This window comes from Rhinolophus hipposideros (assembly GCF_964194185.1).
Source record: "Rhinolophus hipposideros genome assembly, chromosome: 16".
NCBI lineage: Eukaryota > Metazoa > Chordata > Mammalia > Chiroptera > Rhinolophidae > Rhinolophus > Rhinolophus hipposideros.
In genome coordinates, this window is record NC_138062.1 from 54533218 (window position 1) to 54677396 (window position 144179).

The window sequence follows — 144179 nt, forward strand, 5'->3', positions numbered from 1 at the left end:
ATTTTTGTTGTTATGTTAACTATTAATATCTAACATATTTGATATTTTAGTTGTTTATTTTGTTCATTTTCTGATTCTAGTTACTAAAATATAAACTCTATATGGAAGGAGTTTTGACTATTTTTTTTACTGTGGTATTCCTATAATGTAGAACAATGCCCACCACATGGTAGTCACTCAATAAATACAGAGGGTGCTAAAAAAAATATATACACATTTTAAGAAAGGAAAAAAACTGTATTAAAATTGCAATACTCAATATATACTGATAACAAAAGATGAATACAAGTCACGTGTATACATATTTGTGGCACCCCTGGTATTTCTTGGTAGATGAATGGCCAAAGTAAGGAAATATTACGATAATGACTAAGGAGCAGAATGGCCACACCACACCACGTAGGCCAACACGGTTGAGGGTAGTAAGTGAAAAATAATTAGTAGGGAAAGTTGACACAATGGACGATGCAGTCATAGAGAGGTTTCTCAACCCAGGTTATCAGAGAAAGATCTATGATGGCTCTCTGTGCATGAACTACCCTCTCCCTTTTCACACTGTGCTTTGAAGTTTTATCCCCCCATGGTATTTCAGGAATACCATAGTAAACAAACACTACAGTGACTTAAAATATTAAAGAGCCATTGGCACCTAAAATTACCTTTGACCCACTTAGAAAAGTCATAATTGACATAACAGCCATGACAATTAGGATGCATGAAGGACAGTCTGATTTCTCCTGAAGTCCTCCTACTTCAGATTACAGAGGCCATGTGCCCGGCCAGTGACAGAGATAGCCAGTTACTTTTTAGTGGATGTTGAATCTTCATATGTCTTTTTTTTTAATTAAAGTTTATTAGGGTCACAATTCATATGTTTTCAAAGAAAGATATATGTCAAATATATCAACTCAGGGATCAAAATTTAGATTTTTCTACCTTTTAAGTACATACACACTTTTTATTCCATTGGTTCCTTAGATTTAATTTAGAGTGCTATACAACCAGAATATTTTCATACATGTAGGTAATCTTAAAACATTTTAGATTAATTTAAAGTCATAGACACATGGAGAGTTTAACTTAAAATTTTAAGTGTCTTCTCTGGAGACTATTATAGCTATTTTAACAATTGATAGAAATATTTTCTATGTGAAAAATAATTCAGATATTCTCAAACATAGTTAAATTGTGCAGTAGTGTTCACTCAGAAGAGATTTATTAAGCATTTTAAATGTTTACAGAACCAAAACAAAGTACATTCAGAATTTTCTAAAACAAACATAATTTTCAAAAATTTTCCCATTTTTGAGATGTGCGGGTTTTTGTATGATTTTCCCTATACAGCCCGGAAAGGAAGCCAGGTACTATATTTCTCAGAATCCTCTTCTTTCCATGCTTCCAGATTAGAGTTTATCAAGTAGAGACATGGGATTTGGAAAAAGTAAGAGCAGGAGAAGCCATTATTCTCCAGGGGAAGTTGCTGGCAGGTGAGTGTGCAGACCTGATATACGGAGCAATCTCAGCTGAACTTCTTGAAAAACTCACATCAGAACAGCACACTGAAACAGTCTTCACTGACCTTCATATGCCCCAGTTCTTTCAATGGTGATGTAATTTTCTATATTAAGACCTTCAGACTTAAGTACATAGAGTGTCTTTGTTTCTCAGGCTGAATTATAGCTAAAATCTGTGTGTTTATAAACATACACGTAATTCTAAGGAAAAAAAAACTAGCACTAAATTCTGTGTTTACCTGTCATGATGTCACATACCAGTACCAATTTACATAGAAACGGAATATTTATTAATGCTTTATTAACAAAAAATGTCGTTAAGCCTTAAGCTCCAATTGATATAATGAAGTTAAATACATAAAAATTTCACAGAAATGAAATTAAAAGGGCCATGATTAAACTTTCCTTTCTTCTCTAAATAAGCATAAAACTCGAGAAAAAACATGAGACAAATGTTTTAAGGACAGCAAACTACAAACAGAATAAAAATATGTTCTTTTCAGCAATGACTACTTTGACATATCTGCCAAAAATCATTTTACTGTACATATATATATATATACACACACATATATATGTACATGTATATATTTATTTCTGGATTCCTTGCTGTATTTATCTTTCCTTATGCCATATCTCACCTCCTTGAAAATAATAGCATTATCGTAAGTTGCAAAATTATACTGTACAAGTCTTCAACTTAGTTTTACATTTTCAAGATTGCCTTGGCTATTCTTGTTGCTGGCATTTCTGTATACATTTTAGAATGAGCTTGTCAATTTCAAAATAACAATAATAATAATAATAATAATTTTTTAAAATCCTGATAAGATCCTGATTGTCTTTTTTTTAATTTATAGATCAATTTGGGAAGAATTTACATTTTACCAATATTGAGTTTTCTAATCCATAAATGTGGTATATCTCCCCATTTATTTAGGTCTTGCTTATTTTCTCTCAGCAATGTTTTGTAGTTTTCAGTGTAGAAGACTTACACAATTTTTGTTAACTTTATTTCTTAGTATTTTATGTTTTATGGTGGTATTGTACATTTTTATTGCAATTATTAGCTGCTAGTATACAGAAATACAAATAATTAAATGTAAGCCCAAGTGGAGGATGAGGGTAAAAGGGATCAACTCTATGGTGATAGCAGGAGAACTGACTCTGGATGGATGTGATATATAAATGATGTATTACAGAATTGTACACCTGAAACCTATGTAATTTTACTAACAATTGTCACCCCAATAAACTTTAATTTAAAACAAAAACTGGAAAAAAAAGATTAATCTTCAAAAAAAAAGTAAGCCCAGTTGTACTCTATATTAAAAATATAATTGACCTAAATGTATCAATTGATGATTTATATAGTAGAATGTATATATCTAAGTCATTAATTAATGAATTAGACTATCAGGTATAAAATCTTATTGAAAATATCATCAATGAAAACATATACTATTATATATTTTTAAATAGCAAAGTGGTATAAAATATAGAATTAACATGTCAACATTTATATGTAACTATATAATCAAGAGAAAAACAGAAGAAAATAAGTGGTGAAAAGTAATGAAAGATAAATATTGTTAAGTTAAAATAGTTCATAGAAAGCTAAACAAAATTTTTTGTACCTATACTTAAATAAAATCCATAAAGTGAGAAAATTAAAGACAATGAGAAATTTCTACAAGTTCCAGAGAAATAAACAAAGGAAAAATATTAAGATTTTTATAAAATTTTTCAGCAGTAACTCTGGATGTAGGAAGAAAACAAAGTCATATTTAAGTAGTTAAAAGATCATGATTTTTAACCTGTGACTTTATATCTATCTCACCAAATTAACATATGAATGCAAAGACAAACTAAATTTTTCTATATGAATATAAGTGTCGGTTGGTGTTATGATACACTCATTGAGATTAGTCTTGAAAAATTTACAACAGCAAGAAAGAGAAGTAAATCATGAGCAATTACATAATATTTAGAGGCAAATATTACCATAATTACGGTCTTAATAATTAGAATTTGCCACTAGTAAAAAATGAATATAAAACTTTAGAAGTGGGAGGAGCTGGGAAAGAAAAAAAACAAAAGTAAATATAATTATATTGAATATAAAATATGAAATGACAAAAATGGCAAAAATAGCCCTCACAAGTGTAAACATGTAAAATATAAATTAATTAAATGCTCCAGTCCAAAAAAAAAAGGTTCTCAAATTGAATTTAAAAAAACAAATTCAGCAATGTGTTGTGTATAATAGGTGTACTTAAAAGAAACAGAAACAAAAAGCAAACTTTTTCTGTGTGTGGCTATGTCAAAATGAAGGATTTCTGATCATTAACATGTAATAAATAAATGGCAGACTGGGAACTGATATTTACTGCATATGAAATCAAGGAATAAACATTTTGTAGTCAAAGAAATGCACATTAATACAAGGAAGGCTTATCTCTTTACATGAGTAAATTTGGCAGAAATTAGAACTGCATATAATACCAAACTTGTCAGGCTATGAGGGTTACAGAACCCTCATGGACTAATAATGGGAATGGAAACTGTTACAGAAATGAGAACCATGTGTAAATGAAAGTAAATGTCGCAATATAATTTGTGCAAATAAAAGCATAATGAAACAACACAAACATTACTGAGTATTTTATAAGATTACAGATGTGTACACACACACACACACACACACACACACAGTGAGGTTATCAATCAAATTATAAATATGGAACCTATCAGGGAAAGGAGAAAAGAAGTGGTAGAAGCAGATGATGAAAAGGAAAATAAAAATAAAATAAAACCAAGAGCTAGCCCTTGCAATGGTAATGATGAGAATGTATTATAAACTGACTAGTATAATGCTTCTTAAAACTATGATGCCTCTGACATAAAAAAGAAAATAATAGAAAAAAATTCCAATGGATAGCCTATTCAAAGACACAAATACTTTTATCAACTCATAATTATCTGTTAGCTCTTTATAGGTCAGTTTCAATTTGTATCACTTTAAAAATATCAATTTCAGCTGTACATTGGTCTGGAGAGTATGCATTCTACAGTATCTTTTTTGTCTATTGTGATTATGGGAAATTTCAGTATGATTTTGTCATCAGTTCTTTTTCTCCTTGTAAAAATAACAAAATATTACTTATACAGTTATCAAACAATTTAAGAACACCAAGATGTAACTTCCAATCAATAATAAGAATATTTTAAAATTCTACTAAACACCAGAAGCTATACAGTGTTTCTAAATCAAATCATACAAATCAGCTGTAACACTTAAATTATACAAATGTTGGTAGTAATACCACTTATGGTGTTAACTGCCATGACTTTGAACTGTCATTTACAGAAATTTACAATACAAATTAAAGGCAATAATCCATACAAGAAGAGCGTTTTTTTATTTAATAGAGCCCTTCAATTTCAAAGAGCAAAGAACTCAACAATGTCAAATGCAGTCTTATAAGCAATTGGAATATGTATCTTGTAGAAGCTGATAACTTCATGGCGGTTTCCTGTTTGTCTCTGACAAATAACTACTACGGTATAAATGAACTCCTTGATCATGCTAAGTGGTAGTTGTTTTCCTCTAAAAATATTAGCTTTCTTATTACAGCCTTTTTCATTTTGACCAGTGTATTCCTTTTACTCTTTGTCTAGAAAACTGTATTATGTGACTTCAGAAAGGTTCCAAGCTATTTAGATCAGACTTACACAATACTACAGAAGATTTAGTAATAAAGGAGCTTTGTTGGCTGCAAAATTGACTATTCTCTCTTAGTCTAAATAGTTTACTTATTGATGGAGAAATAGCCACAACGAGCTGTAATCATTTCCTCGGTGGCCACAGCTATCTTTAAATCTCTCTTCACTTTTATGTTTAGTTGGGCACTTCACAAGTATGTATTTATTATCAATAACAATGATTAAGCACTTATTTTAAAATTCAGCTTTTTTTCCTTTTCTACACTGTGGATTTTCTTTTCTTTCTTATGTTCACTCTCTACTTTGATTCTTAGGTTTAACTGGTACTATCAAATGATAATATTCACTACTCATTTTTCTAAATTTTCCCCATTTTCCAGAATTATATTTTGTTAAAACCATACTTTGTTACAGAATGAAAAACTCAACAATTTAACTCTTCTACAACTACTTAATTTAGGATTTCAAAAGCTTGATTTATAAAGAACTCTTTACACATAGAAAAAGCTCTGACTGGTTTATAATAGTATTTCAGCAAGAAGTTATAAACATTTATTAAGTTACAAAACACCTGGACCCAGTCTTTTACTACCCAATACTTCATCAAAGAAAAGATAAAAGCTGAAGCGTGAAGTATATAGTATGTGTCCAGGAGAGCTGACGGAATATTGAGAGCTGTACTGCTTGAACCTAGCTGTTTCAAGACCACTTACAGCCAAGATCTGCCTGACAGGTCAAGCTGTTGAAAATGTGAAGGGTTAAAGAAAGTAGACGGAGCAAGAAATGGAACTTTTTATAAAAACTGACACTTTATTAACAGATCATTAGACCTTATGAGAATCAAGTTTAAAAAGCGAACTAACCAAGAAGAGTTAGCAGATCAGAGCGTGGGTGTAGATCAAAAGCAAAATACAACTATTGTTTTTCATCGTTTCATTGAAATACTTTTATAATTTAAAACCATTACTATTGAACAACGTCTGTACATCATGGCAATAAGAAATACTGAACAGTAAGGTTTGTTTTGCTGATGTATGATAAAATGTTTCATGACTGAATACTCACTAAAAATTGCTTTATTGAATCTTTGTATCTATCTTGTCCTCAACAGACTTTTTGTGAATTCATTTCTGAAATGTCCAATATCAACGCAAACTGCAGTATTCACAATTATAAAATAGTAATAACATGAACTTCAAGTCAAATACTATATGTATTCTAACACAGTGTGCGTTCATCCAAAGATATTGATTTGGCTGTTTCTTAGAACAAGAACGCATCCAACTGTGTCTTGCATTTTAACTTCATATAATATGCCTCTCCCAATAATGTATAAGAATTCTAAATGTTTATTATGTTTTGTTATTTTTATTGATACCTAACATGTTTCATGTTTCAAAAAAATCACATTACAATCATTTATTTAAAGTTGACCTTTTTTAAAAGCGCACTGAATACAGATGAGAAGACTTGAGGCTTGCATATAACATGATGGATTCCATGATGTGTTGGAATCCATCTGTTCTATCTCAAAAAGTCACTGAGAATACAGTGAAGGAATAAAAGAGATGTAAATCTGCAAACACAAAGGTGAGAGTCCAAGATACGACAGTGGAAAAAGATATCAACAAAAATTTGAGAGCTCAAAAGTGGATATAAGAGTGGTAACAGACCTATCTGACTAAAAAAGCTGACCCCTAAATATCTCTGACGGAAGGCTTCTTGGTGCTACTAGGAGCTAGAGGATTGTTTGAAAGTCTTTATAGGTAGTGGTTAGATGCCCAAGAAACCATCCTCCTTCCAATACAGGCAGGCAGTTCTCACTTCTCACCACCATAACAGAGGACTACAGCTCTACTCTCCAGAGAACTTGAAGTAGACAGACTAGACTCTGAGACAAAAGGTACAATGAAGGGGATGGCGTGAGATGGGATGCTGTACTCCAAAGCATGGCATTAAGTGAAAATGGACCTACTGGAAAGTGAAACCCACAGTCAACCTTAACAAATTGACTTGGAAAATGCTGGGACCCACAGTGACAACAGCACAGGCAGGAAACTGGAAGAATCCTCTCTAGGAAAGCTGTCCTGCCTCAAAAAGAGATCCACAGACACTCACATTTGGGAGTACCCCATCACACTGGCAGGTTCCCTATGCTAACACTATAATCAAGCCCATAGGACCACAAATCACCTGCATAAACAGAATTTCCAAACAGCATTTCAGGGTAAGTATAAGAAGAAACGAGGATCACACAGATTTGTAAAAAGGGTTGTCATTCTAGAGACAAAAAGAGACCAAAATAAAATAAAGGAACTCACAGGAAACAGAAACCATATAGGAAGCAATAGAAAAATAACTAAGATCTTCAAATAAGAGAAGATACTTTATATCGAAGACAAAAGCACCGGTTGCTTTTTTGTTTTGTTTTAAATAAGAGACATCAGAAAGTACTGAAAGTGATTGCCTCTAGGAATAGAAATCAGGCCTCAGAAGAAACAGGGATAAAGATTGCTGTTTTTCATTAGGCAATTTTGTTATTATAAATATTAGTAAAAGGCAACATATAATACTATGTTATGTAACGTTCCTTTGTCTTTTAAAACTATGTACAAATATTAACCTGATAAAGATAAAAGAGACCTAGAAAATAAATTTTTTAAAAGCATAGAACGGTCTTAATCCCAAGGAGCTAGATGAAGCGCCATAGTTCCATTCTACATTTGTAGTAAAGTAGCAGAGGAACATGCAGCAACTGGGACTAATGTTCTACGAGACAGCAGACACTCAAATCCTGGCAAAAACACCAAATAGTCACAGGATCTTAGGCAAGTCACACCCTCAGCGGAATTCAGATTCAGCATTTGCAAAAAGAGAGCGTTGTCTCAGTTTTGTTTTTTTTCCAGTTCTAAGATGTAAAACGCTTTTGCTTATTCTGCAGTGGTGTGTGTTTCTAATAGACTAATGCCAACCTTGACTCTCTATCTCTTTATCCTCCTTCATTTTTCCTCATAAAACAGCATTGTCTGAAGTATTTTATACATGTGTATGTGTGTATATGTATAATTAGTATGTGTATTGTCTGCCTCACTCCCAATGTAGGATCTATGAGGACATGGAATATTTATCATTTGTTTATTACTGTACTGTGTATCTTATTTATCTCGATATTGTAAGGAAGTAGAATAGTGCCTAACACACAGTGGGCCTTCAAAAAATATTGGTCGAATAAACAAATGTTATCAATTTCAAAACGGTCTGACAATCCCACCACACCGCATTCAATCTTCTTTGTTTGAAACATTGATAACAACGCAAGAAGACGTAAGATCATTGGTGACTGAAGCTTTGTAAGTAAACAGGCTAGAAAAGGTAATATACGCAAGTCTGAATCCCATTCATTGTAACCCTCTAACAGAATGTCAATAATTTAATTTGATTGCAAACTATATTCCTTTCCTTGACATAACTCAGTCCTGTGTGCAGCATTCTTACTAAACAGTATTCAGTTCACACTATGGTTTTTGTGTTTTAGCTTCTCTTCGTTGGCATTCAACTCCTCAGTGCCACTGAGGGATTCGATAAGCAATTCTGCTAAATGGTCAAAAGGTGGGCACTTCAGCTATTAGCTTTTACTTCCATTTCATGTCATTTATTAGACAACAGAGGAGACAATGTTAATTGCAGTATGTTCTATTAATTGGGAATCAAATAAAAATGCTCTGCATATCTTTGATGTTCTGTAAAAGAATCTCATATTTCTGAGTGATTACAACTCAAAAAACCAAAAGTCTGTATTCTGGATAGTTAACATTAATACTTGAATATCAATTTAAACAAAACTGACCACATCATAATATATTAAGCATAATCCAAGACATGCCAGCTATTTATCCGTAGAGTTTTACGCTCTGATCAACTCCTAAAGGGAAAATCATAATTTGGAGATAATCTGCATGAGTTCTCTGATCATTTCACATGACATTGGCTTTCATTATTAATCAAAAACTTTCATCTTGCTCTTTAGGAAGATTTCTTTTTTGAAATGTTATACATTTAGTTTGATTGGATTAAAGCCATTCAAAGAAAAGCTGAAAATAAAGGCTTCTTTCCCAACGAAAGTATTTATCCATTAAAATATGTAGATACTTTTCCTTTCTTCCTTCTTTCAACTCTTGCTTTCTGTGTTTCTGCCTTCTTTGGATAATGTAGTCCAAAAGCCATTGGAGACTTTTCAGTTCTATTCTTCCTCTCTTTGTCATTCCCCTTCTCCAATACTTGTTGGCAGCAGCCAAGGGAGTTTAGGCATCCTTGCAAAATGACAGCCACGCAAGGTTTAGGGCAGCCAGCTCTAAGTGGTTATTTAGATAGATAAATAATAAACAGCTCATTTAGATGGATAGATTTCAGAGGTACTGAAAAGTAATCAATTAGAAGTCAGATTTCCCACAACCAGAAAAGGGAACTAGAAAGGAATAAAGCTGGAATGAATTCTGGTATATGGATTAGAATTGGAGCTATTGGGGTGAATTTAAGGTATTGGCGTGAATTTAAGGTGAGAGAGAGAGAAATATTAATGTAAATGTGTGTACATATGTGTATGTACATATACACACACATAGACGGCATATATATTAGTTTTTTTTTTTCCTGGTTTACTTAATTAGCCAACTGAATGAGGCTAGAAATTGCGACTCAAGTGTCAATAAGTACATCCAGCTCATTATTTTTTGGTTTCTACAGACTATTCACCACTAATAGGAATCAGGGCTCATTAGAGAAATGGCTTATTCAGGCATGGGGGCAGGAAAAATACAGATAAGCTTAGAACTTATTGGGGTGCCAGAAAATAAGGGAGTCCTCAAAGAATGATGAGGCAATGTCAAAAATGACACAGACACTATGTAGGTTAAAGGTATTCCACTGTTCCACTGATCTGCAGCAGTTTGAGCATCAGGAATGACGTTGTTAGTTGGAATTTTACATAAAGAATAATGCAATTAGAAAACCACCATTTGGCAAAAATTATAGTAATAACTCAGGCAAAAGTCCTCAATGAATATAAAGGTTTTAAAGTGTCTTCCCACAAAATACAAAGTAATTATCCCAAAAAACAAGAGTACCTAGGAGACATCACTTTAATCAAGTGATCAGAGTTAAAATAACCCGTAATAAGAATAGGAATATTGGCATTGTAACAACCTATTGGATGAAGTATAATAATAAGAACAAATCCTCACTTAAGTGATATTCCTGCCAGATGCATATAGCTAGGTGGGAAGGTAGGTGGATAGGTGGGTAGTGAATACAGTAAAACAAATGCAGTTAAGTGTTCTCAGTTGTGGAATCTGGGTTATGGGTATTCATCCTTCATAATACCTTTGCAACTTTGTTGTAAATTGGAAATTCTATTAAAATAAAAAATTAAGAAAAACAGTATAGCTAAAAATTCATTGGAAAATTACAAAATAGTTTTACATAAAGGAAATCAGCTAATGACAGTTGCTTGGTAATACTATGTTGGTGAGCATGATACAACTTTGGGTTCTTATTTCATTGTGTTTCTAGAGAAAGTAGCAAAGCTTACAGGAGCTTTTCTAAAATTGGGTTCTTGGGTGAAGTCATGGCCAAATAGAAAAAATTGGTAGAATGTTCACTGTCAGCAGGCCTGCTGGGAATATCATCTATGCCTGTACATTAATTCTTTACTCACTGCTATAACATGCCCTGCTTTGATGAGGGTTACAGATAGGACTGCATTCCGGAACATTACCTTATGTTTAGATTTTCCTCGGAAACTAGGAGTACCTTTAGAAGTATAGATAGACATAATTTTTATGTATTCCTGCCAACTATTTGAAAACACAACTGAACAAACCCTTCACCCACCCCCATGCCTTGTCAATAGAAGAACTGGAGTGCTGTACTAGGTTTCCTTTTTTGCATATGAAAAAAGAAATGCAATACAGAATTGAGTATATAACATACGCGTACAGATTTTTTTACCGTGTAAGCATTTTATGACAATATATAAAATAGTATTCTGAGAGATTTTTGCCATAAATCATTGTAAGAGAGTGACATCATCAAGATGGCAACATAGGTTGTTCCTAATTTCACCACCCCTGACAAGAACAACTAACAACTGTTCAACAATTAGACACCAGTTAGAGAATCCTAGAACATGGGAGTGAGGCTGAAACAGCCACACACACACACACACACACACACACACCACAGAGACCAAGACAGAATGCTTTAGAAGGGTAAGAGAAGTAGCTATATATTGACTACATAGCCCCTCCTCCAGCCCAGTAAAGCACCATGTGGAGACGTCTCCCCTGAATCTCAGGTTCCTCCAATGAGAAGAGAACCCGGGAGGGACAACCAGTGTCCCCCCCAGCATTGTGGGTTGCTTTACAGGAGCCCCTACTCTGTTCTTGAAGGGACTGCAGGAGAATTTGTGGGGCTCGATCCTGGGAATCAGAATGGAACAGAGAAGGTGGAAGGAGCGTGCAACCACCAGCACGTAGATCTTACAAGTTCATACCTGCAGTAGTAATTACAATCAATGACTTTACTCATCTGAAGAACTAAGTCCGGGGTACACTCTGACCAGGAAACATGGCAGGCTGCTGATCTGCCTGATTGGATCCTCAAGAAAGTAGTTTTGCCGGCCCCAGGGTCCAGTTTGCATAAGCTCAAGCCAGGAGCTGAATCACAGCCCCACCTGCTATGGAGAGTGTCTTCTGCCCCATCTAAACAACAGGGCTAGATACAACTCCTGGAAGCTGTGTGATCCAAAGACACTCTAGCCTATAGACAGGCTAGCAGAGCCAATAATTTGCACAAAAAAGCCAGGGGCCCTGTTCTGTCAAGCAACTTGGGATGTGGCTCAGCTTGAGTTCAGACAACAGAGTTTTACCAGCTTTGGAGTTGCTTCTGCTATACTAAGGCAGGAAATCTAATTCATAGCCTCACTTAGTGCTGAATACAGCCTTCAGCCTGTGTGACCAGTAAACCTAACCAGAGTACATGGAAAGCTACATAGCCCATTCTATAGGCCTATATATGGTGATACTTGAACAGAGAGCACATGACTCCTCCCATCTTCAGAGCAAAACTGGTGATTTCACCTGACCGAGGAATTCAGTGCATACTCTGCCCTGATTCAGATCCCCAAACAATGAGCTGTACAGGCCCTTGATCCCATTCTGCTGCTTCCCTCCCCCCAGGTCAGGGAAGCTAATTCACAGCCCTAAATACTACTAAACATAGTGCCCAGTCCCAACCATCTAAGCCTGACCAGAGAATCTAGGCAATTTTGGAGCCTATTCTACATCCTTATGTGACTAAGAAACCAAGCCAGCCGTCCTATGCAACTGTCCTCAGCCAGTTGTATACCTCCCACCCCATCCTCTGAGCTCAAACAGTTGCCTCACCCAAAATAAAGATGAGAGCAGAAATAAATGAAATAGAGGACAGAAGGGCAATAGAAAAGATTAACCAAACTAAGAGTTGGTTCTTTGAAAAAATAAATAAAACTGACAAACCCTTAGCTAGATTAACCAAGGAAAAAAGAGAAAGGACCTAACTCAACAATATTATAAATGGAAAAGAAGATATTATAACAGATACCACAGAAATTCAAAGGGTCATAAAAAGCTACTATGAACAACTATCCATCAATAAACTAGACAATTTGGAAGAAATGGAAAAATTCTTAGAAACATACAACTTACCAAGACTGAATCAGGAAGAAATAGAAAATTAGAATAGATCAATTTCAGTTAAAGAAAACAAACAAAACAAAAAAAAAACTCCCAATGAAGAAAAGCCAAGTATCAGACGCCTTCACTGGTGAATTTTACCAACCCTTATTAAAAGAATTAATACCAATTTTTCTCAAACTCTTCCAAATAATTGATGAGAGAGCATTCCCAAACTCATCTTATGAGACCAGCATTATCTTGATACCAAAACGAAAAAAAAAGCCTCTATTAGAAAAGGAAACTATAGGCCAATATCCCTGATGAATATAGAGGCAAAACTTCTCAATAAAACATTAAAAAACTAAATTCAGCAGCACATTAAAAGGACTGTTCACCATGATCAAGTGGGATTTATTCCTGGGATACAAGGATGATTCAACATATGCAAATCAATCAATATAATACATCACATTAATAGAATAAAAGAGAAGAATCATATAATTATCTTAATAGATGCAGAAAAAGTATTTAACAGAATTTAACATCTATTTATGATAAAAACTCTTAAACTAATCATAGAAGAAATGTATCTCAACATAATAAATGTCATACATGATAAACCACTAACATCCTACTCAATGGCAAAATGTTGAAAGATTTTCCTCTAAGATCAGGAAAATGATTAGAGTTCCCACTCCTATTCAACATAGTACTAGAAGTCCCAGCTAGGGCAATCAGACAAGACAAAGAAATTAAAAGGTATTGAAACTATAAAGGAATACATAAAATTATCTCTATTTCCAGATGACAAAGGTATATATATATTTATAGAAAACCCTGAAGACCCAACCACAATGCTGTGAGATCTAATCAATGACATTGCAGGATACAAAATTAAATTACAAAAATCAGTAGTATTTCTATACACTAACAAAATTTCTGAAAAATAAATATAGAAACCAATCCCATTTACAATAGCATAAAAACAATAAAATACTTAGGAATAAATTTAACTAAGTAGGTAAAAGATCAGTACTCTGGAAACTATAAGACGTTGATGAAAGAAATCAAAGAAGATACAAATAAATGGAAAGATATCCTGTATTCAGGGATTAGAAAAAATAATATTATTAAAATATCAGTATTACCTAAAGCCATCTATAGATGCAATGCAATCTCTATCAGGATTCCAACGGCATTTTTTACAGAAGTAGAAAAACCACTCCTAAAATTTGTGTGGAACCACAAAAGGCTCTGAATAGCCAAGGCAATCCAGTAAAAGAAGAACAAAGCAGGAGGCATCACACTTCCTGATTTCAAGCTATACTATAAAGCTATAGCCATTAAAATAGTATGGGACTGGCATAAAAACAGAAAAAGAGATCCATGGAACATCATTGAGAGTCCAGAAATAAACCCAAGTATATACAGCTAACTAATATTTGACAAGGGAGCCCAGAATACTCAAAGGCAAAAAGACAGTCTCAACAATAAATTGTGCTGGGATAATTGGATATGCACATGTAAAAGAATGAAACTGGATCCATATCTTAAATCACTCACAAAAATTAACTAAAATGGATTGAAGACTTAAATGTAAGACCTGAAACCATAAAACTCCTGGAAGAAAACATAGAAATAAAGTTCCTGTACATAATCTCAGTAATTATTTTTGGACTATGACAGCTAAATCACAATTAAAAAAAAAAAAGTGAAACTACCTCCAACTCTTCTTCATACCAAAAGAAACATCAACGAAGTGAAAAGACAACCTACAAAACGGTGGAAAAAATATTTGTAAACCATATATCTCAACAGTAGTTAATATCCAAAATATGTAAACTCATACCACTCAACAGCAAGAAAGCAAATAGCCCAATTACAAAATGGACAAAGGACATCAATAGACAGTTCTCCAAAGAAGACATGCAAAAGGCCAACAGGTACATCAAAGATGCTCAAATTAAAACCACAATGAAATATCACCTTACAGTCTGTTAGAATGGCCATCATCAAAAAGATAAGAGATAACAAATGCTGGTGAGGATGTGGAGAAAAGGGAACCCTTGTGCATTGCTAGTGGGATTACAAATTGGCACAGCCACTATGGCAAACAGTATGGAGGATTCTTAAAAAATTAAAAATACAACTACCATATGATCTAGCAATTCCACTTCTGGGAATATACCCAAATGTAACAAAAACATGTGAAAAGATTCCTGTACTCCCATGTTCATAGCAGCATTATTTACAATAGCCAAGATATGGAAACAACTTCAGCATTCATAGATGGATCAATGGATAAAGCAGTTATATATATGGAGTATATGTATATGGAATATTATTCAACAATAAAAAAAAATCTTACCATTTGCAACAACATGAATAGACCCAGAAGTCATTATGCAAGAGAAGTAAGTCAGACAGAGAAAGACAAATACTATGTGATCTCACTTACATGTGGAATCTTTTAAAAAAGAGAAAGGGATCAAACTTGTGATTAGGAGATGCAGAGGGCGGGGAGCTAAGGGGATTAGAGGAAGGTGGTTTGAAGGCACAAATTTTCAGTTATAAGATAAATAAGTAGTAGGGATGTAAAGTATAGTGTGATAATTATAGCTAATACTGCTGTATGATATACAGGAAAGTTGTTAAGAGAATAAATCCAAAGAGTTCTCATCGTAAGGAAAACATACTTTTCCTCTTTTTCTCTCTTTTTATTGTATCTATAAGAGGGATGTTAGCTGAATCTAGTGTGATAATCATTGTACAAGATATTAAATCAAGCCATCATGCTGTACACCTTAAACTTACACTTTATACTATACGTATACTTTATAGTAAATTATGTCAATTTTTTCTCAATAAAACTAAAAAAGAATCATTGTAGCATTGATTATGATAGTCAAGATTAAGAAATAATCTAAAATGCATACCTGGTCAAATTATTGTTATATATCTATATAGAATTCTTTACAGTGATTAAAATCATGTTTTAGAAGACATATTAGTGATCTTTTAAATCGCTCTCTCTATATTACAAGGGGCAAAAGCATATTAGATAAATATAGTCGGTACAATCCCGTAAATACACAAACCTATATGTACAACTTTAAATGGTGTTTTCTTTGAGTGATGGAATTTTGAGTAATTCTTATTTTCTCATTTGAAATTTTTTGCATTTTTTTAAATTTTCTATTATGACTTTGTCTTGCTGTCAAAATCAGGGGAGCATGCTAATTTCACTTTGCAAATTAAACATATTTTTCTTTTTTTAATTAAAATTTATTGGGCTAACAATGATTAGTAAAGTTACATAGGTTTCAAATGTACAATTCTGTAATACATCATCTATATATTACATCGTGTGTTCACCACGCAGAGTCAGTTCTCTTTCCATCACCACAATGAGATATCACCTCACACCAGTTAGAATGACTATCATTAACAAGACAAATAATAAGTGCTGTGGAGAAAAAGGAACCCTCATACACTGTTGGTGGGAATGCTGATTGGTGTAGCCACTATGGAAGGCAGTGTGGAGGTTCCTCAAAAAATTAAGAATAGAATTACCATATGACCCAGCAATTCCAAAAAATCTGAAAACGTTTATCCACAAAGATGTACGTGAAACATAATGTGTTTCCTTTATGTTAGCCCAGGTATCATCACATTTCTTAGAAGCTTTTATAGGCTGAAGTTTTATTTACTCTCAGAAGTAAAATCGACTAATTTTAGTTCCTATATTTGTATCAACTTGGCATGAGTGCCAACAGAGATTAATGTGTGATTCTTTATCTAGGGTTTTCCAGGACTGCCTCATTTTAGAAGCAAAGAGTTGTGTGAAGCATATTTTCATTTCATGCCCCTGTTCCACCAAAAACATCTAACTTAAAAAAAAAATAAACAACTATCTTATTGTGCCTTTCTTCACAAATATTCTCCATCAAATATTAGATTGACAATTAGCTTCTTCTGGCAGCACCAACTTCTATCCGAAGTTAGATTCAAAAGAAAGACCTTAAGTTAAAATTACTTGCCTATGAAGTTCTTATTTAAATACCTGAATTGATAGAGAACATAATAGTATCTGAGATCTTACATCATTATTTCAGCATCTCAAAATTTGTCTTAAATATGAAATACCACATTTAAATAGTTAAAACTTGTTACTTGAATTTCTATGATAATTTGATCAATTAAAACCTGGACAATAGTAAGAGGTGCAAATCAAATTTCACTGTTTCATAATATAAAATGTAATCATGATATCTTGAATCTTTCATTTATCTAACAAATTCTTATTGAATGGCTACCTCATGCATATTATTACATTTCTTGCAAGGAATCCAATGAGATACTAGGGGAAATTTTTTAAACAATTTTTTTTTAGCTGGTTAAATTTGTGTGAAAGCAAAAATAGAGAAATGATTGCTTCTAAATTAAAGTTATATCCTTCTTCAAAAGTAAACATACAAGGCAGCCAGATGGCTCAATTGGTTAGAGCATGAGCTCTTAACAACAAGGTTGCCAGTTCGATGCCAGCATGAGATGGTGGGCTGTGCCCCCTGCAACTAAAGATTGAAAATGGTGACTAGACTTGGAGCTGAGCTGCACGCACCTCCACAACTAGACTGAAGGACTTGGAGCTTGGAACTGACAGCCCTGGAAAAACACACTGTTCCCCAACATTCCCCAATACAAATTTTAAAAATTTACAAAAAAAGTAAATGTAAAAATTAAATAGCACAATAGTGCAATGATGCTGTTTTTCATATGCAATGATAATCATTGTCCAGGGTCGATACTCATTCCTCCAGAGACACAGGGACCTGCAGATTATCACAAAGTTAATCTTGATGGGGAACTGATAAAATGAAAAAGCATTGTGTGTGCTTGTTTTACTGGTAGTGGTTTATATACTCACTCCAAATGTAATCACATTTTCATAGCCTCCTAAGTCCTAGAAGCATTCTGTGGTCTACAATCCAAACAGGTGAAGTTAATGAGTTGTGTCTTGGAACAATAAATAGAAAAATAAAGAAAGGAAGAATTGTTAGTATGTCACCATGATGAACCGATTAGTAAAGTGGAGAGCCTGAATTAACTATAAGGTGACCTTAGCAATATATCCATTTCCTTCCAGGAACATAATATAATGATTACACTTCCATGTCATTATCGTAATGTTGCTTTGACATTATTACAGAGAATCTGGGTCATTTTTTAATCATCAGTAGAAGATGGGGTTAAAATGGGAGAGAAAAGACTCTCAGAAATATTCAAGGAAAAATTCTTTTTGCTTCAAGGAATGTAAATGTTTGTTAAGGATTCTGCTAATAATGCAAGAGGTTTCATAGCCCCACCTAGCGGTCAGGAAGTATTCACTGCACGAATCCCCTACATAGCAGCTCTAGTTTTAAGATAGATATGAAAAAAAGAAAAGAAAAAGATAGGTATGATTTCAGCAATCGTGGAGTATGATTGTGTTCCTAGCTAGTAGGATACAAGATAAGCATGCCATGTTAAACAGAAGTTGAATATTAAGTCCATGTCCATTTACTAATTCTTAAACTAATGGAAACATTAATCTCCAAAACTAAATTCGTTTAGAAGTTACTTTGTCTATTCTAGAACTGACCTCTTGTTTAACAATTATTTCTAGTATTTACATAAACCTTAAGTGGCACTCAGTAAAAAGTCTGATAACAGAATCATACAAAAAGTTCTTGATGTTTGAGATAACATTAGCATTACCTTAGTCTTTAAAGAAAAATAAAATTTCAAAGGATCTTTATAACTAATTTTGTGTCTTGGTTGAATTGGAATATTTATGGTGACAATCCTTCTAGAATTTTGAGATTCAAATAAAATAGATTGAATATATCTCCAAGCTTAATCCATGCCTGGCCGTCCTCACCACAGGCCAAATATTCAAGGATTCAAATTTTTAAGTTACTCATATACTATGTCACCTATGAAAATGTCCTTCAAAAACTTGTTTACAGTCAGAAAAATTTTTTTTAAAACCACTGGATTACAAAAGAAAAAAATACCAGTGAGTACATAAAGTTACTATGAGTTTCACGTAGGCAGCAATGGGAGCTGAAGCATCTAAAGATGGAAAAGTAAATCCGTCTAGAACTGCTTGTCCTTCAGGAGGTTGCCAGGTACCGTGTCACTGGTACAACATCATGTCGTGTAGGAAGCAGAAGTGCTGCATTACAAACTAACCAGCTGTGAGGCTTCCCCTACTTAAAGATGCTGCATCTGGCCTCTTAAGCAGTTTCACAGACATCATCAATAAACCATAATCAGCATGTAATGGTCCAACAAGATCACCAAAAAGAAGAGCCTGGAAGCCAGCCAGTCTATCAGCACTGACAATTCACTGCAATTTAGTCCTCCTGAGCTGGACATGTTTAGAAATAGATGAGAACGAGGAGTACAAAGAGCAACTACAGGGGAGACAAAAGTGACGAGAGACCAGCAAGACATGGAGGCGATATGCCCAAATGGTGAACTGAACCCCTGAAACAACGCTGGAGCAGCCAGCCAGACTGCAGGTCTGGGCAATTCAATAAGTAGTTGTTTCGAGTCCCTGCAGAGCAGATATATATCAATATGTAAAAAAGTCTCATGGTTCACACATCAGTGATCAATGATCATTTGCAGAATTTAAGTATACAACTAAAAATGACAGCTAAAATATTTATTCATCAGTCTATTTAGGATTCAAGGAAGCAAAGCATTCCCTAAGTTTTCAATATTAATAATCATTAATAATTTCCACTATATGCACCTTCCTAGAATATTTCCATGAGTTTTAATCAACCATGAATTGAGACTCTTAACTCTCTTGTTACCAAGGAACAAATGTGAATTTATGAATATCAAAAAGTCTGTACCAATTATGCTGAAAAGTAGAATTCCATAGGTCAAAAGCAGAAAATAAGTGGATTCTTTCTACACACTGTCCCTGTGGGGATGATCTAGGTAAAACTGGGTCCCATCCCATGATTTCTAGTTTTTCTTTAACAATAAAAATTCTTTTGATCACTTTTAGTCACAAGAGAATCATCATCCAGTATCTGTCAATCTGTCAATTATAATCATAACTGAAACACTTCTCTTTCCTTAGTTTAGACCTGTGAATCCGTTGGAGGAGGTGAAGAGTTGGGTTAATAGGAGAACATAAAGTGACTTGACTGTTTTGGGCCTCTCCAGGTGTTAAGTGGGAATTAGCTGGGGAATAAAATTCAGAAAAATCCTCTCAGTGGTATTGATCTAATCTCACAGTACTTCCTCCTGGCCCTGCCATATTTAAATCTGACTCTCTCCAGTTTACTTGGGAACTTTGAAAATCACCCCACCCCCCTCCTTTTCTCTCCTCTTCTCCTCCCAACCCCTCTGCATCTCTGGACACATGTCACCTGCATTCTCTTAAAGCAAGGAAATCTTTCCTCTTACCATCAATTTATAACTTCGTTGCTGTCTTCTTCTGCCATATGAGCTGAGGCCTCCTTAAATTTGCTATAGTCACCATTCTGCTCTCAGGCAAAGTCTCTTACCAGAGTTCCCGTCAAGCTTACTCTTCCACGTGACGCTGTGAGCCATAGAAAATCACATCTTTTGCCCCCTGAAATTCTGGGAGTGAGTGGAGCCCAATCTTAAGGCAGACACATCTCATTTATCCATCAGAGCAGCTAACAAGCCACAGTTTAGCTTCTGTGCCTCCACAGACTCCACTGGAAATGTGAAGTTCCTTAGATGTCTCATTGAAACCCTAATCATCAGCCTTGAGCCAAGGGAAGAACAACTCATCCCTCCACCATGATGGGTTTCAACATAGCAAACCACAACTCTCTCCAAAGAAGTTCTCCTTTTTCACACGTCCACTTTGGGTCCCCTCCATCCCTTTTAGAATCTGGTAACTAACAATCATAAATTGCTCTTAGCCACTTCCTCTGCAAGTCTTTCTTACATGATCTAGTAAACCATTTGAAATGTGTGGGTGGTTGGTACCTCTTATATTGGGGTGCCTCTTAATTTCCTCCAGCTATGCCAAGGATCTGAGGGCACATAAAGCATATTTTATGTGGGAGGTAATCCCAGAAATACCAGTGGGGAGCAGAGAAGTGAGCCTTTGAGAAATAAAGGAAGCTGATAAAGCAGGTTTCTGCCTGGGAACCTGAGTCTAACACTACAGGGGAGCTCTGGGTAGCAGCGTAGAAATGGCGTCAGATTTATCCCCACCAAGGACCAAGGAAGTCAGCATGTTCATACAACCATGTTCATCGGTCACTGGTTGAAGGTCTGTTCTCAGAGGAGCAGAGTCAGGATAATGTTTCAGCTATTTTGGCACAGAATATCGTATGTGAGGGGAGAGCCGGCTCTGGCCACAGAGAAAATGCTCAAAGAGATACAAGCGCTTTCATTTGGAATTGGGACTGGTGGTCCTGAAACTGTAAAGGCTGAGTGTATATGGACCAAACACCGGTGCTACAGGGCCCGGTGACCTAAGACAGAACAGCTTGTTTTAACATAGTTAAACTGACAAATGATAATATTCAAATAGAAATCAGGTTCTTTAAAGAGGATTGTCTAACTCCATTTTGTTCCTTTGGTGATGTAAGGGGTGTCTACGAGACCTGTAAACACTGAGTGGTACCAACATTCTCTTTGAAACTCGAGCAGAGTTTCGGATCTAAAATCCTTACAAGCTTATAACCAGCATGTGCTCGAAAAATGAAATATCAGCATTCAGCTGCGTATCTTGAGGCCAGGAAACCACAATGGAAATCTCTTTCCATTCCCTCTCTCAAATTCTGCTCCAATGAAATCCCTGGAGAAAATTTTCTGGGTCTTACCCATTATCCTATTATATCATCAATCTTTTCTTCACAGTTCTCTCTCAAATTCCTTACCATACTGAAATCTGGCCTTCTCCCAGGGAGAAGACACACTCGGTTCCCCTAGTTTGTATTCTGCTCTCGTCAGAATTCTTCAGATCACTGTTACCTCCCCCTTTCATTTAAAAGTCCTTCCTCATCCTTTACCACTTATTGTCGCTGTCAATTTGGACATGTCCCAAAATTTATTTAGAATGTTGGCATATTTAGAGTATTTCAGCTTTATTGGGTTATGACTAATAAAAATTGTATAAGAGGTCAGCCAATTAAGTTCGTGAACATGTTGCAACAATGTTCCTAACCTTTTTTTTTTTTTGATATCACAGGGATTATTCATTATGAATTTGTACCAACTGGACAAACAGTTAACCAAGTTTACTATTTGGAAGTGCTGAAAAGGCTGAGTGAAAAATTTAGACGACCTGACCTTTCTGCCAACAATTCATGGCTCTTGCATCACGACAATGCACCAGCTCAGACAGCACTATCTGTGAGGGAGTTTTTAGCCAGTAAACAAATAACTGTATTGGAACACCCGCCCTACTCACCTGACCTGGCCCCCAATGACTTCTTTCTTTACCTAAAGATAAAGGAAATATTGAAAGGAAGACTTTTGGATGACATTCAGGACATCAAGGGTAATACCACGACATCTCTAATGGCCATTCTAGAAAAAGTTCCAAAATTGCTTTGAAGGATGGACTAGGCACAGGAACAAGAGTTTCTTGTTCCTATATCACAGCACTTGTCATAATTGGTAATTGTCTGTATAATTGTCTACTTACCCTAACACTAAATTTTAAGTCCCTTGAGGGCAGCAACTGAATATTTTACCTCCATTTTTATCCTTAGCAGCAATTAACACAATGAGTTTGTGTCACTTATAGGAAAGTATTACCCCATGTTAGTCTTCTCTTCCAACATATTAGCCACTCAATCAAATCTCAGCTAGATCCCAAACAGATATATGTAAAATTTAGTGCCCTGGATTTAGATCTCTCTACTTCTAGTTCCCCAGATTTAAGTCTTTCACTGTGACTATTTCTTAACAAATTTTTTAAGAAATGAATGATCATAATTCCTATTCAATTCACTGAAACTGAAATATCTTCCTGGTCTTTGTTATTTTTAATGTCAAGATCCACCAACCGAAAGCAACCCAGCAATGCATCTATAGTTAAATAAAAGTTATATTTATTGAGCAACAAGACAAGGGAGAACACACCCCAGAAGAATCCTGGAGAATTTCAATGAAAGAAAGTCAAGAGGGACTTCTTAAATGGTTTGAGCTTGGGCCGGCACAGTGGCTCAGGCAGTTAGAGCTCCATGCTCCTAACTCCAAAGGCTGCTGGTTCGATTCCCACATGGGCCAGTGGGCTCTCAACCACAAGGTTGCCAGTTCAATTCCTCAACTCCCACAAAGGATGGTGGGCAGCGCCCCCTGCAACTAAAATTGAACAAGGCACCTTGAGCTGAGCTACTGCTGAGCTCCTGGATGGCTCAGCTGAGCTACTGCTGAGCTCCTGAGCTCCTGGATGGCTCAGCTCAGTTGAGCTCATTCTCTCAACCACAAGGTTGCCAGTTCTATTCCTCGACTCCCCTCCCGCAAGGGATGGTGGGCTGCGCCCTCTGCAACTAGGAATGGCAATTGGACCTGGAGCTGAGCTGTGCCCTTCACAATTAAGACTAAAAGGACAACAACTTGAAGCTGAATGGCACCCTCCACAACTAAGATTGAAAGGACAACAACTTGACTTGGAAAAAAAGTCCTGGAAATACACCCTGTTCCCCCAATAAAGTCCTGTTCCCCTTCCCAAAAAAAAAAAAAAAAAAAAATGGTGTGAGCTTGTGCTAGATAACTCTATAGATAAGTAATGGGAGGTCAATTCTAGATTGGAGGCTCTCAAAGACAATGGTAATTTGGTGGTTGATTAAATACATTTTATGTAGAAAAATAGTAGGATTAAAGGCAAGATATGATCACTGTCAGTAAATTGTCTCTCTCTTCTTCCAAATGTGGTCATGGAGTGGTATTGGCTATGCCTTATTTTAAGCACTGTTTATCCCTTTGGGAACATTATGACTCTACAGTCATGGATAGTTGTCATGTATCACTTTTTTTTTTACTTTCTCAATAATAATTTTGTCTGATTTGAAATGTAACTGTATGACATTTTTATTATATTCAGAAAGAATAGTTCCTCCCCCTTGGGTCTATATATTCATTTATTTTTATATAATAAACCTTATGTTTAATCAAAATATAGCATACATAGAGAAATGTGTACAGATTATGTCTGTACAACTTGATGAAATTTTCCATTGAAAACAGCCATATAACCACCACCCAGATGGAGAAAAATATTATCAGCATCACATCAAGCTCCTCATGCTTCCCCGGAGCCAACGCTCCCTCTATCACCCAAAGATAATGCCTACCCTTTCTTCTTTTTTTCAGCTTTTTTGAGGTATAATTGACAAATAAAATTGTAAGATATTAAAAGTGTACAATGTGATGATTTGGTATAGCTATCAAAAGAATATTTTTAACTTCATCCTTCCAATGTTGCAGAATAACATTGGATTCATTTCACACAAATCTCTCTGTTGGACATTGTCTAGGATACTTAATGATTCATCCAACACTTAACATTTCTCCACAAACTAGTGCCTCCATTTCTTTGGCTCTTAATTATTTATTATCTTACATTTTACCTGACTGCTTTTGATGTGCATGTCTTATTTCAGGAGTCACATTGAAAATAAGGAAGACATCGTATACTTGAATATTCTTATTAGTGCCTAATGCAGTACAAATTTTCCACTCTTATTTAGGTTATTTTCTCTCAGCATACACTTTGCTTACAGATTGTAAAGAAAAAGTTCTCTTCTCCAAATTGTTACAATTGTGAGTTTCTTGTATTTGAAAGAAATGACTGCAAAGCAATTTTCTTGCATAAATGAATACAGTCAACCATAAAATTTAAATTAACATATGCACCCTATTTTGTTACTGGCAGACACATGATGCGTCATAATTCCTTGTGGAGTTATCAGGATGTAGTGCTTTGACAAGAGCCACAGACCAAAATCATAGTAAATATTTCAGCCTCTGTACATCAGCCGTATTTAAGTAAATTTAAATTCTCAAACTTTAGGATCCAGATCTCTTATATTTTGTTTTCACTTAGTATTAACTTAGTAGTTAGAGAAGTAACATAATTTAGACTCTTACCTTTTGTTTGAATCAGCAATGAAATTTTAGAGGCAAATGTCTAGGGCAAAAGTACAAGTTGGAGGTAATAAAGACCTAATCTATTGTAGGTGTAGCATCAAAATACAGGTACAGTTGCATTAAATACTTGCATTAAGTAGTAATAATAAAGACCTAATCTATTGTGAGTATAGCATCAAAATACGGGTACAGTTGCATTAAATACTTGCAGGAAACAATTAGTGATAGGCTGAATATGGAATATGAAAGAAAAGAACTTCAAAGTTAAGTTTTAAGAATTTTGAGCCAAAAAGAATGATACAATCATCACTGTAGCATTAATAGGAATAGGAACGATGCAAATCAGATTCGTTGTATGGGGAAGAATAAATCTAGTTTTAAATTCATTAAGTTCAAAGTAGTAATATAACATGTTACCGGAGATCTATGAGGAAATAGAAAAAAGGGACCAAAGCTTTCTTGGCAAATCAAAGCCAACTATTATACAGAGCATACATCAGGGCATAAAAAGACAATGGCAAAAATAAAAATTTTTACCATTGCAAAGCAGAAATTTTTTTCGACTATGAACTATTGAATATTCCTAGGAATACAAAAGGCATTCACTGAACTCATTTAGGAAAGGATGTGTAAAAGAGTATTCATTTTGATGTTTTTAGTAACTTTACTGAAGAACCTGGGGCTCTTCTCATTTATATTGACTGTAAAGCCCTCTGCTGCACCCCACTCACCAAGATATCAGCCTAAATAAAAACATGATGTATTTTTCTCGTATAATGAAGTTATATTATTATAGATATATACGAATATATATCTATATATCTATAATATATTTGTATAATATATATTTGTATTATAATATTACATATTAATATAATATGTATAATATTATATATTATACAAGTATCTTCAGCATAAAGGCAAAAGTTGCAACCGTGGAACAGAAAAAGTGGGTAGAGAGAAGAAGACACAAATACTTCATTATACTAGAGAAGCATATCATGTTTTTATTTAGGCTGATATCTTGGTTAGTGGGGTGGGGCAGAGGGCTTTACAGTCAGTATATATGAGAAGAGCCCCAGGTTCTTCAGTAAAGTTACTAAAAACATCAAATGAATACTCTTTTACACACCCTTCTGAGATGAGTTCAGTGAATGCCTTTTGTATTCCTAGAAATATTCAATAGTTCATAGTCAAAAAAAAATTCTGCTTTGCAGTGGTAAAAATTTTTATTTCTGCCATTGTCTTTTTATGGCCTGACGTATGCTCTGCTCTGCTCATTGACTTAATCATTCTTTGCCTACCTAAATGAGTTTATTCTTCCTTCCTTCTCTTGATGGGTTAAAATGTATCATGCACAAACAGCCTGATCTCACAATAATGGGAAAAGATGGGAAAACCTGTGAAAAGCTCAGGCAAAGGATCAAAGTGGAGCTAACACTGTGAGTGCCACAAGGGAGCAGCATATCAGACAGGGGAAAAGAAACCAACATTTTCAGTACCTGTCACAGATGGTACAACATCCTCATTTCTACTTGTGCTGCTGTTTACCTGACAGCCCCTAAGAGCTCTTTGGGAGCCACTGTGATTTTTCAAATAAATATGTATTTCAGTTTGCGTGCTCATTTTGAGAACTCATTTTAATTACCCAGTAGACATTAACAACGTCTTCCCAGGTGTTACTTCCTATTATGTCCTGTAAATGAGCCTGTGGCTCTTTTTGAAAATGCATCTTTGACCTAATGAGGGTACTCAAGCAGTCATGACACTAGGCAGTATAAATTCTCCTCAGTTGGAATGAAATAGGCAGCTTTTCTAAAAAGAACACTGATCTATGACTTACACACATGAACACACATTGTGTTTAGTATTTTCATAAATTATACCCTCAAAGTATGTGAAATAAAATCCATGTATTCTTGATGAGAATCCCTCTGGATTCATACTTTGAATCTAATACAGGAAAACACTTATGACTTAACTAATCCTTCAGGTCACTAAAAAGAACAAGAATAAACAAAATTAACCATAAACTACTTTTCTGCTTAATGCTTCATGTCATGCTGTTATGTCCCGTTGGCTATAGAGAGCACAGTCTTATTGAATAAAAACAAGTTTATTCCTCTATGATGTCAAAGATTTAATGATTAGTTTGGCTCATCAAATTTGTAAAGGTTTCTGTCAATATATGAATAAACACAGGTCTATAACAAATTACACTGTGATATAGTAATATGTATAGCTAAGAAGATGACTTTCTTCTAATTTAGTTGCTTTTATAAACCTTTTCCTGAGACCCCCCTGAAAAAAAACATGGAACTGGTTAGTTCCTTTCTTCCAAATCATTTTGTCTTGAGAAACCACAAAACGAATTTTAAGAAAACTCTGATTATGCTGTGACTTTTTTTCCCTTCCAAGATTGTATTTCTAAAACACAGAAGTCCATCTCAGAATACTTTTTTTTTTTTCATTTTGTAGCAAATAGAAATTTATCCTACAAGTCCCTACAGAAACCTGAGAGAAAAATCAATGATTACTTTGACAAGAACAATGCCACTTTCTTTCGAACGGGTCACCTAGCTCCTAGTAACCTATTCTCCCAGGACAGTTTATTTAGAAAATCAGATCAATCACCCTTGAGCTTGCTCATTACTCTGGTTACCAATCGCATACAGTATATTAAAAAAATCCTTAAACTTCACAACGACTGGCAACTATTTTTTAGTGCACCTATTTCATGAGTAAGAATCATTATATTCGTCTGGTACAAAGAGCAGCAGCTGCTGTAACCATTCCCATTTAGATTTGTCTGTTAAGTCTGAATCAGTAAATGGAGTGAGACACATTATCTTCTTTTAGATGAGTCATTATAGGATATTATTTGAAAACCTGGTCTTTTAAGCCAGACTATTGTGGTGTGGAATCCTGATTCCACCACTTACCGATTTTGTATCTTTGTATTCTTGGACATGTTACTTAAATCTCTGAACTTCAATTTCACCATTGGAAAAAATGCAGATAATAATAACAAAAAGATGGTTCTGTTCATTTATTTAGATGATGCTTACAAAAGCTTACATGGGTGTCCTCAGGAACACTGAATTTGTTCTGTTGCTATTGTTATAGTAATCCGCTTCATTTATAGAAAGAACCTATATATTCATATTCAAAAATCTTCAAGAATAGTGTTAAAACCTGAATGCATCATGACTATGATGATGCCCTTATTTTTACATTTTAAAATGAATAGATCTACAGCTTAAATCTATGGCTCTAAAAGACCTTTGAAGTTTTGATTGACTTAAAAGGCAAAAAGAGGCACTATCTGAGACCTGGCATCAAAGCACACAGTTTCAGGAAGGGTAAAGCCAAGGGTGGGATTTCATTCTCTGTATTGATGTCTGTGATGGTTCATTACAGGGCCACAGTGACCTCCTTAGGAACCCACCTTGTGTACTGGTACTTAATCCTCAGCAGAAACTCCATTTCTGACAGTAGGAAATAGTATGCATCGATCTGAGTCCTCTCCTTTTTCTCTCTCAAAGATATTTCCAGTTCTAATACATAGCTTGTGGATTGGCCGCTTCTTAGTAAATCTGTGTCTTTACAGCAATAGGTAACAAATAGGCAGGTAGTTACAAGAGAGGAAGAGGAATTACCACGTGCTAGTACTGCGCTAAGTGCTTGTCGTGTAATGATTCTCATAATCCTCATGACAACCCTGTGAGATAGAGACTATTGTTACCCCTACTTTATAGAGGAGGGCACAGAGGCACAGGGATTTTAAGCAACTCGCCCAAGGTAATGGCTCATAAATGACAAACTCAGGCAGCATGGCTCCAAGGCACTTAAATAGGACACTACACTGCATCAGTGAGAAAGCTAAAGATGACAACTAACTTAGTATAGCACTGATTTGTAAAATTTTATCTTACATAGTAAATCCATGTAATGAATGAGATCATTGAAAACAGATAAATTAAATGAACTATCTAAGACTTCATAATTCTTTAGAGAAGGAGGTTGAATGAAAACCCAGGTTTTCTTTCTGTGAAGGTTCTCCTTGTTCTTCTGTACCACAGCTCAGTCACAAGATGGAGTGGTAATTAGTCTGCAAACCACTTTTGGTAGCTACGTTTTACCCAGAATGAAGATATTGGTGAACTTCTGTAAATGAATAAAATCTTGAAACGCTATCATTAAAACCTCAATAATAGGCAGACCCTTAAATAAAAACTATAGATATTATGATTGCTTAAATAACATTTAAACAAATTCATTGAATTTGGATTAAAAAAAAAAAAACAAAATAAAAATCAGTTAGAAATACACATTTTGAAACAACTATTTACAAGGGCAACTTAGCAAGGCGGGGGATGGGGGAAGTTGTCTAATTTGCTTTGGTTTTACAGAATTATAACTATTGTAACTTTAAAATATACCATGAGATAAAGTAATATTTTTCAAGCATACATTAGGTATAGAACAAGATGGTTAAATAATCTGAACTATACATCATTATTGGTTAACTTAAATTCTGTTTCATAGATTCAAAATTGGTAAGCAATGTTACCCCAACATTTTATTAGATAAAAGAAAAAGGAAAGAGAATAAGCTATTAGTGTGTTGTGTATGATACAAAGTTTACTAAGAAACATAAATCTAGTTTCTCTGATGGGGCTCAGATGAGGGATAAGATAGTATATAAAAGTTGGATCTTCCCTGTTTACAGCAAAGCACCAACTGTATCAAAGTTAAAATGAGCATAAAGCTTAACAAGCATTACAAATACTGTCAACAATCAGCTGTGAGATATGGGTCAAGTTATTTAATGTGGGATCGCTGTTTCCTCATCATTCAGATTAAAGAGTTGTACAAGATGATATCTTAGATTCTTCCTTATTCTAATCATCCATTTTCTACAGAAAACTGGTTGAGACAAGCTGCAGCAATACGAATTAAGAGTGAATATTAAGCGGGTCCAAATATTCGGATTATATTATTTATGCCATGTTCTAGGTGAGTAACTTCAGTCTTTATTTAGTCAAATAACTTCATTTAGCCAACAAATATTATTGAAAGCCTACAGTTTACCTACCTCTGTTCAAAGAGCCAGGACACATTGATGAGTAAGACATGCTTCTCCCAAAGAAATACCAGGAGGCAACATGTTATATTTTAAAATCCCTGTTTCTCCCTATAAATGCTACTATAGTGTTCTTGCTGTAGAAACAACAGATCCATCAAAATTGAAGTCCTAAGTGAGGAGTACAAAGAAGCATTAACAATGAAGAAAATATTTGAGTGAGGTTTTGTACGCTAAATGGGAGTTTCCTAAGGGAGAAAGAGTACTAAAAGATAGAAGGAAGAACTTGTACAATGACATTCAAATCGGCCTAGTGAGCCTAACATTCAGGGTCATAGGAAAAAGGTAAGAAAGGGGAGAGGGGAGAACCGTATTGCATTAGAAAGTGGATTATAGATTGAATCACATAATTCAGAAAATGGTTATGTTCTCTTGTTTAACGTAGGGTCCTCTTTGGTGAGCATTCACATGGGGAACAAAAAAACTTTAGGAGAACTTATTTTTATCCAAATGTTTCATGCCCACTGGGGCCTTCTTATAAATGTAAGTCTGAGGTCTGCCAATGGCTTGATTCAATGGCCAGGACTTTAATTATAGTTCATGAGTCCAGAAGTTACACAGTCTTCCACATTCCCACCAAAACCACCCTGGCAGCGGCAGTTCCTGCAAGGGCTTGGGGACCAAGGCTGGCAGGAGTGCACATTGATAATAATCAATATCAATAATACATTGAATACTGCGGGTAAATCAATGGGATCCAAAGGGACCTATCCATAGTCAGACTTGGGCAAAGGACCCAGTGGTGATGGCCTCGGACCCAAAACCAAACAACATTATCTGTTTTCCACTTGTCTTAGTGCCAGGGGTTGCAAAGACCCAAGTCACTTGTCCCCTCAAATCTGGAAGGCCCAAGAATTGCCACTCTCCCCTACCTCCTTCTGAATATTTAGAAAAATCTGATTTATACCTTGAATTTTACAAATGATTGTATAATTCCTCATTTTTGCCATGTTCACAACAACTTTAAACCATCTGAATATGAAAATGGCACTAGAAAAGGATTGTGGAGCATTATGACAGCATGCTTACAAAGCAACGAAAGAGATTTACTGTTTAGTTGGTGAAAAGATGATGATGATAGATGATAGACAGACATATACATGTCTAGACATATACATATGTATATGCACACATTATATACAATGTTCAGTATACAGTGCCTGACATCAGCCCAGACATTTATCAATGACATAAAATTGATTTGAGAAGGAACTAAAAGGAGAGAAGAATTGTTTTGACAATCTAGTTATATTTTACATTACTTTTCTCTAACATAAGAACTTTACTCTCTAGAATTAGTCAACTACTCTGATCAACCAGAGATGACTTACTTGGGTGGTCCCATTCTGGGATTACATACCTTTCCTCTTACTAATGCCAAGATTTTTTTTGCCTCTTACTTAGTTCAAAGTCATCAAAATTTTACAATTTTTTTTAATGTCACAATACCTGTCTTAATTTGTTCAGTTTTCTTCTTTCTTAGTTATGTTTTGTTTCGTTTTTTTCTGTAAAGTATGCTTGCCTCTTGTGGCACTGCTAATCCTGTTTACCTTAAACTTATATATACCAGCACTTATACTTCATGTTATAAGCTACCTGAGGGCAGAGATCTTGCCTTATTTATTTTGTATTTCCAAAAACTAGGTCAAAAACATTTGTGAAAAAAATGAATGGAGGACTAAAATATTGAAGACATACCAGGAGTTTTAGATTCTTGGCTCAAGATACTTCTTCCTTATCTTAAAAGTTGAATTTTTTTTGTTGTTAAAATAAAATCCATGTAACTCTCCTCTTTCATTTTGCAACTTGGTCATACCTCTGGAATATGGAATACAAAAATTATTTCTTAATTCTAAAATGTATATACAGATACCAGAATTAGATTAACTATACCTGAAAAATGTTACCAATAAAAATACATACATGTAAGAGATGCTTTGATATGTTTTTCTTTAAAAAAAGAGAAGTGAAAAATTGTGGCCATTATATTTTTAAGAGTGATGAGAATTTAGATACTCTAAGAAAAGCACGGCAATATGTGTTAGACAGTTCCTTCCAATTTCTGAAATGAATTCCATTCTTACATTCCAGGCATTAAAACTATAACAAATTGAAATTGAGTCTGCCTAAACAGAACAAAATGGTATAAATAGTTCCCCTACCAAAAAATGTTTAAATTTTTCTTTCACATTCACATTTATTAATGTTCCTGTAAAATGGATTCTCAACCTTTGTTATTGATGTTTCATTTACATATGTATAAATATTCAAACACTAAGAGAAGGCTCATGGGATTTGAAAGTGTGGAATTACAAGCTTGGCCTTACCGTGGAGAAAATGAAACTTTCTTCCTACAGCATTTCATAGTAGTTAACCATAAAATAAAATTGACAGATTGCCAACACTGTAAAAATCCTATACAAATCTCGGTCATGGTATTCAACCCCCAGTTATGTCTCTTGATAGCAGTATTTCTGAGCATTCAATTGGTTTAAACTCTGTTTTGGAATGTCAGCCTGGGTTCACAGACGCTGAGAACAACAGTATCACATAGAAAGTCAAAGCTTAGAAAGACTACTCAGAAAACAACGTATCACAAGGGGCTCATTATTGCACAAATATGTAAGTATCAATTCCTCTTAGAAGCCCTTCCCTGATCCGGTTTTGAACAATTTCCTGAGGAGGGCAGGGCAAGAAAAGACTCTGAATGATATATCCCTAATGACAGCTTCCCATGTGATAGTAAAATTATCCCATTTATCATTTGGTCTGCTTGACACCTACTTAGTATACACTATTTCAGACATTCTCAGCCAACCACAAGACACCGATTCTATATTCTATCACGATGAATGGCTCACCCTAGACTCTCCAAGCTCTCCTGTCTTGGATCAGTGTCACATAAGAGTAGATGCCAAATGAATTTCAATCCATCCACTGAGAGGGGAAAAACACTCTAAGTTGGTTTGAGAAAAAGAAAGGTCAATTAAGCAAGAATTTTCAGCATCATTTAAGTGCTTATCTCCATGTAAGGCAATGCTGAGGGAGGAAAAAAAAATGTCTTAGATATAACCCCTGCCCTCCCAAAGCTTATAACCTAACTAGGGAGAAGATTTAAAAAAAAAAAAACAAGTTAAATGCTAAACTATATGATACACAAATAAGAGTCAAACAAATAGAAGAATAATAAACTATTAGACAAATAATTCCCAGAGCAACAAGGTTCCCTATAATTCCATCTCCTTTCCGTTTTCCTAGATTCTGTACTATGCAGCATCCTAAGACATTTGTTTTAGAGAACATCTGGTCGTTTCCCATCTACTTACTGCTATTATTTCTTATATCCTCAAATCTGAAAATAAACAGACTTGCATTTGTCTAATTCCCTTCCGATAAATTGTAGGTGTAGAATTTAACTTTTTTCTTTATATGTTTTTTTAATTCAGGAAAGAATGAATAAAATGTAGTTTTTATTCAATAAACTGAAGCACCTTTGGAGGTAGTCCTAGGAAGATGTGCTGGCTATCTGGAGACAATGCATATTCACTGACACCAGAAACGAATAAAAAAGATCATCTCATCTGACATAGACTGGAATGGATTCAAACTGATTGAAGACATATTACACTCATTCAAAAATGCTGAAAAGAAAACTCAAGCCACAAATACCTGTAGGGCCTTATAAATCCTGCTTCAAGCGTAAAAGGAACTGTGACTCAAACATGATTTGTAATAGAGGTATGTACACATAACTTTTCACAATGATATGTTTGTGAAGGAAGACAGAGACGCTGATTCTAAGAGCTCATGTTCAGCATTACAGAGACACAGTTACATAACTACAACGACTCAAGGCCATTCTTCCCATTAGAATTTGATATTTAATGGAGACACTCAAATGCCTAAAGATGTCCCTGGAACTGAGTTTGTCATAGTCAAAGGGATAGGCTATTCACTAATTTAGCTAGCAGTTCTTTATAAGTGTATGAATGTATTTAACATGTGTGTGTGTGTGTGTGTGTGTGTGTGTGTGTGTGTGTAAACTTTCAATCATTCTGAAACTCCACTTATAATAATTCAACAATGAGATTTTGTTTTAAACAATGACCGATGCTCAGTTAACGGTTCTTTTTAAAACTACTGTAAAATTTTCAAAAAAAAGTACTCAGCATTACTACTACTACTATTTACAAGATAGATTCTAGAACAGCATCACAATTTCACTGATCTCTTATGAGGAAGATAAAAAGAGCATTCAAAAAAAGTTTACATAGAATTAGTATCATCACCATTATTATATTATTTTGATCCACGAATGTAGAGAGTGGCTGGAATTCCTATAGTAAATTATTGCTGTCTTCCAAGGGGAAGAATGAAAGACTTCTGCACAAATTTTAAGCCTAGGGATAGCTTGAGAGGATCAGTACATCAAAATGCTATAGAAAGTGATGAGACGATCCAGTTCCATTTAAGGCAATGATGTTTTGAGACCAAAACATTCCAAAACTTTCCTAGAAACACAATGTCCCAAGAGTTAAGGAAGGGTCTTCAAATTTGCCTGCATAATTTTTTTTTTTCCTGGAAGGAAGCTGAAGTTAGGGAAGTAACATTTGATAAAAGGAAACAAGAGCAAAGTTGAGGCTAGAAGCACTAGTTCAAACTTGACGACCTGGGATTAGTACAGACTCGGACTGTTGAGGTTATATTATTACTGTTAAGCAAGACCTCAGGGACTAGGGTAAACAGGTAGGTTTCCATATCCCCTAAGTATTCCTACCCCCTGCTAAACTTGGCTCAGGTCAGTTACTACATACACCCCATTTTTTCTATGGTATGGGATAGCCAGAATGTCCATGACTCAATAGAAATTAAGCCCTGTTACCAAAAATATCTCCATTCCGTTTGGGGGAGCAAAATCCAAAAGCTTCTGTGAAGCAACAGTCTTTCTATTTTAATTTGTGAAATTCAGCTATAGTAAATTCCTACCCTAATTATCCAGAAAGTGAAGTTGGAGGGAAAAAGTCAGTGGAGACCCCTCTTAAAAGAGAAATAAGGCCAGATGGAGGAGATGAGTAGGCCAGGCATATCTCAATTAAATGTTATCCTCGTGTTGGAAGATTCCAAACGTGGTAGTAAGCACTGTTTCTGCGATTAGGGAATATATGGCAGGAGATATAGACTGCTTACTTGTTAGGTCTTCTTTAAATCTTCTCAAAGAGAGCTACATTTCTAAGCTAACTAAGGCTTTTGAGAACCTTCCAGAGACAGAGCAGGACCTCTAACTGAGGTGCTTGGACTAAAGTTTGCTTGATGGGATGAATTTACCAGGGGGGTAGTGGTCAAGAAACTCTTTCCAAGACTGGCCTTAGAGCTGAACTGAAATTATACTAAAAGTGGGGTCTCAGGGAGTCACTCCACAGCCTTCAAAACAGAAGATTTAGGAACTAAGTCAAAGGAGAATTGAAATATTCTGGTTTGCCTGGGACTCACCAGTTTTGGCCCTGAAATTCCTGTATCTCAGGAAATTCTTCAGTCCTGGCTAAACTGGGATGGTTCACTATGCGCATATAATTTACAGAATTCAATTTTTGGCCGTGAGCCACCTCACCTATGACTTAAGCGTATTTGTAAAACTTCTGGGAGCATGTAAAACTTTTCTTTTTTTTTTTTTTCTTTTTTGCTGTGAAGTGATGCAGAGAAAGCAGTATCGCTTAAATAACTATTACTAGAATTATTCACAGGAGAAAGAACATATTATTATAAGAAAAAATGCGTTAATTTTTTATATGTGGGAATGATAGAAGATAAGCCTTGCCCCAGGCTATACCTCAGTTTTAGGGGCTATCAGGGAGGCAGCGTCTAGCTTTAGATGAGGGAACGATTCTTCACTTCCTACAGGGAGAAGAATTTAGAGAAGCTATGGAAGTGGTGAGTGGAACAGACAGCCAGCTAAAGATTATAAAGCTGTATGATGTGACCCCTCTTTGTGAACACCTATCTATCTTCAGTCAGACGAGATCGGGCGCGTTCAGGGTGGTATGGCCATAGATTATCTTCAGTAAAGTCAACTGAAATTCAGTTTGACTGGTGTGTTTTGTTGTCTTTGTGAAACTGAAGAAGTGGCCAAGTATGAAAAACGACCCAGCTCTGTGAAAGTCTAGATTCAAAAGACAGAGAAAACCTGGGCAAGGTAAATTAACACCTAGGGATTAGAGTGTGGGCTTCCATGGACCAGTGAATTTGGGTCACCTCGAGAAGGTTTCTGCTCAAAATGTCACCTTTCAGAGAGGTATCTCCTAGTAACCTTATACAAAATAGCCACCATCTATTCCCATCAATCTCTATCCTTTTACCCAGGTTTTATTATTCTGCATGCACTTTCTTCAACCTGACATATTATGTGATGGAATTTCAGGGAGTTTAAATGTGATACCCATTTCTGATCTTCCCGTTTAGATCAAATGGAGAATTAAAATACAGGAAAGAGACAAATGAATTTCAAAGTGTCAACTTCATTGCTGATGAAGCCAATACTGGGGTCCTCTGCTCTCTCCTCCCCCACTTGACAGGGCAGTTTGATTTGGATCTGTTGGGGGGTTGTATCTACCCACAGTGGCTGCTTCACAGAGCTCTGATGCACAGGAAGAAAAAGAGCAAGTCTCCATTGCAGAGAAAGAGGCCAGAAGAGGTACATTAGCTTAAATTCATTCATGGAAATATGGGAACAGGGAAAAGGAGGTTACCACCTTGTAACACAGTGTATATTTGATTACGTGTTTAAAATGTAAGTTCCATTAGGGCAGACACAGTTCCATGAGGTCCAGAACAGGGTCTAGTATTTGTTAGGTGTTCAATAAATTTTAGTTGATTTAGTAAGTTCACTGGGGAGATTTAAATTAATTTCAACAAAGGAGCAGTGAAGACCTCAGATAACACCAGGAATGTGTGAACTGCAGTAGGAAACATTCAGGAGGGATGGTTGACATGGTGACGTGCCACCAAGATCCTCCTTCAAGGAAAGACTTGCTGCCCAGGGAACCTTGCTAGCAGACAGCCTCCAGCCATTACTTCCTTCAGGGTCTGTGTCAGCGGCCCAGACATCCAGGATCACATTCTTCCCAGCACGGCTTTCATCTAATGACTGACCACAGTGAGACTGTAAGAGCATGGCCATTCTGAGCCAGGGCAGGGCTCTGATGGTCAACAACTGCCCATAGGGTCGGCTGAGACTGTCAGGCTGCACTGGAGTCCAACATTTCTCTGTGCACAAAACTTTCTTCCTCTCCCTTCCTCTTATAAGTGTTGATGCTTAATAATCATCGTATACACCTAATTCTGTTCTCTGCATCTGTTTCTGGGAAACACAACCTGTGGCAGAGGGTATGCTGCAGATAAATAGACACATAAACGTGGAATATGAGGAGAAATATATTGGTGTCCCGATACCAATTTGAGAGAAGCACCATAGACATCGACAGTGAAACCCTAGGAATCCATGATACCATCTGGGGGGAAAAAGCTGTAGGAAGTGAGAACAGGAGCAAGAAATCGCAAGAGAGAATCCGAGGGAATACGAATATTTAAGGGGTGGAAAGAGAATCCACAATGTAGTGGAATGATCTAGGAAGTAAGGACGGAAAAATTTCCACCGTATTTTCATAGATTTCAATTGCTGCATTGTGAACTGAGTGAACAAGAAATAGAGACAGTTAAGTACAGCATTTAAACTCAGAAACTTTAGAGGAAGAAAAGATGTTTGCTAAGATGGGAAGAAATAAGTAACAAAAGGGATATAAAGAAGAAAAATAACAGCAAAAAGCAGACATATCAGGAAGCAGAGATAGCAAAAGAGATTAAAAACAGCAACAGGAAAGCAAGTGACAGTCAATGCCAAAAGTGGCATGTAAGAGAAGAGCAGAATGCCAGTTGCAAGAATTTAGAAGATAAACAAAAAAGCACTCTGCAAAGTAGATATAATCACTTACAACCTAATAACCCCTTTAGGAAAGATGCACTGTTTTGTTCTAGAAACATGTCTAGGGGATACTTTTTTTTTTTAACCCAAATGAGAAAAACAAACAAACAAACAAAACCAAGGAGCTATTCAAACAGCGCATCACCAAGTCAAGAGAACTGTAATAAGCTGTTATCCTACTGGTGCAGACACCAAGTCTAACAGAAAGGTGATAATTCTGTGGAGAGCTCAGAGCATGCTGGAAAAGGCATGTAGGCCTCAGCTATCAATGACAGAACAGGCATCTGCTCCTTCATTTTTTTTCTTTCTTTTCTTCTTTTTATTTTCTGCCTATAAATTTGCTTTATTTTTATTTATATGCTATACGTAGAGTAATACACAGCTTAAAGTTTTAATGTTTGGAGGTTTTTCAACTTACCATTTTAGGCTGATCGAATCACGTGATTAAGTATGTAATACGTCAAAATGACTAGCTTCTTTTACTAGGTGTGGAAATGTTAATTAAGTAAAGTAAGATTTTGTATACCACTAGATATGTAATTAACGTTAGTAGTGGGTGGATGTTTAGAAGAGGGAAAAGGACATATTTTAAATTCTTGAGGTGATTTGTTTTCTTTCCAGTCCCTGTAGTTATAGAAGAATATAAAACTATGTTTTCTTCCAAAATTTGGATTCTTTTCAAAGATTTCCTTGTACGTTCCCTCTGTTGCCTTAATACAACTGAAACAGCTGATGTCTGAGAGTGAATCCAAAAGATGTCTCCCAAGACTCGAGTCCCCTGGTTGTTCTATTAAAACTAATTTAGGTACTGCTGTGAATTGAAAGGGATTTGCAGATAGAATTGAGGTTACTGATCAGCTAAATATAAAAACAGAGAAATTAATCTGGATTAGCTGAGCCTTAAGGAGCATAAAATAAAGGCAGAAGAGTCAGTCAGACAACTACCATAGAAGAACAAAGAGATGAGGCAAAGAGGAGTCAGAGAGATTGGAAGGGTGGGAAGCACTTAGCTCATCATTTCCAGCTTTGAAGATGAAGTGGACCCCAAGCTAAGCAATACAGGAAACCTCTACAAACCTCTACAAACTGAGAATGAACCCCACCAAAAACCAAAAAGAGACCAGGGACCTCATGGGACTGAGGAATTACAAGGAACTAAATGAACTTGGGAGAGGATTCTTCTCTAGAGGCTCCAGAAAAGAATGCTGCCTAGCTGGCTGAAACCTTGATTTCGGCCTCCTGAGGCCAAGCTGGGAACCAGCAGAGCCACACTGTGACAGGTTTCGGACCTATGGAAACTGCAAGATAAAGAATGGGTGCTGTGTTAGGATGCTAAGTTTTGGGTACTTTGTTAGAACAGCAATGGAAAACTAGCAGAACTAATGATCAATTAAATAACATTAGAGTATTTACTCCCAAATAAGTCTTCCCTGCCTAATGTAGGTGGGGTTTGAATTCGATAATTCTGGAGTTCAATCCCAATTTGTCTCTAAATCTTATTATGTCTCATGCATAATGCATTTAAATATAAAAATTTTATTTTAAGTTTTCAATTACAGTTGACATTCAGTATTATATTAGTTTCAGATATACAGCGTAGTGTCAGACATCTACATAATTTACAAAGTTATCCCCAAATAAGTTTAGTACCCACCTGACACCATACATAGTGATTACAATACTACTGGCTATATTCCCTAGGCTGTACTTTACATCCCTGTGACTATTTTGTAACTTGCCAATTTGTGCTTCTTAATCCCTTAACCTTTTCCACCCAGCCCCCTAACCCCACTCCCTTCTGACAACCATCATTTTGTTCTCTGTATCTGAGTCTGTTTCTGTTTTGTTTGTTGATTTCTTTTATGTTTTAGATTCTACATATAAGTGAAATCATATGGTATTTATCTTTCTCTGACTTATTTCACTTAGCATAATACCTTCTAGGCCCATCCATATTGTCAAAAATGTGAAGTAATAGCCAAGTGATATTCCATTTATATATGTACCACGTCTTCTTTCTCCAATCATCTATCAATGGATAGTTAGGTCGGTTCCATATCTTGGCTATTGAAAATAATGTTGCAATGAATATAGTGACGCATATATCTTTTCAAATTACTGTTTTGGATTTCTTTGGATAAATATCCAGAAGTGGGATTGCTGGGTCATATGGTAGTTTTCAGTTTTATAAAGAACCTCCATGTTGCTTTTCCATAGTGGCTGCTTTAATTTCATAATGCATTTAAATTGATAAGTGTTGTCACACCCTTCAAAACATAAGAAAAACACTATCAGTGCTGTGCAAAATAATGTTACTATCATCGATGCCGTTGAAAGGACAATGAATTGTAACTTAAAAATATTATCAAATGGTAAATTATGAACAACAATTATTTGTATCTCACCATAACCTGCATGGGATAAATTATGAGTTTATCAAGTACAACTGGCATCGTTTTAATTTTTTTTGGTTGTACTGAAATAATCCAACTTAAATGAAACTAAAGTCTAAAACACAACTTGTAAAAAGGACAGAACTTGATAATGAGAGTATAACATTTATTATTTAGGCAAAACTTTAATTTTTAAGGTTTTAAACACTTAGAAACACTCAGTATTCATCTCATCTATTGACAACAAAGGTGAAAACATTTTTCATGAACACATTGGAACAGAAGCATTACAGCTTGGCTATCATCTGTGTGATACATTCTGAATGCACTGAGATTATTCTAATGTTCTTAGGTTCATTCCTGCGTTTCCTATCTACATTTCGTTTTTCTTAATCTTCTGATTTCTGATTCTAAATTCAGGATGTTCCTAAGCATGATGATCTCTTAAACATATTTCATTAATGCGCTTATGGCCACTAGGGGAGGAAAATGTTTATTTATTAGCTATCTTGAAAGAAGAAAACAAATGATGTCAGACTCCATCTATTTAGAACTCATTAACTGTCTTCTCAGCCATCCTATCTTTAAATGTAGTTCACTTTGGGTCGATTGGCAATTAATTACATGATTTAGTCTAGAATTGTCATCATTCCCCATATTGCCATATTCTTATATTTTGTTACAATATAATAACTTGCCTCAGCTGTATCTTTTCACTGACTGGAAAGGCATGGCCCATTGTTATTTTTCCAGAATACCTAACTCTTTGGCCTTGAATAAATGTTAGTCGCTCCAACTAGAGAGCATAATGGCAGTGCTTAGTGCAACTGCAAATCAACTGCATCTTTGAATTGTCACAAAAATATATAACATGTTTCTTTCATTTGGGGCAGCAAGACAGACACCTGATTAAAACAGACATTCCTAATGGGCCTAATGACTGCCAGTTGAAGCACAGGATCCTATTAAAAGACATTATACCTTATTTGGATAGGATGTAAATTTTCTTGAGGGAAGGACAATAAGGATATAATGAAAACTGACATTGGCAAGGATTCAATTAAAACACCTGACTTTTTAACTGGATATTGAGTAATAGGATTCTGCCAATATATTGAACCATAAAGTTAAAAAAAAATCAGCTTGTCCCTTCTTGGTCTTTATCTAAGAATTATAGGGCAATGAAGCCATACGGATAATGGTTAAGAACTTGGGCTGGGAAGTCAGTTACATCTGGGTTTGAATCTGTGTTTCACTACTCCTATTAGCGCTATGACAATCTTCATGCTACTCAATCCCTCTGAGACTCAGTTTTCTTCTGCTTAAGTGAAGACAACACTTAACTGCTTAGGACCGTTAAGAGGACTACATGATGTGGTCTATAATGCACATAATACTGTACTTGGTACATAGTGCCTGGGAAATAGGATTTGTCAACACCGTCATCAATCATTCTTACTAATATCACGCTGTTTTGCTGAGTCGCCTCTGATAAGCCGGGGGGCAAGTCATGCAGCCATTGGGAATGTATCTTTTCATCCCTAAAAATAACAAAAGCTCAAAGTCATCTGTGCAATTTAAGTGACATAATGTAAGAGATGCTCAATTCATGTGTTTCCTTTTCTCCTATGGCTTCTTTGAGTAGGGTCCATCACTGATACTAACCGTGGTAGTTGGTAATGCAGTTTCCCTCCTAGGTGATGTGTTTGCATTTTCACAACAGAAATCTTGGGAAATTCTTAACCAAGCCATGGTAATGCTAGAAACTTCTATGACTGTGGCAGATTTTGTGACAGCTATATTTGGGATTTCTTTGCTTTCAGGAATCCCTCCACGTTGCCATCATGAATTTACCTCGTTTATTTACAAACTTCCTCCCAAAAATTTTTGCTATTGGTTTATAGTCTTCTCCACTTACCCAGCATCATCTACGTTACTAGTTGATTTCAACATTCGTGTAGAAAAGCCACTTAGGATCCTAACCCTGCAATCGCTTCACCTGTTTAATTCCAATGACTTTTGATCTCCATTACACACACACACACACACACACACACACACACACACACACACACACACACACACCTCATTTGGTCTGAACCTAACTCATCATTTTTCTTTCCAAACCTATCCCTCATGCTATATTTCCCTTCTCCGTTAACGTTCCCATCTAGTTGCCAAAGCCAGCAGCCTGGAGTCATCCTTAGTTCCTTCACCACTATCCTTCCCATATAAATCAATGACTGGCCTTTGTCAGGCATTCAAAAAACTTAGCTCCCAAGTCTGTTGCCTCCCCTCCATCACCTTTGTCACTGTCTTAGATTCAGCTTTATTATTTATTATTCATTTTTTAAACCTGAACAACATTCAAATTGAACTCACTACCTCAATTATTAGACCCCTAATAACCATCCTTAATATAATTAGAGAGTCGGCCTTTGGAGCTTAAAATTCCTCAGCAAATGCCTATCACTTTGAAGATAAAATCCAAATGTTGCACATATTGCACAGTATACAAGGGCTTCCTGTCACTTCACTAGCCCTCCAGCTTTCTCTCTTTGCCATCTCTCCTGAATATCCTCTGTTCTTATCACACGGAACCATTTGCTTATCTCAAATATCATTGTACTTAAAGCATTACATGACAACATGTATAGTCTCTCCCTAGAGCATATTTTCAGCTATTTGAAACAAAAACCGTCTCCGTGCCTCTCTCGCTTTCACCCTCAGCTTAATATCGACAGTGTCTTGAAACATTCATATAAAATAATTTGTAGAATAAACAAAAGAGTTACTAAATGAATATACCCATAATATAAACTGTCAGTAAGGTGATGAGCCGAGTTCTATGGAACATACAATAATAAAAGAACAAGGTCCCCTGCTCTTTAGGAGCATATTATTTTAGGGATTAGTAAGGAATGTACATTAACAGTTATTATAAAAGATGGAAAGCAATAAGTTCTAAATGATAAGTATAGATTAATTGTCAAAGCTTGAACAGAAAAGAAAGACAACATACTCTCTTTTCCTGAAAGATAAAAGGACAGGAGCAGAAAAGATTTGAGAACAAGACAATATTTGAGTTGTACCCTGAATGGTACACTCTGAAAGAAAAAAAAAAAATGGAATGGGTTTTTCTAGCATGCCTGTCTTCCTTCTCACACTTCTCTAACTGAAGTGGGTGGGGAGGCTTGAGAACAGTGCGTACTCTAATGAGTAAATTAATTATTGAATTTGTAAAGAAGAGAAGTGAAAAGTGAGGCAGGTTGTGTTTAGATTGTGGATTCCATTAAATTTTATGCTGAAGAATTTGAACTCCTTCAGCTAGGCCATTAAAATACCTTTATTCCTCATTCTGACAAACATGTCAGTTTCTTTAGGGGAATAAATTAAATGACATAGTAAAAAATGTACAATTTCACACTAATTGATAGCCTATCATTCTATAATAAACATTTTGTCACTTGAAATTCATCTTACTGCTTTTCTTTGACAGGTAGGGGCTATTTCAGGTATCTCTTACCGCACAGACTTTACAGGGACTTTTCTTCATTTAAATTATATGGGTGTCAAGGAATTTACCCCAGTAAGATTTCTTTAAATTTCATATACATTTTTATTCCAAATACATTAACATCAAAACCACCATCCAGCTTTGTTTTGGACTTAAAAAGTCTAAATGATTGTGTTAAAAAACAGAAAAATATTTCTTCACGCCCTAATTAAGCCACCACCTTTCCACTACAAGCAGCCTTTTAAACAACACTGCCATCTCCCTGACCTAAATATAATTCCTTTTTAGCATGTCAGCGACATGTCTTAGACGAACCTGTAGTGATTAAAGTTTAATGTGTGTTCTGTCATTTTATTCATGTCTTCTTTCTCTTTAATCAGTCTGTTACATTTTGACGTTGAGTAGGTGAAGAAGAAGCAGCTTTATTAATATTTCCCAGTTCATCAAGCATTCTAAGCGCAAAATGAATCCCAGCTTGCAAATCTAAGAAGAAATACAAGATGGACTAACTGTTGGAAATGGTAGGGGGAGGCTTTTTAACTTACATTCTGCTAGATCCAGGATCGCTGGAACTTATATTTCCAAAAAACTCAAAATGTATTAATAATAGGAACTAACGTTGATTAATTTGTATGTGCCTGAAAGTGGTTAAGTTCTTTAAACTGATCATCTTTTTAACACTCTCATTAATTCCATGATGCAAGTACTATTTTACAGACTAGCAGCCAAGAGTGATTTTTCTCAAGGATGATTATGCATTATATTTATATCTCCCTATAAAGCTAAGGCTCCCAAGACCTTGTGGAAACCAAGTTCAAATTTCCAAGATACCTGCTTCTTATATCTCTTGCCTTTCTACCCTTGACTTTGAACCAAGCTGCAAAAGGCTACAAAATACATTGTGAGAAAAGGGGATGGTTTTTCAACAGATACCATGCAGCCTACAAGGCAAAGCTACCCAAACAATGACGGTTGCAAACTGTAGCTTTAGCTATTATGTGGTAGGAAGTGCCAATGTTATCAGTTTGGAAATAAGATTAGTACTTCCTTACTATGTTGAACTACACATGAAAACTTTAATGCAAAACCATACATTATATTAAAATACAAGTAGTAGGGACAGTAAGAGGTTGAATGACAGACAAAGAGGCCCCATCAACCTTCAATATAACCCCAGCAGGCGGAAAGGAACTTAGAGTCTTCAACTTACAATATACTCTCCAGCCAGAAACTGGCATCTCTTCTTTTCAGCACTTACTTTCCTCAGCTGTCTCCCCTACATAGCACACTTGGCAGACATATGAGATGGAACACAGAGAGGGGCTAAGCCAGTTTCTGAAGATCATACCTCATGAAGGGTTTCTGGATTGTGAAGACCGATCACTACAGTAACAGACAGTACAGAAAGGAATTATTAAAATAAGGTAAGTCTAATGTTGGTTTTTGCCCTGTGATCCAAAGAAGATTATTAAGTTCAATTAGGCATGTGAATAATAGTTGTAGGATATTGATCTAGGTGAATAAAAAAATAAAGATGTCTTTATATTTATCAGTTAACTATCTGGAAACAAACACCACATATCCAGATATGGAGGTGGAAGTCTTGTAAATTAGGTCAATGATGCCAAGATTTTTTTTTTTCATTGTAAAGACATTTGCATCTCCAACAGCATCCTAGTAATTTTTTATCTGGCACATTTAAGGGAAGAGATGCTGAAAACTGCATTACGCTTCAGAAAAGAGGCAGGTATAAATTAGAAGCAGTTCAACAAAAGAGTCCAGTTCAAGCTCTAAGCAATCTTTTGGATCACTTTTATTTCTATGGGAAGCTCATTTTTCCTAGTTAGAGACCATCATTCACACAGATTAACTCACTGATGAACCTGCACTGTCACGAGCTCCAATATTACCAAGTGTTAGAAGAGTTCCTTCTGAGAAGTTTATCACTCAATGAAATATTTACATATTCAATTACATGTGTGATGGGCTTAATTAAATCTTGCAGAACAACTAGAGTATCTTGTTTTATTTTTTTACTTTTTTAGTACTATTCACGGAAGTTATGAAAATATATTATACCCCAGAAATGTCCCATAAAGACTTTACATATATTCAAGTTAAAATGGCCGTAATAATGTGATTTACTTTCAAAACCACCAATATTAAAGTTAAGCAATTACATAGGCCTTTTTAATACCTTTCTGTCTTGGATAAATTTAATTTTGCCGTGTCTCAAAGAAAAATGTTTTACTAAATTCAATATATTTATGAAAAATGAAAGCAAGAACATAATTTAGTTACATGTCTCAATTTTTAATTCATGCATCGGGTGTATTTTCTTCTAATAGAAGTTATCACTATAATAAGAAAAATATACCATTAAATATTCAATTTTATCTTATATATTTTAAAAAATATCTAAATGTACAAGCCTATTGAAACCATAAGCTGCTGATGGATATCTTAAAGCAGCTTTTATATTCTAAATCACCAATGACTAACTATACATCGTCTTGTGTATTGTTTGAATCATTCATCTTCCCAAGTGAAAAGAAACAAAGAAAAAACAAACAGTGAGTGATAATGGATGGTGGAAGATTTGGAGATTACAAAGCTTGAAATTTGTCTTGCTGGAACAATTTTGAAACCCTGTCCCTCGATTACTTTTTTAGAAAGTAGGAATATAGTCATTCTGAAACTAATATTGTAAAAACTCAGGCAAGACATTTATAAAGTGATTCTTTCTAAAGATACTTTCATTTACTGGAGCCAAAAACCTTTGTCAGATTATTTTTATTGATGCCTCTCTATAGGCCTTATGATTAAATTGTGAGGTCTCTGCCTGTGGATTATGTTATACAAGAATTACAAGGAATCCTTGTGGTACTTCCAGTAACTTTACATGTGGAAATGATTCAAAATATATCTGAGCTACAGAGCTATAAATTCCTAAACCCTTGAGCGCAGTGTTTTTCCTCATTGAATTCTAGGGCCTACGGTCTCAATAAATTGTCATTGTTTTTGTTGTTGTTATATATAATCACAACCATTAAATGCCAAGCACTAAAGAAGTTTTTGTGTGTGTGCGCTTTATTTTAACCCAGGACCTCTCTAATACTAACAATACATTGCAAAGTAGGTATTATTATCCCCAGTTTACTGATGTTGAAACAAAAGCTCAAATAAAATAAATACATCGCCCAAGTCACACAGTCTCTAGGCAGCAGGATCCAAGGCAGCCTGACTCCATACTATGCTCTTTCTGGTACATCTTATTGAGTTGACATAATTTCTACAGCGGTAATGCTCCGATGTAGACGGAACAAAAATATATTTGCTTGTAATTCTGATTAAATATAAAAAAGGAAATGTTTGATAAAAATCACCAGTAAGCCAGCCCTTAAAGCTATCCCTTGGTGCATCAAAGACATCCATTCTCTAGTAGACACGAGTCCATTGAAGGTCCAAGGAGTACAGCAGTCTAAATCATACCCTGTGGCTCTAGCAGAACTAACAGAAATCATGGGCGATAAAGGATAATATACTCAAGTAAGGACAAGATACGCTATTGATTATTTTTAGTGATGGATCTTTTCTAGAATCTATAGCTATGGGATAAAGGGAAGAAGTGATGTCTGAGTAAGTTAATCACTCCTCTTTGAATGTAGCACTACTGCATGTCAGCCAAGGTTGAGTTTAAAATTGATTCCAGTTTGTCTCCCAATCTGTCGAAAGCCATTGTCACCCCAGGAAAAGCCACACACCGATCACTTCCCACATTTGTTTTCACACATGCACCCTCTAATCGATGAACTGTCAGCAACATCGAACTTACTCTGATAAGATCTGTGACTTTTATAAGAGCAGTCAGAGATTTGTTTATTTTTCCAAAGAGACCAGCCTCAACTCTGCCGATAGTGGGTTTTTTGTTTTGTTTTGTTTTGTTTTGTTTTTTAGATGAGCAGACTGGCTGCTGGAATCATCCTGAAATCCACACCACCTAAAAGCTCCAGCTTGTTAGGCTCACAATGCCTATAATCTAGCAGGTTTAACTCTATGCACATCTTAGGCAAGTAACAAACAATTGCAGAAACAGCAGAGATGAGGATGGGGGAGCTGTAGGGAAAGGACATCGTAAAAATAAGAAAAATCCTACATACTGAATGAGGATTTTGAGATAATATTAGGTTGAAAAGAAAACAGATAGAGCGGGAAATTGTACAATATATGCCTGTGACAGGTCTAAGGGTTACAGAAAAGAAGATAGATTTAAAAAGATAATTTCCTTGAAGAAAGCAATTCAGAAAATCGTATTTTAAAGATTCTGTCCAAATAAGAAAGGAAACAATATTTTAGGACTGATTTTGGGGTCAAGCAACAGAGCCTCAGAATCCTTCTGAGTATTTTATTCCTGGAAACCACCATGAATTGATCATGGGTAACGTTCACAGTACTCACTGCCATATTTTTCTCTCCTCTACCAGGTTTGCTCCTGACTGAAGTAGATCCACATTGTGTTCCCACTCCACCTAACTAAAATTTACTTATGTGTGCACAGCTGTGAGACCTTAGCCATCAGCATTCAATAGCAAGACTATAAAAGGCCAGATGTCAAATTATCTGTGTCCTGAGGCGTGACTTTCTGACTGCCGATGGTGCAGTTTTTCACTACTCAATCTTGCAGAACTCTCCTTGCTGTTCATTTGACAACGTGACATTTGTATACAGTCTATGTGATACCAAAATGAATATTCAAGGAAGTCATGAAGGACATAAGAAATCAGAAAATGATACTGTGAAATCTGAGGGTGTGTGCACACATATTTCCAAAAATAAAGGAGTGACCCCACCAACCTCCATTGTAGCTCAGTAATGGTGGGAATTTTTGTGAACTGTTTTATGTATATCAATTTCAGGCATTTTTAGACAATACATACAGGGATCCTTTCTTTGCTATTGAGTATTTATTTCCATAATCTTTCATCTTCATACTCTCCCCAACCCCTCCCTCATTCCAGCAGCGATTATAGTTGAACTACTTTGAAACAGTCAATTATCTTCTTTGCACTGGACTTTCCTCCTTTAAAAAATGAAGTATTTCAGCTAAAAGTTCTGTTATGTCCTGTTCAGACCCGAGGTTCTATTTAAAACCGGGAATTAGCAAAATATACTTTCTATATTTCAATGTGATATTTCAAGATATTTATGCATAGGCGAGACCTGACAGAGCCCAAGTTGGATGATTAGAAAATTTGCACTTCTTGGCCAAAACCTTAATCAAATATTCTAAGTAACAGATTACAGCTGGGTGATTGGATTAGTCTATCTAACCCAGATGAGGTATTTTTCTTTTGACCATAAATAAATTGGTTTCTTAAATTTAGGACCTTAGAAATTAAATAATTTTGTTTCAGGAAGAATAAAATTATCTAGGCTGCAGCACATAAAATTATTTTGGCATATTGAAAAATATTTGCATTTATAAAGTTTATATAGATTAACCTAACAAGTTCTACATTGCTTGCTTTTCTAACCTATTATTTTAGGCATACGTAAGTCAAAATGAGTAAAGCCCAGATAGAATGAAGTGAGAACTACAAGCTACAATTTAAACATAAAACAACAATATTCTTAAAAATTAATTTTTAAAAATTGTGGCATTTTTTTTCTTTTCCACAACTTTCCTCTCTTCCCTAGATATGAGAAAAAGGGGGAAATGGTGATACCTGAGACAAATCCCCTCTAAACTGAAACCTAGTCATTTGTGAAACTGCTGGGACAGAGTACTCTACTTTAAGGACTTCTATTTAAATAGAAAAGCATGAGAGTTTGCATTTTGAATTTTTTAAAATGGAGGAATTTTTTGTGCAAAAATCCATGGAAGGAGAGATAATAAGAATAGAAGATTCCAGACTCTGCCTCCACCCCCACATAGGAAATGTTTTCTAAGTTTTAGTAAAGTGAAGAGTTTGAAGTAGAGATTAAGGGATCTGTTTCCCATGGAATTCTATGGAGGCTGAAAGGAAAATACTGGGGAGGGGGAGAGGACAAAAACATGTATGCAAGTGGACACTTTGGTCAACGTTGCTCAAGCAGTAGTTTGCCATAATCAGAAGTGTCTGAACGCTGATGGTAACCATTTGAGCACCTCTTGTAATTGCAGAAGTCACAGGTGACTTGTCTTCATTCATCTTTTGTTATCAGTATATATTACTACAATTTTAATACAGTTTTTCTCTCTTAAAATGTGTATACATTTTTTTTGTCACCCTCTGTAGTTACATTTTGGAAAGAATTTTAGCTTTGGGGTCATTTCAACCTTAAGAAATGCTGGAAGAAAGCATCATGGGCAAGCCACAACCAAAAAGATAGGCATGGCATCTGCCAGGCAAATGTTTCAGTGGTCCTGCTTGTAGGCAGAACACCAGAGCTGGGGACTAATTTAACATAAGCAGCAGACCCCAGGATGACTAATGGTAATAATAGGATGGGGTGTATTGCAGAAGGTTACAGTTCCTGAAAGAGTATATAAGGATGTGACGCAGGGAAATTTGTGCTAGGCTGAAACTTCATCTAAACTGCTGCAATTCTGGAAAACATTTAAAATTCCTTTCAGCATTTACAAATCTTTTAATTCATTTTTGTACTCTACGTACTGGTCTCAATTACTCTTGTTACTGTTTCCAAACCCATCATACTTTATCCCAAACAAGTTAGATATTAATAAATCTTCTAATAAAGATTTTTTTTTAAATGCCAACTTGATTTAAAATGAAAATCAATACAGAGAATACCACCCCCAGCACCTGGGTTTTGAAAGTAGTTTGCAGAGATTGATTTAATACCACAGCTGTGGAAAGCAAGATTGTTCTGCCTCCCTGTCCCATTTTGCTTGTGGGCAAGATAAGGCACAGAGGAATTATGTGATTAGCCCACAGACACACAGCCAATCGGTGTCAGCGCTGAGATGGCCCATGTTTAGCCCATAGGGCTGTTCTCGCTCCCGTTCTCATTATTTACTGCAGTTTTCATCTCCTGGTTTGCCGTCCTAAATAGCCCCACTGTTCCACAGCAAAATGGCTAAGGTCTTGGTCAACAAGCAGCTGGTGCTGCTATAGATATTGCTCTGTGAACCTGTTCTCTTTAACACTCTAGGGAGAAGAGGAAGTTTTCATTACTATTGATTGGCTCCTTTGCTGGATGATGTGTTGTCAAGTGAAGAGAAAGGCAAGACCTGGAGTAAGGACTGAATCATTTTAATCCCAGGTCTGTCTGTAGCTTTGAGCCACGGCCTTCCTTCATCTTACAACACTTGAGAGGTACAAGGAAATTCAGAATGCTCAGTTCTGCAGTTTTTGAAAGAAACCCAGGTATTTTGTAATATTAAATTGGAAAGGATTTATCAAGCTTATGTGATTTCCAATCATCAATTTTATCATTAGTATTCTGAGGCTTTAATACCATGTCGACTAGACAACAATGATTTGAATTATTCAAAGAATTTCAAGTTATTGAAATAAAACTGCCTGTGGAGTCACCTAATCATCCTCCTCTTTTTTCCTTAAGAAATGGGACATTCTTATAAAGCTCCAAAGAAAGGCTTTGGCTTCAGTTGGTAAGAAAGAATTTTGCTCCTAATATGCCAACAAAGAATATACAACTTTCAGAAGTAGCCAAAATTTATTACCCCCCCAAAACAAAATTTGGTTTTGGTATTTTCATTTTCACATATGACTCAAAGTGCTTTTCAGCTTTCTAAATCAGAAATGCTAATAAAAGATGCAAAATTCCCACCTTTATGACTGTGACAGCACTTTAACGAAATACTCCTCAATGCTTACTGAGGTGAAAATTCTTCTCAAGTCTCTCAATGTGGTTTTAGATCTCTGCGATTATTTGCAGATGTGGTTTTGTGTTCATTTACTTTTTTATAATTCATAAAAAATGTATAAAAGCATAAAACCCCTACATGCAATTCTTCCATCTAAATGGACCCCTTTACTGCCTGCTCAGTCTGTGAAAATCTGCTCCCTCGGCCGGCCACCTGCAGTGAGTGAATATTCACAAAGCTGCAGTTTGCCAGATCAATAGGAAATGGGCCGTCTGCAGGATTCCACTGCAAAATAAGCCTTGACTCCCTACTGCCTAACTGTCAGAGCAAAATAAATAAAAAATAGCAAGCACTTTCAGGTGCAGTGACAGGACAACGAAGAGACAACCACAGATGGTAGAAGGAGAATTCTTGAAGAATTTCTGGATCTAGAGAGTGGAATCTACTCCTGATGCCTATTTTAGATTCTCCTTTTGTCAAGAATACAAATATTCGTGTCTCTCCTACTACCTCAATTCCATTCTCCTATTTTTTTCTTCTTTTATCTGTATTTTCCAAGAATAGGATAATAGAAAGTAAAGAAAAAGGATTACTGTGTTGTTCTCTTTTTAAAAAAAAGAAGAAGAAGAAGAAAGAGGTCCTGTTACCTCTACTCTCTCTTCCCGATGTCAATTAGTGCAATTGCAATACTCATGATTTACTCACTCGAGTGAGTGAATTTATAGCTACAGCAAATGTACTTTCCTTCTTGTGCTTTTCTGGAGCAACTGTTATCAAATGAGCACAGTGCCATCAACAAGACAGATAAGTGCCTTCCATTTCCCAATTACATGTGAGTAGGCAGAAAGCTGAGAGCCAGCAGACTGGATGACAATCTTAAAGGAGGATTTAGAGTTAGGTCACATTGCAGAGGGCTCTGGAGTCATTTGTAATTGGACTTGCTACCAGGTAGCCATAATGGTTTTTCATTTTCCATCAGATATTTCAGGGCAGATTGCAAAAGAAGTGATGTCTTTTAGTGGCATATTTCCACCTGACAGAGTCTAACATCAATGTTGAATATAGTAACACTCAGATGGCTTTTTAATCAAATCAGTAAAACTCTTCTCATACCCAACTTTCCAACTTCAGTGATTTTCCTAGTCTACCCCTAACCAACCTCAATGTGTAAGTAGATTTCAAAATTCTAAGATCAACCCCCTCAGAATTGGGAGTCTTTTTTATTCTGATCTATGCCAAATATTATTTAATGCGCCAATTGGAACAAAGCTATCGCAAAAGTAATAAGATCAAACTAGGAAAGTAGGTACATAACCGGTCATCTTGTGTTTTTTTTTTTTTTTTTTGTGTGTGTGTGTGTGTGTATCTATATATGTTCATATATGTGCTTATCCACACACATATATACTTATATATATTACATATATATATATGATGTGTATATAGATATAGATATATAGGTAGATACACACACACACACACACACACACACAGAGATACATTTACATATTCTTCCCCATAGCTATATACCTCTTTCTTCACAAGGAAAGCAAGCAACCATCAATTCTAACACTTCACCATTCTACACAAAGTGTCCCTTACTTCACTTCCTCAATCTTTGAAGATTATTTTATCTTCATCTGTCATGTTAATAATACCTAACCAAAAAGCATGCTTGATCTGGTTTTTCTTTCATGTTCATTCCTGGGATACGGTTTTTCTTGTGTTTTGTAAAATGCCAGATTTTCTTTTTATCTATTTTCCTGCTCAGGAGAGATTGAAACTTTTTACAGAAGCTCAAAACCAACCAAATCATCAATATAGAACTGGGGAAGGGGTGTGTATGGGATTGCTGGAGTTTTTGAATACAAAGGAATTTTAAGTTTTTGTAAGTGCCCAGGGCTCAATAACATTTTGTACTTTTTTTCAGAACAAAATGTATATATTAACAATATTTCAGCTTCTATTACTAGTCATGACAATGGCTGGCATATGCAGAATCAGAAAGACTTTGCTGTCCCGGAAGGCACTTCACCTCTCATGGATAATGACAGCTTTATGTGGAACAAAGCAGGCGTATTTTTGTAGCATTATCTATTGGGAAGAGAGCAGGCATGGAAGGCTGTAGGTAGTCCAGATTTCACTCCAACCAGTATATACATCAAGTACATCCAAAAAGCACAAATTAGCAGAAGGTGGTCCATCATTTAGGCTCAGCATTCCAGAAATTCATTGAGAATGTGTCTTTTGTATGAATGGGCCTTAGGCAATGAATGGTTCAAGGCAAACTGAGGTTGTGAGGGTCCCTACTGCATAAATTATACTGAGTCAGAGAAATGTCGGCCTCCACAGGGTGTCCTCAAGCCACCATTGCAGAGTAATTGACAACATTTACAATACTTGAGATCATTTGATTTGATTCTGAAAATAAGAAGAGCATGGGATACAAAGTTGTTTATGCTGCCACAAAGTTTTACCAATATTACGCATCAACTTCATGTACCAAATCTCACCTCAGTTAACAGATATATTTGTATTTCTGGCACTAGCAATTCTGGAGCTTAAAGGAAAAGCTACAATGTAGAGGGGAATTCATCAAAATTGGTTAAGAGTATGAGTTTTAAAATAAGATATGCATTTAAACACTGACTTTGTAGTTACTAAATGACTTTAATCATGTTTTTAATTTGCCTATAAAGAACATACCAAAATATGAGGCATAATAAACACTCAATAAATGGCAGCTCTTATGATACTATTTTAGTGGGTCTGTTTTAAATACCCATAATTCAGAAATAGCTACAGTACCAAGCAAATGCAAATCAGAACAGTGAGACTTTAAGACCTCATTAAAGACTGTCCAATCTTAGGGGAGGACTGCATCTTATCAGGACTTTTTTGTTCCATTTTATAAGGAATAATAACTTTCTATAAAGAAAAGCATAATTTTGTTGATCATCACCATCTTATTTTTTCTTCATCATTGCCCTCTACCCAATGCTCAGTAAGTACTATATACACTACTTTCTTTAATCCTTACAAGAAAAGGATAAAGCAGGTATTTTTATTCATTTTATACATAAGAAGATTGACACTTGGAGAAGTTAGCTAACTTGCTTAGGAACACACAGTTATTAGGAAACAGAAGAAAGATTTCAAACCAAGCGTTTCTCAAACCAAACACCAAAAGTCTTAATTATATAATATGCTTCATCCCGTGGTACGTTTCATATCATGGGAGACCAGAAAGTAACTTAGTGAACATAACTTCAGAGCTTTCTTCCTTTAAAGATAATGCTTCTACCATTTTTTCCAAGGTTTTTACTATCAATAATCCATGATTTCTTCAAACAGTATTGTATGGGATACATGTATAAAGAGAAAAAAATATAAGAGCAGCATTCTTTTGCCAGCATAATTCTTTTCTTTCAGTAACTGTACAGTGTTAACCAGCTATCTATTCATAAAAGTAGCTGTGTTCTAAAGCACTGGCATTTTGTGGTAGCCTAAAGCTATGACAGCCCTAAAATCAAGCATCAAATCTGAAAAGTCACTTGTTTTTATTTTTGTTTCCTCCTCATCTAGATAAGTCACAGTGGGAGACAGAGGAGCTGTTCAGTTTCACTATGTCAAGACTGATAAGACTGAACAGCTCATGGCTTATTCCTGAGTTCTAGTACATTATCTTTAGTCAAGGAAAGGTAATGTCCTCCTTTTTGCCAGTTTTCACTGCAATATCAAGCATAAGGCAAACAATTCTAATTAGGTTCTTTGTCATTGGTACACCAGTAATTCTTCTTTATAGGCAACAGAAATGCTGTGCTTTCAAAATCAGGTAGCTTTCCTTTCTGTCAGAGACAAGCAAAATCTATATTATCTTATCGATTTGCCCAACCAATTAATCCACTGATTTTTTTCCCCATCTATAAAAACAACATCAATAAAAAAGCATACATATCCAATGGGGGGAAATGATAGAAATTAAAAGTCCGCTATGAATAAAAGTCATTACTAAAAAATAATACCTACAGATGTGTGCATTTTCTCAGTAGCTTACTTTTCATGTTTTTTCCAACAGAATAGTCACAGTGTGTTGTCAAAATATAACAAAATCCATGAAAATGATGTAAGAAACTCCCTAGTAAGAGATGAAACTACAGAAGAAATAAGAGAGCTTGCATTTGTGTACATTTGGCTTCTAGTTCAAAAGTTTATGTCTTTCTTTTCACATTCAGTTGACATACTACTATATCCCAAGCTGAAAGATCTGAACTATCCACACTCATGAATTGTGAAGGCCAAGACATTTGGGACATCCACTGGGTTTATGACCTTGAAAAGCAAAAATAGAGCAGGAAAGGGATGGAAATATAAAGCATATTTGAATCTATCTTGTAAGAAAAAAGAATGAGCCAAAAAAGTTAGAAGATTCTAGAAGTTAAAAATTTATGTCCAGCAATAGTGACTGACCAAGTGGGTTAGGTGAATGAATATATTGATTCATTTCTGACTAGTATATATATATATATATATATATATATATATATATATATATATATATATATATATATTTTGTAGTTTTGCTTAAGAACAATGGGGGGGGAGTGCTGCCATGAGTTTAAAAAAATTCCTTATTTAAATTTAAGTCTGAATCATACTTGTAAATCATAAGAGAAAGATCACATTATAAGAAAAAGACGTCTCTTATTCTAGGAAGCTGTACCATTTTAGTGATCCTTAACTACTAAATATCTCACTAAGTCGTCTGAATTGTTTAAGCCAAAATAACCCTGAAGACATATGTCAATTCTGTAATAATTATTCACCTTGTGTAGGAAACCTTACATCATATGAGACATCAAAAGCTGGATAGAATTTTAATTGTCAAATCAAAGAGATATTCTACTGAGTTACCTCAAAATTATAAGATATTAGGAAATAACCAGCCCACATAGAATGTTACTGATATGAACCCAATACCCACTGATTAGAAGAATTTGAAGTCATTGGCATGGAATCAATATTTAAACCATAGAAGTGGATAAAATTGACCAGAGACAGTACATAGAGTGAGAAGAGAACAGACTAAGGACAAAACAATACCACCAAAAAAAAAAAAAAAAAAAAGAAAACCCACCTGGAGAACAGTAACATTTAAGGAAACAACATTAAAGGAAGACTTTTTTACAAAAGGTAAACCAAAGAAGAAAACAAGAGAGTAATAGTGAGGGGGCAGGGGTTAAGAAGATAACCAGACCGAGGATTAATTCAGAGGTCAAAGAAAAGGAAAAAGTCTGGAAAATAATTTAATAATGATAGTTATCTGCTAGGGCTACTGTAATAAAACACCACAACAGAATTTAGTTTCTCACAGTTCTAGAGGCTGGATGTCCAAGATCAAAGTGTAGACAGATTTCATTTTTCCTGAGGCCTTTCTCCTTAGCTTGCAGATCATGCTCACGTGGTCCTTTCCTTGCACATGAAAATCCCCGGTGTCTCCTCTTCTTCTTCCTCTTCTTCCTCTTCTTCCTCTTCTTCCTCCTCTTCCTCCTCTTCCTCCTCTTCCTCCTCTTCCTCCTCTTCCTCCTCTTCCTCCTCTTCCTCTTCCTCTTCCTCTTCCTCTTCCTCTAAGGACACCAGCCATATTAGATCAAGGCCCTTCCTCTGACCACATTTCACCTAACTACCTCTTAATTACTGATAAAGGCCCTATCTCCAAATACAATCACAGTGGGAGCCGCAACTTTTGGGGGGGAATACAATTCAGCCACAACAGTAGTCAAACATTTATTGAATGTTAAATACTGAATGTTTGTGTCCCACCAAAATTCATATGCTGAAATCTCATCCCCAGTGTCATGGCACTTGGAGATGAGGATTTGGGGAGGTGATTAAACCATGAGGACAGAGTTCTTATGAATGAAATTAGTGACCTTATAAAAGAGGCCCCAGAGAGCACCCTCTCCCGTCCCACCATATGAGGTTATAGGGAGAAGACGAGATGCCTGTGAACCAGGAAGCTGGCTCTCACCAAACGCTAAATCTGCCAACACCTTGATTTTGGACTTCCAGCCTCCAGAACAATCGAAATAAATTTCTGTTGTTGATAAGCCACCCAGCCTATGGTATTCTGTTATAGCAGCCCAAACAGACTAAAACATTGACTATTCACTGTACATAAAATAAAATCAAAATTCCTTAGCATGAAATAAAGATCCTTTGTAAATTGGCCTCTATCCACCTTCCAGTCCCATATCCTGTCACTTTCCCTACTTTATATCCCATATGTTAATTACTCTGGAGAAATTTACTCTCTCCTGATTGTGCCTTGTTTTTATGCTTCTGTACTTTTTAGAGTGATCTTGATGAGAAAATACCCTTTGAAAAGCTCCCTCAAATATCATTCTTTTCAAAAGACTTCCCTTATCCTTCCTAGCAAGAAATACTTCCTTACTCTATGCTACCTCAGCATTTTGTTCCTATGCCACAAAGTATATATTAAATTTATTATAATTACCTCTGCTAGAGTGTGACAACCTATATCTTATTCTCCTTTTATAAACGTGTTCTCTAGTAGCATTTCAGGCACACACCAAATGTTTACCAAATGTAAGACCATAAATAAATGAATGTATAAAAAAAATAAATTAATGAGCTGCTACACTTTACATAATGAGTTATTTTTCTAACATAGATACTATTAAACACAAAAATGCTCTCTTCAAATTTTTAAATGTCAGATTAGTGTTCAACTGTTCTAGATAGTCACATTTTATCACATACCCAGAGGGCAAAGCAAAACAAAACAAAACACTATGATAGAAGTGGTAGAAATTTTAGATTTTATAAACAGAATAAAACAAAACCTATGTGAACCTTAGCAAGTTTATATATTATGGGAGAAGTAAGTCAATTGCATGCAGGAAAAAAGCAGAGGACCAAATTATACTCTTTCAGAACCTACTTGTTACAAGTTTAGTTTATCCTGGTCTGTTATCCTGACAGTGAGTATTAAACATGATATATTTTAGACACAAAAGATTTGCCTGGTTGGATGGTACACTACAGTTCTCTTCAAGTTTTTCAATATAAGAATGTACTTAACAATCTATTATCATCCAGGTTAACGGGAAACAACCTTTGTCTCCCTACTTTAAAACAGTTATAAAGCTTTGAATATATATAGAGTACCCTATTAATTAACAATGGAATTATTTACCCTTCCAGAATAGGCAATATTAATGTTTCCATATTGCTGAGACAATAACTAAAAGATTTCACAGTAAAGGAAACAGCTAAGGTAGAGGATCCAAAAAGCTTTCCTTACTCAAGTCTCTGAATTGGGACTGAGGGACTCCATTTTCCTAGTTCCCAAGTCACTGCCTGTCAATAAATGTTCTTGAAGATACATGAATTTTCTCAAGGCACAAGGGCACAATTGCTTTTCATACCAGCTGATTTCTAATCCAGTCCATTAGCTCTCATAGCATTAGAACAACTGAAACAAGACTAAAATCATTAGTCATTTTCTCCAATAATCCTCCCTGCTTCTTTGATTACTTTAATGACAGAGCATTTTGGTTTAGCCCATAGACTTTGTTAAAAACATCCTACTAAAGAATGTCAGGACTTCTCCATTGTCATTTTTAACACAGTCTCTCTTCACATCATTCTGAATTCCAAATAAAATGCTACATATCAGTGTCTTGTTTCACCCAAAGCTGAGAAATTTGTCAATAGCGATTTTCTTCACAGCTGCCAGAGGAATGCTTTAAAAACATAAAACAGACCATTTACTCTACTATTCAAAACATTCCCACCATATTGCATCTCAACTCCATGTGTCCTAGAAATACATGCTCTTCCCTGCCTACCTTTTCTACGTCTACTCCTTCCAATTTTTTCCTCCCTTACTCTGATCTAGGTTCATTGGAGCAGTTCCTCTAGGATGTTTCTCTAAGTTCCTCTAAGATGCTTCTTCTAACTTATTCATCTTAATCTGCTTTTATTTTCTCAGCACTAATCACCAAATGCAATCATATTACACATGTATTTACTTGTTTTATATCTGTCTCTTATTCTAGAAAGCAGGGCCTTAGGAGAGCAGTGCCTAATGCGTGGTATTTTTCTGAAAATGCTGAATATTTTTCGGAACATTTTTTTTCTGAAAATAATGCAATAGTAAGAGAAAGACTTGTGCTTCAAGATAAAGAGCTCCTAGAAATTTGTCTAGACATCATACTTCTTAAAAATAAACTTCAGAAATATATACAATGATCTGTGGAATTTGACATTTTCCAAAGTAGAAGAAAGAGAACATTACTAGCCAGCAAAAGCTAGTGTCCTCTTTTGAAACAAAGAATGAGAAGTCAGCATTAACAAAACCGAGGCAAAGATTCTTCCAGGAAGACAAAGGAAAAACTGAGGGTTGCTAGATGGGCGGGGGGGTTGGGGATAAGGGGGAAGGTGAGGGGATTAGAAAACAGTTGGTAACCACAAGATGGCCACGGGGTTTTGAAATTTAATTTGGGGAACTTAATCAATAATGTGGTAAAGATTTTGTAGGGTATCCGATGGACACCTGTCCCATTTGGGAGACCACCTCAGGGATGATGTAGATGCCTGATCACTGCACTGTACACCTGAAGCTGAACAATAATGAATGCCAATTATAATTTTATATATATATATACATATATATGTATGTATATACTTACAAGAAGTGGAGTACAGCATTAGGAATAGAGACAGTGGAAATGTAATGGCTCGGTGCGATGTCAGAGGGATAGTGGATGGGGGGAGGAGGGTCCACACAGTGTGAGGGATATAAATGATAAACATCTAAGTATTACTTTGTCTTGTGCACCTGAAACTAATAAAATAAATAAATAAATAAATAAATAAATAAATAAATAAATAAATAAATAAATAAATAAATAAAGATTCTTCCAGGAGGAAAAGGAATCTAACTGTGTTACAAATATATGATATAACTTCACTGAAGAAGATGGAGGAAAGGTTCTGATGTAAGGAACTTTGGAAATAAGTGAAGACTGTAAGACTATAGAAAGAAAAGAACTGTATGTTATCACTCTACTCTCATAGAGAAGATTGTTTCTTAAGGGGTACAGATTACCCATTCTACCCATTCTCTAGATGCATATTGGAAATGAACAAATAAATGAATGGCAGATGGTGGAGCCAGCTGTCTCACTGTTGGAGTGGGAATTTACAGATAAGCAAGAGGAGAAAATTAGAAGGATCTCTGTGGTTTGGAGCTGGTGCTATCAGTATGAATTGTTTGACTTAATATAAATACAGATGGAAAGATTCAGAAGAATGTATAGATTTCTGTGCATACACAGGTTAGTAGGAACACATATATATTTGCAAACGCTGTTGACTTGGGAGGGCTTAGATGCAATGAACATGCCCAGCACCCAGATCTTAGTTTCTAATACCATTCTCCAATAAGAATTATGACTCCTTGGGGAAAAAAATAATGGCTACTTCTAGGCCTGGGAAATGGAATATACAATATAAGTCTGGAGCATTGTTAGTTAAAAAGTAAGGAACTGCCATACTACACATACATACACACACACGTGCACCACGTAATGATGGGGGCATGTCAAAGGGAAACAGGAGCCAACTGAAAAAACTCCCAACAGCTAAAGCTAGAATAATTTTAGCAACAAAACGAATGACATATTGTTGGATTGCACATCAAACCATAAAATAAATATCATGAGTCCATGCTGAACTAACTGACAGAATCAATCAGTAAATCAATCAATAAATAAATAAATAAGCAAGAATAGACAAATATTCAATATAGAAGAATTCCAAATATTTATATAGATACTGCCCCTCAAGATGGTGGAGCATAATTTCCCAATCTTTAAGTGTGGACCATGCAGAGGGACTTCCTTACAGTGAATACAGTGTGTGTGGGGGGGGGGAGGGGGGGAAGGGAGAAAACGAATAACTAGAATGGAAAAACCTGACAAATACTGCCACAGCCTGGTGATCGAGTTTAACATCAACAGTGATTAGTCATGTTGAGAGTATGTATCCTTGGTATGATTTGATGAAATGTCACTTTATCTCTGTGACCTTTCTCTCAAAACACACATAACTCCAGTCTATTCATGGAAAAAAGGAAAAGACAAACCCAAATTGAAAGGCATTCTACAAAACAACTGACCAGTACGCCTCAAAATTGTCAAGGTCATTCAAAACAAGGAAAGTCTCAGAAAATGTCACAGCCAAAAGCATCCCACAGAAACAGAACTACTGAATATTAATATGGTATCCTGGATTGGATCCTGGGTCAGTAACAGAAAAGTACTAAAGAAATTCAAAAAGTATGTTCTTAGGTTAATAATAATCTATCAATATTGATTTACTAATTATGACAAAAGTTTCATTGTAATGTAAGATGCTAACAATAAGGAAAACAGAGCGCAGGATATATAAGAGAATTCTCTGCACTGTCTTGGTAAGTTTTTAATAAATCTAAAAATCTAATATAAATAAGGTTATTTCAAACTAGTTGCCCTGTTGGTATTCTTAAAAGTTAAGCACAAACTCAAATTCAACAGATTTATACTTTCAATTCTCTAGGAACCAATCATTCCCATTCTCATTTCCAAGTGAATTATTAATCACAACTTAGAAGAGAGGTATAAAAAGCTTTACTTGAGAGGTCTCTGTAGTTTTAATCAGGAAACTGAACTATTCATACAGTGTTACAGATTGTGTATTCTTTTTTAAATTATTATAACATGTGTGTCCCAGAAAAAAAAGACAGGAAAATCAAAATCGTATTTACTGTGAAGAAAAGTCCTGATCTGAAGAGTTCTCTAAGAGATATTTTTGATGCAGAGATATTTTGTACTGGGTTGGATACTGTCCCGCCAAAATTTATGTCTACTAGGAACCTCAGAATGTGACCATTTTTGGAAATAAATTGCTTGAAGATGTAATTAATTGAATTAAGATGAGGCCATACTGGAACAGAGTGAGCCTAATCCAATGACTGGTGTCCTTATAAAAAGAGAAAACAGACACATAGGTGTGGAGGGGTAGTAGAAGGAAGAGAGAACATCACGTGACATTGGAGGCAGAGATTGGAATGCAGCAGCTACAAGCCAAGGAGAAGCATTGGCAACCACCAGAAGAAATGATCCTCCCCTAGAATCATTAGAGATTAGCACGGCCCTGACAACCTCTTGAATTCAGACTTTTGACCCCCAGAACTGTGAGCGAACAAATTTCTGTTGTTTTAAGCAACCTAGTTCCTGGTATTTGTTATGGCAGCCCTAGCAAACTTATGCATACGGATTTGCCGGGTGGGGTATATACTAGGGTAAAAATGATACTTAGGTCTTTCTCAAAGCTAATTATTTCTGTTGTATTTCTTTTTTCCCAGTAGTGTCAGTCTGCTCCAAGTGTTAAAACAAACACTTTGATTCTTAATTTCATAACAAGTTTACATTATCATCATCTTCTATTTCCAGGTCTATCTCTGCCTCTTATCTCTGATTAGCAAATTGTGCCATTTGGATGAAGACACTTTCATTTAATTAAAAATTATTTTCATAAGTGAATTATTTTATTTCAAAGCCCCAGAGCCTAATTTTAGCTTATTAACCTCATTATGTCCATGAGATCACGTTGGTGCGATTCTAAAGCTTCTCTCATTTACTTTCTCGACAAAAAGTAAAAATACACACCAGACCAGCATATTAAAGAATCTCCTCTAATTAAATCTTTTCTCTAAAGTTAATATGGCTGAGAAGGGGAAGCTTTTTACTTTTCCTGAAGTGTATAGAGGGTCTTTCTTTGATCTCAGTCTTCCTGACATGATCTTTTATTTTTCAAGTCTGTGACATGCTCTAGCTATTCTATGATACTCTGCTAGAAAAAGGTCAAGCCTAATTTTCCAGTCCTCAGAAAAGAAGGCCTTGAGAAAAACACTACTTTCCCTCGCATTCATTCCTATTCCCTAGCCTAAGGAACTATAAGATATATTAAGATAAATAGGAAAGAAATGAGTTTTTAACTGTGAGAAAAAGAGTCTTTTCAGCAAGTTACTTGAGCTTATACAGTAGAAAAGTGATTTCACAGCTGTGTTCAGGCAGAATCACTGGAAAGTAAATTTTACATATATATATAAAGTAAATACTATATATATATAAAGTAAATACTATATATATAAAGTAAATACTATATATATAAAGTAAATACTATATATATAAAATAAATACTGTATATAATATATACAAGTATATATATATGTGTGTGTGTGTGTGTGTGTGTGTGTGCGTGTGTGTGAATATATATATATATAAAGAGAGAGAGAGAGACAGAGAGTGAGGGAGGATGGGGAACTTTATACTAAAATAAATGTTTGCAAGGTCCAGAGCAGGGTTTAATTGCTTGTGAACCAGAATTATAGAAGGTGACATTAAGATTCCCAGTAACACAGGTCATTATTTTTACAGAAAACTAATTGCAATAACCTCTTAGCATTTTCCTCCCCATATCGTTAAAAAGAAAAAAATAGATTGGCACTAACAAAATAAGACCTGACAAACGAATGATACACTCAGCAGCTCTAAACTTCTTAGATGACAACCCTACCTTTGCCATCCATAACTTTTCTGAATTGCTTATATTCATGACAACCCATAAAACAATTTATTTTTATATAATCCATGAGTCAACATTTATTTGGTATGTGTAGACAATAGAATTCAAAGTAAGCTACAAGCATTCAATATTAGAACACAGGTAGGATACGCATCAGTAAACATTAACAATTATACATGGGTGAAAACTAAGCATCAGAACTCATTTCTGTGTATGCTTTGAATAAATAAACACAAGTAACAGCAACTACCACCTACTACACTTGTGTAGAATCTGATGAGTCATTATTTCCACCTTTGTCAATACAGTAGTTCACTCCCAAGTTATTTCTGTGTTCGTTAGGGTTCCCAGGAAACAGATGTTTAGAAGGAAAATTGCTTACAGGAGGAATACCAGGTATGCTCTTGGGAGAAAAATTAAAACATGTCAAAAAAGCAGTGAGGCAAGCAGGATTGGGCACAGGGAGGCATTGAGCTGTGATGCAATCTCAATGGTGGTCTTGGCCATTCTCACAGTGAGCCCTGAAGAAACTCTAGCCCTTCAAAGATGCCCCAAAATGAAGTTAAGAGGTCAGGGCCTTTCTAACCCTATATTGGCAAGTCACTGGAAATGTACTCTTTGTTGGTACATGGCTTACCACTAAGCAAGATGGCTTCCTTTCAAAAACAATTGCCAGAAAGGGACTCTGCTGTGGGCTATCAGTCAGCAACACTCCCAGCAGATAGGGGTGAGGGTCACCGTCCTGAAGGAGTACTGGGCAGAGCACCTTTACATCTACCAGAGCTTCTCATTTGTCCCCAGCTTTTGTGTTTTTCTCTCTGTGTGCTGATTTATGCCACTACCATATCCCACTCAACTGCCCTTTTCTCCTAAATCCTCTCACATTTTATTTTTTAAGTTTTGGTCCTGATGGCTTACTATCTAAGTCCCTAAATACTTGCTGACTATTCCATTGCTGGCTTGGGAATCTCAATTGAATCCAGCTGAATGTAACCAAGAAGGTACCTGGTGCACACCTAGAGTCAGGGAAAGGGGGAGTTCTGTTACCGTAGCAGATACTACTGGTGTCCCCCCATAATCCCACATTTCCATTTCACTTTACATTGGCTGAATTCCAACTGCCAGCACTGTATTTCTTTGCCTTACGGCTTTCTCTGTTTTCCAAGAGCCCATTTTGCCCATCTGCATGCACACCAGAGAGGTCTGGGAGAATCTAAACGAATGATGAAAATTGGATTATAAACCACATCAGTTCCCATACTCATCAGCTGATACATGTGTTCTACACTAGCTGCCCGGGTCCTTGGTGGGATCAGCTCCAATTAACGATGGTGGTGACTTGATGGATTACAAACTCTTTATTGGAGGGCTTTCCTTCCCCATCTCACTTCTACACTTCCAGATGAAGTTTTCGGGGATCACCTCCTAAATAAACTACTTAAAAGCAAATCCTTGTATATGGTCTGCTTGTTGAATAGCAGTCTATAGATAGCAATCTAAGATATTTACATCAGTCCAAATTCCCACAGAAGGACAAATTTTAGGTGGAAGACAGAAGACAGAAAGGAAGAACAAAGGAAAAAAAGGAAACAAAGGAAACAAAGGAAAAATAAGCAGAAGATGAATTTATAAATGAATTTAATCTAAAGGAAAGATTAAAAGAATTAAGTCAGGATACAAAAATTATATGCCAGAAGAGAAAAGTACCAATATTTCAGAAGATTGATAATTGATATATTTTTTTTTCCAATTACATATTTTGGTTTAGAGCCAGCATACTGTTCAAGTATCCATGATAATGAAATTTATTGACATCACACACAAAATTAAGTAATAATACATGTGCCAGTTGAATGTATCCCAGGGACGAAAAACAAGAAGATAGATCTGTGCTGTAAACATTTGTTGTTTATTAATTCTGCAGCCTCAAACCCTCTCTGCTACTAGTGCCATTCTCTCTCTTTGGAGAATCCTTTTTGTGTATCATCTTGGGAGGGGCACCCATCTCTCAATGTGGAGATGGGTGGAAGCCAAAGCAATAGTTTTCTCTTTCTACTCTGTGCTCTGGCACAATCACTGAACAGGCTCATCAGATGCTCTCTTTCTAGACTCTGAACCTTGAATCATCAGTTTCCACATTTAGATCAAAATGTTTCCACAGAGCGACCATGACTGTGAATCCTTGGGGTGGCTTTCCCAAGCTTCCTACCTATTTTCCCAACATGCCTTTCAGCCTCCAACCAATTCAATGAACCCCTAATATCCTTTCAATTAATGATATTTTTTGCTTAGAAAGGGAGATTAATGCAGATATACAATGAGTATGTAGCAGTCAGGAGCCCCTCAGGGAAACATAGGAAATTTGGGATTGGTTCCCTAACAGTGATGGAGCAGTAGTCCATGGGACTCCTATTCATATTCTTATGAGACCATTTAGAGCTCCCTGATACTTGTCATTGCCAAGCCAAGATCACATATCTTTCCAATATATTCCCTTTAAAGGGCTTATTTTGTTTTCAATCAAAGAAATCTAATATATAGGTATTTAAGTTATAAATTCATGTGAATTTTGTAATTTATGTAGATTTGAGTCCACACGAAATTTCTCTTTTTATAATTCTAAAATCAGATATTTGTGTCAACCTGACCTAAAGTTCAAATGTAAACTTCATAGTTGTATATTTTCTAAATCTGACCAACATCACACATTAAAAATAAATACATGTCCCCATTAACAATTTATTTGAATTTGGATTAAATGACGAGCAAACGAAAAGCTACGCAGAAGAAATTGCTAAATTCACTAACAAAGTACTATGAGAAAATATTGAGAAAATGAGTTTTAAACTGCACATTTAAAGATCAAATTGAAGACATTGTCCTTCGGTACAAGTTTTCAAAATAATGATTTTCAAATACGTTCTCATTTTTTAAAATCCAATTTCCTATGGCCTATTTTTTACATTTAAAATTGGAGACTCTTTCGATCTAAAATTAGTTAAGAGAAAAATGAAGGCTAAGCCATAGAAGAGCATCTGTGTATTCAGCATGTAAGTGTAGTCAGCTGTGCCATGTTCATTGATCCAAGACATCTTCCACTCTGTTTTGATTATCTGCATGGCTTATCAGGAAATGGAGTGGGAAAGCAAAGATTATTTGTGGGGTTATATTTATCTTAGTTTTTAAACTGTTTAGTTTTATTTGTCCAAAAGAAATACCTCTGTATTTCTTTGGAGACTTAGGTTAATTAATTTAAATCCAGACATGAAATCTTCCTGAGTTAAAGAGGCAGCAGTAAAGACATGAATATATAGGATCTAGCTAGGGCTGGGTCCATACAATGATTAAACCTAAAAAAAGTTTAATTAATTGGGGAAGATCTGATTAATGCTCCAGGAAGCAAAATTAATATCATTATTTATTTGTTGAGAAATAAAACCATTAGTATTTTTTATCTCTTGACCTCAGAGGGGAAAGAGTGGATTTTATGATTATACATCGCTTAGCACATGGTCTCTATTGACCGTAATGATTATCTACCAAATAATGAATGAACTACCAAAAGCTGAAGTAGCTTTACTTTGGAGATCTGACGTATTATTTCCCAAGGTACATACTTTAAAGATCTCTTTTGACAAACCAGATGAAGAGGAGAAATTTTAAACTTTACTTCCCCATAACCTACAGAAAACATAAAACTCTTTAACACGTCGTACAAGATTTTTCAGGATCTGGATGTTCTAAGCTTATTGCTTCTCCACCTCCATATAAACCTTTGATTCTTGCAATAGTTAACTTTTTGAAGTGTCTTAAATTTGTAAGTTTATGCCTTTTATATGCTTCTACTTTACCTGCTCTTTCTCTATTTTCTCATTACAGGCTTATCTCAGATATCATTTCCCTCCTTCTCCAAACGTTTGCCTCTCCTCTACTGCTGTCTGGCACCTTTTTCATAATCCTATGGAGGCCCTGATGACCTAGTTCAATAATCTTTAAGGAAACTGTGAGCATCTTGGTGGCAGGTGCCATGATTTACTCTCTGTGTCTCAGACAACCAGTACAGGAACTGACATATACTGGGTCTTGATATATTTTTATTTTATAAATGAATGAACAAATGTCCCATTTCTCTATAAGATTGATGCCTTGAAATATGCCATCCAATTAGTAGAAGAGTTGCAATGACAAAAGATTGAGAAAGTATCTTTGACATACAAAATATAGATATTTAAAATTAAAAGTATTGTTCTCATTAAATCATTCCCATCTACTTAGAATGCCTATTTTTTTAAGTGTTTTAAATATACCATACATATTTTAGAACTTGCTTACAATAGCTTGAATGGTAGGTTTATCCACTTCTGGTATAGACCCAGTGTGTAGATGTACAATTTAATGATTTTTAATAGCCTGTAGTTTATTAAAACATAAACCCTATCTAATGCAAGAAAAAGATATCGTATTGTGCAAACAATAGTAGGGGGCTAAAAGCTCTTTATTTTACTTTGCTCTGACTGTCAGGTGGTAAAGGCAAACTCTCTATAGAATATGTTTTTATTGTTTTAGCTGCATTTACACTTTCTAATTATTCTTTTATTTTCTATCACTTGTTTCTCTTTTTTCTTCCTTCTTTTATCATTAATTTTGCAACTCTGGGGGCATTTCTAGTCTTTTTTATTATCTATCCCAATGACTCAACCTTTTGATAAGCCCAGGAAAGGATGTTAGTGATTGTAATTAGAGGGTAAGAAATTACTAAAATGTAACAAGGCAGAGAACACTGCCCTGGAGGAATGGACTGACATTTACAGCCTGTGCTGACTTCCTTTCATCACTCGATAGATGTATTTTTATATAACTTAGGACAAAGCCAGATTATTGCAAGGCAACCAATACTTTGTCTAATTTCCTTTATGAAAAAGGTTATTAAGGGCATATGTTTTTCTGGAAGCATAAAAAACGTTTTGTCTCCATTGCATTGTTTTCGTTATCATCAACAAAAAATCACGTCAATATTTAAGGCTGCATGGCCCCAAATGTAGGTAACCCTTCAAACCTGTATACTCCTTATAGTAACGACAGTGCTCAGGAATAAAAAAGTAAGTGACTTATCTTGTTTAAATAATGTAAATTAACATCATAATAGTCGAAAGGGCAGATCCATAGACAGGAGTAATATGAGGTTTGGATCAGAATGGAGTCAAAGGGATTTTACTACTACACAGGGAGAGTGTATTAAAGGATATTTAATTTAAAATGACTAAAAATTTAGCAGGGATTTCCAAAACTTGAAGAAGAAAAAAAAAGAAAGCAATGTAATAGAAGACTCAGGTGGTGAATAAAGAATTGGTGGGTATAAAAGTACCTGCAAGACGGGTCTGTCCAATACAGTAGCCATTAGCCACGTGTGGCTATTTTAAAATGTTCCAGGACTTCATTTCTTAGAGCAGTTTTAAGTTCACAGAAAAGCAAGGAAGAAAGTACAGTGATTTGCCATGTACATCTTGCTGTCACACATGTACAGCCTTGGCCATTGACAACATCACTCACCAGAGTGGTATGGTTGTTGTAACTGATTAACCGACATTAGTCATCATAATTACCAAAAGTCCAGAGTTTACATTAGGGTTCACTCTTGATGTTGTACATTCTATGGATATGGGCAAATGTAAGATGAATGACATGTATCCCTGATTATCATATCATAAAGAGTATTTTTACCCCCCAAAATCCTCTGTATTCTGCCTGTTCATCTCCCCTTCTCCAACTCCTGGCACCTGCTGAACTTTTTACTATCTCAATGGTTTTTCCTTTTCCAGATTGCCACATAGTTGGAATCATACAGTGTATATAGCCTTTTCAGATTGGCTTCTTTCACTTTGTAACATGCATATAAGTTTCCCCCATGTCTTTTCCTGGTGTGAAAGCTCATTTCTTTTTAGCACTAAGTAATATTCTATTATCTGTATGTCCCACAGTTTATTTATACATTCACCTACTGAAAACTTAGTTGCGTCCAAGTTTTGGCAATTATGAATAAAGCTACTATAATTATTCATCTGTAGGTTTTTGTGTGGACATAAGTTTTTAAATCCTTTGGATAAATACCAAGGAGCATGATTGATGTACTGTGTCATAAGAGTATGTTTGGTTTTGTAAGGAACCTCCAAACTGTCTTCCAAAGCGTACCATTTTTCATTCCCAATATAATGTAAGACATGTAAGCAATGTAAGAAAGTTCCTATTGTTCCATATCCTTGCCACCGTTTGCTATTGTCAGTGTTCCATATTTTGGCCATTCTAATAGTAGTTAGTGGTATCACATATTGCTGTTTTAATTTGCATTTCCCTGATGAGATACCATGTGGGAGTATCTTTTCATATGCTTATGTGCCATCATACATCTTTGTGTCTATTAAGGTCTTTGGCCCTTTTTAAATCAGGTTGTTGGTTTTCTTATTGTAGAGTTTTAAATGTTATTTTTATATTGTTCATGTAGATGTCCAGTGGTTCCAGAACCATTTGTTGAAGAAATCGTCTGTGCTCCATTGTATTGCCTTACTCCTTTATCAAAGATAAGTTTGTCTGTATTAATGCAGGTCTCCTTCTGGGCTCTCTGTTCAGTTCCTTTGACATCTTTGTTTTTTCACCAATACCACATCATCTTAATTACTATAGCTTTATGGTAAGTTTGGAAGTCAGCATCAATCCTTTAACATTGTTCTTCAAGATTCCATCGGCTATCTGAGTCTCTTTCCTGTCCATATACACTTTAGAATCAGTTTGTCATAATCGACAAAATAACTTCCTGGGATTCTGACTGGGGTTGCATTGAATCTATAAATCAAATTGGGAAGAATTAACAACTTGCCAATATTGTGTCTTCCTATCCACAAACATGGAATTTCTCTTCATTCACCTGTTCATTTAGTTCTTCTTTGATTTTTGTTCATCTATTGTTTTCCTCATACAGATTTTGTAATGTAAATGTGTTTTTAATTTCAAACTCCACTTGGTCATTGCTGGTTTATAGAAAAACAGTGACTTTTGTATATTAACCTTGATCATGAAACCTTGCTATAATGACTTATTAGTTTTAGGAAATTTTTTTGTTGATTCTTTTCTATTTCCTACATAGATGATCATGTCATCTGTAAACACACAGTTTTATTTCTTCCTTCCCAATATTCAGACCTTTTATTTTCTTTCCTTGTCCTCTTGCATTAACAAGGACTTCCAATTGAAAAGGAGTGGTGAGAGGAAACATCTTTGCAGTGTACCTAATCTTAGTGGAAAAGCTTTCAGTTGTGATATTACTCATAGGTTTTTTTGTAGATGATTTTTTTTATCAAATTGAGAAAGTTCCCTTCTATTTCTAGTCCACTGAGAGTTTTTATTACCACTATGTGGTGGGTTTTGTCAAATGCTTTTTCTGCATCTATTGATATGATCGTGTGACTTGTCTTTTTAAGTTGTTGATGAATTACAGTAATTGATTTTTTAATGTTGGACCAGCTTTGCATATCTGGTATAAACCCCACTTAGTTGTGATATATAATTCTTTTTATATAGTATCGGATACTATTTGCTTATATTTTGTTGAGGATTTCTGCATTTTTGTTCATAAATAAATATTGGACTATAGTTTTCTTATGTATTTGTCTGGTTTTGGTTAAGATGGTGCTGGCCTCATAAAATGAGTTAGGAGGTAGTCTCTCTGCTGCTATCCTCAAAAGAGATTGTAGAGATTGGTATAATTGCTTTCTTAAATGTTTGGTAGAATTCATCAGTTAATTCTGGGCCTGGGCCTTTCTTTTTTGGCATCCAAAATTCATCACTGTCTAGATTTAGAAGCCTGTTAAACACTTGCTGATTTAACTAATAGGGTTTTAGAAATAAATCCCAGCATCCCTCCCATCATTCTAGTGAGAAAAGAGGCAAAAACAGCTACATCCTACAGCACAATGCTATTACAAAAGTACTTTACTCGGGTCAAGGGAGGTTTCCCAGAGGAGGTAACATCTGAGTGAACTTTGAAATGAGTATTACCTACTCAGTTGAAGAAGAGCATTAAGGAAGAGAATTTAGCAGGATAACAACAGACTCCTTCCTCTGCTTGAAGAATGGAAGTATCTGTGTAACTGGAGACATATGCAAGCCAGAGCACAGTTTAAAATGAGTTGAAAAAAATAACGCTGTGGCCCATTTGTGAATGATTATGATGTGGGACCTTGTAACATTGAAACACTTAAGTGGGATGGTGAGATTTTCAAAGCTGTTCCTCAGAAGTCATTCTAGTAGCAATCTAGAAGTTATGTAGGAGTTGAAGTGAAAGAGGCAGTTATCCCAGAGGCAGTGACAGCTCAGGTCAAAAAATGACCATTCCATGAACCACAGTATCAGAATCAAAAAAATGTGACACAGAGAGGGGTCATTCAAAGGCAGACAAAAGTTTTTGTTGTTGTTGTTTTTTGGTTTTTTTTTTTTTTTTAATTTATTGGGTTGACAATTGTTAGTGAAATTACATAGATTTCAGGTGTACAATTCTGTATTACATCATCTATAAATCCCACTGTGTGTTCACCACCCAGAGTCAGTTCTTCCATCACCATATATTTGATCTCACTTACTCTCATCTCTCTCCCCCCTTAACCTCTGCTAAACACTAAACTATTGTCTGTGTCTATGAGTTCTTATTACTCATTTGTTTGTCTTGTTCTTTTGTTGTTTTTGGTTTATATACCACATATCAGTGAAATCATAGGGTTCTCTGCTTTTTCTGTCTGACTTATTTCGCTTAGCATTATACTCTCAATATCCATCCATTTGTCACAAATGTTCTTATATCATCTTTTCTTACCACCAAATAGTATTCCATTGTGTATATATACCACAACTTCTTTATCCATTCATCTATCGAAGGACATTTTGGTTGTTCCCATGTCTTGGCCACCGTAAACAAAGCTGCAATGAACATTGGAGCACACGTGTCTTTATGGATAAATGTTTTCAAATTTTTTGGGTAGATACCCAGGAAAGGGATTGCTGGGTCATATGGTAATTCTATTTGTAATTTTTTTAGGAACCTCCACACTGCCTTCCATAGCGGCTGCACCAGTCTGCATTCCCACCAACAGTGTATGAGAGTTCCTTTTTCTCCACAGCCTCTCCAACCCTTGTTACTATTTGTCTTGTTGATAATAGCCATTCTGACTGGGGTGAGGTGATATCTCATTGTGGTTTTTAATTGTATTTCTCTGATGATTAGCGATGTTGAGCATTTTTTCATATGTCTATTTGCCATTTGTATATCCTCTTTGAAGAAGTGTCTCTTCAGGTCCTCTGCCCATTTTTCAATTGGGTTGTTAGTTTTTTTGTTGTTGAGCTTCATGAGTTCCTTGTATATTTTGGATATTAGCCCCTTATAGGAGGCACTGTTTGCAAAAATCTTCTCCCATTCAGTTGGTTGCCTCTTTATTTTGTCGGTGGTTTCTTTTGCTGTGCAGAAGCTTTTAAGTTTCATATAGTCCCATTCGTTTATTTTAGCTTTTACTTCCATTGCCTTTGGAGTCAAATTCATAAAATGCTCTTTGAACCCAAGGTCCATAAGTTTAGTACCTATGTTTTCTTCTATGCAGTTTATTGTGTCAGGTCTTATGCTTAAGTCTTTGATCCATTTTGAGTTAATTTTGGTACATGGTGACGGATAGCAGTCCAGTTTCATTCTTTTGCACATGGCTATCCAATTCTCCCAGCACCATTTATTGAAGAGGCTGTCTTTCCTCCATTGTATGTTTTTAGCATCTTTGTCAAAAATTATCTGTCCATATTTATGTGGTTTTATTTCTGGGTTCTCAATTCTATTCCATTGGTCTATGTGTCTGTTTTTCTGCCAATACCATGCTGTTTTTATTATTGTAGTCCTGTAGTACAAGCTCAAGTCAGGAAGTGCGATACCTCCAGTATTATTCTTTTTTCTTAAGATTGCTTTGGCTATTCGGGGTCTTTTGTGGTTCCCAACAAATCTGATGGTTTTTTGTTCTATTTCTTTAAAAAATGTCATTGGGATTTTGATGGGGATTGCATTAAATCTGTATATTGCTTTGGGTAATATGGCCATTTTAACTATGTTGATTCTTCCAATCCATGAGCACAGAATGTCTTTCCATTTCTTTGTGTCTTCTTCAATTTCTTTCAAAAATGTCTTATAGTTTTCAGCATACAAATCCTTCACATCCTTGGTTAAGTTTATTCCTAGGTATTTTATTCTTTTTGCTGCAATTGCAAAGGGAATTGTTTTCTGTATTTCTTTTTCTGAGATTTCATTGTTAGTATATAGGAATGCAATGGACTTTTGTACGTTGCTTTTGTAGCCAGCAACTATACTGTATTCATTGATTGTTTCTAACAGCTTTTTGGTGGAGTCTTCAGGGTTTTCTATATATATAGCATCATGTCATCTGCAAAGAGTGATAATTTAACTTCTTCATTCCCAATTTGGATGCCGTTTATTTCTTTCTCTTGCTGATGTCTCTGGCAAGGACTTCCAACACTATGTTGAAAAGCAGAGGTGATAGGGGACAGTCCTGTAGTGTTCCTGAACATAGAGCAAAGGACTTCAGTTTTTCACCATTAATTATGAGATTAGCTGAGGGCTTGTCATATATGGCCTTTATTATGTTAAGGTATTTTCCTTTTATACCTATTTTATTAAGTGTTTTAATCACAAATGGATGTTGTATCTTGTCAAATGCTTTTTCTGCATCAATTGATATAATCATATGATTTTTATCCTTTATTTTGTTTATGTGATGTATCACATTGATGGATTTGCGGATGTTGAACCATCCTTATGCCCCGGGGATGAACCCCACTTGGTCGTGATGAATAATCTTTTTAATGCATTGTTGTATTCGATTTGCTAGAATTATGTTTAGGATTTTTGCATCAGTATTCATCAGAGATATTGGTCGTTTTCTTTTTTTGTGTTGTCCTTACCAGGTTTTGGTATCAGGGTAATGTTGGCCTCATAAAATGAATTAGGGAGTACTGTCTCTTCTTCAATTTTTTTGAATAGTTTGAGCAGGATTGGTATTAGATCCTCTTTACAGGTTTGGTAGAATTCACTAGTGAAGCCATCTGGTCCCGGACTTTTGCTTTTGGGAAGGTTTTGGATGACTGATTCAATCTCGTTACTGGTGATAGGTCTGTTTAGATTTTCCAGTTCTTCATGGTTCAGCCTTGAAAGGCTATATGTTTCTAGGAACTTGTCCATTTTTCTAGGTTATTGAGTTTGGTGGCAAATAGTCCTTCATAGTATTCTTGCATGATCCTTTGTATTTCTGTGGTGTGCGTGATAACTTCCCCTTTTTCATTTCTAATTTTGTTAATTAGTGTCTTCTCTCTTTTTATCTTAGTGAGTCTAGCCAAGGGTTTGTCAATTTTGTTAATGTTTTCAAAGACCAGTTTTTTGTAACATTAATTTTTTCTATTGTCTTTTTGTTCTCTATTTCATTTAGTTCTGCTCTGATTTTTGTTATTTCCTTTCTTCTGCTGACCTTGGATTTCACTTGTTCTTCTTTTTGTAATTCTTTAAGCTGTAACATGAGGTTATTTATTTGGGATTTTTCTTGTTTCTTGAGATAGGCCTGTAATGATACAAATTTCCCTCTTAAAACTGCTTTCGCTGCTTTCCAAAATTTTGGTAGGATGTATTTTCATTGTCATTTGTTTCTATGTATCTTTTGATCTCTCCTCTAATTTCTTCTTTGACCCAGTCATTCTTTAAAAGTATGTTGTTTAATCTCCATGCATTTGTGTTTTTTTCTGCTTTCTTTTCGCAGTTGGGAGAATAGGGAGGGGGCGGCGAGTCTCAGTGCCTAAGGCTTCTGTTCTCTGCTCGGCAGTGAGGGCTTAAACCAGCGTTTTCAGCCTCCTTCCCTCAGTCTTTTCTCCGAGGTCTTTGCCATTAGCATTGGGTTCAGTCGTGTTATATGCTGCCCTCTCAGCCCTGTGGGCCATAAGCGGAGCCCTAGCAGTCCGAGTTCTTCCCTCTCCCGCAGCTGCGGTAGTTCCAGGATGCAGCGAGCTCGGAGCACTGAGCTAGGTCTGCGTCCTGCGTCCGCGTGGCTCTGTCTCCACACTTCTCCCTTCCCTCCTCCCCTGCTCACGTGATTCTCCCACCTTTAGTTGCATTCAGTAGTGGGCCTCTTTGTCTTGCCTGTTTGCTGTGCGGGGAGTTCTTTGTGGAGTTATTGTTATTCGATTAGTTGTAAATTCCAGGGGATCTTTACAGAGGCTCACCTCACGCCGCCATTTTGATGATGTCTACAAAAGTTTTGATCATTTATTGCTTTCAGTTTTATATGTCACATATCAGTGAAATCATATGGGTCTCGACTTTTTCTGTCTGACGTATTTTGCTTAGCATAATAATCTCAAGATAAACTTTAATTTTAAAAAGTTTTGATCATTAATTAGCCACAAAAAGTGAGCAAATGTGAGTCAAAGATTTACCATAAAGTATCGTTTTCTCCAATATCATTCAACACCCTGCAGGTGAGATTTCTTGTTTTTTTATCTTATTAACCTTCCAATACAATTAAATTCTACCATCTTACACCTACTCATATACAGAAAAAAAATCAACTCTCACTTTACTTATTTCATTAACTCATTAGCAATTATTATTACAAGAATTAGCTTAGTAATTCTTAAAATGAGATTTAGATGCACCTAATTAAGAATAACAACTGCAGATTTTCCACTGGGAAAAGTGTTGTCCTTATCATAAATCAGTCTTAGGCAAAATTCATTACTTAGTCATAAAATTAACATACAGTATTGTCTATAGGGTTACTGCTAAATTAGGTGTTGCAAGGGATCCCTCGGAAAAATCACCACATTTGAGTAATTTATCAAAAGACAGTGATACATGAGATAAGCTTAGGGCATTCTTTGTGCCTCATAATTCTATCATCTATTAATCAGTATCAGCATGGACAAACTATGAATCGGGCCAATTATATGTGCCTTCCTCCCCTAGCCATGCTTCAGCTGACCAACCTTACTAGGAGTCCAGTCTTCTTTACACTCCCTAACTACATAGAAACCTCAGTGAGGGTAGCCCTTCTCTTAAAGATTCTCACTTCTTGCCCTCTACACTATTTCCTAGAATATTAAGAGGCAAAAAACATAGATCCGAATTTCAGAGCTACCATAATTAATTGTATGATTTTTTTAAAAGTTGCTTAACATTCAATCTCTTTTCTTATTTGAACTTAGAGATAATATCTGTATGCTTCATGGGCTTGTTATAAAGTTTCAATAAATTTGCACATGTCTAATAGCTTGCATAATGCCAGACATCTTGTAACTTTTTATAAAAATTAATGGTTATTAGTATAATAGTTACTATCTCCATTCCATTAGGATACTGTCTTCTAGAAAATGAGAGGCCCTGTAATCTGAAAATTAATTAATAATGACATATCCTTCTGTTAATACTGTAAACTTAGTGTTAACTACCAAGTACATATTTGTAATTAAAGAGTTCCCTTCTGCTGCTAATACTTATCTCAGTGTTTTTTATATTTGTGTCCCTGGTTTCAGTAGGTATTACCCCCAAAAATGACATTCTATGGCTAAACAAATTTGGGAAATGCTGGGTTAAACAAAATTGAAAAGTATTCCTTCCTGTACTATCTCCTAATTCTTTAACATGCTGATATACATTGTGAGTATTTGAATAGGAATCTTAAGAAACCAACTGGACCATCTGAGCAATTTCCAGACCTTGGGTCCCATGATACATACTAGGGAAACCTTGATACCCAAAGAGGCCTTAATGGTAACAAGAACATGCAACCAGCAGCAGGATCTAGTCCTTCTGATACATGTCCTTTCATACATGTATATCAGTCCCCAAATTAGTTATTCAATGTATAGCCTATAAACCGCAAATATCTGCATCAGGATTTCCTAAACTATCTAGTCAAATCCTTGGTCATAAAATTCGCATTTCCAAAAGATCACTGAACCATGCCACCTTCCTTTGGTTTTCACTGCAAAGTACTTGAAATGTAGGACTTACTTAGAAAGTGTTTCTATCTATTCCTGTCTCTGTTCATCTCTTCATAAGATATCTCACTCAGTGTCTGCTGTAAGATGGTAATTCTCATGTCATTTCCTCTGCAATGAGCTTCTAATTATATCTAGATAATCAAGACCAATGCCTGTGCATGCTTTCTCCAAGAACTGCATATAAAGAATTCAAATAATGGAAATGCTTGGCTTAGAATCTATGTGTTTATGTAGTAAGTACTTTTCCAAAATAAAAGTGGTAGCCAGTAGCAACCTCAGTGCCATTTAATGTACATGATGTTTCCAGCTGAGTACAAAAATGTGATTACTTACAACAAACAAAAATGGGAGAAGAGTGGGAGGACTCAGAATTATAGGCAATCACCACACTACTTTTGTTGCTTTGCCTTCTGGGAGCTCTACAGACAAACATTATCATGTGACAATAAAAAGCAGCCCCAAGAAGGCCTCAGTTCAGGTGGAAAAAGCACTTAATATGGAGCCACAGGAACAGGGCTAAGGCAAACAAAACAAAGCAAAAAAAATGGGAGGGAGGATTATTACCAAATTAAGGTACTTCTTCATTATCTCAGAAAATGTATTACTATCTATTACTAGTCTTATTAATTATTATTAGATTAATTAAAAATAATTAAAGCTTCAAATAAGCATTTCTTAGTAACTGTTTTAAAAATATTTTTTTTCTTCTTTCTCTTTTCATTTTAGATATAACCTGGAAGTGTGAAGAGCTTGTATTGAAATACAAATAATTTTCTTAAATAAGCAATAACCAATATGGCAAAAGGTCACATTTTAGGGTATACATATTTATATGCATTGTCTCATTTACAGAAAGAGAGATTTCTATAATTTTATAGACTGAAGCAAAGATAGAATAGCACTTTCCAAGACCACAAAAAGAGCAAATGTCGGAGCCAGAATTCAAATCCAGATCTATCTCGAGACCCAAAGTCTTAACTGGCTAAACCATTATGCCACTATCCTCTCTTGCATGAATCATGAGCAAATAGACTTCACAATCTTTTTCATGGGCCTAAGACCATTCTAACAGTCAAGCTTGTCTCTGTGTGAGTTCACAAACATATTCCTGGAAAACTCATTTCCATATTTTCTGAAAGGCATAGCATATATTTGGAAGTCTACTGTAATATGTTTTCTTTGCACAACTGCCTTACCTTTGACCCATCTGCATCTCTTACTGTCAGCCCTTTTATTGTACTTAGTGGATTTGACCTAAAACTTTGCGGGACACTGTTTGATGATCTATCACGTGAAGGTGGCCTGACCTGGTCTGTGAAATTGTCAAAATCTATCACAGAATTTTACCTCCATGTAACATATCTGTTAGAGACTATTTTTAAAACAGAATGATATGAGATTGGAAACTAGGTCAGTCTATTTTGCCCATTTTATATTACAGACTTCACATAGAGCATCTCCTTCCTAATTCTTGAATTTGTATCAAGGAATATTAGAAATTAAACTTACCTTATGAAACATCTAGTCAAGCCTTTCACTTTATAGACAAGAAAAACAAGGTCAAGAGGAGATTGGTCTCCTGGGATAGTGTTTCCCATTCAAAATACAATTTCTTTTGTTTATATCCTCATTCAGAATTATTTTTGAGCAGTTAAATATTCTTTATTTGTATGTACACGATTTTAGCATGCATGAGACTTTACAATACTACCTAATCAACAAAGAAGGCATCAACAAGATTTTGCATGTAAATTACAAGAAAATACTTTTAGTGTCAGATGTTCTTCCCTTGTGATAGGCAGATTTTCATTCCATTTCATTTTTCATTTTTGAGGATACCCTTTAATGTAATGTTAGGTTTATCTTAGTTTACTCTTTTACCATTTTATACATGTGATTCTGAGTCCCCAAGCAGGTTACCTTTGTGCTACCTCCTCTGAAATTTTGCAAGGTCCAACTGGTAAAGGAAACAAGATTCATTCCAGGAACTTAATTCAACTACCTATAACTCTGTTGTATCGTTTTTTCCTACTGAAATCTATAAGCTTGATTTAAAAATCTACTTTTATTTCAAAGAAAGATAAATAGTAGAGAGTATTTGGGAGAAAATAATCCAAAAAAATAAATGGGCTAAGAATCCAAAATGTAAGGTACCGCCTTTCCCTGAAAATAAGACCTAGCCGGACCATCAGCTCTAATGCATCTTTTGGAGCAAAAATTAATATAAAACCCAGTCTTATTTTACCATAAGACTGGGTACAATATAATATAATGTAATATAATATACTATAATATAATTAATATAATATAATTAATATAATATAATAATATAATATAATATAAAATACCTGGTCTTATTTTACTGTAAGACGGGGTCTTATATTAATTTTTGCTCCAAAAGATGCATTAGAGCTGATGGTCCAGCTAAATCTTATTTTCAGGGAAACATGGTATTCTTAGTCTGATGTGATTCCAACCAAATCACTTAAACTTTTTAAATTTTGGCATGTTTATCAATAACCTAGTGCTAATAATACTTGTCTTGCTTACCTCACATGATTTATTTGTGATTAAAGGTGATAAGTGTGAGACTGCTTTGTTAGTTGTTAATCACTATCAATTAAGTTATTCCTTTATTCACGTATTCGTTTACTCAATATTGTAAAGCTCTTACCTTCTGCCAGGCTCTCTACTAGGCACGGACACACATTAATGGCCCAAAAGATACAGACCCTGCCTCTGTGGCTCTTACTGTTAAATGGGAGACACAGACATTAACCAAAAAACACAGAAATAAATATATAATCAAATTGTGATAAGTTGAAGGAAAAGACCAGGGTACTGTGAAAAAGAGTGAGAATGGAAACCTACTTTAGATTTGGGGGAAAATCTCTAAGTTAATAGCATTTAAACAAGCATGAGCAGGAGATGGAGGTGAAGAGCACTCAAGTGTAGAGCACAATGCATATAAATACCTTAAAAGAGAAATAATTGTAAGTTTTCCAGGAATAACAGCAGGTAGAAGAGAATCATGTAAGATAATGTTGGAGAGATAGGCAGGGACCAGGTCGCACAGGACATTATATTTCTTGTGAAGAATTTTGGTTTCTATTCTAAGTCCAATGGAAACCATTAAAGTGTATTAAGCAAATGCATTGACATAATATGAACAATGTTTCTAAACACTTCAATGTTTGTATAGAGTGTATTTGAGATCTACCTATGATTTAAACAAAAAAGAAAAAGAACGGATGGTGAATTCAAAATTGAGACATAGTGAGGGAGAAGAAAATGTCAACAGGAATAATGTTTCATTCCTTGCTGAGTATTAGCTGGATGGAAATGCTAGACAGATAGCAGATTCGAAGGAGTGTCAGGAGTTAAGAGTTCATTTGGCAGCTTGCTAAGATTGGAAATGTATGTTGCCATAAGGTACAAAAGTACACAGATAAAACTGGGGTCAAAAATTCTGAAATAATTTGATAGTCCATGATGTCACTAAATATCCTATTTTGTCTGAGTTGGATTACTCCAAATCTGTACAGTTTGGGCACAAGTGAAAACTTTCTCTCAGTATGTTTCACTTTAGTACAGCTTGCTTAGGACTATAAGGTTCACAATCTCTTATGTGAAATTCCAAAATATAAAAATTATAAAATCTAAGTGTGGTTTTACAACTCATTTATGAGCAAAAGTTGACAGAACCTAACCAAATTTGGCAACCAAACCCACCCTGAATTTATGAGAGGCTTTATAGGCTATTTCATCCCACTTAGCTTGACTATTTGCATATTTTACAGAAATATAAACACATTTGATTACAAGGTGTTACTCCAGACCCTGCTGGAAATGTTATGTAATATATAATATATGCACTTTATTGCCTTTCTAAAATCTTAAAAATTCTGAATCCAGATGCTTACCTGGCCCCGAGGAGTTCCAGTAAGGGAATGTGGGCCTGTGACAATATACAACATTTTTTGAATCATTGAATATTTTTCAACCAATAAGTTGATTGACAAAAGATAATTGTTGGTTCTATTCTAATTGTATTTTGCAGAGAGATTTGGGAGCAGGCTATCCTAACAAGTAGTTATTTATTTGTTAGGATAAGTATTTATTTGTTAGGATAAGATAAGTAGGTGACTTGTTAACTTATTTGTTAAGATAAGTCACCTACCCTCATCTCAACAAAGTAATGGGGATTTGGACCAATTCCAAAACTTGGTTTGTTTATTTTGCTTTGTTTGTTTTGCAATTAAAAGAATCCAAAATACTAGTCAAGTGATGAGAAAAGGAAAAGGATTAATTATTGATTCTTCCCCAAATCTTCATTTAGTTTTTTTCTGGTTTGTAAAGAGGAAGAAGCAACCGCATAGAAATCGCAGCTTAAATGTAGCCGAGTAACTCATGTAACCTAACCCACTGATAGAGTGAGAGGAACTTATCAACTTAGGCCTGTTTTTCTGCTTTGAAAGAGGTAAGGACTGCCACTGGATTCTCAGAAGAAAAACTTCTAACCACGTCCTTGCAGCAAGGGAATCAGACTCTCATATCAACTTTACTTTTGAGAGATCTTAGGTCTGTGTACCCAACACAGATCCCAAATCCTTCATCAAAAGTTAGAGTGCATCAAGCAAGAGAATACTGCCATAATGCACTTGCACACAGAGGCCAGAAAGTAGAAAAATAAGAAACCACCTTCCGATAACATGATGAGGTAAAGCTCTGCTGCTTTATCCAACCAGATGTGTGTGTCTGCCCATTTAATCAGACAGAGAAAGGGCAATATCTAGAAACTAGATACAACTATCAGGGGCCTATTGCTAGCTCCAGCCCTAGATAAATGTAGCAAGGATACAAAACAGGTAATAATAAGGGCAATTATTTTTATTATTTTAATATTAATAATTAGTCTTACATGTTTTGAGTACCTACAAGTATCAGGCATGACACTAAATATTTAACATGCATGATCTTGCTAAAATTTACAAACTTGCAAAACAGACATTGATTTCCATTTATACATGCAGAACCGTACACCCAGAGAGATTAAATAATCTGCCAAGGTCCTACAACTCGTAAGCAGTGAAAGAATTCCAGCTCTCCAGAGCTCACATGGTGGTCCAGAATTTAAAACAAGGTCTGTTCTCAAAATAATCACAACTAACATTTGTGTGGCATTTGACAGTATAAAGTGCATTAAGTTTTCTGATTCTAAAAACAACATGTAGAAGTCCCTTTTTTAGATGACAAAATGGAGACCCAGAGAGAATGATTTCCCTGAAACTATCTAACTAAAGAGTGATAGACCCAACCAACATCACGAAGCAGGGCTTTGGCCCTAAGCTGAGCCCTCTTCTGTTATTCCATGTGCTCCTCAAGTTCAAAGGTTTAGAACTGAAAATCAGAACTCTACTGTCTTTTTGTTGTTAACCTGAAAGTTGGAATCTTATAGAAGATAACGATCAGAAACATGGCCTGTGTGACAAAATGGTCACTTGTTTGTTTGTTTGTTTGTTTGTTTGTTTGTTTGTTTAAATGAATCCCAACTTGATTTACTATGGGTTCATGTGACATTTGTGTTTCTTTACCAGCTGCTTTAGTTCAATTCAGTATATCCTCTTGCAAAATCTCAAGGCACTCAAATATATAGGAATTATTGGTTAGCATATGCCTTCATCTGGTCTGCATGATTTCCCTCTTAGAGGAGTTTTGTAGTTTTGTAGTTATACAATATAATCAATGGACATGCCTAGAAATAAGCAAATAGCCAAAGTAGACTTCCAAATAAGTGGGGAAACAATGCATCCAATCCAAATCAAGATAGACAGACAGATAGATAGATAGATGATAGGTAGATAGATAGATAGATAGATAGATAGATAGATAGATAGATAGATAGATGATAAATGGATGGATGGATGGATGGATGGATGGATGGATGGATGGACAGACAGATCTATCTATCATCTATCTATCTATCTATCTATCTATCTATCTATCCATCTATCTATTAAGAGAGGAACAAATAGTAGCTCACATTGGGTCAGACATGGTCAACAACCTCTCCCACACTCCTCCAACCCCCAAATCAAGACCTAGAACTGATGTGCAGAGAGGGAGCTTGAACTGGAGACATTTGTAAGAATCCTCTTGGACTTACATTTCTTTGAGTCTTTACTCTCTAGTTTGGGCTAAGAAGTCCTCTGCCTTAGAAAATATTCATTATATCAACTGGATGGCCCAGTTGGTTAGAGCATGAGCTCTGAACAACAGGGATGCCAGTTTAATTCCCACATGAGCCAGTGAATTGCACCCTCCACAACTAGATTGAAGACAACGTGCAGCCACTGAGCTTCCAGAGGGGTTGCCGGATGGCTCAGTTGGTTAGAGCTTGAGCTCTCAACAACAAGGTTGCCAGTTCAATACCCACATGGGATGGTGGGCTTCACCTCCTGCAACTAAAGATTGAAAACTGCGTGTGGACTTGGAGCTAAGCTGTGCCCTCCACAGCTAGATTGAAGGACAACGACTTGACTTGGAGCTGATGGGCCCTGGAAAAACACACTGTTCCCCAATATTCCCCAATAAAATATTTAAAAGAAAAATGAAGTATTTATTCTATAAATTTAGAGAAGTGAGAGGTGAGTGCAGAGGGAAGGAAGCAAAGAGCAGAGAGGTATACCCTTTGGAGACTCAAAGGCACAAATAACCTTTGCAAATAACTCATGTCAATTTCTTTGGCTCCACTCAGTTCACTAGAACAAAAAAGAGCAGCACATTTAGGCAAACATATGTTCTCTCTAGAAAAACAGAGCATAATGCTGCATGTGCTGTTCCTTCTGCTCAGAACACTAGGTCCAGCTCACATCAACTCCTCTCTCAAGACTCAACTTACATTGCATCCGTCTGAAAATTTTTCTCTCAATGCCTCTTTATCTTGGTTAAATGACCCTCCCAAGTATTCCTACGGTAACCTAGTTAATATCAATCTCTAAAAATATACAGTGGGACAGACTTAACACCTTGAGGACAGGCACTGCATCATGTCATTTGTTTCTCCAAGATCTCATGTGATCACGAATGGTGAAACATTTTTGTGACACAACTGTTTTTATTTCCCACCTCACTTTAAACAGCCTCAATTAGGGAAAAATTTGCTCTGAATGAAAACCCTGGTAGGACTTATATGAATTTTCTGCATACTTTTAGACTCACTTCAACAAGAATTCTTTTACTTTATTAATTAAAATATCCCATCCAGTGCAATAATAAAGACTTTGAATGTCACTTGCAGTTAAATCTATTCTCCTCTATCAGTGAACTCTAGATTCAGGCAAGTTCCTGCCTTTTGAGTATAATTCGCTTTTTCTCTCTTTCTCTGTGCTTTCTCATTCAGCTTGCCATCTACACCTTCTATATCCTCTACAATTTGAGTACAGGGAGAGAAAAATATTTATCCTTTCCAGGAAGTTCAACTTGACTGGCTTTCTAGTCTCAGGGTATAATATTGTTTGGAGATGACTTTTTCTCTCACAGGTGATTTCTTGATTCCTGGACCCTGTCCTTTAGGGCCCCTCTTCACCGGGCTACTCCCCCTCTAGCTCTCTTCTTCTTCAACTTCTGGTTTTTTGGTGGTGTTAAAAAACAAAAATTCAATCAAGTAAATTTGAAGATCTTACTGGCTTTATTGAGTAATCCATGAATCGGGCAGCATCCCAGCTAGTAAATAGAGGGTGCTCCAAGGGGCTGTACAAAAATGGAAGGATTTTATAGTCAGAAGGAGGATGGAGAAAGGAAATTATTGATGAAAGAAAGAAAAGGATTGTTTCGGGCCAGGATATCAGGAGAAGATACTGGTAATGGGTCTCATCAGGCAGAGCAACTCCCTAATGCTCATCAGGAAATTTCAGATTGACAGCTGAAAGATCACATTCCTGGGAGAGGTTGGAACTGCAATTAAGCCTTGGCTGGCTGTTGTGTGGGCAGATGGCTCCATTTGGGGCCTGTTATTTCTTTTGAACAGTGGTCATTGCATAGAGTGACTTTTCGTTAGCATCTTTGCACCTCCGGTGAAAGTTAGGAGCAGAATGCCTTTTATGTTGACAGGGAGCTGGCGTTTCTAGCATAGGGTCCCCACTGGAAGAGAGTGGAGTTACTTCAAGTACAGCACCAACTCCCTGCCTCTCTCTGCTGTTCTACTTTAGATGCTAGTGGCAGCCTCCAGCCTTCCGATTACTCCACCATGTGTCTGATGCCTGTCCATTCTTCCCCCATAACACCTGGAGACACATATTCAGCTCTCCCTGAAAGCGCAGACTTAGAAATTAACCACTGTACCACCACCCCTACTCCAAAAAATATCTTTAATTTTCAAAAGCTCTTTAATTTAATATTCACTCTTGATAATTTACTGGCCTCAAAGTACGTCAGAGATTGCAAGTGCTGGGAAATTGCATTTTGCTATTATTACCTTTAAAAAGTCTCATTTACACCTAGATCTTCACTTTGGAGTTTAAATGTTATATCCTGGTGTGCCTCAGTCAAATGCCCAATTTATTCTGCCCACCAGCAGAGGACATGGCATGTAGTATGCACTACTCATTTTTGAATGAAAAGGTGCCAATTTTACAACACTCTTTAGAGCACATAAATTACTTCTTTTATGTTTTCCAGAGTGGGCCTTCCTTACAGAATTAATACTTTTTTGAGTTAATTAACAAGATCCATATCCTATTATAATAAACCTCTTGGCAAAGGCATGTAACAATCACTATCTTATTTTAATAACTGCAATCCTTTTCTTATAGCTTATCTACCAGGCAGGCCAATGCTACAAATTTTTGCCTCTTTTTCGAAGTGCTGACGGAGCTACTTCTTTACATATGTGTAGATCTTGCTTTTCACTAAATCAGACAAAATCAGGAACAAGAAATTGAATGTGATTAGGATATGCAGAGGAGAATTTGAAGTTGAGAAGATTGAGCAGACAACAACTTTTGAATTGAATTAAATGTTGCCCACCAAAACAGGCTGTACTGTGTACTCATGGCAGACTCATAGTAAGCCCCTTGAACTTCAGAAAATAAAATTACCTGCTAACCCAACATAATTTAGATTTGATGAACGGTATGCATAGGCATATTGAAATTATATTTTAAGATCTGTGGGGTTTTATTCCACTTTTTTCTCTTGGTCTTACGAGTAACTTAACACCTGCACACAATTGTTTTCTCCTGTTCCTCCTAATTTTGTGTTCAATGTAAGCACCTAGTATAAAGAAGGATATATTTAGATAGTTATGAATATACTTATCTCTTTTGTCTTTAATATTACCTTTATGAGGAGAGCTTTACCTATTCAGCCAAAGGCATCCATTTGCCTAGGAGATAAGATGAGAACTGTTTAAAGAGAGAGTAAAAAGGGATGGAAGAAGCTTTGTTAATATTTGCCTGTTAAACAAAATAGAATTTTGCAGAAAGAAAATTCCTTACAAACCAGGTTGTTGGCTTGCTGCTTTAAGAAAATATTTCTCAGATGCTCTTATTTCCTCCCCCTTAGCAGTATAGTAAAAATTAGCCTGGAAGCAAATTATGCAAAGCATCCCGTACTCCCACAAAGTAAAGAAAATATCTTTTTTCCTTTGGAAAACAAGACCACGTGTTTGTTACCATAGAGAATAGGGTAACTAAAAAAAAAAAGGATGCCCCCTTTTGGCACAAGAGGTTATTAGGGAGAGAAAAAGAAGAAGAACAGAGAAGAAAACAAATGGTTGAATGTCTGCATCCAGATAGCTTTCAAGTCAGTAAAGGGAAATGTCCTCAATGGTTTGGGAGGTATTCATGCACTGCTACCTGTTACGACCTATTATCTAAGAAAGGGAAAAGAGACTTCCTCTCAAACTGCTCTAAACCAACCCAAGGTCAGCTATTTGATTCTTCTTTGGATGGATAAAATCCAGAAGTATCAGATTAAGGAGGCAGACATGTGGTCTATCTTAGAAAACTAAAGTCCTTCATAAACAAGAGCTGTATAAGAGAAACCTACAACCCTACCCAGGCTCAGACTGAATAGAAATAACAACAAAAGTTCAGAGTAGTCCATGGTTTAGGTGAGATGGAGCTTTGCCCAAAATGAAAGTGACCAACTTGCACTATCCTCAGAACTGCATTATAAATGCCAACAGGATAAACATCAGCCAAGTGACTTATTCTACAGCAGGCCACCTCTCCTACCCGCCACTAGTAAACATAAGCCACAACCTCTCCACAGATTGATGATCTACTCATCATTCTTAGATAGAAAAACAAATGCTGTTAATCTGGAACTTAAAAAAAAAAAGTGTGTCTAAAATACTATTTCTCCCATGATTCTTTTATTTTTGTTAACTTCTTTCTGAATATATACACTCAAAGAATTTTAATAATTACAACTGACCTGGATGGTCAATAATATTTATAATTAATTAAAAATCGACCTATTAAATAAATAAAAAAAACTGTAGTCGATTCATATATTTGAAAACCACTGACCCTCCTATTATAACACCATTATTTTATAATTACCATTCAAATGTTCTTGACAAGAAAATATGAAAGAAAACTGTATAAGAAAATGCATAAGAAAAATATATAGTTCATCAAAGAACTATAAAGAGTAAAACAAAAAAAAGGAGGAGCAGGAGAAAGAGAAGGAGGAGAAGGAGAAAAGAAAAAGCATCAGAGTCAATTTATTGTTTTAACATGGTTCTTTATGCTCTTTTATCCTATAATCTCAACCAGGATTTGAGATATGAACATAAATTACTATAGCTAACATTTACTTAGCATTTGATATAAATAGGACACTGTGTATTGGGCTTTCCACACATCTTCTCATTAAATATATTCATTCAGGATATATTGTATCAATGCTAACTATGCACCAGGAACTGTGCTAGTTACTGAGTAGAGAATCCAGACTACATAGTCTTGAGACAGATACTTTTTCTGTCCTCACTTGGCTTAGCTTCCATGGAAAATACACACAAAAAAGCAAACAGATACATAATAAAATAATTTCAATCATAAGTATGATCATAGAAACACATGATAAAGAAAATCACACACAGGGATCTTTAGTTAGGATAGTCAGGGAAGACCTTTGAGGAAGACATCTTTAAACTGACGTCTAAAGTGAAAAAAACACACAGAGAGTTAGGATGAAGTGTGAGGAAAGGCATGGGAGGAAAGCATGCCATGCAAAGGGCACCCCTTATACCAAATGGCCAAGGTCAGAAAGAGCTTGACGTGGTCACAGGATTTAAGGAAAAAGAGATTGGTTTGTGTATGGTAAGCTTGAAGGTGTATAACACACCATAAATTTGGCTAGATATGTACTAAACAAATAGGAAGAGCCTTATGAGCCATGGTAGAAACACGTATGTTATGTTAAATTCACGTGAAACCCTTATAGAATGCAAAGCAGAAAAATTCTGTGATCCACTTTCAGTGCAAAAGATATGAAAGGGTTCAGAACAGGTCTCCCCAAGATATGCTTCTTTGTGGATTATTTTGAGCTGAAGGCAACTAAGAGCCTGTGGGCTCAAGAGAAAAATTTACTTCTGTTTAAGAATTTAAATTTAAGCTTCGCATGTAAGAGTTACTACCAGAAATAACCCTTGACCTATCTAAAAGGCAGGACAAACTTCTAATTACTGAACATCTGTTCTTCTTATAGTCATTCAAATGACTTTTCTCCACTCTGGAGCCTCAGGCATCTTACTGAATGCTTAGATCAAAATGTCATATTTACCTCATTTTGCCTGTCTGTCTTTGAACCTCTCTTGTGTGGGGTTCCCATATGTATGTATGCAACTAAATTTGGTTATTTCTTCTTATTAATCTGTTGTATGTGGATTTAATTATTAGACCAGCTAGAAGAACGTAGAGGGCAAAGAAAAAAATTTTCCTCCCCCATAGTATCATAGCTGCAACAATGTAATGACTGGCTACAAGGGACACAAGAATGGGAAAACAACAACAAAAAACAACCCAGATTGTAGACACAAGCAATCTAGTCAGAATATCACTGTAATTTGACTAAGGAGGTGGCATTGGAGATGGAAGGATAGTGAAGGGGATCAGAAGTTGTCACCCCAAAATATGCCACTTTGGTATAAGGAGTATATCAAGCTAAGGTAACCAAAACCCAACAGATACAGGAAAAGCTCTTTACCTCCTCCTCAAATGCCAAAATTTACATTGGAAAGGGGGCCTGTACCAGGAAGAAAGCTATTACCAAAGATAACTTTTTACCTAAGAAATGTATCTGCATATCAGCGCAACCTTTGTTTTCCAAACATCTCCTCTTGTTTTCCTGTGAAAGGCCTTCATTCCGTTTGTATCCCCAGACACCTACTCCTTTTCTTAGCTCAGGATGTTACATAAGCCTCAGTCACCATGGAGATTTCATGTCTGCTGTGCTCCCACACATACAAGATTAAATTTGTTTTTCTCCTGTTAATTTGTCTTATGTCAATTTGATTATTAGACCAGCCAAAGAATCTGGAAGGGTAGAAGGTAAATGTTTCTGCGCCTTCAATAGAATAAAATTATATTTTGAAAATAGCATCAAACTACTAATGGCTTCAATGCTAGGATATGAAGAAGGTAAGAATAGAACATAATTTCTTTGGGTGAAAAACAAAGGATTATTTGAGGTATGGTAAACTGTAGATATCTGTAAGAAATCAAGTGGAGATAAATATATTTAAAAAATTAGGAATGCAAGTCTAAAGCACAAAGGAGAGAGATGTATTGGAGACATCATTATTATCTTAAAATTGAATTAAAATCCATAATAATTGATGAGATCCCCAGGGGAGGGTAAATAGTAAAAGTAAGAAAATAAAAATGTTGCGCAAATACCACACAATCCTTTGAGATAGGTATTGTTTTATTATTCCTATATTAAAAGATGAAGAAACCAAAACTTAGTAAAGATTACTTAAGTTGCCCAAAGGTTATACAGCTATTAAGAGACCCAAGGGACAAAGGTAAAGCCTGAGCTCTGATTCAAAGTAGTTCAAACCTAAACTTCCACTGAACAAATATACAAACACCAAAAAACCAGTCAAACCCCATTCATTGACCTCCTGATTTCATGTTTCTTACATAATTTTATCACAATTTACCTAAAATTTCTTGCGCATGACAGATTATATATTTATCATATTTCCTAAGTTTAAATCTATACATTATGGAAGATGGAATTATTTGATTTCTCACATTCATCTGTGGATAAACCCTGTTTATTGATTTGTTACAAAACGTAGAAGTTGGTTTCCCACAGAGCCACCATATGTAACCTTCTAGGCATCACTTAATACAACTGCTACTGTACTAACCATGAAATTAATTGCCTTGCTTATTTTTTACCATAATTTAGCATATACAGAGTGATTTTATTTGTTTGTGTTTTGTGGAAGATTGAATAACCTGTTATTAACATTTTAAATCAATCTAATTTATGTTAATGGGATACACATAATTTGTATTTATTTCTCAAATAAAACTTTCAGCAAACATGAAAAAGGCCTGCTGTGTTGGGGATTTTTTGTTTTGTTTTGTTTTTTGTTTTTTTTTAATTCACAGAAGTTAATAAGATTCAGAAAAGTTGTAAGAAGTTTAATCTTGATTTTAATTTAAAGATTTTATACCCATCCCATTCCAAAACCCAGTTTCTTAAAAATGTAGTTTTGCAGACAAAACTTTTTGAATAAGAATGTAAAGAAGTTCTGGAAAAATATTCTTCACTTTTCTAAGGAGATTTGTTGTAATCACATTACTAACAGCTTTCAACAATGTAAAAACAGGCCACCTCATGGATAAAAGAAGATATAAAGACATATACCACCTTGCGATTTTGGTGATTGAATAGAATCGCATTCATAGGACTTCTTGAATAGACACTGATGACTAGACTAAGTTATAAAATCAATTTCCCATATTATCAAAACTTTATAAATTTGAAATATTCACATTCAGAATTGTGTGTGTATTATAAAATCTCCAGAAACTAAAAATCTGGTTTTTGATCTAGTAATTTTCATATGGTTCAATGAATTGCAACTACTACAATAAAATATGAGCATTTTGGCCCCCAAAAGGAAGACTAGAATGTATAACTAAGTCTGAATAGATCATATGTCTATATCCAGTGAACTATTTCACAAAGTTGACATATTTTCAAATGCAATCCAGTAGATTCAATCTAAACTCTATAAAATGCATATGGATAGGAACAAATGTATCACACTTGAAGCACAATACATTATTCACAAACATACCCCAAGCATTTCTTACAGATTTATAGAGTAATTTACATGGAAAAATATATACATCTCAGCATTTCCATTCCAACTACCTCAATTAAACTCATACCACTTTAACCAATGTACTCTAAAAGTAAACCTAAAAAACAAAGTAGTATCTATATGGCTTAGTTTTAAAAAATGTTTTAAGAAAGATGAACTCAAAACTATTTACATAGACAAATATTTTTAATATGACATAGTTACCAAGATAAATCTTTTTTATGAAATGATAATTTGCAAATATTGAACTTAGTACTTATAATTTTCACTATCTCCCAAAACAGAAAAATGTATTTATTTGTGTCTAAGAAATTTTATTGTTAAGCTTAAGTAAACCAAAACAATAAAAGAAGATTAAGTTCCTCTGACTCAAGGTAATGAAACTGGCTTTAAAAGCTAGTGAATAAGCTTAATTTTGTTTCTGCAGCAAAAATGATGGCTTTCAGGGAATTTCAACCTTTAACAAGAATAATACACTTAACAAAAAGAATTTATTTACATCTCCTCACCTGAAATTTCTGTACATACCATTTGGCTCCCTATTTGAAACACTTTCTATATTATAATTTTAGAATCATTGTATGTAGAATTTAAACCTTATATGTTTCCAAAGCTTTATTTTCTTATCTTTAGAGAAAATATCAAGAAAAAAAGATGAAATGAGTTAAAGATCTGTCTGCTGAAAATTGTATATATTGTTACCTCATAATTCAGATTAAATGTAAAGAAATGTTTCCTGATACAGATTTCTTTGATTTAAAAAAAAAACAAAACTGTTCTTAAAAGGATGTAGAGAATTTCTTGCTCTGAAGCCTTCTTAATACAGTATTTTTCTTTGTTTGTGACTGTGTATAAATGGCCTTGTCAATAGACAAGGAAATTACTAGATCTGGCTCTAAAGTAATGAGAAAATTCCGTAGACCAATTGCCACAAACTACGTTACAACTCTATAGTAAAAAGTGACTCTAAATGATCTTTTATGGTTTTGTTCGAGCTACTAATTCATTGCAAAACGAGAAATGATAACTCAATTATTATGGATGTTTCTGTTTTAAAAGCTGTCTACTAATAGACACTGCAAAGACCAAGGGTTCATGTTTTTTGTTTGTTTTCTTCTCATAATTATATGTATATAGCATGAGATCAAACCCGAATATTTTTATCCTCTCTGCCGCTAAAAAAATACACACATACTAGATTTGATTAGAAGTGTATTTATCTGTTTGGAAGAAAAATAACCATTCTCATGGTTAACCATGTGAATAAAAATGAAGTGAGTGGGAGGGCCAAAATTACTCTAATTTTGATATGTGACATCCATATCTACACATCATACAGCCTTTATACTGAGGTTTATTATTCAATTTGTTCAGAGTTCATTGTTCTATGGAGGAAAAGAATGTAGTAATGAGATTCATATATTTATAGCACCATTTTGGTGTACACGACTTGAACAAACGGGATTTGAATCAAATTTGAATCAAATAGGGGATAATACAAGTCCCTTGCCATCTTAGGAACAAGGAAGTAGTAATTCCATGGATAGAAGATGGTTAACCCTACTAAGAGCTACTGGGAACATCAGGGCTGAGAGGATATTTAGTCAACTCCAGTATGTTAACCAGTGCCAATAACTTCCAATGTAGCCTAAAAAAGAGAGAAGTGTCAAAAACAAGGCATTTTGCTTGATGGGAAATACAGAGTTTTCTATTTGAATAAAAGTTGATTCTGCTACCTCGTTATCAAGGATGAATAGAAGGAAAGGGGTACCTTATGGCTGAACTATCCAGAAAAAAGATTTTCAGATTTTGAGTGGAAACTCTAACTCTAGGAATCAAGAATACCCTTAGCGTTTGTGTTGTGTGCATGACCAAATCGAGGGTTAAACCTGAGCATTGTAATTTAAGTGACACTGGAAAGGCCCTCACCCAAATTATCTTCGAGAAATCTGCTCCTAATATTTCAAATTCTAGCAATGCAAATCCATTCTCTGCTACTCACTTGTGTGACTTTGGGCAAATGATCTAACTTCTTTAACCCAAATGACGTTAAGATGAAATGAAATACTGCATTTGAAGCTCTCATGAGTGCCTGGCACATATTAAGTATTTTAATAAGTGTATTAATAATGAGTGCTGTAATTAAGAGCTTCTTTCTGCAGAATTACTCTCAGAAGCCATCAATTTTGAAGGAGACAAGGGCAGAGTGAGAGAGAGAATTCATAGACCAAGGCAAGAAGATCAACCCCAGAGGCAGGCAAGGGGAAATAATGAGGGAAAAAGCCAGAACAGAGGTATTAGAGGAAATGAAGAGACTAAGGAGATGAAAAGAAAAAATAAATAAAAAGCAGAAGAAGATTAAACATGCCAGAGGATTAAACATGCAAGAGGGTACATGAAAAGGGAGAGAGAAAACAAAAACTATGAGATTTGATCACATTAAAATTAAACGCTTTCTCTGGAAATTGTCATAAACAAAGTTAAAAGAAAATTCCAAAATTGTTAAAAAAAAAAAAATCAGCCCCCAAAAGTGCTTTCTTCCTAGCTTTATTAAAGAGGGTTGTTTTGTTTTTTTAGTCACTAATAAAAATACGTGCTTCTGAATAGAAAAAAATGGTTAACTTCATAAATTCATAATTCAAACAGAAAGAAAACATATTCCATATTCATATTAAAAATGCTCAACTTCACTAGTAATCAAAGAATTGCTATTTAAAACAACAATGAGAAATCTTTCATTTTTTATTTTAAGACCAGAAAAATTTTTTTAAATATGCTTATTGCTGTTGAGGTAAAACAAGTTTTTTTTTTTTTAACACTGTTGTTTTGTGTGTAAACTGGATAAAATATTTCTTAGAATAATTTGCAAGAAAGTTAAATATGCTTAGAACTGTGATCTTGAGGTTAACACAAGGTAGCTGAGCACACACCTAAATTGCTTTCCCAGCAATGTGGTGTGATCCAGCTGTAATTAACTCCTACCAATGGAGTATGAGTAGAATTGAGGCCACTCCAGGCTTGACTCATATAAACCTTCCATGCAATACCCTTGCTTCTCTTCCTCAGTCGGTTGGTTAGCCGTCATCTCCCAGGGTAAACCATTGAAGCCATGTGTTGACAAGACTAAAGCCTGCCACTATTAGCCTAGGACTGAATAATACCTTTTGTACCACCCCACCACCAAAACCATACCTCACTCTGACTGACCTTTATGTGAGCAAAAAGTACATGCAGCTAAGCACTGATTTCTTGGAGCTTAATTGTTGCAGCAGCTGGTACAACTAAGATAGACCTCTTAATTCTACTTCTAGAAATGTATCCTTATTATGCTTACGGATATATATCAACATACTAACTATAATACTAGGAAAAAATGAGAATCACCTATCTAACAAAATAAATTATAAAATGAAATACAGAATATTCATTTAAACAAAATATCCTGCCACAATTAAAATTCATGTTTAATTATATGGGGAAACGTATACAGAATATCATTTTTTGTTTTTTGTTTTTTTTAATAAAACAGCTTACAAAATTACATATGATAGATGATCATAATTTACACACACACACAGTCCAACCACACTTAGTTAGAGGTTTTGGCATTATGGGTAATTTTATGTTGTCATTTACATTTTTTATTATCCAAACATTTTAGAATGAATGTTTATTAATTATATTCAAGAAAACATTCTCGTGATACTATAATAAAAGATGAGGGGAAAGAGAAGGAAAGAAAAGAAGAAGGAAGAGAAAAAAACCCAAAGTTTACATTCCTAGTAATGCACTAAACGATTTTTTTAAGGCTGCTCTTTATGCACAAATAGAGAGCTTCCCGAGGGGTGTACTGTGAGGCACAGGTGTGGAGGTATTTATCTGCTCACGGGGCAAGGCCCAGGGCCAGCCAAACCTCCAGGTGGTCGCTTCAAGGTCATCAGCAACCTTGTTATTGACCTTAGTGTGCTGTACAAATACCATCCTTTTTCTATTAGGTTGGTACAAAAGTAATTGCGGTTTTTGCAATTATTTTTAACCTTTTAAACCGCAATTACTCTTGCACCAACTTAATATATGTGACGTGACATAAATAATGTTAAGAATTATCAGTAGAACATCCTTTTTGAAGAAAAGAAGTAGATTTCAAACATGGCCGTTTTCTTTTATCCAAAGAACACAATGTGCTCAATAAGTAGAATGTTTAGGAAAAAATATTTTAAGACGTACAGCATCCATGAAATCATATAATCTAGATTAAATTATTATTAATAAAAGAAAAAAACTCTACCAATAATACAAATAATGAATCGAGTAATACTATTTTTCATTGTAGTTAAAGTGCTAATTTTTGTTTTCCTCTGACAAACTTACTACCAAAACCTGGGGAAATTTTATTTAATATTTAGATGTTATACATTTCTCTTCATTTCAATCAAATGTAACTGATGTGTTTCATCTACACACTCAAAGAAAGAACTAATAAAACACTTTAAAATTGTACTATATTCATACAAATGCTACAATATCTTATCAGTCAGAAAATGACCAGAAAGTGAGCCAGATTTTTATTATTTGTGTTTTGATGAGCATGAGTGAAGCATCTGTAGATAGAATAAAAAAGGTTCTAGGACACAAACTGAAACTTGACAGGACATTAGCATATGAATGACAAAGAACAGGAAAAAAATTAATTTAAAAGAGTTTCTTATCATGGCTTACCACTATGTGATATTAAATGAGTTCCAAAGAATACATTGGTCCCATTGAAATTTCCTTCATGAAAATAAAATTATATACTACATGCTTTGCCAAAAATAAAAGAAACTGCACCAACATTATCATTTACACCTGCCAGTGATGATTAAACAAGCCAAAAAAAAAGCATTGAAATGTATGTCTTAGAAAGAATTGTGAGACGCTCTTTCTCCTTACGTGTTCTACCAAAAAAAAGAAAAGAAAGTGAATTAGTGAATTCGTCTTAAGTTTTCATCTTAGTTTTCCGACATTATGCTTAATATGTTATATTTTTAAAGGAAAACGTGAGGATAAATTTAGATTCTCCTCTAAAACTTTCTGGTGGTAAATTAAAGAACCAATTTTCTGCTTTAAAAATACGCATTTTTTTTAAAAGAGCTCAAACCCAGAAATGACTAGAATTCGTGGAGATGCCCAATTTTCTTTTAAAGAGAGAACTGTGCTAAGAAGAAGCATTACTCGGCCCAGGAAGTATAGAATTTCTCTGCCCATCCCCAACAAAAAAACATCTGACCAGAACAACCAGCCAATTATAGACCAATGTAGTCTGGGCGGATCCTAAATGGAGAAGCTGGGTGCCCCTGCTTGGCCTGTCCAGCACCCTGGCCTCCCCTCTCATGATACTTGGCACCCTGCACTGCATTACAATTGCCTGTTCACTGATCTGTATGGGAAGATCAGTATGGCTTCCGCATGGGAAGGACCAATATATTTTATACCCATCACTGTATCCTCAGTGACTAACGCTGTGCTGATACATACTGGACACTCATAAAATATGTGTGAATAAATGGGTTCATTCATTCATTAATACAATCTACACATAGTTACTCAATAGTTATTATTTGCCAGATACTATCACCAGTACTGGAATAAAGTGATGAATAAGCTATATAGCATTTTATAGCTAAATACAAGCCCATCAGCAGAGAGAAACACTATTTCTAAGGAAGGCAGCAGCAGGAATAGCAAGCTACCTCCCTCAGTGTCTCTATGGTCTCAGACAGTAAACAAACCATAGGCCCCATGAGATCTTGGTACAGGGCTGAGGGATTTTTGACTAGGAAGCCAAAATGCTACAGTTATTTGGTGAGGTCCACAAGCAAAAGAATTGTGGGTATAAATAGTAATACAAAATAATCAGTAATCATAGAATGGTGAAGCCTGAGGACGTTAATGTCATGTAAGAATTGATCATAAACCAAATCACATATACTTTGAAAAGCCTTAGTCATGGAATCATTGGAAAGAAATATCTCCAATATATAAGATATTTCCTTTTTTGTTGTTCCTATACACCTTTAGTGGAAGTGACACCTAGAGCAATTTTTTCAGTTAGTATTGAATGGTTTTTATGCTTTAAAAAGTTACCAAAAAATTCAAGTCATGAATAATTTAAGAATATCACTTTTCAAAAGGGAAATGCATTTAGCACAGAGGAAATGCTGCTGCTTCCACACATGTATGCCATCTATGTGATTTTTTTCATAATAAAACCAAACATACAGTAACATAAATAGATAAGAAAAATGAAAAGAAAGGGAAAACAAAAGACTAACCTTAAAGCGTGTGTTTGTATGATTTGTTTTAAAATGAGCATTAAACACAAGTTGCTCAATTCAAAAGGCAGATAATGCCAAACTTTGAAGCACAAAGGGAGAGATGGGAAGTTCTCCCATCCCAGACTGAATCACTATGTATACATGTATCACATGTCTAGTATGTGGATACAGATACAGATTTACTTACAGATATAGATATAGGTTAGATACAGTCTATGACCCACTGAAATTTTGTGTATCGAATACATGGACTGAGATTGTTTCCAGGATTCAAGACTTTCAATGCTAAAACCAGCAAAATCCCTGCAAACCGGATGAATTGGTCACTGTACTTGAACATTCTCATCTCTGCAAAAGGATTTGCTTTCACAGATCCCTATTATTGGCTTTCACCCTATTCCTTATAGCAAACTATTTTTAAAAGGGTCTTAGGGGTGTGGGAAGTTCAATCCTTGAAAATTTCATGCAGCAAAAATAACATAATTTCAAATTGATTGAATATAAAATTAACATATGTATACAAAATTTTATACAACTAATCACAAGATTGAAAAGAAATTATTTATTCATTACTTAAATTATCAAGACACTGATACATGACACAATGATAAAGTTTATCATATTTTGTGTGATAAAATATAAGATGTGGTCGCTTGTCCAAGTTTTCTTCACAACATAGAAAGTTGAAGGATCAAGCAAATGTAAGAATAGAAAAGACCAATCCCATACTACCAGATAGTAATATTTTATTAGTCACAAACTGTACCCTTCCTATTGAAGACAATATACAGACATGTTTTGTTTACTTCTTCATAGAAAACTAGCTTAATAATATATCATAACTGTTTTACTACCCAAAATTTCATCTGACAGATATAGAATTATTTTTTGTTCAATTATTATTTTTCTTTTCCTTCTCAAAACAAAAGTCTCCACTGGCCTCTTGGAGGCCATTACTCTTTTATAACTTATAAAATTGTATGGCTGATTTCCACGACCACAGCAAATTTTGCTTACCAATAAAATAAACTGCAATATTTGATTTCCTTCAAAAGAAAGTGTTAGTGTCTGCATGAATGAATGTGGTTTCTTGCTCCTTTCATAAAATTTGAATCTATAGCAAACATAATTTTCTCTCTTTTTTATTCTTATAAGCATCCACACAGGTGAGAGGCCATTCCAGAAATCACCTGATTCATCATAAACCTTTACAAATATAATGCAAGAGTCATTTTTACTTTTGAAAGCTATCCAAGGAGGAGCAATAAAACTTATAATGTAAGAATTTAAAAACAAAAGGTTGGAAACATTGCTTGGAAACATTGTATATTTACTTTGTTTTAGCCTAATATTTTTTTCCTCCAGATTTTGTCTTTGGTAGCACAAGAAGACAATGAGTTTGAGTTTAATCTTCCTCAAAGAAAATAAATAAAATACGGATTTTTTTTTCCTTTTCATATTTCTCTTAAGGGTAGAAAGCAAGTGCAGCATTATATCCATAAGAAAACCTGAAGATGCAATTTCCAGGTAGGGCCACATCCATGGTTGATTATAGCCAGACTCACTAGCCAAAAACATGACAGGTAAATTCTATCAAAAGGATTTTGATTACGTCATCAAAATGGAGGCGTGAGGTAAGCCTCTGTAAAGCGCCCCTAGAATTTACAACTAATCGAACAACAATAAATCCACAAAGGACTCCCGGCACAGCACACAGGCAAGACAAAGAGGCCCACTACTGAATCCACCTAAAGGTGGGAGAGTCCCGTGAGCGGGGGAGGAAGGAAAGGAGAAGTGCGGAGACGGAGACGTGCAGGCACAGGACGCAGACCTAGCTCAGTGCTCCGAGCTCGCTGCATCCCGGAACGACAGCAGCTGCAGTAAAGGGAAGAACTCGGACTGCTAGGGTACTACTTATGGCCCACAGGGCTGAGGGGGCAGCATATAACACGGATGAACCCAACGCTCACGGCAGACACCTCAGAGAAAATACTGAGGGAAGAAGCCTGAAAACAGTGGTTTAAGCCCTCACTGCCGAGCGGAGAACGGAAGCTTTAGGCACTGAGACAGGCCAACCCCTCCCTCTCCTCCCAGAGCTCACCCCACCCCCACCTGCCTGGTGCTAGAAGCTGAACAGTAGCAGTGTCAGATCAAAAGAATAAAATATTTGCTGCTCTGAGAACTGTGGACTGTAGACACAGATTCGCAGCCCAACTAGTTCCGGCAAAGAGGAGGGAGCTGTGGAAGCAGGACTGGCTGTACTGGTGGTCACTGCCATTGCTCTGGGCCACCTCTCACAACTCACCCGACCCTGGCCCCACCTATCTGGGCGGATCCCTGCAGGAGCAAACAGAACTGCTGAAACATATGGGCTCTGAATCTGGTGCAAAAAGAGCTTTGGAACTTCAAAAGCTCTCCGCATCGCAACAGAGACGTGGAGCCCTATGACTCAGGTGAATTGTTAACAGAGGAGAAGCCCGTTACCCAGGGAATCCCCCCATTGTGTGAGAAGCTGGAATAGTGCAGAGAAAACATAGCACTACTGTATGAGAGAGGAAAAAAAGGCTGCAGTCAAAGAGAAAATACACATTCTACCAACAAGTCCTGGAAAACAAAAGAAAGACCTCTTCCTATCAACCTGTTGCAGAAGCCACTCCTGAAGATGTCTAGAAAGAGAAATAATAAATCACTAATTGCCATGAATAACCAAGGCAACAAGACAGCTCAGAAAGAATGTGAAAAGTCTCCAGGAAAGGAACTTAAACATATGGAAATATGTGACTTAAATAACAGAGAATTCAAGATTGCAGTTCTGAAAAAACTCAACGAGATGCAAGAAAACACACAAAGGCAGTTTAATGAACTCAAAAACGCAATCAAAGAACAACATGAGCGTTTTATGTAAGAGATTGAAATTTTAAAAAAGAACCAAATGGAATTTCTGGAGATTAAGAACTCAATAGAAGAAACTAAGAATGAAATAACCAGCTTAGGTAATAGAGTTGACCAGATGGAGGAAAGAATCAGTGACATCGAAAATAGAAACATGAAAATTACACAGATGAAAGAAGAAAGAGACTTAGGACTTAAAAGAAATGAAAGAACTATACAAGAAATTTCTGACTCCATCAGAAAGAGCAATATAAGAATAATGGGCATACCAAAAGGAGAAGAAAGAGAGAAGGGAACAGAGAATATATTCAAACAAATTGTTGATGAGAACTTCCCAAACTTGTGGACAGAACTGGATCCTCGAATCCAAGAAGCAAATAGAACACCTAATTACCTCAATCCCAACAGGCCTTCTCCAAGGCACATTGTATTGAAGCTGTCTAAAAATAACGACAAAGAAAGAATCCTCAAGGCAGCCAGGGAAAAGAAGACGGTAACCTACAAAGGAAAGCCCATTAGATTATCATCAGATTTCTCAGCAGAAACTCTAAAGCCAGGAGGGAGTGGAACCAAATATTCAAACTATTGAAAGAGAGAAATTATGAGCCAAGAACAATATATCCAGCAAAGATATCCTTTAGATATGAAGGAGGAATAAAGACCATCCAGACATACAGAAGCTGAGGGAATTTTCTAATACACGACCTACACTACAAGAAATACTAAAAGAGGCGATTCGACCACCATCAACAGAACAATTTGTGGCAACATGAAAAGGGGGAGTGTAAAGGTCTGAATAGGCATATGGGAATGGAGAAAGTAAGCTTGCTGAAGAAAATGGAATACTCTAAATATCAAACTTTCTTTTACATAAACTTCAGGGTACCACTCAAAAAAAATCCAGAATAGAAATATACACTGTAATAAAAGAAGAAACAGAGGGAAACATCATAGAATACCACTACACAGGAATAATAGACAACAACAAAAAGGCAAAGAAACAATGGAGACACAGCCTTACCAAAGAAGTAAACATAGAATGACAGGAAATCCTCAAGTATCAATAATCACCCTAAATGTAAATGGACTGAACTCACCAATAAAAAGGCACAGAGTAGCAAATTGGATCGAAAACCTAAACCCAACTATGTGCTGTCTCCAAGAGACACATCTCAGCTACAAGGACAAGCATAGACTCAAAGTGAAAGGGTGGAAATTGACACTCCAAGCAAATGGTACCCAGAGAAAATCAGGTGTAGCCATAATGATTTCCGATGAAACAGACTTCAGGGTGAAAAATGTAACAAGAGACAAAGATGGACATTTCATCATGGTAAAGGAAACTATACAACAAGAAGACATAACAGTCATCAATATTTATGCCCCCAATCAAAGAGCACTGAAATATACCAAGCAACTACTAACAGAACTAAAGGGAGAAATTGACCAAAACACAATTATAGTAGGGGACTTAAATACATCATTGACAGCTATGGATAGATCATCCAAACAGAAAATAAATAACGAAATGGCAGCCCTAAATGACACATTAGATGAAATGGACATCATTGACATATATAGAGCACTTCATCCTAAAACATCAGACTATACACTCTTTTCAAGTGTACATGGCACGTTCTCAAGGATAGACCATATATTGGGACATAAAATCAGCATCAGCAAATTCAAGAAAATTGAAATCATACCAAGCATATTCTCTGATCACAAGGCTTTGAAATTGGATATCAACTGTGAAAAGAAAGCAGGAAAAAACACAAATACATGGAGATTAAACGAGATACTTTTAAAGAACGACTGGGCCAAAGAAGAAATTAGAGGAGAGATCAAAAGATACATAGAAACAAATGACAATGAAAATACATCCTACCAAAATTTTTGGGATGCAGTGAAGCAGTTTTAAGAGGGAAATTTATATCAATACAGGCCTAGCTCAAGAAACAAGAAAAATCCCAAATAAATAACCTCATGTTACAGCTTAAAGAACTAGAAAAAGAAGAACAAGTGACACCCAAGGTCAGCAGAAGAAAGGAAATAACAAAAATCAGACTAGAACTAAATGACATAGAGAACAAAAAGACAGTAGAAAAAATTAATGTGACAAAGAGCTGGTTCTTTGAAAAGATTAACAAAATCGACAAACCCTTGGCTAGACACTAAGATAAGAAGAGAGAAGATTTCTAATTAACAAAATTAGAAATGAAAAAGGGGAAGTTATCACGCACACCACAGAAATACAAAGGATCATGCAAGAATACTATGAAGCACTATATAACACCAAATTCAATAACCTAGAAGAAATGGACAAGTTCTTAGAAACATATAGCCTTCCAAGGCTGAACCATGAAGAACTGGAAAATCTAAACAGACCTATCACCAGTAACGAGATTGAATCAGTCATCCAAAACCTTCCCAAAAGCAAAAGTCCGGGACCAGATGGCTTCACTAGTGAATTCTACCAAACCTTTAAAGAGGATCTAATACCAATCCTGCTCAAACTATTCAAAAAAATTGAAGAAGAGACAGTACTCCCTAATTCATTTTATGAGGCCAACATTACCCTGATACCAAAACCTGGTAAGGACAACACAAAAAAAGAAAACGACCAATATCTCTGATGAATACTGATGCAAAAATCCTAAACAAAATTCTAGCAAATCGAATACAAGAATGCATTAAAAAGATTATTCATCATCACCAAGTGGGGTTCATCCCCGGGGCATAAGGATGGTTCAACATCCGCAAATCCATCAATGTGATACATCACATAAACAAAATAAAGGCAAAAATCATATGATTATATCAATTGATGCAAAAAAAACATTTGACAAGATACAACATCCATTTATGATTAAAACACTTAATAAAATAGGTATAGAAGGAAAATACCTTAACATAATAAAGGCCATGTATGACAAGCCCTCAGCTAATCTCATAATTAACGGTGAAAAACTGAAGTCCTTTGCTCTATGTTCAGGAACATTACAGGACTGTGCCCTATCACCTCTGCTTTTCAACATAGTGTTGGAAGTCCTTGCCAGAGCAATCAGGCAACAGAAAGAAATAAAAGGCATCCAAATTGGGAATGAAGAAGTTAAATTATCACTCTTTGCAGATGACATGATGCTATATATAGAAAACCCTAAAGACTCCACCAAAAAGCTGTTAGAAACAATCAACGAATACCGTAAATTTGCTGGCTTCAAAATCAACATACAAAAGTCCATTGCATTCCTACATACTAACAATGAAATCTCAGAAAAAGAAATACAAAAAACAATTCCCTTTGCTATTGCAGCAAAAAGAATAAAATACCTAGGAATAAACTTAACCAAGGATGTGAAGGATTTGTATGCTGAAAACTATAAGACATTTTTGAAAGAAATTGAAGAAGACACAAAGAAATGGAAAGACATTCTGTGCTCATGGATTGGAAGAATCAACATAGTTAAAATGGACATATTACCCAAAGCCATATACAGATTTAATGCAATTCCCATCAAAATCCCAATGGCATTTTTTAAAGAAATAGAAAAGAAATCATTAGATTTGTTTGGAACCACAAAAGACCCCGAATAGCCAAAGCAATCTTAAGAAAAAAGAACAATACCAGAGGTATCGCACTCCCTGACTTTAGCTTGTACTACAGGGCTACAATAATCAAAACAGCATGGTATTGGCAGGAAAACAGACACATAGACCAATGGAATAGAATTGAGAACCCAGAAATAAAACCACATAAATATGGACAGATAATTTTTGACAAAGAAGCTAAAAACATACAATGGAGAAAACTTCAATAAATGGTGCTGGGAGAATTGGATAGCCATGTGCAAAAGAATGAAACTGGACTGCTGTCACCCTGTACCGAAATTAATTCAAAATGGATCAAAGACTTAAGCATAAGACCTGACACAATAAACTGCATAGAAGAAAACATAGGTACTAAACTTATGGACCTTGGGTTCAAAGAGCATTTTATGAATTTGACTCCAAAGGCAATGGAAGTAAAAGCTAAAATAAACAAATGGGACTATATGAAACTTAAAAGCTTCTGCACAGGAAAAGAAACCATCGACAAAATAAAGAGGCAACCAGCTGAATGGGAGAAGATTTTTGCAAACAGTGCCTCCGATAAGGGGCTAATATCCAAAATATACAAGGAACTCATGAAGCTCAACAACAAAAAAACTAACAACCCAATTGAAAAATGAGCAGAGGACCTGAAGAGACATTTCTGCAAAGAGGACATACAAATGGCAAATAGACATATGAAAAAAATGCTCAACATCACTAATCATCGGAGAAATGCAAATAAAAACCACAATGAGCTATCACCTCACCCCTGTTAGAATGGCTATCATCAAAAAGACAAATAGTAACAAGTGTTGGAGAGGTGTGGAGAAAAAGGAACCCTCATACACTGTTGGTGGGAATGCAGACTGGTGCAGCCATTATGGAAGGCAGTGTGGAGGTTTGAGGTTCCTGAAAAATTGCAAATTGAATTACTATATGACCCAGCAGTCCCTCTCCTGAGAAAAATTACGAATAGAATTACCACATGACCCAGCAATCCCTCTCTCTACCCAAAAAATCTGAAAACATTTATCCATAAAGACATGTGTGCTCCAATGTTCATTGCAGCTTTGCTCATGGTGGCCAAGACATGGAAACAACCAAAATGTCCTTTGATAGATGAATGGATAAAAAAGTTGTGGAATATATACACAATGGAATACTATTCGGCAGTAAGAAAAGACCATATAGGAACATTTGTGACAACATGGATGGATCTTGAGAGTATGATGCTAAGTGAAATAAGTCAGACACAAAAAGCAGAGAACCATATGATTTCACTGATATGTGGTATATAAACCAAAAACAACAAAAGAACAAGACAAACAAATGAGAAACAAGAACTCATAGACACAGACAATAGTTTAGTGGTTACCAGAGGGTAAGGGGGATGGGGGTAGGAGATGAGGGTAAGGGGGATCAAATATATGGTGATGGAAGGAGAACTGACTCTGGGTGGTGAACACACAATGGGATTTATAGATGATGTAATACAGAATTGTACACCTGAAATCTATGTAATTTCACTAACAATTGTCACCCTAATAAATTAAAAAAAAGGAAAAGAAAAGATGATATAGGAACATTTGTGACAACATGGATGGATCTTGAGAGTATAATGCTAAGCGAAATAAGTCAGACAGTAAAAGCAGAGAACCATATGATTTCACTGATATGTGGTATATAAATCAAGAACAACAAAAGAACAAGACAAACAAATGAGAAACAAAAACTCATAGACACAGACAATAGTTTAGTGGTTACCAGAGGGTAAGGGGGGAGTGGGGTGGGAGATGAGGGTCAGGGGGATCAAATATATGGTGATGGAAAGAGAACTGACTCTGGGTGGGGACACACAGTGGGATTTATAGATGATGCAATACAGAATTGTACACCTGAAATCTACATAATTTCACTAACAATTGTCACCCCAATAAATTAAAAAAAAAATGGGCAGAGGACATCAACAGACACTTCTCCCAAGAAGACTTGCAAAAATGGCAGCCAACAGATTTATGTAAAGATGATCAACTTCACTGTCTCTTAGGGAAATGCAAATCAAAACCACAATGAGATACCACCTCACACCTGTTAGAATGGCTGTCATCAATAAGACAAGTAATAACAAGTGTTGGAGAGGCTGTGGAGAAAAAGGAACCCTGATGCGCTGTTGGTGGGAATGTGAATTGTTGCTGCCACTTTGAAAAACAGTATGAAGTTTCCTCAAAAAATTAAGAAAAGAATTACCTTCTGGGTATCTACCTCAAAAATCTGAAAACACTTATTCATAAAGCTATCATGTACCCCTATGTTCATTGCAGCTTTATTTACAGTGGCTAAGACACGGAACAACAGAAGTGTGCTTCAATAGATAACTTGGTAAAGTAGATGCAGTACTTATCCACATATACTTGGACAGAAGAAAAGATGAAATTATGCCTTGGAACAACATGGATGGATCTTCCGCTAAGCAAAATAATTCAGAGAGAAAAAGTCAAGAACCATATGATTTCATTCATATGTGAGATAATGTAGGATATAAAACAGAAAGCAATAAACAAATGCACAAGACAAACAAAAACTCATAGATACAGACAACAGTTTAATGGTTAGCAGAGGGTAAGGGGGTTGGGGAGTGGTAGATGAGGGAAAATGGGATCAAATACAGGGTGCCAAAAAAAATGTATACAAGTGGAAACTTGTCAGTGTTGCTCAAGCAGCAGTTCACCATAATCTGAAGTGGCTGGACGCTGATGGTAACCACTTTGAGCACCTCTTTTTATTGCAGAAGTCAAACATGACTTGTATGCATCTTTTTTTATTGGTGTATATTGAGTATTACAATTTTAATATAGTTTTTCTTTCCTAAAATGTGTATACATATTTTTGGCATCCTCTGTAGACGAGTGTGGTGATGGAAGGATAATTGACTTTAGGTGATGAACACTCAATGCAATATATAGATGATGTATTATAGAATTGTACATTTGAAAGCTATATAATTTTACTAACCAATGCCACCCCAATAAATTTTATTAAAAAATAAATAAAACCATGAATCACAAAAAATAGATAAATAAAATAAATTAAAACTCCTTTTTTGCAAGCTTTAAACAATTAAGAAAAATTTACTTTCAGGTTGTTTTTGTTTTTTGGGTTTTTTTTAACAATGAAGATGTAAGAATTTTTATAGGCAATACCATCATTTTCAAAACAGGCAAAAAATATCACATATGAATAAAAACATTTGGATAATTGGATGAACGATACTTGTGATTGACCCAATAACTAATATTCTCCTCTCCCTATCATTCTTTCTTCCTTTTTCTGTTATTCTTTCTGTATTTATATGCTTCTCTTTCCCCTTACTTTCTCTCTCATGCTTAGGCCATAGACTGTCTGGAATACTGATGGTTTCTACAATCCAATTGGTGTTGGAACAGCTACTGCCATCCAGGTCTGGAGAGGAGAATGACTAATGTTCTCCTCCAGGATCTTGCAGTTTGTCCAAGGGCCGTAGCAACAATCAAAGCATGAAGATAGCCTGAAACTAAGTGCAGATTTTTTTTTTTTAAGTCTGAAAAGGAGTGAAGCCCAATAAAAGCCCCCAAAACAAAAAGCCAAACTCTTGGGATGAAAGTTAGACCTTAAACAGAATTTAGAGTGTAATAAAAATTCGTAGACACTAATCGATCCTATGCATAGCTGCCAAATTAATCTTCCTAAAGTATAACATAGATATTATTACTCCAGGCTCCCACCAAGAACGATGTGTTCTGTCCTGGGCATCAGCCATTAAGAAGAATCTGATGACTGGATTTAAAACAAATGGGAGTGAATTCTGGAGGGAGAACCTTGCAGAAAAGTCTTACCATGCTAAGGACAAGGGACAATTCTATAATCCAGGAGATGGAGATAATTTTAAGGTACTTTTTATCAAAGTGAGAGGAGTGGCATAGTACTATTAAATCTGTATTTTATAAAGAAAATTGCCCAGCAAAAATAGCAAACTCTTTCAGTCAAAATTTGATTTTAATTTTATTGTTTAACATACGGTTTGGATTTAAGTTTGTTTTTAGAGAACTAAAAGCATAATGTTTGTATGTTTTCCCCAGTGGTGTAAAATTTTAATGTGGCAAAGCTAACCTGAGAAATCTACTTATTTGTGCCTTCGTATTGTTTGTCTTCTAACATTTCAAACTAATATACAAGTAGTCTTTAGTTACTATTTTCCTTCCTAAAAGCCCACAATAATGGGGGCTTTAAATTTGCCCCCATCAAAATCTTTACTGTCTGCTTTTAGTTCTACCAATTACAATTTTCCTTCTGTCATGCCTATCCACTGCTTCTGTTTGTTATCTTTTTTTCTTTTTTTTTTTTAATTAGTTGCTCTAAGGTAAGACAGAGGTGAACCAGTCTTATAATGATGACATCATGAACAGAACAGATCATCAAGCAAGAGCCTAGAAAAAACACAAAAATAAGTAGAGGCAACATACTCAAGCCAAGTTAAAAAAAATATTGATCTGCTGTGTACCTGCCCTTCATCTTCTCCTTTAGTTTGTTTTTTATTTTTTTTTATTTTTGTCAGAAAACTCAGCTCAAATTTTTTTTCTTGCTTTCCGGCCTTCCTTTGACCATTTCTTCCTCTCTTCTCCCATGCTGTAATCTATTACCCTATTAGAGTCAGTCATTTTTTTTCACATCTAGGCACTTTGGTTCTGCCTTCAAACATGATTTCCCTCACATTTTCTCCTTAGTTTCTATCCATTGTTGTAATTATCACTCAATCTTCTTTCTGCCTCTGTTTCAATGTCCTTTGAGTTTACTACCTGTTCATTTTTCTCTCAAATTTTTCTCATTCCTTGCTTTCACAAGAAGAATAAAGGAAAGACAGGTTTGATTGTTGTTATTTTTAACAGAAAATCAGCTTTTATGGAGGATTTGGCATTCCCTTTTGATGTACGGCCAGGTAGAGTGCCCTATTAAAACGGGATAGTTTTCCATATAAAGGTCTACACAAAGCTTTCTTATAAAGCCAATTAGAATCTATTATACTGTAGCATTTTAAAAACCAAAAGAGACACTGACGGCCATCTAGTTCAACCGTTGTTTTACAGATGAAGGCAAATGGAAGCTAGCAGTTACCAATCCCTTTCATGTGTCAAGCTTTGTATTTTGTGTTGTTATTGTTATTGGTTTATACTTGTTAACAAATATATTCTCATACTCATCCCAAGAGTTAAAAGATTCAATTTAACACCAGAAATGTTTACTAAGCACCTCCTCAGTCCACTGTCCTAGGGAAAAGAGTTTTTTTTTAAAACCACTATGCAAGGAGCACCTTTGATTTTCCAAGCATTTAATACCCCAGCTCATTGAATCATCGCATTTTGACCCAAACATTATCATCTCCATTTTTCAAAAAGTGAGCCTCAAAAATGAGGATCACAAAGCTATGAAGAGGCACGCTGAGTATCTCAAACCAGGTCTGTCTCAATCCACTGACTGTTTTTATTTGTTTGTTGATTGTTTCCTTTTACCATTCAGAGTTGTCTATTCAGAATAAGCACAACCATGTCAGTTTCTACACCAGAGATTGGTGGATTCAGAGTTCCCAAACCAAATAACAATCATCCTTCTAAAGCTTTGGCCTTTCTTTACTTTATATGGGCCATGGTACCCATGCCATGGCAGCCTGGGCAGCCCCTTTGTGTGAGTGTGGTGAATGTTTAATAAATGCCTCGGTGATGTTAGCAAGGAGATGGAATGGAAACAGGCACTAGATTTGGGTAATTAACTTTAAGGAATCCCCTTTTAAAAATAATAACGATCAACGCTATTTTAAAAAATATAGCTTAATATTTATTCCACTAAACGAAAGGTTCTTCCCACTCTTTTGGAATTTTATTTTTGGCGATTTTAGTTACTTTCATCATGTTTTCCTTCCTTTTCTTAACGCTTCACTCAATAGTATGTGATTTATCTTTCTGATCTAAGGATGTCTGTTTCTTTTTCTTTAACATAATAGCAATTCCCCTTAGTATTAATGACATAAAGTCTAACTCCTTCACCAAATTCCTTCTTGGAGATAAAGAATAGCAAAACATCACTTCACAGTTGAGAAGTCCCTTTAAAAATATGGCCTTGAGAAATATGACCTATTAGAAACAAAATCCCTCACATTTAGTCTAGGCCTTTAACTTCTTGGTAAACATTATTGACTAAAGTCATATCTGTTATGCCTCTGATATCAGATCAAGACATTTTGGATGAAAAGGGTTTTCTCCTATTCATTCTCAATCTCTGGCTATTAAATTTGCATTGGTATTAGTGCTTAATCCTGCATCCATATAAGGGAGTGTGTACATACACACTGATCATTTTTTTAAAAACCACTTAGATAGGACACTTGTTATGTATACCAGGACAACACTCTGTTGTATCTCATTGTGGTCAAGGGGAAGTTACTTGAGGGAAGGGATTTTGTTTTGATTCATCATAAACGCTACTGCTGTCATATATTCTTTTTCACAACTTTCAGGAACCAAAAAGCTTGAAAAATGAACAAAAGCAGAAGAGAACTGAATTCATTCACTTAACAATTATTCTTTAGAATCTAGCAATTTTGAGTTAGGTTTGATTATATTCATTTTTAGATAGGAAAACACATCTGGGGTTGCTGTGCCACTATTTCCAGGCCTTATATTTATAAAATGGTAGAACTCAAATTTGAACCAAAGTCTGCCGGTATCAAAACTCCATGCTCTTTCCACTTCACTAAGCTACTTCATGCATACAAACAAAACTCATAAACATAAATGACTTACTCTCTATTGATAAATAATATAGAATCTCATATAAACCAATTACCTAAAAATGCATTAGTGAACATTATTATATAACTACTAGGAACTACAGTCTGAGGCACTCAATAAAATGATAAATTTATTAAAGGCTCAGTCCTGCTGAATCTGTCTCTGTTACCTCATATAAGTAACAGTCTGTAGTGAAATCTGTAACAGTTTGAAGGTAAAGAGTCTACATTTACAGATGTCAGGGTCACCGCAGGAGCTAAATTCGGCACACTTTTCCACATGGTAGACATGTCTCTATTCTCTGCCACCTAAGACAAGAATAGCTAGGCCCTTCATCCTTCCTTATGCTCTGGAAGAATATGTGGTATCAGCCAACTTAGTGAAATAACACCATTTTTCTTCAAAACTAGCACTGAATTGAAGAGGGGCTGTGTTGGCATTTTATAGGATCAAAATTCTAACTTATTTCCTCAAGAGTGAATCCAGACTCATCAATTTTACTTGTTAATTTGTTTGTTTTAGTTAGGAAGCCTTCCTATTCAAAACTGTGCAGGTGGTGAGATCGTCTTGGATCTGTTATAGTCATCCCGAAGCAGCCAGCCAGCGACCCAGACGAGGTGCAGGTTCCAGAGAAAGGCTCCTGTGGCAGTACACGTTGTTAGATTTAAAAGGGGCCGTAAGGAATACCTTCTTAATACTCTGATATGTCCTATGAGGCAACTGAGGCTTAAAGAGGTTAACAGTCTTGCCCTAACTGTTGATATTTATGTGGCAGAGTGAGTCCTAGGAATCTTTCGACCACATCAAGTTGCCTGAGAGAGTTCAAGAGAAGATACACAGCCCAAATCCCAGACACCCAAAAGGAGAAGCTGGCCAGGGCCGGTTTATTAAATATGCCTGATCTGACAGATGTCTGATTCCACAGAAAGCCAACATGATTTCAGTTAATAATCCAAACAAGCTCATAGTTCACATGTGATTTTCACTGTTCAATTTACGTTGATTTATACACAGTCTGCTATTTGCTTTTTGCTCTCCATTTGTTTGTGTGTGTTTTTAATAAACTTGATAGGATTTCTGATCTAGAATTTGCACACCCGCATTTCTCAAGGATATAACTTCCCTATTCGGTTTCACTCCTTATAGAAGAATGTAGAGAGAAAAATGAATCTCCAAAGAATGAAAACTACATCCTTTATCCCAATAGAATTCCTAGTTACCGCTTTTAAAAATATGACATGTTAATTTAACGTGAAGAATAAAATGGATGCTGAATCTATTGAAAATTTTAAAAATAAGAAAATGAAGAAAATTATATCAAATTGTATATCTTATATTTTTCAAAAATGCCTAGGTATTGAAATGGACTGAATCAACCACATGTCTCTCTATTATCTATTAGCCAGCTTCACTTTCCATTACTCTCTAGTAACCATTCTGCATAATCGTAAATTATGTTCACTTTAAATAAATATGTTTCTGTTTCTCAAAAACAATTTAAAGATCTTCTCTTCCACATATATGCTCCTCCTTCATGCCCCTTCCTTCCAACATTCTTCCAAAATCCACTCCATTTATCCCATTTCTACCTCCACATTTATGCTCACTCCCATGCCCTGTGTGACCAGAAAGACCAATATTTTCAAATAGCTACATCCTATCCAAACACTAGTGAGCGTGTGAAAGATTCTTTCTTCCTCAACCTCTCAAACCATAGAAACCTCTCCCTCCTTTGAAAATCAGTAGCACTTATCATTTCTGTCATTTAATTGACACTTAGAAAACTCTACCTGAATTCAATAGATACAGGGAATGTAGCCCACAGGATATACTTTAGCCTTTGACATCACTGACAGAATCTTGGAGAGCACCATCTATACAGTTATTACCTTTGGGGTGAACAGTGACATGAAACATCAACACAGCAAAAAGGACCCAGATAGTAAATTCCATTTGGTAAATAAGGAGTCTGTTTTTTCAGAGGAATAGAACTTGCCCCCGGGCCAGAAATCTGATTATTATCCTAGACTCCTTCAATCATCACTATCCAATTAATCAATTTTGCTTAATATTTCTCAAATCTAAATCCAGAACTCTTGCCCCACTAGTAACTATGTTATTCATTTTTTCATTCATAAAAGAAATACTTACCGAGTGTCTACTGTGTGCCAGGCACTATTCTAGGAGCTGGAGGTACATAGTGAAGAATAATATTTTATAAAGATCATGGTCATATTGAAACTTATATTCTAATGGAAAGAAACAGATAAAAAGTAATAATAATAGCAAATTTGAAATGTATTAGAAGTTCATTTCTAAGGAGAAAAATAAAAGAGGATAGATGGTGCCTTAGGAGTTCAACTTTTTAACTAGAATCATTGGGCAAAACCTCACTAAGAAAGTAATATTTTAGCAAATATGTGAGGAGGGCTAGGAGCAAACCAAGCAGATATCTGATGGAATAGTATATATCCTATTTTATGTAAAAGGAACAGAAAATGCAAATGGTCCGAATCAGGGACAAGTCTGTCTGGTTTGAGAAACAGCCAGGAAACCAGTACAGCTGAAAAGAAGTGATGAGAGTAGGAAGAGAGGAAATGGGTGAGGGGGAAGATCCAAGAGAACTTTGACTTTTACTCTGAATAAAATAAGAATTCATCAGAAGATTCTGAGCTGGGGAATATGATCTGACTTGTATTATTCTCTAGGGAGAACAGACTGTAAAAACGTTCTACATTCTGTTGTGAGCTTAAGTAATTCATAACAATCCTCCTGCTGAGAACTAGAAAAGCAGGATTAAAAAAACATCAGGAACCACATTTCCCTTAGGAACATATGTCTACTTAGGAAGAGATTTCTGAGAAGATGAGAAACAGAGCAGAGCTTTCGATGGATGCAGAGGGCAAGGGAGCCAAAAACTGGAGTTCAGAGCCAGTGCTGGTGTGGGAGTTGCCAAATGCCCAACCTATGAATTGGGAAGAGGAAAAAGTACTAATGTATAGTAGACTTTCATATGTGAAACATATATGTTGTAATTCATTGAATAGCCAATAAAACAATAGTGAAAGAATGTTAAACTACCAAGGAGGATAATGTAATAATAATAAAATTAACTCAAAACAACTCAATAAAAGAGAGATAAAGAAACAAAAGAGGAAGAATAAAAAGCAGATAACAAAATGGTAGGTCTAAAGCCAAATATGTTAATAGTGAATGTAATCGTAATCATATGTGATAGATAACGACTAAACGCTGTAGTGTAAAAATGAAGACTGTCAGGCTCAACTCTTTAAAATGCAACTATGTGATGCTTTAAAAAGATGCTTTTTTACATTATAAGAATATAGAGAAGTTGAAGTAAAGGAAGGAAAATATATATCATATTTGCTGGTTACTTATCATCTCTCATTTCAAAGAAAAACAACTTTTCTGTTACATATTCTACTCTGATCCTGGGGCTCGGATCCTGCAAACTACATTTACAGACTGCCAGCCCGATTTCTGTTAAAGATTTCCAATAAGGGTGACTAGAGAGAATTTGGAAGGCTAGAGGAAGGGAAAGGGGGCTTACTTCCCTGATTCCTATTTCTAACAGTGATCAGTGTTAGATGGCCCCAGAAGTGCAGGCCAAAACTGTCAGCTTCCATTCCCAGAACCAGCCCCATCATGACTCCTCAGTGGTACAAGCAGGAGCTTGGTAGAGCTGGCTCTTTAGAGGTCTGGGCAACAGTTCCACTGGGCAAATCCTCCTCACTTTGAGTGGCACCTTTTTTTCAAGATCTTAATGCCAGTTTTACAGGGCATTCCTTTCACCTCAATATTGTGCTTTGGTACCCCCAGGCTAAGAAAAGTAGCTGCTTCCTACAATTATTATCTTTGGGTTACCTCAGTATTCCTTTTTTGAACTTCAGCTCTCCAAACCTATGTAACCAATTCCCTTTTAAAATCTTTTGTTCAAATATCTAATGGGGTTCTTGTCTTCCTGATTTTGGAAAAAAAAAAAAAACATGAAAATACTAACCAAAAGAAAGCTGGTATAGCTATTATATTAATGACCAATGGAGTGCAACTTAAGTGAAAAAGACATACTAGAAATAGAGATATTTCATAATAGGAATGCATTAGTAAAATATTACAATTCTAAGTACATATGTATCTAAGAGCATGTCCTAAAAATTTATAATGCAAACCAGAACTAAAGAAACTATGGGGGAAACCCATAGTTATAACGGTCGTCTTTAAAAAACTTCTCTCAGGAACTGACAGAACATCCTACCAAAAAAATAAATACACAGAAACAGAGATTGAGCTGAATTGAGTGAGCATCACAAGAGCAGAGGTAGGGAATGGGAGGCAATGATGGAAGGAAGTTGGAATCCTTTATAATATCTAGGCAAGAGATGGTAGAGGAAAGGATTGGAATTAGAAATAATGGAGGCGTGGAGAAAAGGTTGGATTCTGGATAGATTTTGAAGGTTGAGCCAAGATTTCCTGACATGGGATATAGGCTGTAAGAGAAAGAAAATTTCAAAGATGACATATAGGCAAATGAAAGGATGGAACTGCCATTAGATGATATGTGGAGGACTTGGCGATGATAATCGATAGGCTTGGGAGATAGGATATGGAGCTCGGTTTGGACATCTGAATTTGAAATGCCTTTTTTTCTATATCTACAACCATTCTACTTCTAAGTCCCTTACTGACTTCACTTAAATGTTGAGCCCCTCTGCTCTCAGGAAGTCCTTACAATAGTGTTTAGGGCTTTCCTAGGTTGGGTCCCTGCTTACCTTTCTAGTCTCATTTCTCACCTTTCCTCCCTTGTTCCTTATGTTTCTGCCATTCTGAACTAATGGCAGCTCCTCTGAGTCTTTCTTCTAAGCCCTTTACACATTTTTTTTTAACTTGGAAATCTTCCCTCTCTTGCTTGAATAGGTGGGTGTATCATTCAGATACCTGATCATATTCCCTAGAAATCTTTGCTGAAGACAAAGCCTGGCCTGCAAACTGCCTTTTATACTCTACCATCATCCTTGTGTTTTCTGCCATTGTATCACTTACATTTTAATTGTTTATTTCTCTGTTTCTCTCACTAACCCGAAGCCCCTCAGGACAAGTAGCAAGACCTGTATGCATACCTGATACAAAGGTATCTGATATATTGCCTAGTGCTAATAAAAGACTGTTAAATAAATTCTCTATTAAGGAACACAAACAATAACTGCGAGGACATATGGCTCCCAAAAAATCGGAAAGCATGGCTTTAAAAATCTCTTTGTGTGTATTTTGGAAATTTAATTTTTAAGGTGTAAAGTTATCACATAACAATTGGAAAAGCAACAAAGAGCAATACAGTCCTCAAGTTTTTTCAATAAGGTCACACTGAAAGCCGAGGATACACACTGGCTTTTGAAATGAACATGACTCGTACCATCACTGTCACTCATCATGTGGGTTCCGAGTGGCTCCTACTAAAAAACAAACCATTTATTCACTTCCTTTAGTTTTAGTAAGGTATACTTTTTTATTCTCAAGCATGTGAAAATAAAGAAGCTAATTATGAATAATATTGTCAGAAGCTTTTCTTCTACAGAAAAAAAGAAGATCGCACTGTCAATTGGATTTTGAAAAAGAACGCTTACCTTCCTGACATGGTTGTTTTTCAATATTCGCTTCGGAAAGTACTTCAGTGATGCATGCCACTTTGACATTTTACATCACATTGATCTTGTCTTTCTGGCTGCTGCTTCAAATATTCCCATTTGACCATAAACCTGTTTCATCTTCCCTGGGATAAGATTTGCCAGCTAGATTCCATCTACTCGCCAATATTTCTCAGAATCAGGGAAGCTGTAGCTACCTACTTCCTTAGATGTGTAAAAAGATAAATCTAAGAACAAACAAACAAGAAAACTTGAGAAGACACTGAAGGAAGGGGCTTCTACTTCTAAGAGTCCTAGATTAGGAAGAAACCTTGAAATTAATTTTTCCCCCCAGAAAAAATGACTCTCAAAGCTGGTATGTTAATTTTTTTCATCGCATTCATGACTCTAATAATGTATGTAAAGGGGGGAAAGCAACAAATCTCATCCAGAAATTAGACACAAACCTCCTGTTATTGAAAGCACATGTAGCTATGCTTTATAACAATTTTACATGTTTTAATGTGTATAATTTAAAAAATGGGTAAGTACCTGTAGCCGTCTAATCACGATGAGCTTTTTGTTACATTAATCGCTTCAGGTAAGAATTGCACATCTAACAGATATGCTCTCCTTGCTCACTCTATACCAAACATCTCTAAAGTTCACAATTCCTTTGATGTTAGTGTTCAGCTTTGTGTTAGAAAGCTCAATGGTAGGGAGAAAAAGAGGAAAGATGAGTCCTAATGGAAGAAATCCATCTCACAAGAATCTATAACAAGAAGAAAAACAGGTGTGTTGCTAAGCAAAGTATTTTTTTCTACTGCCCTATTCATGCCCTTTTCAAACACCTCATTTATGAGTCCAAAGCAGCTGTCACTGCACTATTTTTGTAAGCCAGAGCTCATCTATTTATTCTCTCCCTGCTTCTTAGAGAGCTATATGTCACTGATTTTTTTTTCTCCTTAATATACTAGAAGCATGATACTAATAGGTAACACTTGTTAATTGCAACATAAAGATCTTTAATTTTACATAGCGGTTATTTCAGCAACATACACTTATTCAAAGAATAGACATTTAGTATAAGATATGAGGTCACTAAAAGAAGGGGAGGACACAGGCTTTGACCATAAAAATTGTACAAAGACAAGAAGAATGGGAGTAGAGATTTATTAATGTTTGCCCTAATGAACCTTTAGAGGAACTGGAGGAGAAGACATGGGGAAGTAATGATCAAGAAACAAAGGTTGATACTAAGCATCTCTCTACACGGACCACGAATTTGTGCTCACATAAGCACACATCAGATTTCCCTTTAATTTGTTTTCTAATTTTACCTTTCAAGATAATTTTAACAGATTGCCTACAATACATTGTTTGGCCACTATCAATTCTCTGCATCAAAGTGATTACACATATTATAAAATAAATGGTAGAAACACAATTTTAAATAACATAACGACGTTCTGGGATATGCTATTTTCATCAACATTCACGTTCTATTAGGAAAAGTTGTAGCAGTATATTAAAAGGATTCTAAATCCCAGATGTCTTGGTAAAACAGTTCTATTGTTTTAGGCAAAGATGATACTTATGAGAATTACCAAACAATTTTATGCAAAAATAATTTTAAAACCATCCAAAAAAAATCTCAGTAACTGAACCCAAAACTAACTTGCCTGTGTTCTGATTTACATATTTCAGTCAAGTCTGCAATGCCTGTTAAAAAACACGTGACCAGACCTGTCATTTTATTATGCCACATACAGCACAGAGCCATAAGTCAGTCCTGGGACTGTTTGCCTTGTATTTTCTGGAGAGGTGAAGCCTCTTAACTGAATCCTACACTTAATCATCCCCAAATCCCAAGCTGTATCTCCTGATCTCTATTTCGATTTAAAATAAAATTCATTTTTTAGTGTTCTTGGTGAGTTTGCTTCGGGCATGACTTAGAGATTTATGAATAGCATTTACTGCTTGCTCACTGACCACTTCAGCAATTCTGATGCCTGCAGGTGATTTCCACAAGGCTAGTAGTGGGGACGAGGTGGAGGGGAGAATGATTTCACGCAGCAAAACATAGCACCCTCATACTTAAGGCCAAAACAAATATTTTGAGGATGAAATAACCTCCTGGATTCAAGTAGCACATTTGATGTGAAATACAACCATGTCTGAAACTTACGCTGTTTCCAGTATTCCTGCTGCATTCTACTTCTGGAGGACATGCCCCTATATTGCAGAGATGAAACATGGTGAGTCCTCCTTTATTTATTTATAGGACAACATTCTATCTGATTTTTGCTAAAGATAAATTGTTTTCTTATTGGAAGTTAGTGTCCAGAAATAGAGAATGATGGCAGCATTGCCCAATCAACGTCTTGGAGTATTCGTTGCATTAAAAGCATGTGTGGGAGGGGGAGGGGGGCAGCATGTTGCACTAGAAGGAAAGAGGGCTCTGTGTGCCACCAACGTAGAAAGATGGCCAAAAGCCTGCGACATCCGGTAGGAATAAGTAACCCCTTACGCCCCAAAGTTTAATGTTCTCTGAAATTTTCAACAGCATAGTAGACAATGATGCCTCACTTCTCTAAAGCCTCTCCTCCCTTGACCTCTGAGACTGACACTTCCCTCTTACTTTTGCTACCATTTTAGTCACCCGTCTGTCAGACTCCAATTATTCATAACCTACACGAAAGTTTCCCAAAGTGTTGTTCACTTACATGAGACTTCCCTGGGTGTGGATCAGAATGCCTGGAAATAGAGTCTCTAAAGCTGTGTTTGCTGGGCGATCTAACTGGGATTTTATACACAGGAAAGAATCTCTGCCTTAACAGTTCCATGTTTCATCTCTCTTCACTCACTTCTTGGACAACTGCATGCGTGGTATTTTCTTCCAGCTACCCCTTACATATTTATTAATCACAAATGTCTTTCTCTAGACCAAAATACTCTCCTGGTCTCTGGGACAACTTTACCAACATTCTGCTATTTCTCCATTTAGATGTCCCGGAGGAATCATAACCCCCCAACACACAGACACACAGGCACACATACACACACTACACACTACACAGACACTAGAACTTTTGTTCATAATTCACACTTCTTATCTCAGACGCTAGCAGTGATATATATACCCTTTTTCTCCATTCACAAACCTTGAAGCTATTCTAGACACTTCTTTACTACATTCAATTATGTACCCAGTTCAGGTAATTCTGTCTGTATTTAGTTCTATATTTTAATTCAGGACTTCATGGATTCTCTTTTGGATGACTGAAATATCCTTTTAACCATCTGCAAGGGGTGTAATACAATAAAAACTGCAGGTGTCACTTCCTCTTTGTATGACTTTGGGTGATTTAATTTTCCTCCTCCTAGGATAATAACTATTTAAGTAGGTAAGTAGGTAAAACACATCACAAAACCTAGAAAAGATAAACAAGATACTTGCTACTTTGACTCCTTCAGAGTAGGGAAGCCTTCATGCTGTTTTTGAAATGATTCTTCTAAAATGCAAATCTCACTATACACAGTTCAGATAGTCATGTCATGCACCTGCGTATAAACCTCCAATTCAGATAAAGCTAAAAAATTATTAGGTTGGCATTCAAGGCTCTTCATGTTCTCCTCCTCCTGCCATTGTTTCTCAGGCTTCCGTGTGTCTTTGCACCGATTATTTCTCGAATGCCATCACTAATTTAAGAACTAGTTCAATCAAACAAACTAAATTCACTTTGCTGCCCTCTCCCAGCCACTAAAGAGAAGAGCCAGGACTGGTTCATACCCGAAGGGACATTCTTTGTAATTAATCCCAAGTAATAATCTGCTTGTATAAAAATGTATTTGAACATTCAAGGCTGGCTTTACACATAATTTTCAGAATTTTTCAAAGTGACGTGAACTGAATAGCAGTGTGAATTTATAACCAGGCTTTCTGAGCCATTTAGCACTCTTCTAATGATGAAATACTGTCGTCAGTGAGTGCCTCATTCTTCATCAGTTTCACCTGTTCATTTTGTTCAGATCAGGACTGAGAAATAAAACCCCACTTTTCTTTACAATGCACCCCCAGTACCTATTCATTTAAAGGCTAGCCCTTGGATAGAAGAGAACTTTCATTTTGAAAAGGTCTGTATTTGGGGTTTGTTTCCAAAGGAGCTCTTGAAAGCCTTTTGTAGCAAAAGAAATCGCTGTTCAAAGAAGTGAACCAAAAGCCCAGTGAACCACTGACCTCTCATTCCCAAGGCTATCAGGGAATTTTAACCTGCAGAGCAAGTGTGGTGACTCTTGTACAAAGTGTTACATGCAACCTTCTTTTTTTTTTTTATCATTCCAACGTAGAAAAAAATAGGTTAATACAAAAATTAAGGAGAACCAACTTTTTCCTGTGACATTTTAGTTTGTCTTTTTAAAATATCCCCAATCATTCATTTGAATTTATGATGGGACCAGGTAACACTAAACATATTAGACACTCTCTATATGAGCAGCATGTAATTTACTGTATTCTGAAGAATTCTAAATTTGCCTTGAAAGAGATTCTGATCGCATAATTTTTTATTTTATTTTAATTCTGGTGTTTAGAATATAAATGCACATGATCCAAAGTCTATTGACAATAAATGTATTCAATAATCCATCTCTCACAGTCAAATAAAAGTTTAGATTTTTTTTTCTTCCTAGGACATTAGTGTTCCAAAAATGCTTAGCTTTATTGCTCATGCAGCAATACATTTCTAAATATTAATCAGTGCAATTTACATGTCTCACCCTCCTAAATTCACTCCCACTCTGACATTAAAGCTGCTCAGCTATTTGCTGCTTTCTTTCCTCAAAAGAAGGAGATGAGGAACAGGAGTCAGGGAAAGCAGGAGTTAATATTTTTCTGAGTTTTATGTTTGAAGTAACACATTTCTTAGAGGAATAAGAAAACAGACAACATATTTGAGGGGGGGCATATATTTTTTAAAAGATTCCGTAGGCAAAGGGTGGGGAGAAAAAGGACGGTAAAGTGATGCAGAGAAGAAATTAATGACAGCATGGGTGAATATGGGTCCCGGATGAAGTGTTTCTGAAACCTGCCTCCCCAGGATGACAAGTGTCACTGGAGATGAGTGTGTGAGACCCAAGATCAAAGAAAGCCACTGTATCTTCCCTGGGAAGAATCCTAACAGGGGGGAATGTTTGGGTAGTGCATCTCGGTAGACTGGGCCTAGGGCACTGACAACGCATGAAATCAGTGGAATGATTCTTATGTCCCTAAGGAAGGCCGAGAAGCGGAGACACCACCATGACTTACAGGGACCCAGCAGACAGGCCCAAGAGACAATTCAGCCTGATACTCAGAAAACAAAGGTTAAGGTTCAAATGGAACAACTGAAATCTCACTAGATTTTTGCACGGCGGAAAACATCTACTTTTTACTCTCTCAGTCTCATGGGATTTTGTTAAGCCATTATTATTTTATTCCCCAAATTTTGATATCTATCAATCTTGGATAGAGGATCTGGAAGTGGCCAAGATTAAGATTTCACTGCAGTGTTATAAAAATTAGGCTAAGTTGAAAAAAATGGAGCTATTTTTTATAAATGTGAGTTTGCAGCCTTTAAAATTCATTATAAATTATCCATTTGAATCTATTTAATATTCTTTGTCTAAACTTGTCACTATTAGTGTTCCCATGTACACTGTTTGTCATCATGGCCCAAATACTTATTGACCATGATCTTTGTGTAGGTATTGAGGTTATGTTGAAATAAAGTTACATGAGTGGTGAATTTTATGCAATGAAATGTGTTTCTATGTTTTTAGGAGATTTAGGGAGAGCATGAGATAGCTAACAACATTCTTGAAGAAGTTTCTCAGTCTATGACAATCCATTTCCTGCTGAGTATCAGAAGAGAGAATAATATATGGCCAACTTGAATTGCTTCAGAAGAATAGACTGATGAATACTTGAAACAAATATGTAATTAGCATTACCACAGCTCGTGAACCTGTAAGACAGGACTTATGGAGTCCAAGTAATTGATCCAATTTTCACATGCATGTATTTTTTTAGTTTTTTAAGACGGTAGAAGTATTTCAATGTTTGAACCACTCATTAAGCTTCCAAAAATGCTAAAGTTTGGATACTTCAAGATGTCGATGTATTAAGAATGAACAGAAAGCTTTGGTGGGCTGGCACAGTTTGCAAGTAAGACGCACAAAGGCTGCCTGCTCTTTTTAGCTTCAGACTCTTCCTTCATAAGGGAGGATAGATCCATCTGACACATTTCTGAAGGATTTTTTTATTCTGTCACTTTTCAAGCAGAGAGTAAAAATCACCTTTCCTCTTCCCCTACTAATATATTTTGTGATTTTCCATCAGCCCACCAACTCTGCAAATCTGATAAAAGTTGCTTTAGTACACCTACAGAGGAAACTACATTTTTCTCCTAAAAGGAAAAAAGGTTCATTTCACTGTGAAAATGCATATTTTACATATACAGTATATGTATATACGTAAATATATCATATGTATATATATCATGTGTATTATATGTGAGATGATAGATAGGAAATTACTTCAGGAACAAATAGATATTTTAACATGTAAAGATGTAAAGTAAGGAGAATAATTCAAGAAATGTGGGATGTGAGAATGCAAAAAGGAAAGACCACATCCCAAATTATGTTTGACAGACATTTGTACAATGTTAAATAACATGAAAATCAAAAATTTCAAATGAGAGCTTCACATCCACCAAATGATATATCCAAACCATGAAAATATTAAGGCTTGTAGTAGTTAGGAGTAGTTTAGTTAACAATATAGCAAAAAGGCTTTGAATTACATTAACACAAAAAACAAAATGTGTGCCCTGATGAAATATTAATAGGAAAATATTAATAGTCTTATACCATACGGGTTTCTTTCTGGTATGAAGCAATTAGAAAAGAGTGGGGAAGGAAATTGTAAGTAGAAGCAATAAAAATTTGGAAGTTTTGTTATCAAAAACAAAATATTTTTAAATGCATTGCTAAAAGCACATTGTGAATTTTAAATGAATATGAATCATCAACATACCCTGTAGATCTTTAAAAGTCCGTGTAGTCAGAAGCACTAGATTCCCTTGGCTATTTCAAAAGAGGTGCCCTTCCATCGGGAGATTTTTTCACCAATATGATCAAAATATCTTTTTTTAAGATTCAAATTTTGATTAGTCCTTTTCCTTTTAACTGCATGATACTAATAAGTTTTCTAATAATGAATGAAGAAGTGTCTAAGTAATAGATTTTGTAAGAATATTGTATAATACAAACATAGTCTCTTTGTAATATGTAATTCTGAAAATATTACTTATAATTCATACATCCTAGTGATATTAGGGAAAAAAACCTTTAATCCACTCTAACTTTTTTAAGTAAATTATCCACAAGGATATGTGGATAATGTGAAATCAATATGTTCAACTATTATCTTTATAAACTGTGTTTCAATTGCATGACGAATTTTATACTGAACGACAATGAAAACATAGCAGTGAGTCAAGTTAAGTAATACTGGTACAATCATAATCTATTTCAAAGAAATAAACATCATTGATCCTCCTTATCAAAAGTTATACAAATTGAATACTAAAAAAATTAACAAATTAAAATCTACTTGTACTACACAAGTGATTTCTATATACTTTGAAAGATAATGAAACACTAAAATCTTCTCATTAATCAAATCACAAGAAAAGAAAAACTCAAAACAAAAACTGAGAGAAATAATCTATCATTGATAAAAACACATATAAGAAATTCAAAATATATTTTCCAACTTCCCCTTAACAAATTAAAGTATACAGTAATTAAATAGAGAAATATGTATTAGTCATCTCCCCATTTGTAGTAACCTTTTTTTTCTTGGTAATAGAAACAATACTCATACATATTAGAAAACAATGAATTATAAATTCAACGTTTCAACATAAGGACACACTTTAAATTCTAATTTTTCAGACTTATTTTCCTAATTTTAATCCATAAATAATTAACTCCCAAATACCTAATGGTAAATTAAAATGATTGTCAAAAGGTTTTTTAAAGCTTCATTTTTGAGATTTTTTTTTTATAGGAGCTTACTGTTTGAGTTAACTTGGTTATTTACAGATAATGTAATATCTATGTTTTTCCATTGGAAGTACAAGCAAGAAATTCTGCATAAGAATCCACTTGATTTGTAACTCTAAAGTGTTAATTTTTCTCAGCTTGATAGTCTTTTTTTGTTCCTGCCTATTGAATTTTTTCATAGGAAATAAAACGTAAAAAACAATTACATGTTGCTCTAGGCAATTCTGAATCAGTTCAGTTGTTCATTCAGACCTGAAAATCCCCAGCACTCGAGATGAGTAGTTTACATCTAGACGATGAAGTGAAACACGCATGTTTAAAAAAGTCAGTCTTTTGAGATATGACAACAAGCCATTGATACTGATCGATGCTTTAGGTCACAACAGTCACAAACTAATTGCTCTAGTACTTCACTCTGACTCATAAATATTCTGAGAATCCTTTTTCAAATGGAAATTCTAAAACTTAATCTCTCATAATATATTCAACAAACATCTCAAGACAACACCTACATTCAATTTACATTTCACTTGACAAATAATGGACCTTATATTGATCATATAACAGCAAAGCTACGTAGGTGGGTGAACAACAATGTGTATGTCTATAGATACAATAGCCACAATGCACTTAGTTGCCCGAACTACATAGGAATTTTCTGATTTACAGCTGTCCCTGAGGCACTACACCTGTGATCTCCACCTGCAAACTGTCCCAGAATCTTATTAATTCCACCACTGTAGTGACTCTCCAATCCATCTATGTTTCTCTATACCTGCTACTACTGCTTTAGTCTTATGTTACCTTTTCCTTGCAGTACTGTAATTGTCTGGTCTCCATGCCTTCAATTTCTGTACTTTCTGATGCTGTTGTCCTAATTTTAGTCAGAGTAAGCTTTCTTTGAGCCAAGTTCTATCCAAGTTATTCTCTACTGCTTACAGCAGCCACACCCCTAGAATAGAATAGAGTAGAATAAAAGCATCCATGCTCTGATCAGTCTTTTTAGCTGTATTCTCCCCAAAGCTCTCTCATCTCATATTTCATATTTTTAAAACTACTACCAGTTTCCTGAACATACCAGAACACTTCATGCTTCCAAGTGCAAGAGGTCTGACAATTAAGTTCATGAACTCATCCTAGAAAAAGTGCTACATCCCTCATTGCTGAATATCACTATGGTCACCTTCGAAGTACTCCCCTTGGGAAGCTACGCACCGATGCCAGTGTCTAGTCCACCCTTCAAAGCAATTTTGGAACTCTTTTTCTGGAATGGCCATCAGAGCTGTCGTCGTATTACCCTTGATGTCCTGAATGTCATCAAAATGTCTTCGTTCAATATTTTATCTTCTGGTAAAGAAATAAGTCATTGGGGGCCAGATCAGGTGTAGGGAGGGTGTTCCAATACAGTTATTTGTTTACTGGCTAAAAACTCCCTCACAGACAGTGCCCTGTGAGCTGGGGCATTGTCGTGATGCAAGAGCCACAAATTGTTGGCAAAAAGTTCAGATCATCTAACTTTTTCACTCAGCTTTTTCAGCACTTCCAAATAGTAAAGTTGGTTAACTGTTTGTCCAGTTGGTATAAATTCATAATGAATAATCCCTCTCATATCAAAAAAGGTTAGCAACATGGTTGCAACAAGTTCTTGAACTTAATTGTCAGACCTCATATGTTACATGCTTTGCCCATGCAGTTCTTCCTCTGTATTCCACTTCACCCTCAGCGATGGATCTGGGAAACAAAGCCATTCAAAACTGCTCTACGCATCGAGAGTAGAAGTGGTCATTTATTCCTGGCATTGCCCACTGTGCCCTGCACACATGCTTAGCATAGCCCCAATAGCTCTGCACTGCATACTTACATGTTTTATCTCTCTGTAAGTTCTTTGAAGATGGCGTCTGTGTCATATTCATCTTTGCATCCTAAGCACCTGATAAACTGCCTGGATCATAGTACTGAATCAATGCTTATTGAATGAGTCACTGAATCAATAAAATAAAAGTTTATTCTGTCTTTCTCGGGTGAGATGTATGCCAAATTACATATTGAAATATCTCTCAAAACTACAGACTGGCTCAGTAAGGAATGCTATTGGCAGTCCATGAATTGCCATCTTTAAAAAAAATTTTGAAAAGACATCACAGCTAATTTAAACCACATAACAGAGTCACAGAGTGAATAAAGGCTTCACAAAAAAATTTCCCTTTGGTCTTTTGGAGGTCTGTGGACACAATCTAAAATAAGCACTTCTTATTTTTCTGATGTCATCAATGACCTCAATTCTATACCAACTGAATCAAAATGTCCTCTACCTCAACTTTACCTACTTCTTCTCAGTACTCTAAATTTAATAATACCCCCATAAAGACTTAAAATGTGGTCAGATTATCGTGTTCTAGAAAGAAGATTGATAAGGGGTAAGGAAATCTGTGTTCTACACTGGCTTTTTCTCATATAAACTTGCTATTTGATCAGGTTGCAACCTATAAAACACTAAGGGAAAAAACCTAACAGGATACCTTCACAAGCTTTATTTTTAAAAATGTAGATATTGCTGAGGCTCATAAAACAGAGAGTATTTAAATGGAAAAAAACATATTCTCACATATGAAACCATAAAAATATCAATTATTTCTAATCTGTCTATAAATTTTATACAATTTCAAATAAAATGTCAATAGAACTCTGTGGAATCTGAGAAATTGATCATAAAATTTACATGGCATAGATAAAGGACAATTTAGTAGAGAAGTTTTGGGAAATTTGCCCCCACCAGATGTCAAGAGTAATTATAAATACATAGTCATTGTGACACTGCGGGTACTATGATGATCAGCTAGAAGACCCTTGGAATACAATACAGAGCTTAGGAATAGTCCTGTATGTACACGGACACTTGACATATGACAGAGGTAGCATTAAAAGCACAGGAAGGATGGACTATTCATAAATGCTTTTGAGACACTGGATATGTGACCACATGGAAAAATTAGACGCACAGTTCATACCGCAAATAAATACTAAGTTCTCGGCACTTCAAAATACTAAAAGCAGAAATGTTAACACACATAGATGAAAATATACACAAATAAATTTATGGCTTCCGATCAGGGAAGATTTTCTACAATAAGACAGCAAAGCACAAAACATAAAGGAAAAGGCAGAATGTTAACTATGTTAAAAAAATATTTAATTTTTCAAAAGATACTATAAGTAATTACTTCTATAAATGTATCTAATAAATAAATAACCATGGATATGCACAGTGACCTTGGTACGTGTGCATTCACCAAAGTATGTTTATAATAGTGTAAGAGTTTCCATAGATCCCCCAAACCCAAGAAAAGTGTGACAGGAGCCAAGGCACTGAGGGACCAATGTCTCTATGGTCCTGTCACAATTAGCGAGTCACCACCCTTCCCAACGGGTATTTAAAAGTGTAGATGGAAGACGCCTGCTGCAAGGAGGATTTCATTGAAATGGAGTTTCCAGTTAGTGAGTACAAGATACTCTCAGCACACTCTTTAAAGCAAGCGAACCACTGGCAAAACTTGAGATAGGTCCTCTGCAATTTGAAAGACATAGGGACTGGTGTCTGACTCACACATGTGAAATTTCAATGGAAAGGGCTGAGTGGTAGCCAAGCCACAGCAGAGACAGCTTTGCTGGCAAGTGGCAGAGTTTGCAGAATTTGCTGAGACAGCCCTGAATATGTGTATTTCTAAGAGTTGTGGGCTGAACTGTGTCCGTTAAAAATTCATATGTTGAAACCCTAACCCTCAGCACCTCGGAATGTTACTGTACTTAAAGAAAGCATCTTTAAAGAATTAAAATGAGGTCATTAGGGTAGATCCTAATAAAATATGATGAGTGTCCTTACACAAAGAAGAATGCTGGACACAAACACAAACACCCAGAGGGAAGATCATATGGAGACACAGGAAGAAGGTGGCCATCTGTAAGCCAAGGAGAGAGGGCTCATAAAAAACCAACCCTGCCGACACCTTGATCTTAGATTTCTAGCCTACGGAACTACAGAAAATAGATTTCTGTTGTTAAACCACCTGGTCTGTGGTATTTTGTGATGGCAGTTCTAGCAGACTAATACATTGGTTATTCAAGTGTGGACTCCATGGAAGTGGTCAGATTTTGGTATGTCTTAATAAGAACCCTACCTAAGAGGAACATCAAGACGGTCAAAGGTACCCCAAGAATAGGGAAGGAAAGAAAACAGGAAGTTATAAGCATGAAGAAAATTAACGTTGGAATACTCTAGCAGAGTTTTCTAGTCATCCATTAAAGGATCATACAAGAGAAAAGTAATCCTACCATCTGCCATACCCAGGGAGCATCAAGCCTAGATTATAACTGTACAGTGGAATAGAACCATTTTTTTTCCTTCTCAATTTTCCTTCCTCCCTTAAGGTCCTGACCCTAGAGTAAGGGTGGGGGTGAAATTAGAGTGGGAAAGATAAATAGAGAAGTCGACCACACCATCCTTTCTCATTCCAGGTTGCCCAGTCCGAAGTAAACCTAATCTAGGGGCTAGAGAAGCAGTAAATTTGTTAAAGATTGGAGATGGGATACTAGAGTGGGCTAGACTTTTTATCACCAGCAGCAGAAAGTGATGGAAAACACTACAAAAACAGCCTCAGAATAAATCCAGAGAAGAGACATTATACCCTACTTGAGAGAGCGATGAGAAAGACTGAAGGCATCTTGACCTACAAGCAAGCAAATCCATAGCTTTAATAAGTTAGTTACAACCAATTAAATACCAGAAATCATACAAATGACCAATGTATGATATTTATTATATAATGACATAAATGAACAACATCCTGTCTTCCGTAACTACACATGGCGCATAACTGACCATGCTGCTTCCTAGTGCATCTCCTGACTCACACACTTCTTCATTCTTCATTTACTCACTCAAATAGTTTTTGAACATGTCCCATAAGCCAGGCATTATGCTAGGCTCTGGCAATAGAATCGTGAACAAAGTGCATGCCCTCGCTGACTTCAGCACATGCCAGTAAAATGCAAGATGGGATCATTATTTTACAGATAATGCAAAGGATAAGATAAGCCACTTGCTAAAGCCTCTGAGACAGCAAAGAAAGCACACAGGCCACCCTTAAATCCAGGATGGCTGAACTCAAATCCTGCACTCTTTCCATTATTACACTTTGATTTTTATTCCTTTGAAAAACAATTATAATTGAGTGTCAGTAGAGCCTTTCCACAGAATAGTATTGAAAAGTTAAAGAAATTCTGTTCTACTCGTATGCCATGAATTAGTAGCTACCGGTATGTCCCCAGGTATATATAACTTACCAGGAACAGCTTTTTCATTGATATAATACAATGTTCAGACTAAATGGTTACTAAGGTTTCCTCAAATTCTACTTTTTTTTTTCAATTCTAAGCTAAAAACTAAATTATAAAGTTTGACAAATTGATGTAAATATTAATCATAAAAAATTTAATTTTGAAGGTGTTGCTATTGGGTCTCAAATTTCATTAGAACTAAGACAGAGAGACATAACTAAAGTTATTATTCACAACATTATATTGCAAAATGAGAGTGCAAGTTATATCAGGTGAAAATTTTGGAACCAATACTAAGATATATTATTACTATTTCATCGTAGCCCATTAAAAACATGAAATTACATTGACTGCATTTTTCTAAGACTGTTAATATTATTATATTTTGCCTTTAGCCAATATCATTTCAGTGATTATTGCTGCCACTGCAAATATTCTTTTAAAACTCTAAATTTATTTTAGTATTATAGCTATACCTGAGATTAAGGTTATCAATCTTTTCCATAAGATAATTAAAGATCTTGACTACCAAAGAGGAAACTTCTCAACTATTTTTATATACAGTTATTATTCTCTGAAACCTATAGAAGTGAAACATTAAGTCCTTATTGGAAGGTCTTATACTTAGAATGGATAGTTATACTTTTGCTCCCTTGATAATCTAAATGTGTTACTTAAAAAGCAAAAACCTGGTTATGTAGCAATTTTTTTTTTCATCTCACCAGCTCCCTCACCACCCCAGAGAGAATAAACCTAATGGTACAAGGTAGTGGTTATTTAATAAATAATTGTTGAATAAATTAGGAAGTAAGTAGCACAGAAAGAGAATATACTACAGAGAACACAAGTCCATCTTCTAATTGAGCACCAGTGATTTAGGGAAATTCATTCCACATCTATATTTCTCATTCACTCATCAAATTCATTTGTCTATTCAACCTATTTTTCTCATTATCTGAACACAGTGCTTGGCCCTGGAAATATAGAGAAGAATAAAATAGAGTTTTCCTTGGCTGAAGAAGCTTACTGCTAAGGCAAAGAAATATAGTAGTGAGAAATGGAAATTGCTATAACACAAGGAAATTGTTTCTATAAGTAAATGTTACTAATACTGCTTCTATGAGTATGAGGACACTTAGGAAAGACAAAGTAAGAAATAACTGAACTTGCTCTTCGAAGGAGAGATTTTCCTTGAGGAAAGTGGAGAGGAGGATTCTGGGCGGAGGGAAGAGAGATATAAAAGCAGAGCACTGTCCAATAACAATGGTCAGAAATAAAATTTGAGCTTAACTAAAGCTTACCTGGGACATGGTGTATTAGTCTGTGCACACAACTGGGGGGCTTATATGACAGAAATTTATTTTCTCACAGTCCTGGTGGCTAAAAGTCATAGATCAAGGTGCCCACCAAACTGGGCTCCTGGTGAGAGGTGTCTTCCTGGCTTGTTGTGGATGGTTACCTTTTCACTATGTCCTCACATGGCAGAGAGAGAAAGAGAGAAAGAGAGAGAGAGAGAGAGAGAGAGAGAGAGAGAGAGAGAGAGAGAGAGAGAATTTTTTCTCTTTTTAGAAATTATTATTATTATTAGGCCAGCAATCCAATTGGATCAGAGCCCCACTCTTATGACCTCATTTAACCATAACTACCTCCTAAAGGCCCTATCTAAAAGTACCTGTCACACTGAGGGTTAGGGTTTCATGAATTTGGAGGGGACACAGTTCAGTCCATGGCACCTGGAGTGGGATAAAAGTAATAGCTACCATAACTAAGAGAAAACTGAGGCCAAATTGTGAAAGGCTTAGATTCCATTTTTATTTAGCTAGAATTGCCAGTTAGATAGATTTGGTACAGCTAAAAGGTTTAGAGGAAAAAACATCCACTCGAAAACAGACAAATAGAGTAGGGAATAGAGATTAAGGAGATATGAATAAGGAAAAATCAGTAGGACTAGATCAATTATGCATGGTTTGTGAGAAAAAGAGACACTGAGGATGAGTCCCAGGTTACAGTTTTGGGAAATGTAGGGATCAGTGGTAATGCTTTTTTAAGCGAAGTAGCAAATGTCAGATGGGAGCAGAATTAGGAGAGAGAGAGAGAGAGAGAGAGAGAGAGAGAGAGAGAGAGAGAGAGAGAGAGACAGAGCAAGTTTGAGTATGATGACTGAGCTATCTTTGGAATTTAACTGATCCAAATACCTTATATACAATAGAAAATGCTACTCTGAGAATTCAGGAGAAGAGAGCCCAAGACAGAACTCTAGGGAACATTTAAAGTACAAAAATAAAATACAAGAACCTAAGGAAACTAATTTGGAGGTCCTGACAGCTAGGAAAATACCCAGAGAGAATGGTGGCATGAAGGTCAAGTGAGAATACAGTTTCAAGAATGTCATATATCTCAAACGCCTTACACATGATATATAAAACAGAGAGAAAATTGGCCGTCAAATTCTCCAATTAGGAGATGATTGTAACTTTTATGGAAAGATGTTACAGCAGAATGGCAGAGGCAGAATATCCATTCAGGTAGAGTTTGGGTGTATCTTACTCACCACAATTACCAAGCACACTGCCCAGCATATATGTACACTCAATAAGTATTTGTAAGGATAAAGTTAAATCAGAAACAGAGGAATACTTTAGAAAAGAAAAAGAGGAGATGGTAAATGTTCAAGACCTGTACTTAGAATAAAAAGAGCAGATAGATTCATACTTAAAAAGGAAGAAAGAATCAAAGAAAAGTTTCTCTTTTTTTTTAGAAAGAGATAGAAGCCCCTTAATACCATTGATAGAGGATGAGAGGAAGTCATTGAAAATGGAGGGGGGAAAAAACAGAACAAATGGGCCAAGATGGCTAACAGGACCTTCATCTATATTCTGTCAGAAGACCAAGATATTCATAGAAAAGTAAAAGTGGTTGAGAGATTACTGTTCAATCATAATCATCAGGAAAACAATAATAGTAGCTAATACTTATTAGAGCTTAATACTTTTTTGTATTAAAAGCATCTATAATATTAATAGACATCATCTTAAAATGTAATACTATTACACTCTTTCTAGTTTGCAGATAAAGAAACTAAAGCAAAGAGAAATTAGGCAACTTGTGTAAAGAAAGCATGAAAAATAAGTAGCAAAGCTGGTTTGAACCCAAGATTAAGGCTAAAATATCTATGCTATTTTTTTCTTATAGTACAAAGTCAAGAGCCATGTATTATTCCAGGCTGCAAGTCCAACACACAAGTCCTGAACATGTGACCCTCATGGGAGCCACCCCTGCCGAAAACAGTTTTTTCCATGGGAAACAAAGAACAATTTTATTTCAATAGCCATCATAATTATCATTCCTTGGCAGATGATTTTTTTCCTAAAAAGTAATTTTTGAACAGTTTATTTATCAATTACAGTTGATGTACAATATTATACTGATGTATGTTATTATAAGGATGTACAATATTTAGTTTCAGGTGTACAACATAGTGACTAGACATTTAGATACCTTAAAGTGCTCACCTGATAAGTCTAATACCCATTTTACACCATAGTTATTACAATGTTATTGACTATATTCCATATGTTCTACTTCATATTTCTGTGACTATTTTCATAACAGGCAATTTGTACTTCTTAATCCCTTTCATCTTTTTCATCCATCCTCCCAACGCCCTCCCATCTGGTGACCATCAATTTGTTCTCTGTCAGATGTAGTTTCAAAAGAACATTTGTACCTACATATATAAATACCTTTGAACAAACTGATAATATAGAAAACACATTATCATATTTTCATACCTCACAAGTATAAATTCTATTAGGTTGGTGCAAAAGTAATTTCAATTTTTGCAATTATTTTTAACCTTTTAAACCACAATTACTTTTGCACCAACCTAATATAACATCAGCTGGGTAGGTGAACTTGAGTTGATTTCAGACCATAAGGTTATCAACCAAAAATTTTATCCTAACAATAGGAAGAATGACAAAATCTCAAAGAAAGTCAATGCCTCTAGATTTATGACAGATGTAGTTTTAGTACGTAAAATTGGACAATGAGGCATATTTCAAGTTTGGTTGAAATGCTGGGAACATCAGACAAATCTTGCATTTGACAACGTCTTTGTATTGCTTCAGTGCTCTGTGAATATTCTCAATGGCTTTCTACAAAAACAGAACTGAAAACATACAAGATTGTTTTTAAAAATGAAAGTCCTTAATTCCTAGTCAGTTTCATTATGACAATTTTTAAAAACATAAAAACTATAATATAGACCACTAATGTCAGGGTGGATGCACATTCCCCATACCTCCCATTTCCAGAAGGGAAACATTCTATTAGAGTGATATTCTTGGTCTCACACAGCCTTTCTCTTGGTGGCAGTGACCTATGATTGGAGAAGAGACTGCATAAGCTTTGTCTATACCTTTCCTCTCTCTTGAGAGCTACCTGACTGCAGTGAGTATATATTCTGTTCTCCTTCATGGTCATTCAAGAAGAGACCTGCTGTTACCCAGCGTTGCCTTTGGAAGGGTGGGTAAGGTTTTCTAATTTAGGAAGACATATTCACAAGCCCCATTTGGCTCTCACAATAAGCTTTGCCCTTCAGTATCAGCTTCACCAGTATTTATGTCGGTATATTCATCCCTATTTTCCCAATTTCTCTATCTGTCTCTCACATGGTTACCAACTTGAATTAGAGAGTGGGGTGCTTTTTACTGGGTCCTCTAAAACCTCCATATTTAAATTTGAGAGAGATAGGAATTGTGACAAAAGTGATCCTTCAACAGCAAACTTCAGCAAACCCAAGGGAAACCTAAGGACATTTATAAGGAGTTAATTAATAGGTGTACATATGGTAGCAAAAACACTTGGCATAAGCCTTGTGTTTGAATATATCACAGAGCAAATCCTCTGTAAATGATGTTGATTTAGCTTTCAGAAAAGATTTCAATGGAAGTGAGTCTTATTTTAGGGCTTTCACATTGATAGAGCTAAAATAAATAGGTTCCTTTAAAAATGTACACAACCACATTTATTTTTATGGAATCAGGTAAGATTTTTAGGCCACTTTTAAAAATCATACTCGTCACACAACCTTCATCGCCCCTCATTCTCTCCCTTAAGTCCTGAAAGTGTCCTTAGAATTTCACACAATGTTGTAATCAGCATATGACCCAGGTGAACAAATTCTAATTTACCAGGTTCTCTAAACAACTATGAGCCCACTGGTTCACTTAGAATAAAGGAGCTTCCTTTCTGACACAGTTTGAGCTCTGACTTCCAAATTGTACCCTGACAGGTTCAGTACCTTTCTTTTTCCAAAAAAATTTAAGCCACATGTTATTTCTCATGAAAAGTACTCCACCCTATAAAGAAAAACAAAATCCCTCCATCCTAAACTGCCCATTCACTCCCTCCACTTTTAGAAGCTACTTTGATTTACTTCTTATCTTTCAAGAATCCTTAATGTCTTCATCTCTTTGGTGCTTACTAAGGGATCAGTCTCTTGGGCACTTAGTAAACATAGCAACCAGAATGACATCTAGGAACACCAGTAGGTGGTTGCTCTCTATCTCCAATGGGGTCATCAGCTTGAAGGAGTTCAGAGCAGGCCTCTCCAGCATATGCCATTTTTGCGTGTGGATTATTTTGAGCTGAAGGCAGTCTAGACCCTGTAGGCTCAGGAGAAATTTCTGCCCCTCCTTTAACTACCTAGAAGAATCTAAATTGGGGGCCTTGCCCATAAGAGTTTAGCTGGAAATAACATTTTATAACCTATCAATATGGCAGGGCAAACTTCTAATTACTGACGATCTGCTCTTCCTATTGTCCTAGGAATTGCCTTCCTCCTCTCTGAAGCCCCAGGGCATCTTACCTCACTCATTGCCTCATTGCACTTTCTATCTCTGAACATCTCATGTATATGGAGTCTCTGACTCTCTCATGCATGTGGGGTCTCTGTCATGTATGTAGGGTAGTCATACACATGTATGTAATTAAATTTGGTTATTTTCTCTTTTAATCTGTCTCATGTCAATTTAATTATTAGACCAGCCAGAAGAACCTAGATAGGCAGAGGAAAATTTCTTTCTCCCCCAAATGCTCACAAAACAGGAACAGTGTTAGTTTCAAGCCACGTCACAATCTGATTATAACACTTAAATGTGTTTTGAGGGTAAGAGAATCTGTTTCTGCCAAAGGAAGAAAATCAGAAAACTGAGTATAATCAGTAATTGAAATAAACCATGAGAAATGAAGAATTAAAGTAATTATCTAAATAATTCAGGCAAGCAAATATTTTTGGCAAAAGGGAAAAGAAGAAGAAAGGAATTTGAATGACCAGGATTGGCTCTCTACAATCAGCACAGATAAATATTCAACATATAGGGCTATCCACAAAATAATACCTAAGTTCCTATTTCCAAATTAAGGCTAGATCACCCTGAGGAGTTTTAGAATTTTTATAAAATGTATAATGATGATTATTAAAATAAAAAATTTTCTGTATCTTAAGACTTCTTAACATGTCGTGAGTAGTTATAATTAGTGTTAGCAAATAGCTACTAATTTTAAATGCATCGTGAATGCAATGCCCATTCATTCAGTGAGTATTCACAGAGCATCTGTTTGTGTAAGATACTGTGCTGGGGAGGAAGTACACAGATGGATACGACATGCACTATTTTCAGGCAAATTGGAAAAAGAAGAGAGGATACATTAATGAGAGAAAACATATTGAATATTCTAGATCAAAGGATGAAGGGTTTTCCCCCCATCATCCCTACAATGGCAACTAAAGAGGTGGGAGAGGCATTATGAAGAATTTAAAAATTGGATTTATATAGGAATTTAAAAATTAGTAAGCATTTGAACTTGTAAAAACCTGGAAATGAATATTCTCAACAAGGGACACAGCATGAGCACGGCAGTAGAAAAAGAGAGTGTGTGTTTACCAAAACACATACTGGAAGATTGAATTGCTGGGTGCAGGTGTCTGGTGGCAGGGAAGTGGGCCATACATGGGAATATGGCTGTGCCCATTGTGCAGTGCCTAGAATGGCAGGCTCCTCATTTACAGATTACATGGCAAGTTTTTGTTTGTTTGTTTGTTTTTTAATCAGAAAAAAGTAACTAGTTCAAATCTGTGTTCTTTCTACACATTTTTTAAAAGTCATCGAGATTTATCATCCAAGTAATGTTGCTAATCTTAAGATGCAAATAAGTAAAACTAAAATAGTAAGAACTACGTCTCATTGTGTTACTATGTGCTAAGCACTGTGCCAAATGCATCACATTCATTAACCCATTTACTCTTCGTAAGGTTAGGATTATTAGTTGGCCCCTTCTTCAGATAAGAACATGGAGGTTACACAGACAAATGACATTGTTAAATGGCGGAGCCACAACCTGACTTAAGAGCCATCATATTTCAAAGCTCACACCCTTATCCACTATACTGTACCACTTCTCAGTGTTTTCATTAAGTGAGGCAAGGCAAAACACTCGGAAAACTGATATTTTTTCTAGTATATTTAATAAAAAGACATATCTGGGCTACTTTCCACCATCAGTTTTCTATGTAACAATTTATGTGACAACACCGATATATATCTTTGAGACTGCCTTACAAATATGTCTTAAAAATAATTTCCCTAAACATATATTTTCTAGACACTTATAATGTATTTGAAAATTAAAATATTGATTTAATTTATGTACCTTGATGATCATCTTGCTTCATGGAATTGCAATTTTAGAATGCATAGATTATTCTTTCTCCAGAGGGGAAAATCTAATCAAGCAAAGACCTCAAGCCACACACAAAATTGTGCTTGGTTCCTTTTATAATTTAATTAATAAAAATAAGGTATATGTTCTGAAATTACTAGAGTCCTAAAAATATAACATTTTTAAAGTATTTTCTAATTGTCTCCTGTTTCTGAAGCATTTGCTATTATCAATCAGAATATCACAATGCACCATTCTGCTTTATTGAAATTGATGTAAAGTGCTTTTAAAACTGTTCTAGGAGGTGTGATTTGTTTACTGATGTAACCACTTTGAAGATTGTCACATAAAAGAATTAGAAGCAAAATATTTGGAATGTTAACAAAGTAACTATATAATCTAGTTATTTTTATTTTCTATATTAGAAGAACAGGAAGTCTTTCAAAAGAAAAAAAATCACTGTCCATTTCTAATTATGGTAAGCAAGGCAAAGGGTAATCACAGTCAACATGATAAGTGACATGTTCTTTGACATGCTATCTGCTAGTTCCCTATCCTTAGAGTTTTCTCAGTGATATTTCCCCATTTCCTTGTGAAACTCCCCAACTGTACATTTACACTATTCTCCCTCCAACCACTGCTTTCCGTGTTCTTATTGTTGCTTATGGGAGCTTGCTTAAAGTTGTACCAATCAATCTTATCTCTACTCAGCAGAAAAAGACAGCTCAACAAAGCACTGTTGTTGATTTGTACTTGTGATCTACAATTGGTTTGTTTTCTGATAAATTTGTTGTTTGTCGGGGCCATTGTCAGACGTTTTGTATTTATAGCCTCTGGGGTGATCAATTCTAATACAGTGTTTTATGCTAAATTTTGAATCAAGATCACTTCTGACATTTACTTAAACACAGAGCTCTCTAGTATGGAAGCTCATTGTTATGCCTTTTGTAATAAAAGAGGGAGAAGAGTGACAGTTTTATATTTTATTACCATGACGTAGGGCCACCATTTAAAGTAATGAGCCACTTCATACCTGTGCCACCTCTTCTATTTGTATTGGACCATAATCTAAATTATGCATGGTACCTTCTTGGAACATGAAAAGACTATAAAAGTGACTCTGCAACTTATTTTTTTTAATGTGCATTAAGAATTTATACTTATTGATAAACTGGTATTTAAGCTCATAATTTGCAAAAAATAATACAAATTAATATAAATCATGTATTGCCATTCCTGTGAAATACACACAGTACCCATGTCACCCCACCACCCCCCTGAGCTAATCTACTTCATATGGTAAAAGCAGTTTTTAGCAACTTCAAATTTATCCTTATATGAGCTATAAAATAAATTAATAAAGACATCTGCCAAACTAGGATGGAGTGGCATATTTCAAAGCAAATGAAGCTTTTCTAAAAATTCTAAATTTATTTTCCCTTGCTGGATCTGATCAGTTTATTTAGTCTTGACTTCATTTCACCTCACTATAAGGATATGGGAAGATATTTGACTATAATCTAAGAATACATAGAAACCTGAAAGTATAAATAGAATGCACTAACGTCTCTTGTATAAACAATTGATCTGTTATAAAAATACTTTATGCATATGTTACATATATCGTATGTTTCAAAATGATTAAAGGAGACAATTTAGGTGATAACAAACAAACTTTATTTCACACTATATGAAAGGAACAGTCTCCTTTGGGAGAACTGCAAAATGGTGCGAAAGACAAGAAACGTTCATAGGATGAAGAATAAAGAACAAGGAAAAGACAAACAGAAAATATCTGATTGGCTGGGCTCAAACCTTGTTTGGAGTAAGAAGGCCCAGAATTGTCTTGCCCTGTGGGAATCATCTGGATATACCGCATCTAGTGGAGCATGTATAGGAACACAAAAGTTATCTGAATTGTGGTTTGCTGACGTGGCATTGCAGGCAGGAGTAGCTCCATCTTGGGCCTATAAATTTATTTCAACATATATATGTATGCGTATGTATACATGTGTTTATGTATACGCATGTATACATATGTTTACATATGTATACATACACATACATATATATAATAAATTAAGACAAAGGGATAAATGTTTACAAAAAAATGAAGACTGAATATTCACGTCTGTATGATCACCGCACTAAGAATTGGACTTTAAGCCAGACTCTCCTAAAGAGGATACTCTACATATATCTTTTAATTTTAAACACTGTTCTCTTAATTTTTTAAAATTTACTTTTATGACGCACCATTTTTTTCTTCAAGTTATTTTATAAACCTAAACAATCTAATCACATACTCTCTGTTGTCTCTAAAAATGCCTATACTTTGAATCTAACAAAAATTATTAAATTCAACTCTTAAACAGCTTAAACTAAATATCTATCTATTTATTTGCACATTTGGTACACTCACAAAAAAAACTGTTGAATGAATGTCAGCATTGTAGTCATTCACTTTAAAAGAAGTTTTATTCAACAGATTTCTATATTGCTTCATGCCATATGTTTTCAAGTGCTAGAGTTTATGAAGGTAAATAGTATCTCTTACCTTAAGGAAATTTAATTCCTGAGGTAGAGGAAAAAGTTTTCAATTATGTATATAAAAACTGGCATCAACTTACTATAGTAAAATTATATTCCTTGTGCTTTTTTGAGAACAATATTGAATTAAGCAAACCTCTTTTCGGACCTAAGATATAAGAAACCTAACAATTCTTTGAATACAATTAAAAGCACGAGAAAATATTTAACAATAAAAATAGTTGGGTTTGGACCAACTTTTGAGTAGAAGAGAAATTCTTCTTCTTTACCCACATTTCATAAAGATAAAAGACCTTAATATCTCAAAATGTTTTCTGATGGCAAAAGAAAGGAAAAATAAAGGAGAAAGGATTTAATTTTTATATTTCAAAGAGAAAAAAAAATTCTTCACCTGTATTAAAAGAATCACTTATACTTGTTCCATTCTGTCCTGTGGGCTGGCTCAGCAAACTATCAGTTGAATTGAAAACTAAAGATGATTTTTTTTTACAATTAGATTAGGTAATAAACTTTATTATGAAAGGTTTTTCTTTTTTTTTTTAATGAAAATAAAAAGTAAAGAAAAGTAAAGATGAAATTTACCTAGAGCAATAGCGTTACCTGCTCTGGTACATTCTAGGACATGCTAGGGAGCTTTTTTAAAATGCTGGTGCCTGGGCCCCTCTTCAGACTGATTAAATCTTAAAAGCGAGTGGTAGGCACGAGTATTTTTAAAAAACTTCCCAGGTAATTCTATTCAATTAACTACTCCTGTAATCCTCTCTTCAATACTGACAGAACACCAAGGGTAACACAGCCATCTTTCACACTATCCAGAATATGAGCAGAAGGGCCAAATCAGAATGCATTTAGCAGCTTTGCAGATAGAGGGAAGGGAAGATATAGGAAATTATGATCATCTTAGGGGACCCTCAAACTTCATTTCATGTATTTACAATACCCTAAAAGAGCAAGTACTCTACTCTGAGCAGAAAAATTTGCAAACATACCTCAGCACAACCAGACAGGACTGTGTGACTCCATCAGAGTGTCCAAAAAGAGCAGAACGTATTGCAGCTGCCTAAGTCCCTGAGCATCTCGGAAATGCCCAGAATAATCTCCCTTCCAAAAACACAGAAACCCACAGGGGTTGGGGGAGGAGGGGGAATCTGCAGGGAATAGAATCCAAATTAAACAGTCAGAAACTTTGGGTGTTCAGTTACTAGACATGAAAGTGGATCTCAGTTCTGAGGACATGTCTACAGAAAGGCCATATTTTTAATATTTTGTGGTAACCATAGAGGAGAGAGTCCTTAAGCAATAAAACTGAGGGTACTATCTTGGCCCAGCTCACCCCCTGCACTAAAACCTACTACTTAGAATACAAGAAAACCCATCTTATTAAACATAAAAAGAAGAAAAGGATTGCTTTTCAAACCCATGAAATTATATCCTAAGAACAAAAGGAAAAAAATCCCGATTAACGTACTAACAGATAATGAAACAACCGCTGTAAAATATGGCTGCAGGAAGTAGAAGAAAACTGTAACCTAATCTTAAATATGAGATAAAGTAAGATAAGAAAGGGTTAGAAGTTATGAAATTAAAGCATTAATCAAAGTAGAAAAGATAAGGGGAAAAGGTCAGAAAATACTTAGGAAGGAAAAGAAAACTAAGTCATTTCTTAAATGTTTTTTAATATTAAAAAATTTAAAAGGCCTGGCTGGAATTTCATGATGTGAATAGTTTCTCTTCTACTAAATATAGGTGCTCAGTGAATACCCTGGGTTAGCATAGAGGATAGGAATAGAACGTCTCAGTTTTCAACTGGTTTATATAAAAATAAAATTTTAAAAAGTGCTCTTTTGCCCACTTGGAATCCATGAAATACCCATACTGTGTAGCACTGGACATATCTCAAGGCAGAAATAATGAAATTATACAATAACCATGATTACAATATTCTAATAGCTCCTTTACTGAGTTCTTATTACATAGTTGAGACAGGTACATAATGCATGCTTCATAGACATAATCTCACGTATTCATCACAGTAACCCACACAGCTGATTATGTATACCCATTGTACAGAAGGAGAATCTCCATAAATAAAATGAATTTTGCATGTATTGATCCTGTCTATTAGTTTCTATATTA